The sequence below is a fragment of the Lygodium microphyllum genome, chromosome 19 (genome assembly GCF_053477565.2).
Source record: "Lygodium microphyllum isolate KBCC chromosome 19, Lygodium_microphyllum_v1.1.10, whole genome shotgun sequence".
Taxonomy (NCBI): domain Eukaryota; kingdom Viridiplantae; phylum Streptophyta; class Polypodiopsida; order Schizaeales; family Lygodiaceae; genus Lygodium; species Lygodium microphyllum.
Window position 1 is genome coordinate 101,621,471 of NC_141153.1, and position 144,179 is coordinate 101,765,649.

Below are 144,179 nucleotides of genomic sequence, written 5' to 3' on the forward strand. Positions count from 1 at the left end.
GCTTTACAACTCAGTGGTTCGTGTCTAAGCCTCTAGGTCTAGCAACTACCTACTTCTAGCTGCTAAGCGGCTGCGCCCTACGATTTTGCCCCTTCCGTGTGCCAGAATCAAGTTCTGAGCGTCCTAAGGGCTTTCGACAGTTTGCGCTGCTGAGTCCTAGCCGGGTTAGGTCAAATTTCTGAAAATTTGACAAAAATCTACACTCAGCAAAACTGGTCCGAGTGGGTCAATCGGACGGGCCGAGGCGCATGGGCCGAGGGCCGAATTTGAGACTTGGACAAGGTGGACTCGAATGGGCCGAGAAGCGGACTCGGACGGGCCGAGTGGTCGATTCGGACAAGGTTGCTCGGACGGGCCGAGGCAATTGGGCCGAGGCAAGTGGGCCGAGGGTCGAGTTTGACACATGGTAACTGCTGACCAGCTCTGCTGAATAGCATTTGGAAAGACTCTTAAGTCGAATTCCTCGTTAGATCTGCGGTCTGAACTTTCTTCTGCCATTGTCGAGTTCTCGTGCTCCACCAAGCTATCGATCAGGTTCAGTAGACTTGTCAAATCCACTTCGTCGGTGCCCCTTGCTTGGTCCTACTTTTGCGTATTGATGGTTTATCTATGTCTTGGGTCCTTTTCTACTGGTAGGTTCCTTGAGTGGTTTATCTGGGTGAGTTCCTTCAGTTATTGAATACAATCCTCAATTTATGGCCACTCAATGTGTGTGTCTTTTCCTGTGCACTTGTGCTCAATCAGGCTTTCAGTTTCCTTAAGTGTACTTCAAGTGAGAAAATTCAGGGTGGATGTAGCAACCAATTTCAAAGCGTCTTATGCACTCTCGCATTGTTTTAGGCCTGATAGGCTTGTTGGTCAATTTTCTGGCCGTCTTGGCAGGGTTTAGGGTTTCTCTAATATGTTGCCTCATTCGTTTTTGGTCCAATCAGGCTTTACAACTCAGCGGTTTGCATCTAAGTCTCTGGGTCTCGCAACTGCCTAGTTCTAGCTACTAAGCGGCTGCGCCCTACGATTTTGCATATTCCGTGCACCAAAATCAAGTTCTGAGAGTCCTAAGGGCTTTCGACAGTTTGCGCTGCTGAGTTCTAACCAGGTCAGGTCAAATTTCTGAAAATTTGATAAAAATCTACACTTGACCCAACTGGTCCGAATTGCAGGGTCCGAGTGGGTCACTCAGACGGGCCGAGGGCCGAATTCCTGACTCGGACAGAGCAGACTCGGACGGGCTGAGCGGGTGACTTGGACCAAGTTCCTCGGACAGTTTGGCTCAGACAAGCCGAATGGTCAATTCAGACAGGTTGACTCGGACGGGCCAAGGGCCGAATTATTGGTTCGGACGGGCCGAATCAATAGGCTCGGACAGTTTGACTCGGATGAGCGAAGGCAAGTCGAAGACTGATTAGGGTTTCGGGCCGAGTGGGCCGAATGGTAAGGGACCGAGGGCCGATTCTGGGACTCAGCCCAGAAAAGGCCACTCGGATGGGCTGAGTGCGGCGGCACGACGATAGCGAAGGGATGATTTTGATCAATTTGTGCGATTTAGGCAATCATAGTAAGCAATAACCTCCAGATGTTATCTAGGGGGATAGGGGAAGGGATTCATATACTTGAATAGAGCGGTAGGCTCGTTGATGGTGCGATCGAATCAAATCGTGGGATGGCTCTCTCTCTCTCTCTCTCTCTCTCTCTCTCTCTCTCTCTCTCTCTCTCTCTCTCTCTCTCTCTCTCTCTCTCTCTCTCTCTCTCTCACTGAAATGGTCACAAATGAACTCTCCCTTGGCCTCTTGGCTGTTATACCCCTTCCCGGGTATGGTATTGGTGCCCCCAGTCATCACTTGCCGATCTTAGGCATCACAAGCAAGCTTTTTGCCATTTTTTGCACGATTTTTGCCCTGTTTTGCAACGGTAAACCCTATCCTTTTCCGGTTTGATTTCCTAATCCTAACCTACGCTAAATGCAACAAGAATCGAAAGCATAAAACTGAAATGATTTCTCCATGTTTTCCAATCCTCATACAAACAAAATACCTCAAAATACTTACTTGTTTCAAAGATCAAAACACCCAACTTCCTACCTATCTCAAGCTCCATTTCGGGGATGAATCCCTTACTTCGATGCTCGATATGAGGCGCGCAAGTGCTCAAGCTTGAATTCGTTGTCCCGGCAAAACGGAACCAAAATGTAGTGGGAGCTCACGCTCAACCGCTAAGACCCATGGACCGCTTATTATTTCAAGTGTTTCAAGCGAGCTCTAATGGCTATCTCTCACCTAGCCGATGCGCCATCGATCCTACGAGTGTAGTGAGCTTACCTTAATGCTGATATGAGTAGCCTCCTCCCTCGCACACTTCGGTAGCTCCACGATCCTAGATGCTAGCTCAAGCATCCTCAAGCCTCCTCCATCTCCAAGCTCCATCCTCCATAGCCGCGCATGCGAGAAAAGAGAAGAGAAGAGAAGAGAAGAAGAGAAGAGGAGATGGTGAAGAGCTTTACCCTCTTGATCCCTCACTCTCACACACTCACTCCCTCACACACTCACACTCCCTCTCTCAAGAGCACACACAAGCAAGAAGAGGAGGAGAAGAGAAGAAGAAGAGAGCTCTTGTTAGCCACACACCAAAGAATGAGCTCTCATTCACTTTTTGAACTTTATATATACAAACCCTAAAATCCCATGGGCACCCATCCCTTTTTTACATGACCGGCCATTGTGGCAAGGTCCTTTTTCCATTTTCCTCTTCTAGCCTTATGCCTCTAGCCAACACCCATCTAATATTTTACAATTGGCACAGGAGGGAGCCTGGCGCTCTTTTACAAGAGTTTTTCGAGTTTTTTGAGGCGCCTTTTTATTCAAAGTTGCGCTTTTTGCCCCGGTTCATCTTTAGAGGCCGCCTGCGTGTCTTTGCTCTTTTTCCATCTTCCTTTTTCTTTTTCCTTCATTTTTCCGCCATCGCAACTTGGGGTTAACAAACATACAAGTTAGGACCCACCCAATATCCATGCTCACATATGGCTTCTCCTCAAAATGGAGACCTTACAACTTAGAGCACCATGGATCATTAGTGGTACCTTATGAGGGGGTGGGTTATTGAGGATATCTAACACCCACCCCCCCTCAATGTCCTGAACTAAAATCTCACGTGAGTTTCTGAAGATGAATTCAAAGGAGTTCCTTCATAAGAGCTTTGGTGAAGATATCTACTCCATTCTTATCTATCTTCTCTATTGCTAGCTCTACTATCCCATCCTCGATCAAGTCACGTACATAGTGATACTAGATCTCAATATGTTTGGTCTGCATATGAAAAACTAGATTTTTAGCAATGGCGATGCAACTTTGATTGTCACATCTTAGCACTGTTGGATCTTCATCCGGTACTCCCATAGGCCATAGGATCCTCCTTAACCATAGTACTACACATGCAGCAAAACAAGCTGCCTTATACTCTGCTTTGATAGAAGACAATACCACAGTTGGTTGCTTCTTACTGATCCAAGAGAAAATTCATGAACCTAAAGAGAAAAAAAATCCAAAAATTGATTTCTTGAAATCACTGTCACTTGCCCAATCTGAGTCATAATTCCCCATAAAAGCACATCCAAAATTGTATATAATACCATAGTCAAGAGTTTCCTTTAAGTATCTGAGCACCGCATCTTGGCTTTCCAATGACTTTCTAGTGGTTTGTTTGAGAACATGCTCAAAACACCAGTAACAAAATTGATATCTGGCCTGGTGTTACACTAGTAGATGGTGTTAACAACCAACCTCCTGTACCTCCCAATGTTTGTTAGTACTGATGTATCCTTAATAGATAACTTCACATTGACCTCCATAGGTGTACCTATCTCCTTATACTCGATCATGCCAAATGATTTTAAGATCTCCCATGCATACTTCTTTTGAGAGATGAAGATTTTTCTAGGCACTTGCCACACTTCAATCCCCAAACAATAGTGCAACAAGTCCAAATCTGTCATTTCAAACTCAGAGCTCAAAGCCTTTCAAATCAGTATAGACTTTTCACTATCCCTGGAAATATACAAGTTAGCATCTAAGGCATATCTTTTGAAATTCAAACCTAGAAAGAATTTATCTATTTGACTAGTACCATGCTCTAGGGGCTTGTTACAATGCCTTCTTTAGCTTACAAACTTTGTTCTCAGAATGGGGGGCATTAAACCCTGGTGGCTAAGCCACATACATCTCCTCCTTGAGATCACCATTCAAGAATGTTGATTTGACATCCATTTGGTAAACCGACCATTTCTTATGAGCACGCATTGCAACAAGTACTATGCAAATAGTAGTCATTCTAGCAGTTGGAGCAAATGATTCTTGAAAATCAAATCCTTTAGCCTATGAAAATGCTTGTGCAACTAGCTTGGCTTTGTAATTTTCTAAGCTGCCACCATCAACCTTGTACTTTACCTTTTAGACCCACTTGGTGCCAATAATCTTCTTCTTTTCTGGTGGATCCACTAGCTCCCAAGTATCATTCTTCATGGTTTTGTCATAGTCAACTTACGTAGTTGCTCTTCATGCTGACAAGTCTGCTGGCTCCTTTACTTCTCTCATAATCTTAGCCAATCAAGGCCATATTGACTATGTGAGCAAAAGCCTTTCTTTGCTCCTCTATTCTCAATGACCTCCTTGGTTCATCTGTCTTTTCCTCAATTGTGCTATGCATAGGATTGCTATGATCACAGAGCTACTTCACCCATCATGACAATGGCTTTTTTGGTGGTGTGATTGCACATTGGTGGACTTTGTTCTCATCATTCAAAGACGGTGCTTCCTCCTCCTCGAGAGTAGGGACAACTCTTAGGATAGGTTCATAGTAGACTACTTCTTTGCTAGATGATAAAGTGGAAGAACTTATATTCTCCTTCTCCATTGTATGTGGTTGCTCCTTGAACATCACATCACAGCTCGCTATGATCTTCTTTGCGTCTTGATCATACAATTTGTAAGTCTCTTTCTCATTACTATAACACAAGAAGATACATTTTGTTCTTTTTGGATTTAACTTGTTTCTCTTATTCTTTGAAACATGTACATAACATTCACATCTAAAAGTTCTTAGATGGTTTCTTACCAAAATAGGCCTCATGAGGAGTTTTGCCCTTGAGAGCCTCTGTATAACTCGGATTGAAAATGTAGACTGGAGTATTAATAGCTTTGCCCAAAAATGGTTAGGCAATCCCTTACAAGCCCTTAAGGATAGACCTTGCCATTTCCACAATGGTACGATTTCGGTGTTCAACACTGCCATTCTGTTGGGGTGTATGAGGCGCCATCAATTGATGCTTAATCCCTTTGCTCTTGCAAAAGTCTTTGGACTCCTTTGAGTTGAACTCACCACCACCATATGCTCTAAACTTCTTGTGACTTTGCCTTGTTTCATTCTCAACAAGTTTTAGCCATTTTTTAAACTTACCAAAAGCTTGAGCCTTTGTGGGAGCTTTCGCTCAACCGCCAAGACCCCTGGACCGCTTATTGTTTCAAGCGTTCCAAGCGAGCTCTAATGGCTATCTCTTACCTAGCCAACGCGCCGTCGATCCTACGAGTGTAGTGAGCTTACCTTAGTGCCGATACGAGTTGCCTCCTCTCTCACACACGCCGGTAGCTCCACGATCCTAGATGCTAGCTCAAGCATCCTCAAGCCTCCTCCACCTCCAAGCTCCATCCTCCATAGCCGTGCATGCAAGAAGAGAGAAGAGAAGAGAAGAAGAGAAGAGAAGATGGTGAAGAGCTTCACCCTCTTGATCCCTCACTCTCACACACTTACTCCCTCACACTCTCACACTCACTCCCTCAAGAGCACACACAAACAAGAAGATGAGAAGGAGAGAAGAAGAAGAAGACTCTTGTTGCCACACACCAAAAGAATTATCTCTTATTCACTTTTTGAACTTTATATATACAAACCCTAAAATCCCATGGGCACCCATCCCTTTTTTACATGACCGGCCATTGTGGCAAGGTCATTTTTCCATTTCCCTCTTCTAGCCTTGTGCCTCTAGCCTACACCCATCTAATATTTTACAATTGGCACAGGAGGGAGCCTGGCGCTCTTTTACAAGAGTTTTCCAAGTTTTTTGAGGTGCCTTTTTATTTAAAGTTGCACTTTTTTCCCCGGTTCATCTTTAGAGGCCGCCTGCATGTCTTTGCTCTTTTTCCGTCTTCCTTTTGCTTTTTCCTTCATTTTTCCGCCATCTCGACCTGGGGTTAACATTACCCCCCTCCTAGATGGGTGCCAGTCCCATGGCACTTCGGTGTTGGGTTGGTGTAAGGGCGAGAGCCACATGTAAACTCAGGTGCTTGTGGAAGCTTAAGAATGATGTTTGTCCAGGCAGCTAACTGGACATCATGGGTCGATGAGGGCCTCCGAAGTTGGTGGTTTGGCACTTTTGGGGTGCCTGAAGAAGAAGGTGTGGTGCTCTACCTAAGGGGAGTGTTGTCCTCAGCGTGTTGGTGCATTGTGCTCATGCTAGTGGAATGGGGAGGTGGGTCTAAGTGCAGGCAAGCCTGGGTGATGTCCCACACTTGAGGACCCCATTTGTGCCAAGGGGGCGCGGTGCCAGTGGCTTAGGGTGACAGGTCTAACCATAGGAGAGTGTTACCTTCCTAGGTGTGTCCTGCCCTTGATGTGCCCTAAGCATGAAGTGGGGGAGCAAAAAGGGCCAGGGGGTTAGGAGCGGAGCCTGTCGACCAAAGCCACCGGACACACCTAACTTAAGGACCCCTAGGTGCAGTAATCGTGCTTTTGTGGTGCTAAGTGGTTCTGCAAGTGAGTTTTTTCGTCCATTCAGTGTGGAATGGCGTTTGTGCTTTTCTTTTCTTCTGTTCTTTTCTTTTCTTCTTCTTATCTTTTTTTTTTTTATACATTTAGGGATAGTATTACATCAGGAGTATGACAGCCAAGTCTAATTCTCATCATCGGAATAAGGGGGGGAAGGAGGGCGGATGGATTTGTGCAAAAATTGGTGGCTTTGCATGTACCCTTTCAGGTTCATTCAGACGTGGAGAGAGGTGGTGGAAAGAAAGAGGTGATTACACCTAGTGAATTGGTTGTCACTCATATCCTCTAGGAGAGCTAGGCAAAAGGAAGATAGTAGGCTAGCTCTCATCATTAAGTGGGCCATAGCGCAGCTATCAATAGCATTGGGATCAAAAAAGAGGGGAGGCAAGCTATTTTCTTGCGGTGCTAGATCTTGCTTGAGTAGGAGCTTAAGGAGCCTAAATTAGTTATTACATGTAGTTATGAAAGCGGGATCGGTACAGGAGGAGAATTCCGCGAGGAAGCGCGTCATGGAGTTAGTTAGGCTTCCTAAATCAAAAAGTAGAGCATCCTCGAAGGAGGTGGCATTCGAATTGTAGATGATGGGGAAGTCATGCCTCCCATGGAGAGTGGCGACAAAATCCACGCCTACCCTACGAGGATATGCCATGAATGTGGGATCGTTCCTCTCGTAGGGTAGGGTGTTGCAAAATGCCATCCAGGCGAGCATGTTAGTATTGCATATTCGCCTTCTCCAGAGGGGTTGGTAGTCATAGCCCTTTATGGTGTGTGGCACTTTGTACACTTTGTCTTGCCAAAATTTTGCTTCCTCCGTGCCCCACAGAGTGGGGGTCTTTGCCGTGTCATCCAGCCATTTTTGGCCTAGTCGGCTGCCAGCCGCGATCACCTCCTCCATTACTTTGATCGACAGGCCCCTTCTCAGGGCTGTTAGGCATAAGGAAGCTGAAAGAGAAAGGGTTTCTTTCGATTTCCTGCCGTTCCCAGACCACCAGCTCCACGTGGAATTATGTTGGGAGATCATCGGGGCATGGTGGGAGGGATGCCGATGGCCGCATGACTAGCTTGGCTCGTAGCCTTTTTCTTGCTTCTTCCACCAACTTTTTCCATCGCTCCTTGAGAGTGGCTTGTGTGTCCAGGGGCAGGTCAAGTGGTTGTTGTTTCTGGATATGCGGCAAGGGGGATTGTGGGATCACATCTTCCGCGAATCTGCTCACGTCGACTTCAAGTTCGGCTTTCTCCCCCTGCCGGTTTCCCTGTGGTGCTCTTTCTTCAAACCCTAGGGCATCCGCTTCCTGGGGGGTTAGGCTGGCCAGCAGTAGGTACTTTCGTTGCTCGTCCAAGCTCAGCCTAACCTCCACAAGTTGGGCAATTGAAGTCCTGCGTGCAGGGCTCTTCATGCAATGTTGAGCTTTCTTTGTGCCACCTCCAATGGATCTCCCTCCTCTAAACGGGTAGTGTCCCTGATGGTGTTGAGAGGAAGGCTTTTTGTTGGGCATTGAAGGCCACTTGGGCGGCTTCTGCCTTGCTCTCTGCAATGATCTTTTCCTTTTCTGCTAGAGCGAGGCACCGTGCCAGTGTCTTCACCCTCTTTTCATTATGCACCGCCCACTCCTCTGCCTTCTTGTTCATGTCCTCCATGCTCTCCCCTTGCTTCAGGGTCAGTATCATGAGCCTTTGCTCTTGGTCCTCCAATTCCCTGATCAGCCTCTCCTGTTCTTCTCTTTCCCCGTTCAACTGACCGGTTAGGCGCTCAATCTCTTCTTGCTGCTCCTCCACGTCATGCTTCCTTTTCTCCTCCTTGGCGTTGAGCTCAGCCACCACAAGCTCTCCAACTTTAGCAGTTTTTGCGAAGAGCTCCTGATATTGCATTATCAGGAGCTTATGCTCTCTTTACATCTTTATTAGCTCCTTTGTTTTGTTCTCGAGCTGCTGCCTCCAGTGCTCCTCTCTGTCCTCCTTAGCCTTTATTTCCTGCTTGAGATCTGCGATCTCCCTCTGTTGCATTGCTATCATCCTTGTTTTGTCAAGCTAGAAGGTGGCTATTGATTCCTTCTCAGCTGCCAACTCAACCACCGCTACCTTGCATTCCTCCTTAGCTCTTTCCAACTGCGAGAGCAGCTCGGCGACGTATTCGTCGTAATTAGTCGGCGGCGTCATCGTTGTTTGGATGGGTGTTGTTGAGGCCTCCACCTTTGTCGCTTGGGATCTTGCCTAGACTCTGCATTTGTGGCCGTCTGCTTTTGTTCTGTAGCTGTGGTTTCAGTGCTCGTCCCTTGGGCTATTTCCTTGTTAATGAAATACTGCATCCACGCCACAAGATTTGATACGTCTGTACTGGTGGGGATGCTGGGAGTGATAGTGGTTGGCTCGGTGGGAGGCACCAATAGAGTAGGAATTGGGTGGATCGGGGCCTTGCCCTTGCCCTCAGTGACGGCGGGCGGCACAATCTCTGACACCTGTGTGCTTGACCCACGCCTTTCTTCTCTATGTGGGCTCAAACTCCCCAGTTCATCAGCTCTGCATTGTTGTTCTATGGACCGGCATGTAGGTTCCGCCAGGTCCTCTTCCTCCTTCCTTCTTAGTTCTTCCTCTTCTTCATCAGCCTTTCTTCGCTTTTCCTGTTCTGCTTTTCTCTGCTCTTCCTTCTTCTTCTCTTTTTCTTCCTTTTCCTTTCTTTTTCTCTCCTCTGCCTCCTGCTTCGCTGCCTTCTTAGCCTTCTGTAATTGCTCCCTTTCCTTTTCTTCTTCTTGTTTTTTCTTCTTCTCCCTCTCTTTGGCCTCCCTAAGGGACTCTCTCTTGGCCTTCTCCAAGTCTTCTTTCTCTTTTCTCTGGTCCTCGTCCTCCTTTTTCTTTTTCTTTTGCGCTGCCTTCTTCTCGGTCTCCTTGATCTACTTTTTACTCTTCTGTTCCTCCCCTTCTTCCTCAGTCTCAGTCCTATCACTGGACCTCTCCTAGTGTTCATGAGGAGGTGATCTGTCGGGTGTTTCCCCCTCCCCTCTTCTGCCTCTTGCACCTCCTTCACGGCCTCCTGGATAAGCGCCATTAAGACACCTCCATACCCGATGTAAGAGGCCTTGGATGAAGCTTTCTTCCTCTCTGTAGCCTTGGAGGCTGGAGACCCTCCACTTGCTGGCAAACTTCCTAAAGCCAATGCCTTAGCTGCCTAGTCGATAGTTTTTCTTACATATCTGCTCCAGTCAACTTCGTCCAGAGTGTGGGCCGCTATGTTCTCCAGCACGGGCACGCTGATTCGGTGCATCAGGGAGTTGTAGCATTGGATGGAGAAGAGGACATGTACTAGATTTTCTTGCAGCCTAGCTTCTATGTCGAGGATGTCTAGGATGTTGATGCCGTCATTGGTGAGTACCTCCTCCTTTTTCATTTTCAGCATCGCATAGACATCCCTCTTCTGTTTTCTCTCCGTCTTTGGCTCCAACCCCAATGCCTTCTCTACCAAGGCTGGGTCTAGACGGACCTACACCTGCTTGGCACTTTCTCCTCTACCCACTGTCATTGTGCCGCATTCTTGGTCTGGGTCATGCGATCTGAGAAACTCTATGCACTTCAGGTGGTCCAGATCCTGTGAGAATTTTCCAAGGTACTTGCTGAGGTTACATTGCTCAACCACCCTCCTAGCCGCTTCCTCCCTAGCCACCACAACTTCTATGTTGCGGACGGTTTGAAACTTAAGCTAGCCGAAGGCACGGTTTTCTAGGTGGATGCAATATTGCCCTCTTTCCTCGTCTGTGATGAACAGGAGTCGGTGGGTGCGGTCTTGCTGCGACATCTTTTGTTCCTGTCATAAACTGTAATTTTCATTAGTGCTTGCGACATAATAATTTGCTGAAAAAGGAAAACTCTATGCTTTTGAATGAATTTATTAGGATCCAATGCAGATTCTCCTTTTCAGACTTTGACTTTTTGCCCTTTACTTCAAAATTCCCATGCCCTTTTCCTACCCCATCCGTTTTTCATAATATACGTCTATCTGTTTCACTGGCTTTGATTTGATTTACTGATTCTGGTTTGATTCGCCTTACTCCCTCCCCTTCCAGCTTGAGAAGAATCCTTCCTAGGATTTAGGGTCAGAAGGTTAAGGGCGTTCGGCATGGAGGTGTAGGGGTTACTTGTGAAAGAGCCAAGTATAGAAATTGGGATTGTATTCCTAATGAGCTTCGCGGTCCAGGTCAGAGGGTTTAATCCCCACTTGGGTGATGTATGTGAGAACATCTATTAGGAAGTCACCCGAGTTGACTCGGCTAGCAATGTGTAACTCCTCCTCGGTCAATAAGTGGTTGAGGTAGGGGTGTCCTTTGATGTGTTCTTCTATAGGATGGCCCCGAAGAGTGGTTAACACTCGATATGAGGTTGGCGTGACATATATGGGGTCGTACTCTGTTGTTTTGATAGCACGGCACTGCTCACCGTTGGTCATTATTTGGCATCCTTCAACTTCCCATTGCAACCTAAGAGCGTACCAATGCCTTAAGAACTGGGATTCCGTCTCAGCAAGTCTTGATAGCTCTGCCACTTCTTGGTCAGTGGTGATGGCCGAAGTGGTTCGCTGATCATACAACGTGATGAGGCGTTGTCTGATTGCTTGCTCTTTGGAGACCTCACTACTGAGCAATTCAGTAGCAGAGGTAGCGGCTTTTGCAAATGCGAATTCAAACGTTTCCCAAGAACAAGGCATCGTTTGAACTTCGGTTGCGAAGGATTCGTCCAATAGGCCTAAGTCCAGGCGATCGTAGCTCAGAGCTAGCGACACAAAAGTGGCGTCCAGTCGCTTAATGCAATCCACCACATCATCCCCTGTTTCTTCAGTCAAATCAGCTGCTAGTGAGAGAAAGGATTTCCTCTCATAAGAGGGCCTAAGGCCTGCGGCGGGTGATTGGGGCTTGGTAGGACTTGAGCCTTTGGCGACGAAAAGTTGCAATGGTGAGTATTCTTGAGCTTGCGGTTGGGTTGCTGGGACTAAGGCTGGGTTAGCAGCAACCTCGAGTGACGGCCTGCGGCTTTCAGGATGGATTTGGGAAGTCGGATCGACTCTGGCGGGTGATAACTCTTGTGATGGTGGCTGTCGCTTGGGTCAATAGGTTTGGGCGACTTTCGTGGATTCACGTGTGGATAAACTGGATGATTGCGGGTCAGGGAAGCTCTACGACTTGTGGTGTTGAGGTTGTACGGTTTTTGGGATGATCAAGCTTGAGGCTGGCGTACGAGTGGTGCCTTTGGCCGTGTGGGCCTTAGGTATCCATATCCAAGCATTGCCCTCATAGTAGCCTTGAGTGTGCAAGAGGGCTTTGGGAACCCATCTTTGACTGATGGCGCGTCTATACCTGTAACTACATTTGGGCCTCCTAGGTTTAGAGTTTCTGGTCTTATGAGGGTAGGAGCGTCAACTCCGAGGTTTGGCTATTGCGGCTGTTTGGGCATCCATTAAAGGCGAGGCTGCGGGGTCTTAGCTTTGGCTGCTATGGGTTGCGGTCTATAAAATTCGAGGAGTGGCGGCCGCGCACTACCCCCTCCTTAGACTTGACTACATATGTTTCTATCGGTGGCTTTGTGGCCCGGGATGAGGTCTCGCAGCCCTTGCTAAAAGCTGTAACAATACGAACGTTGCCTATCGCGAGGTGGATGTGCTGCGATGTGAATCAACATTGCAGAGGGTCTGCTTGAAAGTTTGCCTCAGCAGTGACTCTGTGCCTACGTTTTTAACATTTGGCAACACGTAAAAAATCATTGGAACAATCTTAGACTCGATAGAAACGGTTGCTTTGCACTTGCCGAGTAGTGCGTAGGAATGGGCCCCATATGGGCTTAATTTGGCAGTGGTGGGTTGAAGTTGTGGTTTGCCAGGTTGAGTCCAATGTTCGTGGGTTAAGACATTGAAGTCTGCTCCGTCGTCGATCAAGGCGTTGAAGGCACATGTTTGTTTTGCCATGAACGTAATACGGAGGTAGGTGGGTTCTACGGCTTTCTCATCCTCATCGTCGATTGCAGTGATTGTGGCTACTCCTACTTTGGCAGGCGGTTCTAACATCGGTGGCTCATGCAAAGGATGCGTAGGAGGGTAGTACTTCTTAACACGACTGCCATTGAAGAAGCCTATTCCTTCACCGCTTAGGGTCTCAAGTTCGACATTGCCTGTTCGGCTGATTGCACGAACTTTGAAGGGTCCAAGACCTCTAAATTTCATTTTTTGCTTATGCCCCTTAACTGAGTAGAGGAGCACTAAGTCACCCTATTTGAACTCGCGCTGCTTGATGTGTTGGTCAAACCAGCTCTTGTGTCAGGCTTTCTCATAGATCAGTGCATGGGTGGCTAGAAGACAAGTCTCTGAGATGCGTTCGAGCTCAATGAGGCGTTGTGTCCATGCCTCCTTTCCTTCCCATCGTTCTTGAAGTGCTATTCTCAGGCTAGGAACGAAGACTTCTAATGGTAGAATCACTTCTGCTCCATATGTCAGCCTAAAGGGGGTTTGACCGACAGCCGTTTTATAAGCTATTCGGTAAGCCCACTGAGCTGCCATCAGCTTGTTGTCCCAGTCGTTGCGTGAAGCAGAGACAACCTTGGTTAGGACATTGACAAGAATCTTATTCATTGATTCGACTTGGCCGTTTGCCTGAGGGTAGTATGGCGAGGATTTGCGATGGATGATGAGGAAGGTGGACAGGAGATGCACGATCACTTAATTGATGAAGTGCGTGCCTTGGTCACTGACCAGTTCGATGGGGCAGCCGAATCGTGAAATCACTTGCTCCCATAAGAACTTAGCAGTCGTTCTAGCGTCGTTTTTTCGTGTTGCTCTCACTTCTGCCCATTTAATGAGGTAATCCGTATGGCCACAATGATGTACTTGGCCTGCGAATACTGTGATGCGGGACTGATGGGTCCAATGAAATCGATTCCCCATTTTTTGAAGGGTTGTCGAGCAATAACTGGGGTTAATTCCATTTGATCCTTGCGAATTGGGACCTTCGTCCCCGCTGGCACTCGTCACAGTGCTTGACGAATCGTGCTGCGTTGCGGAAAAGCGTGGGCCACCACAGTTGAGACTGCAACACTTTTCGTGCTATCGTGTCTCCGCTAAAGTGCCCTCCAGCAATGCCGCCGTGTGCTTCTGAGAGCACATCGTGCATCTCATATTCACATACTCATCTGCACAACAATCCGTTTTGCCCCAGCCTATAGAGTTGGCCTGCTTATCAGCTGATAGGGCTGGATCTTAAGGATTAATCGCCTAAGTCAGGCATTTTCTATCGATCAGTCAAGTAGTCCGTGCTCAAGCACTTGGACTATGTCATCTGCCTAATATGGTGTTAGATCAGCCTTAAATAGATCTCTCTCACTGGAAAGGTTAAATAGATGGGCGTCGGGCAGTTCATCAACAACATCTTGTCCAGCGGCTTCTCCAGTGGGAATGCGCGACAGTGATCAGCCATGTAATGTTGTTTTCCCTTCCGTACCACCACGGAGAAGTCAAACTCTAAAAGCAAAAGGAGCCATCGAGCTATGCGTCCTGTAGCACAAGGTTTGTTTACTAGATAGAGCAAGGCTTGATGGTCCATGAAGAAGGTGAAGGGCGTGGCCAAAAGATAATGCCAGAATTTCTTGACAGCGAATACCATGGCTAATCCCTCTCTTTCCGTTGTCAAGTAGTTCATTTCCATCTCAGTGAGTTGTCTACTAGCAAAGCTCACTGGATAGTCTAAATTGTGTTCGCCAGGTTGGCACAACACTGCCCCCATGGCAAACTTAGAAGCATCAATATGCACGTGGAAGGTAATGGTCCAATCTAGGGCTCGTAGGATTGGTGCTCTGGTTAGAGCCTTCTTCAACTCTTCATATGCCCGTTGGCATGCTTCGGTCCATTCAAAGACAATAAGTAGCTTGTACAAGGGTCTTGCGATCGACGCATAATTCAGTACAAACCGCCAATAGTATCCAGTATAGCCTAGGAAGCATTGAACTCCCTTGTAGTTGGTTGGGGGTGGAAGGTCAACGATGACCCTGACCTTTGAGAAGTCAGTGGAAATGCCGTTCTTCGACACCACATGCCCTAGGATGCATCCATGCTTCACCCAAAATTGGCACTTTTAGGGGTTCAAGGAGAGACGATATAAGCGACACCGCTCGAAGATTGCTCGGAGTTTGTCTAGGTGTTCGATCTAGATCGAGTGGACACAGAGGTCGTCGACAAAGACTTCTAACTCCTTGCCGAAGCATGTCCTTAAAGATGGTACACATGAGGCATTGGAAAGTGGCACGGGCATTAGTCAACCCAAAGGGCATGACTATGTAGGCAAAGACACCCCACTCAGTGTGGCGAAGGCCGTCTGTCCCAAGATGCACTTGCATCTGGTTGTACCCTGAGAAGGCGTCCAGAAAACTGTAGGCTTCCTTGCCTGCCACTCTCTCAAGCATGTGCTCGGTGTACGGCAACGGATAGTTGTCCCTCTTTGTAGCAGCGTTCACCTTCTTGTAATTGACGCACACTCGGATTTTCCCATTCTTCTTCATCATGATGACTATGGGCGATACCCAGTCTGTGTGCTCAATTTCATAGATGAATCCTGCTCTCATTAGCTTATCAATCTCTTCCTTGACAGCATGGGCATGTTTTGGATTCATAGGGTACGGTCGTTGCTTGACCGGCGTTGCGTCTAGCATCATGGGTATGTTGTGAGTCACAACACTCGGATCCACCCCCTTAAGCTCTCCTAAGGACCAAGCGAACACGTCTATGTACTCTCACAAGAGAGCAACGAGACTCGTTTCTTCTTCATTAGTCAAGTCATCGGCAATGAAGACTGGTCGGGGTGTTTCCCCTTCCTGGGCTAGGTCCACCTGCTTCTTGTCCGGTCCCTCGATCGGTTCGCTTGTCTACACTTGACGTTTGGCACCTAACAGGACCACCACTCTATCCCCTTTTTTGAATTTCCTAAATCTTTTAGGGAGGTCCTGCAGTTTTCATTGTTCTTCCGTTCGTGTATCCCTAGGTTGTTTTGCCTTTTCCTGCCTTAATCGCCTGCGCCTCAGGTGGACAAGTAGGTCCCCCTTGGTGCGTCCGGTTGTGGGCGACCGAGGGATTTCTGGATCACTATCCGAACTAACCTCCAATTCAAAGTCGAACCCTCAGTCTTCGCTAGGAGAGGTGGTCTCCCCTGGTGGGCATAGTTCAGATGGTGATTCAGTCCTAAACACTGATGTCATTCCTAGCTGGACTAGTCCTACTTGCTCAAGGTCTATGGCTCCTACGTATTCCAACCAGGCACGATCACATTCCACGTGCATGACTTCTTAAGCACCCCGAATGGCTTGACTCTCATACCGTTTGCTAGTGTGACATTAAACCTAGCAGTCTCAACGGGTGGGTTTTCCCAAGTCTGAAGCACTGCGTGGCTAAGCACACTAACCCCAGCCCCCATGTCCACGATTCCCTTCCTAGTTGTATCGCCTAGGGCTAAAACCGGTATGCATCACGGAACCTTCCCAGAAGGCATTAACGTGCAAGGATTTAGGCATAGAGTGCAGCGTCAAACTCGGTATTTGCATATCTGCATCATGGTCATGAGGGTCTGCCGTGACCTGCTCTTGTGACCCTTCAACTCACTGCTTAAGATCTTGCCATAGGGTGGGGTGCTGCCTAAGTAGATCTCCCAAGCTAACTGTTACAGGGGTAGTCACCAACGTGGTCAGGAGATCGTTGGGTGTTCGTCTCTCTCCTATCCTGGATCGTCCTGACCAGTGGCCGTGACTGAACCACGACCCTGTAGTGCCGAGGCTTGGCCTTAGCGGCACTGCTTGTGGTGCAGTTGCTTCCCCTGACTTTGGTTGTGGAGGTGAGGTTGGCGTACTCATGCTGGAGAGGTCATTGATTTCATCCTCTAAGATGGGCTCAGTGCCTTTTAGATGCTCTTAGGCTTCCTTCACCCATTCCTTCACCTTTTCTATGGCCTCTAACTGTTGCTTTGGATGCGGGTATTCCCCTACCTTAGCGCTTTCCTTTTCGGGCGTCTTAGGGGCTAACATCTCTGCCACTGCATCAGAGACCTTCTTTCCAGCAGGTAGAGTTGTAGCACTCTCCATTTTTAGTGTGATTTTAGCTTCCGACCTCTTCCTCCTCCGTCTACGGCTCTTTTTCCCTATCGAGGCTGCATCAAGATTGCTAGGTCGTGGTAGAGAGATGCCAGCCTGCTTCGTTTGGGCACGGGTCATGACCCACAATTGGATAAGCGTGGCCTCCCCATCGTGATTCTCGACACCAAACAGCCCCACTGGGACAGATGGCTCGTTGGCTGAGCTAGACGACGGATTTCCCCTTGGGCAATCGACGAAGAGATGGATGATTCCACACTCAACACACCTTTGGTTAGTCTTGTCTCTGTTTTGCTGCTCCCTTTCAGGGCAGCGTGATGAGACATGACCTGGGTGACCAGAAGTCTAATAGGTGGTTGGATCCTGTGTCTGCCCTCCTAGGCCTTTACCCCATCCTCTTCCTAACGCCATCATTGGTACAGGGTGATAATCCATGAGGACAGTGTTGCCCTCATCGTCATGTGAGACGTAAGGGCATATGTAAGCTTCTTCCTCGTTTGGTTCTTCCACATAGTGGACAAGAGCGTCACTCGGTGGATGGGTTACATAAGGACCAGGAGGCCTAGGAATGCCTGTAGGATTTATTTCCATCCTAGAAATAGCTAACTTAATGTCAGTAGGTGCAAGGAGGGTCAATGGGACTCCCCTTCCGAAAAATGGCTGCGGCCTGTTTGCTAGGTAAGGCTGGCCATATGGTTGTGAGTATGGAAGTCTTCTTGGCAATCTACAATGCGCAACGTCATTACCAAACCTACCATAGTTAGCACAAGGTCTTGACCTAGGGTCTTGACACTCGGCTGGCAAGTGGTTTCCGACACAGTACACGCATTGGACGTGTGGGCGCGTTGGTTGTCTCAACATGTCTTGAAACTTGGCTAGTTCCATCTTGACGTCAGCCAAGTCTTGGTTCGTCTCGGTGTTTTTCCCGTTATCCTAGGAAAATGGGGCTGATCGCTCACTCGAGGCTGACACTCTCTCTGAGCTTCGCGAGTTGGTCTCTTCTAGGTTCGCACTTCTGGAGCTCCGCTCCTTCAGCCGAACTCGGATGGCTTCCTCAAAGACCCTAGCTAGCACATCTCGCGGCAAGCTCGAGTTGCCTGCCAAAGCCTTGTATAGTTCCTTGTTCTAAATCCCGCTAATGAATAGAGTTGATACTGCTCTTTCAGTTGGCTGCTCTCCAGTAAGGATTCTCTTGAAGAGACTCCTCACGTGGGTCATGTAATCGTGAATGTCCTCCTTCTCTTTCTGCTTGACGTTCATCAAGCGTACTAGTAGATTATCGGAGTATCCGGGCTCGGCAAATCTCTTAATGAAGAGATCCTTGAGGCCATCAAAGTTGGCTCACTCTGTGTTATCTAAGCTCGTATACCACGTCCTACCCTTGTCGCCCAAGCAAAGCCTGAACGCTTGAGAGCGTTGAGTCAGGTCGTTGAGGTTGTTGGCTTCGCAAACTTGCTCGAACTTCTCAACAAAGCTGTATGGATTGTCATGGGGTTGGTTCTTATCAAGTTGCTTGGCAACAATAGGGATTTTAGACTGGCTCTTTGAGCCATGGTTTGCTCCTAATCCTGCTAGCGATGTCGCTAGAGCCGTGGCACTTTGCTCTGTAGCCGTGTTATCGAGCAGCCGCTTCATGAGAAGCTCACTCGGCATTAAGTCTCCTTCTAGTGCTCTCTCATGGTCCGTTCGATTACTGCCAGCCAGGTTCAGCACCCCCTGCACCTCTCGCAACTCTATGCTCTGCCTTTGGCTCCTAGCCTGTTGATCCCTATTGTATTTAGCCATGCCTTACAATGCTTTGCGGGCCAGCTTTCTCTCCTCTTCTAGATCTGTGATGATAGCATCTGCTGTCCTATTGCGGTGCTCATACCGAGCATGAGCGTCGTAACTGCTGGACCAGCTTGCTGAATAGCATATGGAAAGGCTCCTAAGTCAAATTCCTCGTTAGATCTGCGGTCTGAACTTTCTTCTGCCATCGTCGAGTTATCGTGCTCCACCAAGCTATTGATCAGGTTCAGTAGACTTGTCAAATCCACTTCGTCGGCGCCCCTTGCTTGGTCCTACTTTTGTGCATTGATGATTTGTCTATGTCTTGGGTCCTTTCCTACTGGTGGGTTCATTGAGTGGTTTATCTGGGTGAGTTCCTTCAGTTATTGAATACAATCCTCAATTTATGGCCACTCAATGTGTGCATCTTTTCCTGTGCACTTATGCTCAATCAGGCTTTCAATTTCCGTAAGTGTACTTCAAGTGTAGAAATTCAGGGTGAGTGCAGCAACCAATTTCTAGACGTCTTACACACTCTCGCGTTGTTTCGGGCCTAATAGGCTTGTTGGTCAATTTTCTGGCTGTCTTGGCAGGGTTTAGGTTTTCGCTAATATGCTGCCTCGTTCATTTTTGGTCCAATCAGGCTTTACAACTCAGTGATTTGCGTCTAAGCCTCTAGGTCTCGCAACTGCCTACTTCTAGCTACTAAGTGGTGGTGCCCTACGATTTTGCCTATTCGTGTGCCAGAATCAAGTTCTGAGCGTCCTAAGGGCTTTCGACAGTTTGCGCTGCTGAGTTCTAGCCGGGTCAGGTCAAATTTCTGAAAATTTGGTAAAAATCTACACTTGGCCCAACTGGTCCGAATTGCAGGGTCCAACTGGGTCACTCGGACAGGCCGAGGCGCATGGGCTGAGGACTGAACTTGGGAGTTGGACAGGGTGGACTCAGACAGGCCGAGGAGCGGACTCAGACGAAGTCATTCGGACAGATTGGCTCGGACGGGCCGAGGCAACTGGGCCGAGGGAAGTGGGTCGAGGGTCGAATTTGACACATGGCAGAGAGCCGAATTGGTCCACGGTCTGAATGGTGGACTCGGACGGTCCGAGTAGGTTTGGGTCGAGTGGGCCGATTAGGGTTTTGGTCGAATGGGCTGAATTGTAAGGGGCCGAGGGCCGATTTTGAGACTCGGCCCAGAAGTGACCATTCGGAGGGCCGAGCGCGGCGCACATCAACAGTGCGAGTTTGATTTCGATTGTTCATTGTGGTTTACTCAATCGTATCAGGCACAAACCTCCAGATCCTACCTAAGGGGGTAAGGGAAGGGATTCATATACCTGGATAGAATGGTGGGCTCATCGTTGGTGCGATCGAATCGAATCGGGCAATAGCTCTCTCTCTCTCTCTCTCTCTCTCTCTCTCTCTCTCTCTCTCTCTCTCTCTCTCTCTCTCTAAAATGGTTGCAAATGAGCTCTCCCTTGGCCTCTTGGCTCTTATACCCCTTCCCGGGTATGGTGTTGGTGCCCCCAATCACTTACTTGCTGATCTTAGGCATCACAAGCAAGCTTTTTGCCTTTTTTTTGCACGATTTTTGCCGTGTTTTGCCATGTTTTGCAACAGTAAACCCTACCCTTCTCCAATCCGATTTCCTAATCCTAACCTACTCTAAATGCAACAAGAATCGAAAGTAAAACACTGAAATGATTTCTCCATATTTCCCAATCATCAAACAAACAAAATAACCCAAAATACTTACTTGTTTAGAAGATCAAAAACACCCAAACTTCCTACCTATCTCAAGCTCCGTCGGGGATGAATCCCTTACTTCGATGCTCGATATGAGGTGCGCAAGTGCTCAAGCTTAAATCCGTTGGTCCTGGCAACGGAACCAAAATGTGGGAGCTTTCGCTCAACCGCCAAGACCCCCGGACCGCTTATTGTTTCAAGCGTTCCAAGGGAGCTCTAATGGCTATCTCTCACCTAGCCGACGCCCCGTCGATCCTACGAGTGTAGTGAGCTTACCTTAGTGCCGATATGAGTTGCCTCCTCTCTCACACACGCCGGTAGCTTCATGATCCTAGATGCTAGTTCAAGCATCCTCAAGCCTCCTCCACCTCCAAGCTCCATCCTCCATAGCCGTGCACGCAAGAAGAGAGAAGAGAAGAGAAGAAGAGAAGAGGAGATGGTGAAGAGCTTCACCCTCTTGATCCCTCACTCTCACACACTCACTCCCTCACACTCTCACACTCACTCACTCAAGAGCACACACAAGCAAGAAGATGAGAAGGAGAGAAGAAAAAGAAGACTCTTGTTGCCACACACCAAAAGAATTATCTCTTATTCACTTTTTGAACTTTATATATACAAACCCTAAAATCCCATGGGCACCCATCCCTTTTTTACATGACCGGCCATTGTGGCAAGGTCCTTTTTCCATTTCCCTCTTCTAGCCTTGTGCCTCTAGCCTACACCCATCTAATATTTTACAATTGGCACAAGAAGGAGCCTGGCGCTCTTTTACAAGAGTTTTTCGAGTTTTTTGAGGCACCTTTTTATTTAAAGTTACGCTTTTTTCCCCGGTTCATCTTTAGAGGCCGCCTGCGTGTCTTTGCTCTTTTTCCGTCTTCCTTTTGCTTTTTCCTTTATTTTTCCGCCATCTCGACCTAGGGTTAACAACCTTATCACAAAGGAAGTACACCCACATCTTCCTACTGTAGTCATTGATAATCAACATAGAATAAGAAGATCCTCCCAAGGCTTTTGTAGGCATTTTACCACACAAGTCAATATGCACCAAGTCTAAAGGAGCATTCGCTCTATTCTTGCTTTCTTGTGGAAATGCCTTTCTCTATTGCTTACCCATCATACAAGCTTCACATGGTTCCTTCATTTCAGTTATTACTTTAGGTAGGTGAGAAACCATACCTTGCTTATGCATATCCTTCAATATTGCAAAACTAATGTAACCAAATCTTTCATGCAAAAGTTTACTTGTGTCCACACTAGCAGTGGCTAGAAGAGCACTTTGCTCATATAGGTTGTTCCTCCTTTCTCCTTTATCAACAACTTTGCTAGTACTATCGATAAATTTTGCACCTGTCTTAGTGAACTTCACCTCATGGTCAAAATAACTTATAGAAGCAATTGATAGCAAATTTCTCTTAATGTTTGAAACATACAATACATTTGTATGATTCTTGAGTTCACCATATGCAGTAATAAAGGAATTAGTACTTGTGCTCTCAATAGGGTATTTTGCATCATTTCCAACTGTCACAGTGATTTCTTGCAGAGGCTTCATAGAACTATATAGACCTTTCTTGTTGGCGGGAGGCACCACTATCCAATACCCATGGGTTAGTGTTAGATATTTCTTGCACCAAGGAATACACTTTTTCAATAATCACCATGAATAAGTCCAACTCTACTTTAGCCATATTGGCTGTCTCCTTCCCTTCAGTCTTCATGTGCCATTCTTTTCATTTGCCTTTTTAACACGACAATCTACAATTACATGTCCTTTCTTCTTATGCAATAGAAGCACTTTCCTTGAAACGTTTTCTTACTACCCTTCTTCATATTGTCACCATTGGTAGAGGAACCACCTTTGCCTTTCACATTGGTGGAGAATGCAACATCTCATTGCTGTTATCTTCTCAAGCTTTAAGCCTCAACTCCTCCTCCATTAGTGGTGTACAAAATTCCTCAAACATCAAAGCTAGGGGTCTCACTTGAGTGATTAGGGCAGTTACCAATCCATCAAACTTTGGTGGAAAAATCCAAAGACACCTCCAAGATAGCTCCTCACTAGTCTTTTGTATCCCGCACCAATCATTTGGTCATGCAGATTCTTGATTCGAGGTGATGAATGCTTCAGTTGTCTCTCCCTCAGCAAACTTCTCTCCTACTAGTTGATTCTCCAAGTTTTGAATCCTTATTTGATTTCACATTTCATACTGACTCCTCAATATGTTCCAAGCCTTTGATGCCTTGGTTGTGTGCTAAATCAAGGTCAAAACACTATCAGAATAGCTTGTAACTAAGGCACATAGTGTATCCGCGTTCCTTCATTTCCAAGCTTGTAGAAGATTTGCATTTGGAGGAATCATAATACTCAAATTTGATGGGTCAGGGGTGGCTTGTGGTTTTGGATCAGTCCCCAACACCGTCTCCAAAAGCTCATAAGAATCAAGAATAGTTGTGATTTGCTAAGACAATCATGGGCTAACACATAAGAATTATGAGAGAGTGACCAATCACATGGCCCCTCAAAAAAGGACTCAAACACCTAATTTCTAGAGGCAAATACCAAATTAGGTTCAACCTGAGAGGGATAAGTATGCCATGTCAGTGGCACAAGGCAATGTTGCTGATGCATTTGGAGGATAGAAGTTTTAAATCAATATACCATGCTAAATAGAATTATTGAAAGTTTACCAAAACACCTTCAAAGATATATTTGGAGGATGATTCTCCTCATGCATGGCAGAACTATCTTAGAGGATTCAATTTTCAAACACAAACAATTAGAAAAATGTATGCCATAATCACCTTAGAGCCGTAGACGAATAGAGTAGACAATGTATGAAGCCTTTAGTAGTTGTTGTTGGTTGTTCTGATGTTGCAACACCATGAAATATCTTCACTAGCACAAGTACTCATGGTGGAATAGAGAAAATAAAGAAGCATAATGTGATAATAAACCAAGTAGAAACTACATGTGAGATGATAAGACTACCAACTAGAAATTGAAAGAAGCAAAGGTCACAAACAAAAGATGAAGTTCAAGGGATTGGGACCTTTCAAAGTCCACAATATTAATAAAATAGGCAATGTGGAGTTTGAAACCCTAGAAGAAGAGGGTATAGGCCTTTTCAATGGAAGTCACATCAAGAAGTATTACCCTCCATTGCACCCACTACAAGAGCCTCCAATGATAACACCACCCATGAACACTAGAGTGGTAACAATCACAAGCATGGGGTATGAGGTCGAAGAAATAGTAGCACCAACCTACTTGTACATAATAGTAAACTCCCAAAAGGTACATACCTTTGATGCATTAATCGATGAGGGAGTTGACAACAATATTCTCACATATGATCATTGGACCCTCATTGGTCAGCCCCAAGTGCAATCGACCAAAACCCATTAGGAGTAGTCCTATCCTCTATTAGGAAAGTGCAAAGTAATGGTTTCTATCGATATTGAGAGTCTCTCGATCATCTTTTATGTATCACCTAACAAAAAAGGTGTTGGCAAGGAATCACTTTTGGATCACACTTTCAAGAAACAGACTCACTACAATGTGTATTGCGACTCTCAGTGCATCTACCTTCCCATAGGCAATGTTAGGATAGTCATGGCTTTCAGTAAGGGCATCGTGGCTTTGCTAAAGCCCATAGTACCACCAGTTGTTCAATCTAGTGTCTCATCTCTAAGGAGGGGGGTAGTAAACCCACATAGACTTCTAGTAGGAAATACTTGCAACACTTGGAAGGCTGACCAAAGCTATAATTCCGATAACTAAGTGGGTTCCCAAACAAAAATCGCAACCTACCAAGGGCACATCTACAAGATTTCTTGGCTCTTGTGTCTGATACACCAGACCTAAGCAAAAAACCTGGTGTTACATGAATAAGCAAAGGACCAAACTGTGATGGGTGACAAAAGCCCTATGTGCAATAGGTTTCTATGATGACAATACCTTGGTGTGGCTACTTAGGCCTATTTTCTCTAATCCATACCATCTCCATGCCAATTTCTCTTTTTCAAGAGAGAGACAAAGACTTTAGACATAAGTATCTTGAATGCATGCCGATTCTCTATAAGTATGTTCTCTTTCTTTATGTATCTTCACCAAATATGCGCAAATCCTTCCAAATATAAAGATGTGAAATGAATGTTCATATCATTCCTTCCAGGGAATATATCAAAATAACATTCTAATTTTGAAATCCATTCCTTTAGATTGGATGGTGAAGATGACTGCCCATTGTACTTTGCCAAAGTGATCTTATACTTCAATTCCTTTTCATGAAAGGGTTGTTGTCCTAAAATAGATTACTCATGATTAGTAGGCATTAAACCTCCAAAATAAGATGGTACTCATCCAATAGGTGGCTGAGAACTAGTGTGAAAAATCGAAAGGACTGAGATACCAAGCTTCGGGCCGCATACGGGCCTACCGCACTTCCTTCAAGGCCGCTACTAGAATGACTCCTTACAAATTGGCATTTGGTTTAGAAGCCATCACACCTCTGGAGTATGTAGTACCTAGTCTATGAATCACAATACAAGGGCATGGAAGCCCTCACCTTAGCCAGGAAAAGACCCCTAAATCTACAATGCTTACATTTTAGCCTAGCAAAAGCATCAACTCCATAAGCTTTGGAGTGGGCCCCTTCTAGGTGTTCCATGATTCTAGTACTAACTATTTCTACCTAACTGACTTATAGGGACAGTTGCTACCAAGACCTATCAATGGATTTCGGATGTGCCATTATCATACCGATGGTTTCAGTGTCCATTCTCCATGGACCCAAAATCTACTCCACCTTCACTACTAGTTGCAGCTAACTAGTCTCCTTAATCCCCACAAATCCAAGCACGATACCCTGAGGTTTCTTGTAGAAGCCATGTATTTGTAGGCCAAGGCATTCACCGTATCCAAAAAGCTCACTTCTCTCTCCTTCTCTCCTGCATCTCTTCCTATATTGGCTGGGCCCATGTCTTTCACAACTGCCTCTTTGTCGCGAGGCAAAACACTTAACCCCTATAGGGTGCCCAGCACGAAAAACATGAAGATAATGTGTGGTTAATATTCTTCTCTGCTCTTTCCCCCGCTTGCTCTTCTCCCCCCAACCCATCAATTTTCACTACCTGCAACGGATGTTGTGTTGAGAAACATGGATCTTGAGCATGGTTGATTATGGAGGTCGAAATGCAAATACTAGAACCATTATTACATAGACAAGAGAAAATGATTGTTACTCAAGTGAATTATGATCCAAGATTAAGTGCTTGGACTCATGAACACAATCTTGAGTAGGACATGACAAAGACACAGATTACAAGTACAAAGTACACCAGCATTGCATTGAAATGAGAGCCACGTACATGCTTATATAGCCTTTGAGTTGTTCCACTCTCCTCACTGGGCTTATGGGATATAGAGCATCTCTTCCAAGAGGATAAATCATTTGTCTATCTTCCAACACCCCCCCTCAAATGATGAGTCCCTATACTTATTGGCTTTTGCCCCCCTACATGATGACATGGCCCGAGAGACTAGCTCATAGGCAACCTAGTCAAGTTAAAGCTTGAAACTTTACATCTTTGGCAAGGGTTTTTTACAAAGCAAATCCACTAAGGGAAATAAAGATCCAGTATGGGAAAACACATGACCCACTACGAAAAATATACAATGGAAAATTCTTCAAAACAATTTGACAAAGTTGTTGTTGGTAGCAGAAGCAACTTCTTCATTCATGAACTTATTCTGGTGGTGATCATTTTGCACCTGTTGTGCTCTTTTCTTGTGAAAACGTTCACTAGTTGTATGGCCAATCTTGCCACAATAATGAGATATAATTTGATCCTTGTTGTCGGTGTTGAATCCTCATCCACGTCCTTTTACTCCATAAGTTCCCTTGGTGTACAAGAGATTGTCCTTTGAGATGATTTCTTTTGAGTCCTTGTTTTTAAGCTTACTTTCTCCATAAAGTAGAGAATGCTTAATGTCTTTGAGTGAGAGATTAGGAATATTACTTAGGGTAGACACAAGGTTCTCATATGGTTCTTGATTTACACTTGCTAGTAGCATTGCTATGGCTTCATCCTCATCTATGTCCTTTAAGGTTGCAAGTCGAGTCTTAGGCTCTTAAACTTGTTAATGTACATGGCCATAGAAGAACTATCCTTTACATCTAGCTTATAGAATTGCATGAGTAATTTTACTTTTGAGTTTTTAGCTTGAGTTCCAAAGATCCTATCGAGCTCATCCCATGCCTTTTTTGCATCTCTAATGTCGGAGATATGGTGCAATACATCATCAGATAGTCCCCATGCAATGATTCCTAGAGCCTTGTTGTTCATCTTTTTCCACTCTTGGGCTGGACCTCTTCAACAAACCAATCTTCAACATCTTCCTTCTTACCATCTACATCTCCTGCATCATCCTCAAATAGATCCCAAAGGTCTTTCCTCATGAGATGGTACATTGTCTTTTCTTTCCAGGCATGAAAGCCTTCGCCATTGAATTTAGCTATTTTCTCAAGTTCAAACATTTTGAAGGAGGTCTTACAAGTGAGTATACTTGGGCAATGTCTATCCTTTTACAATGAGATTGAGGCTTACAATGGATTTAATCAATTGGGCATTCCATATTAAAATTCTTCATGTTTTTCATTGCAAGAACTGAAGTAAAACCAGTAAATGAGTTGTTCTTGGATGTGTCAAGAGACATAAGTGCCAAGATACACTAAAATGAGTATCAAAAGATACTATGCTTTGAAGAACTTGATGTTGTTGGATGATTTCTCCCCTCCTTTTACTGATTTGAAGTGTTGAGAACTAAGTGGAGCACCGCATCAGAGTGGCAAACACTTGAGTGAGTTGAGTGGAGTGAGAAAATGAAGTGTATTATGAGATTGAAAGTCAATGGCTATGGTTTCCATGCTCTAGGGTTTTATAGGCGACTAGTTTTTTGTTCCCTACAGCTTGTTGAAGTGATAACTTGGCAAGATACTTGATGAGAAGGAAGCTCATATGGTACCCTATCAAAGCCATATGCTCGTCGGATTAATCATAGCTTGCAAAACCAAGACAAGCTATACGACAAAGAATGAGTGCAAATATAACAATGACCTAAAAATCATGCAATGTCAAGCTGGACGATGAGTAATATCGAGGTTTAATGTGCAGTGCCTTGACCTAGAGAAGATTCCCTACGAAGAAATCTCAATGAGATATGGCTTGTATGGAGAGACCTAGGAGCTCCAAGTGAGGTAGATGTAGGTTGCTATGGCAAACAAGGAGGTAGGGTGAAGATGAAGATGAGAGATGAAGTCATCTAATGGTGCTGAGTTGAGGTTGTGGAGCTGGAGAAGTAGTGAAAAGAGCTAAACCATGCTCACCGTGGCTTTGGTACCATGTTGAGAAATGTGGATCTTGAGCATGGTTGGTTATGGAGGTCAAAAGGCAAAGACTAGAACCATTATGACATAGACAATAGACAATGATTGTTACTCAAGTGAATTAGGTTCCAAGATTAAGTGCTTGGACTCATAAACACATTCTTGAGTAGGACATGACAAGGACATAGATTGGAAGTACAAAGTACACCATCATTTCATTGAAATGAGAGCCACATACATGCTTATATAGCATTTGAGTTGTCCCACTCTCCTCACTGTGCTTATGGGATATAGAGTATCTCTTCCTAAAGCATACATCATTTGTCTATCTTCCAACACGTCGCCTAGTCTCAACCTAAGGTTGGAACCTCACAGGAGTCCATCCCTAACCTTCATCAGGACTAAGTGGAGAATCCCCTTGAAGAACAAGTCCTCAAAAAAGAGGACCAAATGGATCAAGACACTGCCAAGCTAGCATGAGAGTACAAGTGATTCCCTGAAGAAAGCCACCCCTCCAACTTGCCCAAGAAGTCCACCTCTACCACTAGCCTCTTCACCACACTCGCCCTTCTCAAATCTTAAGGATAGGAGTGCCAAGGGGAGGAGACAACCCTCAAAAGTCTGGACGGCACCTCCTTTGCTACTACCCCCTTCTCCACAACTCTATCCGAGCAACTCATTCTCGCCCCTCTAGAGTTTAGCTAGGAAATGGCACACTGGTCCTTGAACTTCGTCAACGGGTTCATGACTCAGCAGTAACACCAACACTAGGAGCTCACCACCCAAGTGGACCACCTAAAGCAAATCAACACTGCCTTGTCCAAAAAGCTATGACACAAAGACGCTACACTCCACAAACATTGACAAAGGCGGGAGGCACACCAACAAGTGCAGCTGGCCTTTGTGGATGACATTCAGAGCAAAGCATAGCAATTGAAGAGGGATAATGTCTTCCTCCAAGCATGTGCCATAGGAGCAGAGCACCCAGATGGTGCAACCCCACTCAACCTAGAGACCATTGAAGAACTATATTGCGATTATGAGAAGGAGTGGCTCAACTACTAGGAAAAGCTTAAGCGAGAACTATAGGCTACCATGATGGACTCCTCTCCAAGCTTCTATACCTGCTCAACAAATCGAATGAGCCAGACTCAGATGCCAAGTATTCTCCCTCTATCTAACCACCGCCACTCTGCTTGTTTCCCAAGAGCAATGCAAGAGTGCCCATGTTGGTTCCACCCTATCTCACTCACACTCTACTTTTGAATCTACTGCCAAGTACAAACTTGTCGCCCTGTTGCCTCGCACCGGTCTACTACCCACTCTCCAAATCCTTGCAAATTGTATGCCCAGGGATCAAGGGACAATAGCCAAGCACCCCTCGCCTCTGCCTTCAGGAGGGAAAGGAAGGAGCTTTCCAGTCACTACCATGAATGACGAGGATGTGTTGTCAAAGGCTCTAGTTGCAGACTTCTTCGACTTCTTTGCTAGCACTACCTTTGCAAATTTGAAATGCCAGATGATGGTGTAGCATTGCCAAGCACTGGAGCAGCAAAATGTTGAGACAAAGGAGCGGATTTAAGTCTTGCAATAGGCAGTACTAGACCTGAACAAGACTTGAAGGCAAAGTCCAACCTTCTTTGGCAACACATTATAGAGTAACAACGAGCCAAAGTGGCCTGGGAGATGAAGAACCTAACAGTAGATCCATGCCCTCCACCAAAATGCCATTGGAACATGTGAGCCAGAGCCAAGAAGGAACTACACCCATGAGCTACACCCGGATCAAGGAGAAGAATCCCCAAATCTTAATGATCCAAGCAAGGATCAAGGAGGCAGAGATCCTAACCATGATGATCCACTCTCTAAAGACCCCTCTACTCCAACCTAAGATATCATGAAGTTGGCCAATATTAACAAGCTATGGGCCCACCTAGCCAAGATTGAAGCCCTATCCCTCAAGCATTGGCACTGCATCTATGCACTCCTGAGTGCCAAGTCCATGCACAAACATGAACTGGATGATTTGTAGACCCAACTCACTAGAATCACATTTAAGCATGGACAAATCCAATAACAAATCTAGTTGGGAGCATTCTACTTGGAAAAGCTAGCAACCAAACTCATCTTCCACTATGTGCCGCAACCTCCCCTATGGACCTGAATGGATCTCTTGCTACAATAACACCACCTGCATTATTACCCACTCTCTCCACTACGACCTAGCCACGACCCCAGCCACCCTATGTGCCGCAACCTCCCCTATGGACTTGAATGGATCTCTTGCTACAATAACACCACCTGCATTATTACCCACTCTCTCCACTACGACCCAGCCACGACCCTAGGCACCAGGTCTAGCAACACCCCCACCTCTAGCCTCCACCAAACCCCAACCCACCCCACCCCTTACTTCCTCCCATTCCTCCTCTGGGTTCAGTACCCATTGCCCTACATCCACAAGACCAAATCCAACAAGACAATGCGCCCCATACCAAGGATGAAGGCGACATTAGTGAATAGCTCCATGGGTATGAGTCCACCATGCGTGCCAATGTTAAGGGTGGTGGTAGTTAGTGGCATTTAAAGCAAGGTGGCAAGAGATGCATTAATGAGTAGATATGTGCATCATTAGTTATGACCATCTAGCACATGGGTGGAGAGAATATCACAACTGGTAGAGCTGGCTATATAAGGAAGAGGCTTGCCCAAGCAAGGGGTTTGACTATTCATTCGTCTTTTTGGGTTCTTTTGTGTGTTCACTGTGTGTCTATTGGGTCTTTCGACCAATTATTTGGCTCGCATCCTAAGTGTTATGACAACAACATAGTTGATCCCCTTTATATGCCCTAAGATATGAGTATTGCTAGTAGTGCTGCTATCTCCTTTTATATTATTATTTGCCTCTAAGTCTATGAGATGATGTCATTCATTCAATGATTGTCCCTATGTATCGAGTTACTATCATTTTTGTCTCTATCAAGACAATTGTATTGGTTTCATATATCAATATACACTTGGGAGCTTTGTTTGAATACACCGTCTTTGTCTCCATTCCATTATTTTGACAATGTTAGTCTCAGTACTTTTAGACACTAACTATAGAGGAGGATGTCAGTGTCCACATGTGTTAGCTCTGAGTATGACTACACTCTAACATGTGGCAGTGATGCTTAGACCCTAGCCACCTATGCCTAGCAAACTTCTAAGTAGTGAAATCGTAACATGGTATCCATATCTAGTACAAAAAGCCAATTTTTATCACATAGATTGCAATAAGGAACACCTCCACTAGAGCAATCATCACCTTGATTGCACATGCACAAAATCAATTGCTTTTTCAAAATTGGTCACATGCTTACTACATTAGACTCTTGTCATTAGTTCAAACATCAAACTATCCTTAGGAGTTTACAGATCACCTAGTTGAAGTTGATTAGTATACCAAAAATAGCTGAAATCCTAACATGTAGTGAGTGGACTGATGGAACTAGAATTGATCTTAGAAAAGTGAAAGTGTAAGTATTGCAAATACTTGATTGAAGTGACTTGAAGATCTTGTGCTTGAAACTTGTTAGTTCCTCTTAGCTTCTATAGTAATCAAGTTGTAATTCTAGATCAAGAAGTACTTAATAAGGTGGAAAAAGCACTAAAAGCATAGTCAAAAACACAATACCAATAAAAGTAGACACACAAACTCAAACCTAAAGAACATAACTCATGGAGCCATACAAGAGCTAGAAATGCAAGGCAAGAAAAAGGAATGGATAGAAACACAAGAGATTCAAGAAAAACATACAAATAGTATTTCACCAAGAGACACAAGATGGGGGGCCAAAGAACAAGAAATGAAGAGAGAACCGTGTAGACTTGGGACCAAATTGCCACTGCTCCTATAATGCAACAACACTAGTAGCAAGGAACTCAACTGGTATTGAAACATAAAATTCAAAACCCTTACAAAATAAGAAGGGCAAAGTCTAGTCAAGCTCCATAGGGGCTAAAGGCTAGAACTCGTAAATGTAATCTTGACTTTGGACTTGTCCTCACAATTCAAAAGTGTCTTCTCGAAAGAAAGAGCTTTTGAAAGCCATTCCCATCCCCCTAATCTATGATGTAGCTTCATAAATCAAGAGTAGCAAGCTAGGATGGACAACAAGAGAATCAATGACATCCCTAAGCAATTGCATACTGCAACCTCACTCACCTCCAGGAGCCTCGCTAACAAAGTAGACATAGTCCTTATGAAGAAAATTTTTGCAATCATGTAAATTGTACTTCTGAATCACATTTGTGTCAAAGCCACCCTAAACAGTCCATTTCTAAAACACATCTCATTACATCTCCATTTATTCACTTTACATTAAACATTGCAAGTCTAAGACTTTGTAGAGTTGTCATTCTATCTTTTGTTAGGAAATTCAATACATTCATATCCCCCATCACTACATTCTAAGACCTCTTGATTCTTGAACCATCGATTAGTATTGCTATTAGTCTTGTCCCTCCCTTCCACACTTGTGCACATAGTAGATCAATCCATGCTCTTAAAGCCATGCCAATTGAAATTTCCCAATGACGAGGCCATTTGAATCTTCACATTGATACCTAGATATTTTTTGTCATGTTGCTCTAGGAACAATTTGTTAATATTAGCATAGGATTTTGCATGACCTTGGCTACCTTTGGGAATGGGAAACTTATTCAAGTAGTTGTGAATTTGGGGTGGTTTGACCCAAGTATTATCAAGTTTTCTTAGCTTCCTTCCTAGATGAACATTCTTGCCTTCGTGATTTTTTAATGGCTGCCAATATTCTTCCATTTCTTTGCTTGTATTGGCACCACCCACCTTCGCACCAATGCTTTGATCCTCCTTGATGACTTCCACCCAAAATGGCTTGTTGGAATGTGACTTTTGCTACTCTCCTAGTTCTATGCTCATGGGACACTCTTTATAGTAGTGCCTCCACATGCCATAATTGTAGCAAGTGCTTGCAAATTTACTCCAAATCAAGCGTAGTTTGAGGCCCCCCACATATGATATTTCCACCTCCATGTGTCCTCTCTAGTGTCCCATAACAAGCACACTAAATTCTTGAATGGGCTCACAAGAGGGGGGATATATAGTGGCTCGCCCAAGCCCTTTGTGATCTAAAAAATCATGTTCCAAAGGTCATCTAGTAAATCTAAGATTTCAACCCAAACCAAACAACCTTTTTGATGCTATCTCTTCCTATCTCAACTAACTACCATTCTATAACGTACACCAAATTAAGCCCCCAAAAGTAAATACCTTGGGCTAGAACTTTGTCACATTAAGCTTATTGAAGACCACCTCAAAAAAACCACAATCCTTGTAGTAGACTTGGTCCGTTGATCCTTCAACCTTAAGGACGGTATCAAACCAAGATGCAACCTCCATTGGCTTTGAGGGTTTCCTTATTAAAAATACAAAGACTACCTTAATATTGAACATAATAACATTAGCGCAGACTCAAGAATGATCTCCTTAGCTGTGCTATTAAGTTTCTCATCCCTTTTTCTTCTTTTTTTTTGCAAGAAAGCTACCAGGATGTCTAAGACAATTTGTGGTTTAGCCTTAATCCTAAGTTTGATGTCTTCTTATGAATTAGAGACTTCTCTCCTCTTGAGTTTGCTTAGCCTTAATCCTAAGTTTGATGTCTTCTTATGAATTAGAGACTTCTCATTAGATTGCTCCTCTTGAGTTTGCTTAGCTTCCTAATCAAATTTGCCACCGTCTATTTGCTTATCTTTGCGCTTGCACTTTAGAGAGAGTTTGCAGTCTAACTCCGTAGACACAATGTGCTTGCTTATTATCTTTGACATCGCCACATTTCCATCCTTTAATTATCTTGTCTTACAAAGCACTTCGTAGGCTAGTCCCCATGCACCACCTTGCATGGGCTCATGAGTCACCACATCATGTGGTGAGTTAATGCCATTGATGGTGACATGTGCAAATTAAGAGCCCACTCGTGTGAGTTATTAAAACACAGTAAATCTTGGAAGTCTTTTGTCCGGTCAAACCTATTACCCTGCCATGACCATAAAGTTGTCGTGTGTTGGGTGTGTGTTGTTAGGCAAGGTTCGAGAAATAACTTTTGTTGAGCTATGCATCCTTCTCATTTCATAACGAGGGAGAAATTGGAAATAGAAATCTATTTTTTTTCTAAAATTTTCAAAAATTATAACGAAACTTATATTTTGCCGGGAAGGTATTTTATCCTTGTCACAAAAGTTTGAGAAGGCTGAGGAGGACCTCTTCAATACAGATCACAGAGACCCCCACGCAGGGAGGGGACCTCGAGCAGCATTGCAGACATGGCTTAACCCTAAATGGAGTGGCCCCGAGAGCTCCAATCTCACTAATTTGAGGCCGCAGCAAACGCCCAGATCTTGATTGCGAGGGTACTGTGACTTGTATCGTATCGCAATTATGAGAAGACGAGAGCACGCGAATGGCATCATGCAGGGACCTGGACTTCCTATGGACGGAGTACTTCTTCACGGACCCTTCCCAATCCCGCGACAATTGCAAGGTAATTCACTACGCTCAATCATCACATTGGTATCCAGTTCCAATGCTCCACACAGCTACGCCATACCCAAGTTTTGCATCAATCAGAGGTTCTCCGACTTCAGGCACAAGCAAGCAAGGCAGCCTCTGTGGGTGCATGGGTTCGAGAGCAACCCACCTGTATGCATTCAAGAGCAGTCAAGAAGAAGACGCCCAGTGAAATTGAAAGATGGGGAGTCTTGCACTGTAGGACTGGCACATCACAACTCTAGTACCCTCTTGGAGGCTATAAAGACCTGTGGCAGACAAAAGGACCTGCGCTGAGGCAGCAGGATACACACAGATATTCTGAAGACAGGGTTGTTTAAAAATGACATTTTTGTTGGCACCGCCCTATTCCATATGTACACCAAGTGTGTTGTGGTTCGCTTGCAAAAGCACAAGAAGTGTTCAATGAGCTTCTAGCACGGGATGTGGTCTCTTGGAATGCCCTAATCACTGGGTATACTAAGCATGGATATGCTGATGACTCTTTCAAATGCTTTGGACATATGCTAGATGAGGGTATTTCTCCTGATGCAGTCACTTTTTGAAAGCTTGTGGCAGCATAGGAGCCATTGAGAAGGGCAAAGAGATACATAACGAGGTCTGCAGGCTGCGGCTAATGGAAAAACATGATATTGTGCTAGGCACTGCATTGGTGAGCATGTATGCCAAGTGCGGTGCACTCACAAAAGCACAAGAAGTGTTCAAGGAGCTTCTAGAACCTAATGTAGTATCTTGGACTGCCCTGATCTTTCAGCATGGAATGTAGTCTCTTGGAATGCCCTAATTGCCGGATATGCTGAGCTTGGCAAGGCTGAAAGGGTTATTGACTCATTTTGGGAAATGTCAGTAGAGCATGTAGAGCCAAACTCTATTACTTTCATTGTTTTGCTTACTACTTGCAGTCATGTAGGGCTAGTGGAGGAGGGGCTAATGTACTTTGATATTTTGAGCACTGTGCATTGCATCATCCCAACTGTGGAACGTCACATTTGCATGGTTGATATTCTCAGCCGTATAGGGCAATTTGCCAAGGCAATAAGCATAATCTCGAAGGAACCACATTTAGAAATGTGGATGGTTCTGTTGGGTGCATGTAAAAAATGGGTTAATGTAGAGCGTGGCAGATAGGCCTTTGAACATGCAGTACAGCTAGATGGAAAGTGTGGTGCAGCACATGTTTGCATGAGTAATATATATGCAACTGCTGGCTTGCAGGAAGAAGTGGACAAGGTTGAATTTTTGAGGAGGATATGAGCCATCCCCAAAGTGAACATACCTATCAAAGCTAGAAGATAATGGTCATTGAATAGTTGATGAGAGAGTACCCCCTACATTTGTGTTGGGTGTCACAGCCCATATCAAGTGATGTGAAGGAAGGTGTGCTATGGGGGCATAGTCAGAAGTGGGCCATCACATATGCTCTTATCAACACAGCTCATGGTATACCCATACATGTTACGAAGGTCATGCGATTTGTGGTGACTGCCATTTTTCTACTACACTCATGTCCAAGGTGAGAAGCACAGAATTCAGGTCAAAGATGCAATTTGCATCCATTTCTCAGGGGTACTGGTGCTTGTGTTGCCATTGTTTCAGGAGCACCACCTCTTAGTAGAGAGGATATCTTGGTGCTGTGAGAAGCTTGTAAGGAAAGAGCTACACTCATTGGGCAGGATTTAACTACACATGAGCATCAACAAGGTGGTGACAACATCTTAGGCCCAGCTAAATAGGAACTTAGATAAAGAGACAGATGGATCTTGACTAACAACCACCACCTAATGGACCTCAGCAACGTAGTCAAGCATAGAACTTGAATCTGAGCATAAGCCCTCAGTACCTTTACAGATTCAACAGTGTGCAGCAAATGCAGCAAACGAGGAAATGAGTAAAGCACACAAAACTCTGTTCTCTATTTTGCAGAGCTTTTGCGATTGCACTGGCATGAATTCATCAGGATTCAGAAGCTACTGAGAAGCATTTTAGCTATCGAGGAGTCTGGTTTATTCATGATTAACAGTAGAGGGAATGGCTCAACTTAGAAAAGATGGATATTATTTACAATTTTCAGGTTCTAATAGTGGATGTTATCAGCAGTTGGCAGCATCCATTGGGATGAAAAAAGGCATCCTTTGTGCTCTTGTTCTAGTTGAGGTATGTGAGCTTTCTTAATAAATCGTGACAATAGAAACTTGTCTGTGGATGTAAAATCCCCCAAGAAGATGAATATGAACAGCATTCATAGGGTATGATGTGTTTTCCTTCACTTAGGATGCTACATTCTTCCTAGCTTTTCAATGGGCACATGTATAACTTTCTTCTATTAGACTATAATTGAGAGTATTGTATGTCTGTCTGCCTCTCCAAGTAAATGTGTAGACTTTTTTGAAATAAAGTGTACACCCAAATAAAGCCATCTTAAGGATAGAGTGAATCCTCAAGAAGGCCACATGTATAATTGATGCTTTGTTTTCTTGTTTTGCAAAGGTGGTTGTGGTGATGGAGCAAGGCCTAGCACGTAAGGGCCAAATCAAAGAAATAGAGAGACAAGCACTTGTTTACACTCTCAAAGGTCCAAGAATGTTGGAGGTAGTGAAGAGTTCATCTGGTTGGGATTTTAGGACATTGAGAAGAGGTTCAAAATTTTGATTGAGATATGAACATATTTGGATACATGTTGATTTCACCCTAGAGTGTTTCTCAAAGGAAATGCACTCTTAGGCTATATGCCTTGCCTTTATGATGTTTTTGGGGATAAGAATAGTGTGTAGCTTGCCCTTCAAAGTGTGTCAATGAAGGTATATTGTGAAAGGAAATGTGTTTTGAAGGCTGTGTAAGTGACAAGAAAATTGATAGATGTCATGGTCAAGGATATAAAGCCTTTTGTTTTGGGGACCAAGGATGAGAAGTGGATAGTGTACATGAAGGGTAACTAGATGCATGCTTTGCAATTACAAGAACAAGTGCCTCTTATGCAAAAGGAAGCATCATCTTTAAAATGTTCATTTCTAGATTCAATGGTTTGTTGGCAAAAAATCAACTCTAGATGCATGTTTTGCATATAAAAGAACAATTGTACGTTGTGCAAAAGAACTTTGATCTTTGAAAATGTATGTTTCTAGATTCAACAATTGGTTGGCACAAATGGCTGAAATGTCCACGCTCCTAATAGTTTGGTGGAGGCTTAGTGGTTCCACATTTTTATGTATTTTTCTATTCTGTTTTTCAATCATGCAAAATTGTTGGGAATCTTGATCATTTTAGTTCTTGGCAATGTAATCAATTTTTATTGTTATTGTACCTCTTCCTTTTTGGCAGAACAATGTTGAACTTTTCTTTTTTGCACATAATGATGAACAATGCACACTTCACATAAACATTTATCTACACTAAAGTGTACTTAATGGAATTTCATGTATCCAAGTCCATGCATGTACTTAGCTATTTGACAGTTACCAACCTCTGTTTTCTCCAAGGTTTTCATATACCTATTCTTGTAAATGGACATAATCCCCCTTTTGCAACTCACTTGCAATTGCAACCACAATTACTTGTCCTTCTACTAGAGTCCCATCATACATAGAAGCCTTAGGTATGCCATTGAGGACCTACCTTTGCTCATGTACTTTGATGCTTTAGCTCCTACTTATATAGAGGTGTAGTATGGGACATGCATCTAGTGTTTTCACATTTTGGCCTTGTTAGGTATATGTGTTGTTTGAAAATCGTATTCTTCAAGGATTCTCAATTTTGAAAGCATCATGAATTCTTCTATTTGCAATCATTGATTAAGGTACATGATTGTACTTCAATGTAACCATCAACAGTGGAGCACACGTTAGATCACCAACTTGAAATTTGGATGAGCATCATTACCAATTTTTTCTTGAAATTAGTTCATCCATGCCTGGTATTAATGCATGTATCATACGTCTCTTTAGGTAGAATAAAGCTTATAAAGACCAATGCTACCTCAATAAACAATGGCGTACATTCATTTGAAAAATGTGGAACAACTTTTCTAATGCACATGGTCATTGATACATGGTGATAAAGAAATATTCTATAAAAATGATTTTCTTAAAAGTAAGATTTTTGTGGCATATTGGATTTTACACAACATAACATGCATGTCGTGTGACCAGAGCCTCCTAGTATCCTCACCTCCTCCTATTAACTAGAATTTTCTACAATAAGACCTTTCATGCCATGATTGATCTATGCTCATTAACACGAGAAAAAAAAAACCCTGGGAGTAGGTTTTATCCACGCTAGCCAGCATTGGGGAGGTCTAGCACCATCAAAGAATACTACCTCAATTAACGTTCTGTACTCATTGAAATATTGTATCAGTCAGTGATTTATACCCGATTATCTATCTTTTAGCCTGATGATTTTAGGAAAGATTAACATCTAACTTACAATCACAAACATCTTATTTAGTTACTATTTGACCCCATGGTCAAATCTTATCCCCTTACTTGAAGGTGAAATTTACCCTAAATAGTATATAAGCAATATTTTCAACTTTCAAATAATGAATTAAAGATTTATCACATGATCAAATCCTTACTGATTTGAAAGTTGAACTTAAAGAAGCTTCCAAATTTTCAAATAATGAATTAAAGATTTATCACATGATCAAATCCTTACTGATTTGAAAGTTGAACTTAAAGAAGCTTCCAAATTTTCAATAGTGTGAATCAACTCGATATTTCTATGTGATAAAATATTTTAATATGATGAAACCAACAAATGAAAATTGCTCTCAAGCAATGAATAATATTGAGAGTGCTCTAATATTTATTCTAAACTATGCTAACTAATCAAAAATAAAAACTCAAATTTAACTTGGATTGAAACCTATTAACTATTATGCACCCTACAACGAGATGGCTACATTCTCAGAAGAGTAGATATCCTTGAAGCTTTCCATTAAACAATGTGATTATTTGTCATTAGCACTCTCTGAACACTAACTAGAATGGACATTCTCCAAGGGTGTAAAAATAGGGTCCTAAATTTAAGGACACGATTATGAGTGCTACAAGAATATCTCACTCGCACCATATTTGCACCATTACGTGCACTACATTTGTTAATTTTTGTTACAATGCAATAATCTAACACCCATGAGGGTTGAGTTTCAACAATGACACACTGATTATCAAGAATTGTAAAAGACAAACAAGAAAAACCTTGTGTTACACGTAAAGACCCATGCTAATAAAACATTCTAATTTCAAAAATAAGATACGATGTGGAGGATCAACTAGGACACTTGCCAATAGTTGCAATCTTAGTTAAATTACACACAAGATGGTGTTTAATTAATACCAAAAAAATAGTTTCCATATACAAACGTGAGGCATTGATTATTTTAACAAAGTTGCTAGCCTAGCGGGATCCTCATTATCCAAATTCCTAACCATAGATGTAGTATACCAAAACAACCATTTTTCTATTTGACTCTGTCCCAATTTACTTCTTCTCTAACACCCTCGACACAAGCTTAGATCGAGACTCGTAGATTTTATGAACAATCTTAATTTAATTAGAAATGACATCTACATTTATGTCACAATACATATCCAATGTCCCATCAAATGGGAATTGTGGGAGCTATTGCTCATAGTTGCCCTTGTAAGATTAGCATCCCCTTCAAGAAAATTCCTCTCATGCTAAATATGTCAAGTTCCCCAAAGTGGATTGACATAAAGTGACAATGAAGCCTCGCAAGTCATAAACATTAATGTGATGCTACTAAGCAAAATCATATACAAAAGGCAAAAGATGTGAACCAACATGGACATTTGTTGCATGATAATAAGCAGCATACTATACTAGTCCACCAAACAAATGGCAATAGGGATCATGCATATACAGCTCATCTCTTGCATCTTTTCAGTAATAGATACCCTAAACCCTAGCATTAACAATGCATGAATGATTAGAAACTAGATTTAACGCAGCCATGTCTGAACTCTTAACCTGTACTAGAGGATAAATAAGGCTGGAAAAAACATATCCTGTCAGCATGTCCTACTCATTCATTATAGAAATATTGTATGGAGAACTTAATCAACACCCCATCACATTAAGGAGGAGGATTTATAAATTGGTGTCAAAAATGTTGCTGCTTACACAAGTGTAAAATACCCCTTTCAGACTCAGATTATGCTTAGCAAAAAATAAAAATGAAAAACGTCACAAAGGTTACAGCAAATTATTTCATTGCTTTCAGTCTTAAGGCTCCTTCCATAACTGAGGACAAGAACATAGCTGAGATAGCACAGCATCATACAAACATTTATGAGCCTTTGGACTCACACACGAAGTTCAGAATTGGGTATGACACTAAAAATTTTGATATATTTTGGTTGCAACTTGGCAGTTCGTAGCCATAGCTGTATCTTCAAGCAAGTTCTTTTCTTACAGTTCGATTCCCTTTTTACTTCAGGGCATCAGAAACCTAAAATGCTTGCAGCTTGCACAGCGTCTCGGAAAAAATGCTCTGAAGAGAATACACGAGTATCCTCCTTACTACTTTATATGAGAGAGCAAATGTGGCATGCGATATAATTATTTATTCTCTACAATGAATTCATGAAACTGACTCAGGAGATAAAAATGCTCTAGGCTGTACTTATTCTTGGATAAAAATTTACAACTCTGACTCCCTTTAGAGACAACCTAGGAAGGAACCAATGATCTGGAAAGAATGACCTCACATGAGGGGAATGGGACAGGGCACATGCAGGTAACTTTTAGGGGGGAAGTTCTTCCATAGAGGAAACTGTTCTGATGGTACAGCTGAGACCAAAAGTGTAAAGGTGCCGCAGGGGTCTGGTTATTTCATCAAAATCCCCAAAACGTTCTGACTGTCATTTTCTTACAGAAAAATCTCCATGCCCAAAAGTTATGGTGGTATGCTTTCTTAGACCCAGACCCCAGGCTTCATAAGTTGGCACAGGTATTTATGAGGCCTTCCTACTGCTTTAATGCAGCAATCAGAGGCACTCTGATAAATCGTACAAGAGCAGCAAATGGACACCACAACAAATTCGACCAAAGAATTTGAAGAGGGGGAAAGAAAAAGCTCAAGTTGGAGCATACCATGGTCCAACTGTTCCATTTATATGCCCATTTCCATGTACTCCAACTCCATTAGTATGCAATGGAGGCATCCCCATCGCTATGGGGGGAGGGGTCGGAAATAAACCCAATGATGAAGGCAACGGAGAAAGACTTACCAAAGGATCTAGATGGTTTGAGACCATAACTTCCCCTCCGCCTTTTCTTTGCTGCTGTATTGCTCGCACTTGCCTCAAGCCCTCTTCATGTATACGAGAAAGCGTCTCTAGCTCATTCAAGGACAATGCATCCACTCCAACTCCATAGAGAGGGGCATGCCGTGACATTTCTTCTTGGAGAGAGACTTCCAATGTGTGTATATAATCCTACAGAACAATAGCAGACCCTTAATGATTGTGTTCCAGTATGTGGGTAAGATTAAAATTATCTTTTCTAAAACCCAAGAGAAGTACAACGTGTCTGGACCTATTGACAAAAGCACATATAATTAGCCAGATGAAGAGGACAATCTGAGTACAAAAAATCTTCAAACAGACGCATCAAACCTTGCAACTTTCACGACTCAGAACTAGAGGTGGAGAAGAGCTTCAAATAACATCCGCAAACAACACACAAGCAAAACAGACTGGAACCACATGGAAACCAAGAGGAAGATTCTAGCAGAAAGCAATGGTAATCCACATTAATCCCAACACATTTAATGTGAACCTTGTAATTGCTGGTTAAATTAGTTTGCCCAGAATGTCAAGCATTTAAAGAGCTACTAGTTAGCTGGTCTGTAAGTTAAAGCTTCCTTAGTTTAGTAGGTTGTTCACACATTTATGGAAATCACTTCTATATATTACAACCCTTGCAGTAAGTTGTATCCAATTCCCATGCCTGTGTAATTTTTTAGTATCAGAGAAAAGGAGTCCTAATGAATTAAAAACCTTGCACACATTATCTTTCTTTAATGTGTGCCTGGAAACGCTGTTCTTGACATCAAAAACCTAATTACTAGATTCAAAAATCATGTAAATGTTTCAAGCCCATCATAAGAAATGGCAAAACCATATTCTCATTATACAACAGGAAGTCCTAACAGATGCAACTGTGGCTGACCTATTGGCTAAGCTAATAACATGTGACGAAGATGAATGTTCCACCAAAAAAGTCTCCGTCAAGCTGTTCTAAGATAGCCTTTTATGAGCTATTCCATATTCAGACCAAAAAACAAGCATACTCGTTTAGTGACATCTCCTAAAGAGCCATAAATAACAGACAAAAAAGAAGTACCAGCAAAAGCATTCCCATAATAAGGAAAAGAGGAGAGACATGCACAGCAGTCCACCTTACTAACACTTTAAACTTTGCCTAATTAAACTCTTTGCTTAAGAGGCAGGCTTCTAACCATAGCCTATTTAATTGTCGTGATTCAGACTTGGTTTGCAAGACCAAACAAAGAGAAAGGAACTCTACAACAAAGTCCTGACATCGATAACAATAAAAATATCAACTGAATATTTGCAACCAATACAACTAGCCTGTAATGCCCGAACCAAAAGGCTAGCATACTGTTCGATATCCAATAACATGTGCCAAGACCCCAGAAATAGCTTGGGAAAGAAATGCCTTGAAAACAAGCAGCCAGTACACAGAACCTGTGCAAATAATCCCACGTTTGTGTGCAGCATCATGGTGAATGCTTCAACATTCCTTGTCTGCAAACATAGTAAGAGGACTAGGAGGAACAACATACATCTTGCAAACAATTCACCCACTAGAAGGCATCAAAGTCATCTTACTGTGCCATCGTTTCCTGAGGTTTTACCCCACAACCTTTTTGTTTTGAAATTTTCAGAATCTTAAATTTTGAAAAAGAGAACTATGAAGCTGGCAGCAAAGTCCTCTCTCGTTTCTCTTGAAGCTACTGTTCTTCAGTCAACCCCCATGGGGATGCTGCAGTAATCTAAAACCAGATGCCAAGGAAGCCTACAATGCATGCTACCCTCTCTAAGCTTCCAGAGAATACCAGACTGAAAAAAAATGGGAGATGCCCTTTGCTTGACAATTTCAAGCAGACAAAAGTAGGGCCTTAGGCCAAAAGGAAAGCAGATCTCTGCTCCAAATGTATTTTCTCACCTTCACAAATTGCCCATAAGTATAGTAAAATAAGAAAGCTTCTATGGGGGGTAATGGAACAAAAAAGGAACTAATGTTTTCCAGGCCAAAATGAGGATGGCAATGCAACCATGGCATCTCTCGTCGTGTGTAAAATAAACAAACAAAAAGAAAGTAGACTCATATCTGTGTACAAGGGCTCCTTGCTCTTCTATTATCTTAAGTAGCTTAGTGCTACTAATAAGGGATCTCACTACATCCATGATGCATCTCCTGAAGTGAAGCTCTCTAAGCTGAGAATGTGTCCAACAGTGATAGGATATGATGGCCCATACCATCTCATGGGCAGCACCTAGTATAAGGGGGAGCAGGGCCTCCTAGCTCCTATCCATGGTCAACCTGGGTGGTCCTCTACTCATGCACGCGGCATTTTGGAGACATGCACATGCATGTATCTTGGCCTGGTGATGAAGCCATCCTTAGAAAGCCTAAGAAGATGATCCTTGTAGAAAGCCATCCTTGTGCCAAATGGTGGATCTAGGGTAATCTGTTGAGATACCAAAGTCATTAAGAGCATTGTATTCCATTAATTCCTATTTTAAAATTTCCATGATTTCAACATATCCTTCATCTTCAACAGCTCTACGAACTGCATTTAGCTCGCTCTACTGCTGTCCATGTTCCAATGTCTACTCCAATGTTCCACTGCCCGAAGGACTGTCTTTCGCTCCCTCCATAGAGTGGCTCTTTAGCTCCTTATTGACACTCTAGCTGAAGGACTGGGTTTCACTCCCTTCATTGTGCAAATCACTCCATTGTATCAGCATGATTCACTGTTCATCATTCTTCCTTCATCTTCTTCTTCATTATTTCTGAGTTTCTCTGTCTCAATGTTTGTTGTACACTATGTTACTCCCTGCAAAACCTAGCACTTCTCGACATGGTATCAAAGCACAGGTGGTCCAAGTGCTAAAGATCCTCATTCTTTGTTGAGGGGAAGAAAGGTTGTGGGGTTGGTAATACTCTCCTCATTCTTTATTGAGGAGAAGAAAGGTTGTGGAATTAGCATTTCTTTCTGTTGCATCATGGGGGTACCATTATCTCCTCCCTCCCACCGTCCCTTTACGCGTTTGCATACTAGTGATATGGCTTCTCCAAAGATAGGAGGACGGACCATTGGGTGCACCTACTATGGCAAGAATAGTCATTCCAGTGTAGATTACGATCATCAACCTTTGCTCCCTACCCCACCAGAGTATATGCATCTACCTCCCAACACTCCTTATGCTTTCTTGTCGTTCTGGGCAATACAAGGTCATTTCGCATCAGCTATTAGAATTTTATGCTCAAGGCAATAAGATATATATGACATGCATTAAGCCTTGTGAGCAAAAGAAGACTTTAAGACCTCATGAAGCAATAAGCCTTCTTGGGTACCACCGTAACACGCTAGGGAGCTTTTCCCCACCTACTTTCGGGTTTAATGGCTTTCAACAGCTGTGGCTCTACATTCCCCTCCACTGAGAGACAAAGGCTATTGGATATCGCTCTTTCAGCAATCCGCTCTGTAGAGAGAGAGAGAGAGAGAGAGAGAGAGAGAGAGAGAGAGAGAGAGATTGTTTGACTCCTTCAGCACCACAATTTGCTCCACCAAGAGACAGAGGTTGTTGCCCACCCATGGTTTTATAGGAACTACACATTTCCCCTCTTCCCTGTACTCGAACAAGGACTCCGATGAGGACATCAAGGAGCTTATCTATGGTACCCTATCTCCCATCCCTCTTCTACTCCATTTCAGGAGATCATCTCTAGGAGCTATCTAGCCTATGTTCCCTTACTGACAGGACGTGAAAAATTGATGCTTTGCTTATGTTTAATTGGCATTTGATTAAAGGATTAATCAAATGTGCAATTAAAAGATGCACATGTGAGGTGCAAGCTACTTTTTCACAGTTGAAGGACGAAGGACCATGTGAAAAAGATGGGTGTCAAAGGCAAAAGTTGTAACAAGTTACACTTGTTAAATTCTAGGTGAATTCTGGTGTCAATTTGCCCCTAGGACCATTAATCGGCCATTAAGTGTCAATGGTGACACTAGGGACTAGGCATCAATGCTTGTCCAAGGTCAATTAATGCATGGGACCACTTTGGGTTGCAAATGGCCTAGCAAATTAACTTTTGGATGGGCAAGGTCAATTTTCTTGGTATGGATTAAGGGCTGAATTAATTTTCAGAATTAATTACTTCTGAAAATTAATTAAATGACTGGAAATTGCTGAAAATGGATTAAGAAAGCTGCCACTTGCAAAACTTTTCCGTGCAAGTGGGGAAAAGGCTAAATAGGGCTGAAGGGAGAGGGAAATCTCGTTTTTTCATTTTGGAGCTATTTCTGCAGTAAACCTTAATTTACAGCAAAAATTTCCAAGAATGTTATGGTAAAGTGTGTATTTCATTTTATGTGCATTTATTTATTGCTGTAATTTACTCTTAAATCAGGTTATCACCACCCATTCCAAGAAGGAAGGCTGGTTTAAACACCTTCAAGAGCACCAACAACGATCCTCTCTTTGTCATCAAACACTCCGAAGGCCATGATCTATGGGTCTTGAAATTTCCTCTCTCTCTCAAAGGTAAATTCTTAGGGGGCTTCAAAGGGAGATCCTATTTCTCAATCTTCAAAGGGGGATCTACTTCCACTAATTTCAAAGGGGGTCACTACTCATCATGCGGTTCTTCACAAACCTTGGCAAAAAGCCTTTGCATTCTTCATTTTCCCTTGGATGGAGTGGTCGACGTCAAGTCAACATCGCACCTATTGATAACATCTACAGGTTTTACCTATGTTGAGCCCTTGGATGTTTCAACCATGACCTGGCGGCTATGCCTTGGCATTCTTACAAACATGGACACATGGGGCTAGAGGCTTCTCTCTAAAGGTCAATTTTCCAGCACCATCAACTATCCCTATCTACTATTGTTCCTTATAGGAGTCCTCACATTGAATCCTTTGATTACAGAGAGGAGAGTATGAATCCTTTGATTACAGAGAGGAGAGTATCTATTTCAATCCTCCTAGGGTACCTTTTTGGGCCTAAGAAGGAGTGCTTAGATACCAAAGTTATTAAATGCATCATATTCCATTAATTCCTATTTTGATTTCCATTTACATCCCCCAAAAAAGCTTTATTTGCATCATTTATTACTCTTTGGGCACTACTTAAGAGAGCCAAGGTGCCACCCTAAACAATTCAATGACTCATGTGCCTATAAATAGGGTATGGATATTCATCCATTTTCACTCCACACTTACTTTCTTATTCATTCTTTATCATTTCCCCATCATCCTTCACCCTCAACCCTCTACCCTACTGTCTACACCCCTACCTTGGGGTTATCTCAATACTCAAGATTGCTGCGATTTCAGACTTGCAACTTGCTCTTCATCATTTTTATTGTTGCATTTGCTGGTTTAACTCCTTGTTGGACTAGTATAGCAAATCATCTTCATCATTATTGTGTTTTTCAGCTCTGCCACCCGAGTACCTAGGCGACACCCAACCATCAGGTACTTATGGAGGCTCTGTTTGTAGCAGATTCACATTGTCTATAGCAAAGTATACTGTCATGAGGACGTGAAATTTTATTGCTCTACTTAGCATTTGATTAAAAGTTAATCAAATGTTCTAGTGTCACTTGCACATGTAAAGTGCAAGTTAATTATTTCATAGTGTGGAACCCAAGACCCCGAAGCTATCAATTGGTGCCAAAGGTAAAAGTTGTAATAAGTTATGCCTGACAGATACTAGGTGGTGCTCTATGTCAAATTTGGGCCTATACCAATTTATTGGCCACTAATGTCAGTGGTATTAATTATTCATTAATTAATGCCTAGTCTAAATTTATTATTGATTAATTTAGACTAGGCATTAATTAATTAATTAATGCTAATCTAAGAGTCAATAACTACTCAAGGATACTTGAAAGACAAATTGTCTAGCCAATTTAACTATTGGCTGGTGGAATTATTTTTTTGGACACTGTAATAATTATTAAATCAATTTTTAAATTAATATTCTGAAAATTAATTTAATAAGCTAGATAATGCTGGAGAATGGGATTGGAAGGCTGCCCCTAAGCAAAACTTACCCATGCAAGTGGAAAAAACGTTTTTAGGGGCTGGTGAAAGTCTATTCTAACCATTGTGTGAGAGAAGGAGGCTATTAGAGAGCAAGGAGAGGCTACTAATGTGATTTGCAACCACCAGTGATCAATCTTAAAGCATGTGACAACAACTTGGAGCTCTCGAAGAGCAAGTAACAACAGCCCAAGTTTCTTCTAGTGCAAATGACAGCATACAAGAGGCAACGGCAGTCTTTCTGGTGGTCCTAAGTTATAGGTGACAGCTTTCACAACTATTTGAGCAGGGCAACAATAGCTTTTCAATGTTTCCTCGTGATGTATCTCTAAAATTTCTCTCTCTACAACATTCTCTCTCATCCTCCAGCCATCTCTCAAGTTATCTAAGCATTTTCTAGCAATTTGAACCATCAACAAAAGTGATTTGAGAAATTTCATGCAGATTCAAAAGACCAACCAACTAGTATCAAATTTGGGACTAAATTTGTCTTTCAAAGAGGAGGTAAAGGTCAATCCCCAAGCAAACCAAGAAGCAAATTGGTTTGGAGACTTACATGTCTATTTTGACAACAAGAGGCACTTGGATTGCAAAGGAGATCAAAGGATCTCAGTTGTACTCCTTTCATTTGCAATATAAGATAAAGAAATACCACAAGGGGCGCCAATTTTGGGGCCACCATGGTAACCAATGTCCAAAATTAAAGTGGTGAAGTGTGCATTTTCAGTTTATGTGAAATTTATGCTTCTTGTAATTAGTGCTTAATCAAGGTATTTACTACCCTATCTAAGGAGAAAAGTTGGTTTCATGGTTTCATTGCTGGGATACCATATATTCCCTTGAATCGGTGGACCCGAAACACCTAATTGAAAGTCAAAAGCTTTGCTCTAGTGTTGAAATTTTGCTCAACTGAGCATTTACAACAAGGATGCTTTCAAATAGTACGATGAAATCAAGCAATGATGACACCTCTCAATCTAAAAATTCACACAAGTTTTGGGAAAAATGAGATACCTAATCTTGAACAATGCACACAATATGGATAGCAAGCTAATAATGTTACATCACTCCATGTAAACTGATAGTTAAAGGACAATAGGTTGGTCATTGGTAACATTCTTTCTGCCAAGGTGTTGATAAACTTCTGATAATACCCTACTGATGACAGAAAGCTATGCACTTTCTTTGGAGTATGTGGCAGACTCATGGCAACTATGACCTTGATCTTTTCAGGATCAGTCACAATCCCTACGGAACTAACCACATGGCCTAACAAGAGCCCATAAGGGACTCCAAAGACGCACTTCCGTGAGTTAAGAGCTATGCAAAATTGCCTGCAATGCTCAAAACACTTCCGGAAAATGATCAACTGTCTATTCCTTTCGGTGGCTGCCCTAAATATGGGTCCTTCTAGGTCTCTTGAAGCTTCTGTCTAGCAAGAGTAAAAGGAATTTCATTACCATTTTAAAGATCGACTGAGAACATCAGCTAAAATTTTTGTACAATTGGCAACTGATTCTCAATTCATGCACATTTTGAAACCCTTAAAAAAGAGCAACAAAAGCAATAAGAGGAATCGTATTCAAGAGCTTCGGGACAGCAAGATGCAACAAAGGAAGAGCCAATACCGTTGCATGATGTTCCAAATATGGGTAGTGAGCATAAGAAAATGATGCTACTAAGACAGCTGATGCACATGCAAGGTCAACTTGGAAGTGTCAATCCAATGCTTTTTGGACAACAGAACATGCATGCAATGATCCGACAGCCAAGACTGCATACGGGGATGTATGACACAACTCCTTATGATATGCAACAACCAATGCGTGGTGTGCTGTCAGAGTGCAGCGATGCGAAAGCGTAGGACAAAGACAGAGAGAGAGTGAACACGGAGAGAAGAGAGAGAGAGAAAAGGAGACAGTGTAAACACAGAAAATCTGTGGTGTAGTATGTTGTATAAGAGTGTAGAAATACACAAGGGGACAAAGAAAATATCTGCGTATGTCTCTGACTTGATGACCTCGATCTCCGTCAGCCCAAGCACAGTCTGTCTCAGCCAACAGATCTCAAGATCAAAATCTGAAAATAATGAATGATGGAGTGTGCCACAAAACCGACTATAAATAGCCGAAAAATAGGAATTCCCAGCACCAAATCAGCTGCATTTAATGCAGCCGACTGTAGAAAACTGGCCGACTGCAAAAACTGTGCCATGTGGCATCCTGTCCGACCAGCTGACATGGCATCCACTCTGGCCGTACTGCTCTGCTGTCCGACTGGCCGACTGTCCAAGAAATGACACTGTCTAACACCCCCTCTCATATCCTGGACAGGTCAAAAGACTGAGGGATTTGGAATGCTACCGAAGAAGAGCTTGGGGAAGCACCTTCGTAAACAAATCTGCAAGATTATCCTCCGTCTTGCAATACTCCACATCAATGGTCCCATCTAGAAGCTTCTCCCGAATGAAGTGATACTGGATCTCAATGTGCTTCGTCCGAGCATGGAATATTGAATTCCGTACCAAGGCAATGCAACTCTCATTGTCACACCGCAAAAGAGTAGGGCGAGTCTAGGGGCAGCCAAGCTCCTCCAATAATCGCCGAAGCGACACAACCTCACGTGGTAGAAGACACAGCCCGATACTCCGCCTCAGTAGAAGAAAGGGCTACCGTGGACTGCTTCTTGCTACTCCAAGAGATAACACATGTACCCAAGATAAAACACTAGCCTGTAGTAGACCGTCGATGGTCCACATCACCAGCCCAATCCGAGTCACTCCAACCTGCAAGAAACCAGATCTGAAGCATCTGTACCTGCAGGATAAGAAATCCCTAAGTCAAAGGTCCCCCTCAAATACCGAAGAATCCGCAGGGCAACCTACCGATGCACCTGTTTGGGTTCCGTCATGAACCCTACCAAAAGACCCACAGCAAAACAAAGATCAACACGAGTGTTGATAAGCCAAATCAAGGATCCAATCAACTGACGGTAACGGGAAGCATCCATCACGGAAGAATCTGAGTGTGAAGTGGCCTTCCAATTCGGATCCATAGGAGTAGTAATGGGCCGACAAGTCTCCATCTCAAAAGTCACCAAGAGCTCTTGAATGTACCTCTGCTGAGAGATAAAAATCCCCCTCTGAGAATGATAAATCTCGTGACCCAAGAAGAAATGCAAAAGCCCCAAATCCGTCATCTTGAATGCCTGATGTAAAGCTGTCTTGGTCTCTCGGACCTTCTCTGCATGATCTCCTGTCAAAATCAAATCATCAACATATAACACAAACAACACACGACCAACCTCGGAAGTGTAAACATAAAGCTGCGGATCGGCCTTGGAGCACCGATATCCCAACTTCGACTGAAGAAACGAGTCAATCTTCTCGTTCCATGCACGCGGAGCCTGCTTGAGGCCATACAATGCCTTCTTCAATCTATAAACTTTCCCATCCGAGGATCCAAAGCCAGGAGACTGCTCAACACAAATCTCCTCCTGCAAGTCGCCATTAAGAAAGGCCGACTTCACATCCAACTGATAAACAGGCTATCTCCTATGGCCAACCAAGGCAAGAACAGCTCAAATAGTCGCCATATGAGCAGTGGGGGCAAAAGTATCATGGAAATCAATGCCTGGGCGCTGAGCAAAACCTTTAGCAACAAGGCGAGCCTTGTGCTTATCCAAAGAACCATTGCTAAGGTACTTGGTCTTGAAGACCCACTTGACACCAATCACCTTTTTGTGAGAGAAACGAGGCACAAGAGACCAAGTGCCATTCCTCTCAATAACCTCCAACTCGGCTTCCATGGCCTTCCGCCAATGATCAAACTGTAAAGCCTCCTTCACTGAAGTGGGCTCTCGATCCTGCATAACACGGGTCAGTAAACAATAGTTGGAGCAGACAAGCTCCGAAGAATGTGCCTGGTTTCTCCGCAGTCCATCCTACGGTTCCCACTCCTCAGTGACCCCCTCGATCCCTGAATCGTGGAGGGTGTCACGGGCCCAATGAGGAGAAGGACGAACCTCTCCCCGTCTCTCTCCATCTGCTGAAGACTCAGGAATATCCACCGGCGGAAGCTCCTCAGGGGTGGTCGGTGGAAAAGAAGACTCTGAATCCGAAGAAGAATCTCCAGCAAGAGGCTCTGGCTCCAAAGAAACTGTCTCGAGAGCCCAACTCTCCCCTAGATCTCCAAGGACGGGGTGCTCCTTACCCCCCTCTGTGGCCGGAATGAACCACACATCTCGACTCGTGTAGACATCCCACTTAACGGGATCAAACAAACGATAACCTTGGAACTGGAAGCTATAGCCAACAAAAACTTGTCGTCGGGAAGCCGCCTTGAACTTATCACGCTGCGTCTTCCGAATGTGTACATAAGCGTCACACCTAAAGATCCTGAAATAAGAGACATCAGGCTTAGTCCCGGAGTAAGCCTCAAAAGGTGTCATCCGATCAACGGCCGAAGTGGGAGATCGATTAAGGATGTGAACTGCGGTAGCCACTGCCTTGGCCCACAAAAACTGAGGTGTCTGTCGATGCTTCATCATGGTGCATGCCATCTCGATCACGCTTCGGTTCTTCCGCTTCAAAATGCCATTCTCTTGGGGAGTGTTGGTGTTAGCAAACTCCTATTGAATACCCCTATCTGAACAAAAACGAGCAAACTCATTAGACATAAATTCACCTCCCTTGTCTGAACACAAGGTCTTCACTCACCGGTCAAAACAGTTCTCCTCAAAGAGAAGCCAATCCTTGAAATGAGAGAGAGCCTCCGACTTCAAAGTCAAGAAATAGGCCCAAGTCATCCTACTGTAGTCATCTACGATCAACATGAAGTACAAGCTCCCCTTCAGGGACTCGGTCCTCATCGGGCCACAGAGATCCGTAGATACAAGCTCCATGGGTGAAGTAGACCGCCTAGAAGCTTTGTTGGGAATCGAATCCCGATGCAATTTCCCACGAATGCAGGAGACACATGGCTAATGGCTCACCACTATGTCCAACAAGCCTCGAACAAATGACCCTCGCGACGCCTTCTGAAGGTACTCGTAGTTCAGGTGGCCAAACCGAGCATACCATAGCTCGGACTGTGTCTGAGAAGTAAAAAGAAGAGAAGTAAGAGCTGAAGAAGACTTCAATTTGTAGACGCCATTCTCCTCATACCCTGCAGAGAGAACCTTCCTCGATCCACGATCAAGGACTCGAACAATATCACTGTCAAACTCCACCAAGAGGCCAAGAGCACAAATCTTATAAACCGAAAGTAAATGATGCCCCAATCCTGGCACATGCAACACCTCAGAGGTGTGGATACCACCACGTCCATCTAGAATAAGCTGCATCTCACCCCGCGCAACAATAGACACAGACGAGCTGTCTCCAATGAGAATCTGCCCACACGAAGGTCGCAAATGGGCAACACCAACGGAAGGAGTCATGTGCCGTGAGGCACCACTGTCCACAATCCACTCTCGAGCCTGGGGAGCTGTCATCGCAGCATCAGAAGTCTTCGGTGTAGAGTCATTGATGACTGCTAAGTGTAGAAAAGTAGCTGATGAGGATGCAACCACCGCTCCGAAGTCCTTTGTATCCTTCTTCTTGGTATCCTTCTTGTCTCTATCGGGGCAATCCTTCTTCGAGTGACCGGTCTTTCCACAAATATGGCAAGTCGATTCCTTCTCCTTGTCCTTCTTGGATTTGTTGTCCTCCTTCTTCTTCTTTTGGTCCTTTCCCTTCTTCTGAGAGGCTTGACCAACCAATGCCTCCAATTTGGAAGCATTTTGTCCCTTCAATTGTTCCTCCTAGTCCAAGACCATAGGAATCAACTCTTCCCACCGAAGAGTCAACTCCCGCCCTGATGCAATAAGAGCGGAATAAAAGGTATTGAATCGCGGCGGCAACTGGGATAGTAAAGTGATCGCCATGTCTTCGGAGGAAATAGGCTTCCCCGCATTTTGAACCTGCATCTGAAGCTGCTGAAGCTTGTTGATGTGTTCCCGAAGCAAAGACTTATTCACGGACAAGGTCCTTATCTGCACCTCCAAAGAAACCCTCTTCATCAGGGTCATTCGATTGTATATCTGGTTGAGCTCCAGTCATATCTCACGAACCACCGTCAAGTACTCGATGTGAGCTATCACGGATGTGGTGCAAGACAAAAACAGAAAAGATTGAATCCTGGCATTCAATTTGTCCCAATGAGACTGGGCCTTGGTCAACTCCGCACGAGCATTGAAAAAGAATTTAGACTCATCCCTCACCGAGGGCCTGTTAATCTCCTCAATCACCAGTTCCACCAAATCATAAGACTCTAAAATGGCCAACATCATCAACCGCCAAATGCGGTAATTATCACCATCAAGCTTTTGATCCGTTGGAAGAGCCGGTAGGATAGGCACCTTCCTGTCCATGATCACCTGGAACTCCAAATCAGTCTCTATAGACATGTTAACCTGCAATACTTGCACAAACGCAAAAGCAGCCCCTTCTGACTGTGAAAACGCAGCCTTCTAGGACTGATTCCTCCGCTACCCAAACCTTCTTTACCTGCCAGAGGCGATGAAAAGGTAAAATCTACAATGGAAGGCCTCAAACGCAACCTTTCTCCCCTTCGAACAGCAATAACCTGCAGCAAATTCACCGATTAGACTCCTTTCCCGCACGCCCACGCTCGCTTCAGCCTTGATCTGATGCGCAGCCCTCCCGCTCACCCTCGAATCCTGGAAATGCAGCCTTGTGTCACGCTGAAATCTCTTCTTCAAATAGGTTCAGCCCTCAATCAGTCCATCTTCACCGCTCTAATACCATGTCAAAGTGTAGCGATGCGGAAATGTAGGACAAAGACTAAGAGAGAGTGAACACAGAGAGAAGAGAGAGAGAGAGAGAGAGAGAGGCAGTGTAAATGCAGAAAATCTGCGGTGTAGTATGCTGTATAAGAGTGCAGAAATAGACAAGGGAGCAGAGGAAATATCTGCGTATGTCTCCAACTTAATGACCTCGGTCTCCGTCAGCCCGAGCACAGTCTGTCTCAGCCAACAGATCTCAAGATCATAAGCTGAAAATAATGAATGCTGGAGTGTGCCACAAAACCGACTATAAATAGCCAAAAAATAGGAATTCCCAGCACCAAGTCAGCTGCATTTAATGCAGCCAACTGCAAAAAACTAGCGAACTGTAGAAACTATGCCATGTGGCACCCTGTCCAACCAGCTGACGTGGCATCCACTCTGGCCGTACTGCTCTGCTGTCCGACTGGCCGATGACACTGTCTAATATGTGCAAGGTCCAATGTATCCAGGTACGGCTAGTAATATGCATAAAACTATGTATAACAATGTTGATATGATACTAGGACACAAAGTGGCAAGTTTGGCAATGTGTATATGTAGCCCACTGTGTTTGGGACTCATGGTATTGATACTGGTCATGAGGGAAATGCAACTATTAATGCATGCAATGTATGAGAAAATGTATCTTGGTATGGCTAGTAGTATACAAATTCCCATGCAGAGTCACATTGCAATGGTCCAAAGGATGCAAATAAGAATGGTGTTTAATGCATCTAGTGCTCCTAGAATATCAAGTAAACATTTAGGGGCTGGTCAATTGGACGCAATGTTGCATATTAGTTAAGTTGGAATTTGCAGCAATGTGAAAGTATAAAGCATCACAATGCTTAAGAGGAAGAAAGGCCTACAACCTAGTGGAGATTTGGAGGCGAGTAAAGTTAGAGGTAAAGCTTCCATATGCTTCTTAGTGAAGCTTCAACATTGTTTCACCAAAAGATGCAAAGTAGATGAAAGAGGATGACTTGCCTTAGCTATTACAATTTTACCAAGATGCCTTTCAATTAGAGTCGACTCTAGTTTGGGCTCAGTCAAGTCTAGCAAAGCAAGAGTCTGAAGCATTGCCTGATGCTTAAGGGGGAGGTAGCACTTCCACTTTGCCAGTTGTGGACAAGCTCTTGTGTGTGGTGGATCTCCAATGCATTCAGCATGCATCCAAGGTACTGTATTTCTGCCATGAGGTCACTATGAGATGTATGCAGATGAGTATGAGTTTCACCCCAAGCACTGAAACTATACTTTCACATCAGTTTATGATCAATTTGGCATGAGTTTTTGCCTTGCTTTTGAGAGAAAAATTCTAACTAGTTTTAGCTCAATTTATGATCAGTTTAAGAACTATTATGGTTAGTTTTTGCATTAGTTACTAATCAGTTTTTGCAATCAGTTTGGGATCACTTTTACAGCAGTTTGTGATCAATTCCCACATCAGCAAGTGATCAGTTTATGATCAGATTATGCTCAATTTTCAATGGTTTATAGCTGGTTCCATGGAAAGCAACATGTTAGCAAATGCCATTGCCAGTTTCAGCCCTGGTTTATACTGAGAATACCCTTTACTTTGCTTCAGAACAGTTGAGAAACATGAGTAATGGATACATCCAATGGGTTTTTAGCAACAATTCTAAACTAATTTTTAGTATTATGTTATGTATATGCTGGCTGAAAATTTTCAGCAGATTTGGAGCATATGGCATGGTTGGATAACAATGGCCAATGTTGTGACTATGATGCCTTATGAAAACTCCAGTGCAATATACTTTTCCTTTGGCACGATACAATGAAATCGAGAATGATTGCAGAGATTTCAAGGGGATGGTCTATTATGAGGATATGAAATTTTATTACTTTACTTAACATTTGATTAAGAGTTAATCAAATGTGCTAATGTGACTTGCACACGTAAGGTGCAAGTTAATTATTTTACAATGGTGAACCCAACACCCTGAGATATCAATTGATGCCAAAGGAAAAAGTTATAATAAGTTAGACCTGACATGTACTAGGTGGCACCTGATGTCAGATTTGGACCTAGACCAATTTATTGGTCACTAATATCAATGGGGTGACATTAGAGATTAAGCATTAATTAATTAATTAATTAATGCTAGTCTAAGGATCAATGATTGCCCAAAAATACTTGAAATACAAATTGGCCTAGCTAATTTAATTATTGGCTTGTCCAAAAAAAAATTGGACATTTAAATAATTATTAAATCAATTTTCAAAATTAATATTCTAAAAATTAAGTTAATAAGATAGATAATGTTAGAAAATGGGATTAGAAGGCTGTCACTTAGCAAAACTTGCCCATGCAAGTGAAAAAAAACGTTTTTAAGGGCTAGTGGAAGTCTATTTCAGTCATTATGAGAAAGAATGAGACTGTTAAAGAGCAAGGAGAGCTTGCTTATGTGATTTCCAGCCGCCATGGATCAATCCTACAGCATGTGATAGCAATTTGAAGCCCTCTAGGAACAAGTGACATTAGCCCACAGTCTTTCTAGTGTAGATGACAACATACAAGAGGGGCAGTAATCTTTCTATGATCCTAAGCTATATTCCATGGCCGTTTGAGCAAGGCAACAATAGCCTTTCAGCGTTTCTCGCAATGAAACTCTGAAATTTCTCTCTCTACAGCATTCTCTCTCATTCCCCAACCATCTCTCAAGTTATCTCAGCATTTTCCAACATTTTGAGCCATCAAAGGAAGAGATTTGAATCAATCTCTATAAACTCTAATTTAGAGCAGAAATTAGGGTTTGAGAGCCACCTCAGGATTTATGCTCAGAATTAAGGGCCTAGGACTTAGATTACACCAAGTGAAATTTAGGAATTTCAAGGAGATTCAAGAGGCCAACCAACCAATATCAAATTTGGGACTGAATTTATCTTTCAAGGAGCAAGGTAAAGGTCAATCCCTAAGCAAACCAAGGGACAAATTGGTTTGGAGGCTTGTTGGTCAATTTTGATGGCAAGAGATAATTGGATTAACGGAGAAGATCAAACGATCTCAGTTGTACTCCTTCCATTTGCAATATAAGATAAAGAAATACCACAAAGGGTGTTAATTTTGGGGCCAACAAGGTGTCCAATGTCCATAATCACAACAATGAAACCTTGAAACCAGCTTATTAAATTGATTTTCAGAATTAATATTCTTAAAATTAATTTAATAAGTTGGTTTTATACAGTCTCTTTTCAGCCCTACATCACATACCTATGTATTTGAGTTTTATTCACTATTGAAGAGCTTCCAAACATTAACTTGTCTACAATCACTTACTTGGAAAGATTTTCACTCTATCCCCTAGCTGATCAAGAGGCCATTGGAAGCAAGTAACAACCCCTATAGGCTGTCTATAGGTAGGTAACAGCAATTTTGGGGCCCACAAAGACAAATGACTACTTGTGGGACACTTGTTGATGGTGGGCTACAATCAATTAAGCATTCACATCAGGGCAACATTAAATTTCAGCCAATTTTGGCTATCAAACTCTGAAATTTCTCTCTCTCCAACTTCCTCTCTATTCTCAGCCAATGTACACCTTCCCTCAACATCTCAACCAAATGCAAACCCACGAGGGTGCAATTGAAGAATTTCTACTACTAAACCCTCATTAGGGCTCACCAGCCACCCTAGGAAGAGTGCTTAGAATTCAAGCCTTGTCATCCAAGGAGCAAATTGAAGGCCAATCCCCAAACAAACCGAGGGACAAATTGGTTCGAAGGCTTGCTAGTTGTTGTGGACAGCAAGGTGTAATGAAGATTGAAGGAGATCATGTTGGACCTCAATGTACTTCAACCTTTAGCAATACAAGTTTTAAAAATACCATAAGAGTGACACTTTTGGGGCCAATTGAGTATCCAATGTCTAAGATTAAGTGGTAACATTTGCATTTTCAATGTATGTGAATTTCACGCTTATTGTAATTGGTGTTTAATTAGGTTTATACCAGCCTAGCCACAAAGGCTGCTTTCATGGTTCCATCACCAAGATAATATTAACTCCCTTAAATTGGTGGATCCATGGCACCTAATTGGAAGTTAGAAGCATTGCTTTGGTGCTGAAATTATAATCAGCTAAGCATTACAGCGAGAATCTCTTCATACAATGAGACAGGATCAAGCAATGATGATGCCTCTCAATCTGAAAATTCACAAAAGTGCTAAGGGAAATGCAATGCCTAATCTTGGGCAAGCCACTCAGCATTGGTAGCAAGCAGTCAATGTTGGTTTGATCCAAAATGTGGGTCCTTCAAGGCTAGTTGAAGCTGATGAGGTGCAAGAGGAATAAGAATTTGATGACTACTTTAAAGATCAGCCGAGGAAAGCAGCTGAAATGTTTGTGCAATTGGCAAAAGATCCTCAATTTATGTGCTTTTTGAGCCCCTTGAAAGAGGGCAACAAAGGCATTACATCTTCAGGATACTAGGATGTACCAAAAGAAGAGCCAATGTAGCAACATGACGTTCCAAATGCGGGTAATGAGCGCAAGAAAATGACACCAATGGAGCAATTGATGCATATGCAAGGCCAACTTGGAAGTGCCAATCCATTCAATTATGGACAAAACAAGGCATGCATGCTAATGTGGGTCACCCAAGGTACTTGGTGGTGGTATGCAAGGCCTAATGTATCCAAGTATTGCAAATGGAATGCAAAACCCTATGCATAGTAATATTGGAATGATACCTTGGGTGCCAAGTAGTATGTTTGACAATGCATATATGCAGCCCACTAAATGGGATTCATGATATTAATGTCGATCATCCAAATGCTCTGTATAGTGCTGATCATGAGAGGAATGCAATTGTTAGCTTTATTTATTCTCATGTGTAAACACACATTATTGTGTGTAAAAGTGTGTGTTTAGGTGTGAACACCTTTTTCACCACTTAGCATTAAATATTGGTCAAAGGGTTAGCTACACAACTTAGTTGTACTTTTATCTCACTTATCTCACCTATTCCTATCAATCTATCTTCCAATTGTATAGGTACAAGACTCTCTCTCTCTCTCTCTCTCTCTCTCTCTCTCTCTCAACACACACACATACATATGGAATCCCATCTGCCATAGCCTACAAGTCACACTCAAGCTCCATACCCGACAGTGGTGTCAAAGTGGGAAGTGAAACAGTGAAGAAAGCAAGACTAGTGTTGACCAACAACTGCATGCTGCTCAACAACTCTAGCATTAAATAAAGGAGATTTTGAATAAGAAGAAGAAGAAGAAGAATAGTACCATGATCAACAACCCTACGACGCCCTTTCCCTCCAGCCCTTCAAGAAGCTTTGATAACCTGGCTACGAGTATTAACCATCATCTTATCCATCCCTCAGGTTGCCATGTCACATCAGCCAAGTGATCTTCATTCACGCCACAGCTGATTTGCCATGTAGTCCACCAACTTGACCGTGCCTATCCTATCACTCTATCATCAATAACTCCTTCACCTCCTTGCCATTTGTCTCGCCCAATCAAGTCCACCATGTGTAAACCAGCCATTGTCACTTGCCTGACATCCATATCTTTGCCATTCCACAACATCAGTCACATCACGACCTGGTGACAAGTCTTCATGCATCCATTGTTGCCCGATTTACCAATCGATTTTTCTCAATCAATGGGATAAGGTTTTTAATTAAACCTTAGTCAATCAATGTTTTAAGCATTGTCTTGCAACGGACTGTGCACACACATTTGGGGTTTTTCAAATCTGAGCTTGGTTTCATCAAATCTCTTCTTTGAAATTCGGACTTTTTTATGCTGGAGTCTTTCGCTATCAAGTTGGGGCCTTTGACGACATGTTGAAGACCGCTCAAGTGCTCGTGCCTTCAACATTGAGCGAAAAATGACCCGCCAAGCATCCAATGCTTGGTGATACCGTTGCAAGTGATTGATATCGATCATGATATCCTTAAGATCTACATCTAAGGGGGGGATTTTTATCATGATAGAAATTTTTAAAAAAATTAAAAAAAAAACATAAAATTTAGAAAATATTAAAATTTAGGTAATTGGAATTAGACACTACCCATGCTCATGTATATGCTAAGACCTTTTCATTACTTATTAAGTAATTGTGTAGGGTCCTTTGCTTGGATTTTAATCCAAAATGAGTTGCATTTCTTTTTATTTTCTTTCCTTCCAATTCACAAAGGAGCTATATTTTGGATTTTTTTTTTTTGGGGGGGGGGGGGGGGGGGGGAGGGATTGTAACCATTTTCCACGTGACCTCTGAGTTGATTTTGAAACCTAAACTCATATTTTTGACATCTAGTCATGTGCCCAATGCCTCTAAGCCATGTTAGCTTTTGATCAACCTCTAAGCCATATACACACACCTCTAAACCATGTCTTACTTTGGGTCCCTGAGCTTCTCGGTAGACCATGTCATGATCATCCTCACATTGCACCTCTCTCACTTATATATCTCCTCTACCGAATCATCATACGGGATTAGACACTGCCTCTTCGAGGTAAGACCTTCCCTTTTCCTTTTTCATATGTTTCATGTCACAGTTTGAGTCACCCATGACCCAAAGGAGGGTTTGTTAGTTTCATTTATTCTTGTGTGTGAACACACATTATTGTGTAGAATTGCATGTTTAGGTGTAAACACCTTTCTCACCACTTGGCATTAAATAAGAGTCAAAGGGTTAGCTACATAGCTTAGCATATATATTCACGCCTATCACTTGTACTTTCATCTCACTTACCTTACCTATTATCAATCTATCTTTCAGCTTATATAGATGCAAAACTCTTGTGTGTGTGTGTGTGTGTGTGTGTGTGTGTGTGTGTGTGTGTGTGTCTCCTGTTAGAGAGTCATTCCCTAGACAACAGTGTGCAGAGCAGTACGGCCAGAGTGCCACATCAACAGTCACAGGATCCACGTCAACAAGTGTAGTACGGTCAGACCAATTGGACAATTGCCACGTCAACACAGTCGGTCAGGTACAGCAACAGTCGAACAGTTTCAAGCCGCCGACCTGATTCTGATCATTTTTTTGGTATTTTTCCTCTGTTATTTATAGCAGTCCAATCCAACACTTGGACACATCTGACATCTGGCATGGAGAGCCTGCCGGTGACTGACAGCACGCAGACTGATGGAGATCAAGGTCCTCAAGGCGGAGACATACGCAGATATTCTCTTTGCACCCGTGTATATTCTGCATTCCTATACAGCATTCTACACTGCAGATTTTCTATGTTTTACTGTCTCCTCTCTCTCTCTCTCTTCTCTCCGTGTTCACTCTCTCAGTCTTGGTCCCACGCTTCCACATCGCTCCACTCTGACATGGTATCAGAGCGGTGAAATCGGACTGACTGGTTGAAGAACCTACCTGAAGAGGAGATTTCAGCGCGACACAAGGCTGCGTTTCCAGCATTCGAGGGCGAGCGGGAGGGCTGCACATCGGAACTAGGCTGAAGCGAGTGTGGGCGTGCAGGAAAGGAGTCTAGTTGGTGAACTTGCTGTGGACACATCTGACATCTGACATGGAGAGCCTGCTGGTGACTGACAGCACGCAGAACTGACGGAGATCAAGGTCCTCAAGGTGGAGACATACGCAGATATTCTCTTTGCACCCGTGTATATTTCTACATTCCTATACAGCATTCTACACTGCAGATTTCCTCTCTCTCTCTTCTCTCCGTGTTCACTCTCTCAGTCTTGGTCCCACGCTTCCACATCGCTGCACTGTGACATGGTATCAGAGCGGTGAAATCGGAATGACTGGTTGAAGAACCTACCTAAAGAGGAGATTTCAGCGCGACACAAGGCTGCGTTTCCAGCATTCGAGGGCGGGCGGATGGCTGCACATCGGAACTAGGCTGAAGCGAGCGTGGGCGTGCAGGAAAGAAGTCTAGTTGGTGAACTTGCTGCAAGTTGTTGCTGTTTGAAGGGAATGAAGGCTATGTTTTAGGCCTTCCATTGCAGATTTTACCTTTTCATCGCCCTAACAAGTTGTGTTTTCACAGTCAGAGGGGAGCTGTTTTTGCGTTTGTGTAGGCATTGCCGGTGAACATGTCTACAGAGACTAACGTAGAGTTCCAGGCGATCATGGACAGGAAGGTGCCTGTCCTACCGGCTCTTCCATCAAATCAGAAGCTTGATGGTGACAATTACTGCATCTGGCACGTGATAATGTTGGCCATTCTGGAGTATTATGATTTGGCGGAGCTTGTGATGGAGAAGATTAACCGGCCTTGGGTGAGAGATGAGTCCAAACTCTCTTCCAATGCTCGTGCGGAGTTGACTAAGGCCCAATCTCATTGGGCCAAACTAAATGCCAGGATTCGTTCTTTTCTTTTTCAGTCTTGTACTACAATCATGATTGCTCACATCAAGCACTTGATGGTGGCTCGAGAGATATGGCTAGAGCTTGACCAGATGTATAACCGGATGACCCTAATGAAGAGGGTTTCTTTGGAGGTGCAAATGCGAACCTTGTCCGTGAATAAGTCTTCTTCGCTTCGGGAACATATCAACAAGCTTTGGCTACTTCAGATGCAAGTTCAAAATGCGGGGAAGCCTATTTCCTCTGAAGACATGGCAATCACTTTATTGTCCCAGTTGCCGCCACGATTCGGTACCTTTTATTCCGCTCTTATTGCTTCAAGGTGAGAGTCGACTCTTTGGTGGGAAGAGCTGGTTCCTGTGGTCTTGGACCAAGAGGAACAATTGAAGGAACAAAATGCTTCCAAATCGGAGGCTTTGGTTGGTCAAGCCTCTCAGAAGAAGGGGAAGGACCAAAAGAAAAAGGAGGACAACAAATCCAAGAAGGACAAGGAGAAGGAATCGACTTGCCATATTTATGGTAAAACCGGTCATTGGAAGAAGAATTGCCCCGACAAGGACAAGGACACCAAGAAGAAGGACCTGAAGGATTCTAGAGCGGTCGCTACACCCTCATCAGCTGCTTTTCTACACTTAGCGGTCATTGAGGACTCTACACCGAAGACTTCTGATGCTGCGATGACAGCTCCCCAAGCTCGAGAGTGAATCATGGACAGTGGTATCTCATGCATGACTCCTTCTCCCGTTGGTGTTGCCCATTTGCAACCTTCGCGTGGGCAAATTCTCATTGGAAACAGCTCTTCTGAGTCTATTGCTGCGCGGAGTGAGATGCACCTGATTCCAGATGGACGTGGTGGTACCCACACTTCCAAGGTGTTGCATGTGCCAAGCTTGAGGTATCACTTGCTTTCGGTCCATAAGATTTGTTCTCTTGGTCTTTTGGTGGTGTTTGACAATGATGCTATTCAAGTTCTTGATCGTGGATCGAGGAAGGTTCTTTCTTTAGGATATGAGAACGGCATCTACAAATTGAAGTCTTCTACAGCTCTTACCTCTCTTTTTCTTACCTCTCAGACACAGTTCGAGCTATGGCATGCTTGGTTTGGCCACCTGAACTATGAGTACCTTCGAAAGACGTCGCGAGGATCGTTTATTCAAACATAGTGGTGAGCCAACAACCATGTGTCTCTTGCATTCGTGGAAAACTGCATCGGGATGCGATTCCCAACAAAGCTTCGCAGCGGTCTACTTCACCTATGAAGCTTGTATCTGTCAGAGTGCAGCGGTGCGGAAGCGTAGGACTGAGAGAGAGAGAACGCAGAGAGAGAAGGGAGAGAAAGAGACAGTGGACGATGAAGATCTGCTGTATATAGAATGCTGAATACAAAGATATACACGGGCGCAGTGCGCTGGACTGCGTGTCTCCACCTCGACGATGCGACCTGCTGTCCACCTCGAAGTCTGCTGCAGTCTGCACTGTCTGCTGTCTGAAATCTGTGAACAGAGACAGAAATCTGCACGGCACCGGTCTGTGATCTGCGACAGAGAGGAGTGGCCAGACTGCTGGAAACGTCGACTATAAATAGTCGAAAACTGCCATGAACAAGGGCGCCAGAAAATAGGGCGCAGCCTGAATAAGTCGGCTGCAGACAGTCGGACTGCCACGTGGCAGTCCGACTGCACAGTCCGACTGTGCAGCTGCCCTGCTGGTCCGACTGTGCAGCTGCCTGCCCTCCAAACAGGCTATGATCTCTAACACCCCCTCTCAGAGCCTGGACAGGGCAGAAGCCTGAGGGATCTGGAATGTTGCCGAAGGAGAGCCTGAGGAAGCGCCTTCGTAAACAAATCCGCAAGATTGTCCTCCGTCTTGCAGTACTCCACAGTGATGGTCTCATCCAGAAGCTTTTCTCGGATGAAGTGGTACTGAATCTCAATGTGCTTCGTCCGGGCATGAAAAACAGGGTTCCTCGCCAAGGCAATGCAACTCTCATTGTCACATCGCAGCAATGTAGGACGAGTCTGGGGGCACCCAAGCTCATCCAACAATCTCCGAAGCCACACAACCTCGCATGTGGTGGAAGACGCGGCCCGATACTCCGCCTCAGTAGACGAAAGGGCTACCGTGGGCTGCTTCTTGCTACTCCATGAAATAACACCTGCACCCAAAGTAAAGCAGTAACCTGTTGTAGACCGCCTGTGGTCCACGTCACCGGCCCAATCCGAGTCGCTCCAACCTGCAAGTACAAGATCTGACCCATCTGTCCCTGCGGGGTAATGAATCCCCAAATCAGACGTCCCCCTTAGATACCGAAGTATCCTCTGAGCAGCCTGCCAATGCACCGTCTTAGGTTCACTCATGAACCCTGCCAAGAGCCCAACAGCAAAACATAGATCAACCCTGGTGTTGAGAAGCCAAATCAAGGACCCTATCAACTGTCGATAGCGGGACGCATCCGCCAAAGGAGAAGCTGAATGGAAAGAGGCCTTCCAGTTCAGATCCATAGGAGTAGAGAGGGCCCGACAATCTTCCATCTCAAAAGACACCAAGAGCTCCTGTACATATCTCTGTTGGGAGAGAAAGATCCCCCTCTGAGACTGATAAATCTCATGGCCTAAAAAGAAATGGAGTAGCCCCAAATCCGTCATCTCGAACGTCCGATGTAAAGCTGACTTTGTCTCCTGGACCTGCCGTGCATCATCACCTGTGACAATCAAATCATCAACATATAATACAAACAGCACACAACCATCCTCGGAAGTGTGAACATACAGCTGCGGATCGGCCTTGGACCGCCGATATCCCAACTGAGACTGGAGGAACGAATCAATCTTCTCGTTCCAAGCTCGCGGGGCCTGCTTGAGGCCATATAGGGCCTTCTTCAACCTGTAGACTTTCCCATCTGAAGGACCAAAGCCTGGAGGCTGCTCAACGTAGATCTCCTCCTTCAAATCACCATTCAGGAAGGCCGACTTCACATCCAACTGATAAACAGGCCATCTCCTATGGCCAGCCAAAGCAAGAACAGCTCTAATGGTTGCCATACGAGCTGTGGGGGCAAAGGTGTCATGACAGTCAATCCCTGGGCGCTGGGCAAAACCCTTAGCAACAAGGCGAGCCTTGTGCTTATCCAAAGTACCATCACTGAGATATTTGGTCTTGAAGACCCACTTGACTCCAATCACCTTCTTCTGCGGGGGGCGTGGCACAAGTGACCAAGTGCCATTCCTCTCAATAGCCTCCAACTCAGCTTCCATAGCTTTCTTCCATGGGGCGGACTGTAAAGCCTCCTTCACAGAGGTGGACTCTCGATCCTGCATAACACGGGACATCAAACAATAATTGGAGCAAGCAAGCTCCGAAGAATGCGCCTGGTGCCTCCGTGACCGCCGCGGACCATCCTGCGGTCCCCACTCCTCAGGAACCCCCTCGATCCCTGAATCACGGAGTGTGTCACGGGCCCAGCGAGGAGGAGGCCGAACCTCCCCTCGTTGTTCTCCATCAGCAGAAGACTCTGGAATGTCCACCGGGGGTAACTCCTCAGAAGGGTCCGGTGGAACAGTAGACTCTGTGTCAGAAACAGAATCATAATCACGGGCTCCAGTGAAACTGTAGAAGAAGCCCAAAACTCCCCGGGATCTCCAAGAACGGGATACTCTTCACCCGTTGAAGTAGCCGGAACCTCCACAAACCGCACATCACGGCTAGTATATACATCCCGCTTGACGGGATCATACAGTCGGTAGCCTTGGGACTGGGAGCTGTAGCCAACAAATACCTGTTTTCGGGAAGCCGCTTCAAATTTATCACGGTGAGCCTTGGGGATGTGAACATAGCCATCACACCCAAAGACTCGAAAGTAAGAAACATCTGGCTTCATCCCAAAATAAGCCTCAAATGGAGTCATCCCTTCCACGGCCGAAGTAGGGGATCGATTAAGAATGTGGACTGCAGTAGCCACAGCCTCGGCCCACAGAACCTGAGGGGTCTGTCGGTGCTCCATCATGGTGCGCGCCATCTCGATCACACTGCGGTTCTTCCGTTCTAGAATACCATTTTCTTGAGGAGTATTGGTATTGGCAAACTCCTGGTGAATTCCTCTATCTGCACAAAACCGAGCAAATTCATTAGACACAAATTCACCTCCCTTGTCGGATCGCAAGGTCTTCAACTTCCGGCCTGATCGGTTCTCCTCAAAGAGAAGCCAATCCTTGAAGTGCGAGAAAGCTTCGGACTTTAGTGCCAAAAAATAGGCCCATGTCATCCTGTTGTAGTCATCCACGATCAGCATGAAGTACGAGCTCCCACGCAGGGACTCATTCCTCATAGGGCCACATAGATCCGTAGAGACGAGCTCCATCGGTGAAGTAGACCGCCGCGAAGCTGTGTGGGGAATGGCATCCCTATGCTGCTTCCCCCGTATGCAGGAGACACATGGCTGCTGGCTCACCACTATATCCGGCAACCCTCGAACAAGCTGTCCACGTGACGCCCTCCGAAGATAGTCATAGTTCACGTGACCAAACCGAGCATGCCATAACTCAGACTGTGACTGTGAGGTAAGAAGAAGAGTAGAGAGGGCAGTGGAAGACTTCAGTTTGTAAATGCCGTTCTCCTCATATCCAGATGATAGAACCTTCCTCGATTCACGATCAAGGACTCGCACAGTAGAACTGTCAAACTCCACCAAAAGACCAAGGGAGCAAATCTTATGAACTGAAAGGAGATGGTACCCTAATCCTGGTACATGCAAAACCTCTGAGGTATGGGTGCCACCTCGTCCATCCGGAATAAGCTGCATCTTACCCCGACCTGCAATAGAAACTGAAGAGCTGTCCCCAATGAGAACCTGCCCACGCGAAGGTCGCAGCTGGGCAACACCATCTGATGAAGGAGTCATGTGCCGTGAGGCACCACTATCAACAATCCACTCTCGAGCTTGGGGAGCCGTCATCGCAGCATCAGAAGCATTCGGTGAAGCGTCCTCAATGACAACTAGATGTAGAAATGCAGCTGATGAGGGTGTAGCCACCGCTCCAGAATCCTTGGTATCCTTCTTCTTGGTGTCCTTCGTGTCTTTGTCAGGGCAATCCTTCTTCCAATGGCCAGTCTTTCCACAAATATGACATGTGGAGTCTTTGTCCTTGTCCTTCTTGGACTTGTTATCCCCCTTCTTCTTCTTTTGGTCCTTCCCCTTCTTCTGAGAGGCTTGACCTGTCAACGCCTCCGTCTTGGAAGCATTCTGTCCCTTTAACTGTTCCTCTTGGTCCAAGACCATAGGAACCAACTCTTCCCAGCGAAGAGTAGACTCTCGCCCTGAAGCAATAAGGGCAGAGTAAAATGTACCGAATCGTGGCGGCAACTGGGACAATAGTGTAATCGCCATGTCTTCGGAGGAAATCGGCTTCCCCGCATTCTGAACCTGCATCTATAGCTGCCTTAGCTTGTTAATGTGTTCCCGTAGCGAAGAAGACTTATTGACGGACAAGGTCCGCATCTGTACCTCCAAAGAAACCCTCTTCATCAGGGTCATCCGATTGTACATTTGATCAAGCTCCAGCCATATCTCACGAGCCATCGTCAAGTGCTCGATGTGAGCGATCACGGCTGTAGTGCATGATAGAAAGAGAAAGGATCGAATCCTGGCATTCAGTTTGTCCCAATGAGACTGGGCCCTGGCCAACTCCGCACGAGCATCGGAAGAGAGTTTGGACTCATCTCTTACCGAAGGCCGGTCAATATCCTCCTGTACCAACTCCGCCAAATCATAGGACTCAAGGATGGCCAACATCATAACGCGCCAAATGCGGTAATTGTCGCCGTCGAGCTTCTGATCTGTAGGAAGAGCCCGTAAGACAGGCACGTTCCGGTCCATAATCGCCTGGAACTCCAAGTCCATCTCTGTAGACATTTTCACTTGCAATGCCTTCTCAAACGCAAAAGCAGCCCCCTCTGACTGGGTAATCTCAGCCTGCTAAGGCTCTTCCGCGTCCCGAAGCTTCTTCACCCGCCGGAGGCGATGAAAAAGCAAAACCTGCACTTTTAGGTTGAAAACTCAAACTTCCTCCGCGTCAAACAGCAGTAAACAGCAGCAAATCCACCACCTGTACTCCTTTCCTGTGCGCCCACACTCGTTTCAGCCTTGTTCCAAGGCGCAGCCCTCCTGTCTGCCCTTAAACGCAAAAAATGCAAATTTGTGTCGCGATGGAAACTCCTCTTCAAGTTGATTCTGCGCTCAGTCAACCCTCAAACACTGCTCTGATACCATGTCAGAGTGCAGCGGTGCGGAAGCGTAGGACTAAGAGAGAGAGAACGCAGAGAGAGAAGGGAGAGAAAGAGACAGTGGACGATGAAGATCTGCTGTATATAGAATGCTGAATACAAAGATATACACGGGCGCAGTGCGCTGGACTGCGTGTCTCCACCTCGACGATGCGACCTGCTGTCCACCTCGAAGTCTGCTGCAGTCTGCACTGTCTGCTGTCTGAAATCTGTGAACAGAGACAGAAATCTGCACGGCACTGGGCTGTAATCTGCGACAAAGAGGAGTGGCCAGATTGCTGGAAACGTCGACTATAAATAGTCGAAAACTGCCATGAACTGGGGCGCCAGAAAATAGGGCGCAGCCTGAATAAGTCGGCTGCAGACAGTCGGACTGCCACGTGGCAGTCCGACTGCACAGTCCGACTGTGCAGCTGCCCTGCTGGTCCGACTGTGCAGCTGCCTGCCCTCCAAACAGGCTATGATCTCTAACAGTATCTACAGATCTTTGTGGCCCGATGAGCTCTGGCATGTCCCTCCCCAAAATCCAAATGGAGTTCCATCCGTCAGTGTGTATTGGTCACACGAGCTCCATACCCCAACAGTAGCCATGTCCAACTTATATCTACCTGAGCGACACAAATCAATCGAGTGGTTCAGCTTAGCCAATCTAAGCGTCCTCCACAACATATGCACAAGAGGATACAACAAATCATTGCTCGAGCCAAAGCCATAACACCCACGTTCTTCTCTACATGGGAAAAGATTGAGAATATGCTTCAACGATCAATGAGGAATTTTTTGAGATGATGTATAACCTCATACTGCCATCTAATTTCTTTTTATATTGTAACTAATGGTCTCATAGGTCATGTTAGCCTCTTGTAGTCATTAATAAATCTCTCTCTCTCTCTCTCTCTCTCTCTCTCTCTCTCTCTCTCTCTCTCTAAATTAAATGGAAGTATTTACACTAGGCCTTCAAGCCAACCTAAGAAAGTCCCAATAATCACAAGTGAAGTCAAAAGGCCACCAAAAATTTTCAATCTTTAAATATTGAAAATTAATCTAATAATTATTTTGGTACCCTAAAAAATAATGTGATTGGTCAATAATTAAATTGGCTAGGCAACTTTCATTCGCGAGTGTCTCTATGCCATCTTTGACCATCAGATTGGCGTTAGGTACCATTAAACGCTACTTCTCTAGTGTCACCAACTAACACTTATGGCCAAATAAATGACCTAGGCTAATAACTGGCACCAAATACCACCAAGTACCTGTACAGCATAACTTATAGCAACTTTTGCCTTTGACATCTCGCGATTTTAACAGCAGTTACACCTCACATGTGCAATGTTTACTTAACCATGTGATTAAAAATTAATACACATGTTAAGTGAGGCTTCAAAAATACATGTCCTCATGACAAGAGGAGCCCCCTCACATGTGCAACTTTTAACCGCAGTTACACCTCACATGTGCAACTTTTACTTAACCATGTGATTAAAAATTAATACACATGTTAAGTGAGGCTTCAAAAATACATGTCCTCATGACAAGAGGAGCCCCCTCCAGAGGATCTATACAAAGACTAGAAGCAAGCACAGTGGACTATCTCCAAGAGCACTTATCCCTCATCCTAACATACAATGCTTCAAAGTGTCCCCTCATGCACTAGCAATGGTAGCTGACCATGCCTACCTATAGTTTATCATCAATTGTAGACATGATGTGATCCCTCCAATGAGCAGCCAGCCAAGATTCCCAAGATACCACTTCACCAAATTGACAATCATCTCTATTGGAGCTTGCAAGAGATGGACCCCCACATAGCCCTAGAGAATTTTACAGCACAACTTGCCGAAGCTCTTCGCACCTCAGCTACCATGTATTTTCCCCACACATGCACCCATACCACCCCGCCAAGCAAGAATGCTCCACAGAATAGCCGGTATGATGAGAAGTGCAAGGAAACCCATCTTTGTCTCTAGCAAGGCGAAGCATGAGGAACCTACACACATAGCCAAACATGATCTTTCGCTACCTAGTGTAGCAAAAGAATGGGGTTTTTCTGTCTAGATTGGAACATGAGTTTTACCACTTATTCTTAGGACCGGATAGCAAGGAGGCATGGAAGGCATTTCAAGAGCCTCGAGCCCATATAACATCACCTCCCCAAACACGTAGCATGCATATACTACCCCGTTATACCAAGTACATGGACAGCCCCTATTGTTCCGACCACTAAAGGACAAACCCACATCATCTATCTTCTTCAGCACAATGAGGGTTCACGACGCTATGGATAGACTCTAGAACAATTGGGCCCACGACAATGATGGACTAGTAGCAAAGCACCTATCACATGCTAGAGATATCTTAGCACCCCTTCTAGCACACCTATTCAACAAGGCCCTATGTAAACGCTTCCCTCCTAGCTAGTCAACAAATACTATAGTACCAATCTGAAAGCTAGAGACCCCAGAACTATAAGACAGTCATGGTTGGCCATGTACTAGCCAAGCTTTATGGATCGATACTAGAGCATGAGCTGAGAAAATGGGCAAAGAAGCACCAACATTGGGCACGTGAACAGGTAGGGTTTACGAGGGGCTACTCCACTCTTGATCATATCCTCACACTCCGAGCCATCATCAAGGAGAGTAAGGTGCAAGGGAGGAGGATATAGTGTTGCTTTGTGAATTTGCATAAGACCTTTGATACACTACCAGCTACTAGGCTCATACAAAGACTACAAGAGCTAGAGGTCCCAATGGAGACAAGATGGAGAATACTAGCATTGTATGCATCTATTATAGGACAAGTATGAGCACCAAGAGGGCTATCAAAGGAGATCACCAGCACCATTGGAGCAAAACAAGAATGCCCACTCTCACCTACTTCATTCGGCCTTTATATTGATGTGATATGGAGGGAAGGGGACTGGCTGGGGGCAAGGGAGCCTTGATACCCATATTACTATATGCCAAATGACATAGTCCTCATCTCTTGCACACCAAAAGGACTGCAACATAGCCCAAATGCACTATATGCCTTCTGTTAGAACAAGGATCTCACAGTGAACCTTGGTAAAACCAAGGTTATGGTATTTAACGCTTCCAATGGATTCAGCGATCAGTACCCCATTTCACATATGGAAAGGAGATAGTGGAGGTAGTCCAAAGATATGTTTACTTGGGGATTTCATTTTCAAGGCCAAGATTCACCTTTAAGAGAGCAACAAAGAATAGATTGACACAAGGCTATGCGGCTCTAGGATCGATGGAGAGTCAGTGCATATGCATACAAGTTCAAGAGCCTCGGACAAAGCTCTAGCTCTTCAACACTTTGGTCACACCAGCACTTCTATATGGAGTCCCTATATGGGGATTGAGCCTCTACTGCACAAGGAGAGCCACACATGATCAACCACTACCCAGTGGAGGAGATATATAAGGGGTGGGAGCAGATGGAGAGTAGAGATGATTTCATGGATGATTTGAAGTAAGTCCTCTACACCACATGAGATTATCAGAGTAGTGATGAGAGCACCACCCACAATGGTAGAGGCCCTCTTCCAAAGAGCGACTGTCTTGCATAGACTCTACACCTTGCCGAGACAGAGATACTCTCGGCTTGCACTAGAGTCGTCAGACAGCTAGCATTACAGGGGGGATACTAAGTGTTGGTATGCTCTAACAAAGACATGCTTACAATTACATGGATTACACATGGATCACCTCCCACCACTCCAAAACAACTTGGATTGCCCTCACTTGGAGCTCAGTCACGACGTGCTGAACCGCATTATCAGGATGGACATTATTCAAATACACAAATCCACGACATAGGTGATACCTATTCAAGATCTAGGGATGAAGATGGCTTTCTACCAAAAGCATATTCTACATAATCCCCCGATGGCTTTATTATCCACCTGAGATACATGGATACATACCTATCTCATGGTGTACGATGCGCCATTGGACACCTCAGTACATCCTCACACTAGCTCCGAATCGAGACAAGTAGATACAACATAGACTCCCTCCCCTAAAGGATAAGATTTACCAACTTGAGCCAAAGACAGAGAAGCACTACTTATACAGATGCCCAGTGTACTACAAGATCCAAGGCATTTCCATTGCTTGTTCCAAGAGGAATTTGGACCACTATCTAGGGTTATGAATTTCTCGAATTAGAGATGTCTCGAGCTTACTATTTTGAAACATGGAAAATTCCGGACTTTTCAATTATAACATTTTGGTCTCATAGGCTGAGTTGGCCTTTTGTAGACATTAATATAACTCTCTCTCTTCCTCTCTCTATCTCTTCCACACACACACATACATATACATATGCATAAATATATATATACGTATACACGTACATACATATACATATATACATATACACATATATACATATATATATATACATATATAGATACATATACACATGCATACATATACATATATAGATACATACATACATAAGTACACATGTATATATATACATATATAGATACATATATACATATATACACATAGGATGATGTATACAATGTTCCCCAACCTGGGGTGAACTTGTTACTTGTTTAGCAGCTTTGTCAACTGGGTCGAGCAATCTTCTTCACAGCGACCATAGTCAAGGTCCATGACTCTCAAATTGGTTTAGTGATTACTCTCGATGAGGCGCATCCTAGTGGCCTATACCACATGACAGTTTCTTTCCAAGACGACAACCAAGGGCTCTAAGTTCCACCACTTCCAAGTATTAGCCATTGCACGAGAGCCTACAAGCAGCACTAAGCATCTTTGGCATTTTTGCTTAGGACATCTTGGATATGACTCTTTTATGAGTTGTTGCATCGATAACGGTTGATAGCCTTCCGCGCCTGGTACTATTATGGGATATTTATCAAGCTCGTCAGCACTATACCCCATGCTCTCAATAGTCTTCATATAGAGTTGAGGTGCCTCTTGATTGATTCACGTTGATCTTTTTGGGTTGACATCAACCACTGCCTTGGACAGCACACTGTACTTTTTGATTGTGGATGATCATTCTAGATACGTATCAGTGCACTTTCTCAAGCATAAGTCCAATGCCTCTACATATTTCTTTGCTTGGGTGCTACTAATACATAGCCAAACTCATCATTGTGCTAATACATAGCCAAACTCGTCATTGTGTACCTTCCACAAATTTTCAAAGTTTTTACAAGCGCATGGCATTTCACACAAGCTTACCTCTATTAACTCTCCTTTCACAAAATGGAGCCATAGAGTGTAGGAACCGGACCAACATGAACATAGCACACTCTATACTATTCACAACAAACCTCCTTAAGTGCCTTTGGGTTGAGGCTATTAACACTTCAATGTACATCCTCAACCGTTGTGCGACTGTGGTTGTTCCTCAGAGAACTCTGTATGAGGCAATTTTTTGGCTCTTAACCTATAGTTTCCCCCTTTAGAGTCTTTGGGAGTCATGCCTACATGCATACCCCTAATGATAAGATAGGCAAGACCAATCCTTGATCTGATCTCCTAATCTTTATAGGATGCTTCTCCGAAGCAAAAGCCTGTCATCTATTCGACCCTCGAACAAACAAGATAATCTTTAGGAGAGATGTAAGATGACATGGATAAAAAGGAGGATAACTAGGTGTGATATAGGCATCAAAGTACCTGCATGGTAACTCTAGATGTGTGCCCTATAGGAGGTGACTGATTTGTGAATGGTCCACATGTCAAAAAAGCTATCGGATGGCCCACTAGATATTGTCATCTTGGGAAACTGTCAGGCCACTTCAGAGATGGAAGAATAGAGTAGGACTTCACAACATGGGTGGGATACTCTTGCATATAGATCCCTGTGGAAGGTTGGGTTAGAAGATAAGCCTCCACCACACCAACACATCACCACCTGGATATGCAATAGCTAAGACCTAAGGGGATAGGATGTGCCTATGTTTCAAGATTTCCTGAGTGTGGTGTGCAATTGGAGAAGTGGAATGATGAATAAAGATGTAAAAATGGTGTAAATGTAGATGTTGATGCAACAAAAGAAAAGGGTGGGGTGGGTGGATTTGAAATTGTCGTAAAGTTGTGAAGGAAATAAATCCATCAAATTGATTTTGAGAATTTAATGGAAAATTTTGAAATGCGGATGATGATGGAAATGAAGAAAAAGATAATGTGCCAACTTTCGATTGATCTTGAGGAATAAAACTTGAAAGAAAAGATCGAGAAAGAAAACTTACATAAGGGCTCACTAATTTTTTTAGTACACATCTCTTATTGTGTTTACATACAAAAATCAATCCTCTTTGAGACTTATTCCATAGTCAACAAGCTGAAAACTATCTTCCTTATAACCTATTCCAGAATCTTGCACGGATGTAGAAAAAAGGGTTACAAGTAGCAACTTGTGTACCTTGCACCAAAGTGCATATATTAGGTTGGAAGAATAGAACATACTCCAAATCTCTTTCTTCAATAGAGAGCCCCATCCCTAATAAAGGCTTTGACAATCTTGCAACATCTTCAAATTAAAGGAAAAAGATCATGTTTACCTTCAATGGCTTTCTAAGCTCAATGCATGAGAATCATGTTGCACTCAGCACATGAAATCTCAAAGGGTCTGTACACTCCATGATAGTTAAAAGTCTCTCCACCAATGTCAAAACCTCGTCAAGCAAGCTTATGAAGCCCACTCCTACTCAGTTCTAGACATAAGATGTATAGAAGTGGTGTGTAAGTCTTCAAAAGTCATCTTCTCTTTGACAGTTTTTGTTTTTTATCATAAGCTTTCTAATCAAGAATAGGTTTTTTTCAAAGAGTACCTCGCTCTGATACCATGTAAACAATACTCATCTATAGATAACAAACACGACCATAAGATAAAGCACACACTAATAAAAAAACTCAATAGGATCGAGGTAAGTCAAAAGCAATTAACATTGAAGATAAATGAATGATATGAATGAATATAATACTCAATGCAGCAAACACACTATGCAAGGTGAACATTGAACCTTGAACTCCTGTGTCTCTAAGACCAGGGTAGAGAGTATAAGGTAGAGTATGTTTACATAATCTGACGGATTCCAAAACGCAGTAGACAATCTCCAAATGCATATAACAGCAAATGCAGATCTGGAGAGCTTGGATCAGTGCCAAACACAATTTGGACAGCTCGAACAAAGGCAGCAAGCTGGAAACTACCAGTAGGATGCAAGCGACTGCTGTAAAAACAACAAAATACAGCAGAAATGATGACATGGCAGACTAGCAATAGCTTTTGGACTAAAAATGCAAGCTGCAAATGTCTGGTCAGCAGTAAATGCAGCAATCTGGTGACTCCGAGGCAGTAAACGATAGCTAGAGGCTATCACCCGATGGCTGCAAATCGGTGAAGGCAGGCCTAAAGGGCTAAAAACAGCTGCCAACTGATGGAGGGGGGCTTGATGCAAGCACCAGCTGATGGACAACCACCTCAAATTGAGATATCCACCGGGAAGGGGTGTGAACAGTAAAGGACAAGTACCAACAATCCACAAAACAAGGATGGGAACTGAGTGGTAGGCAGCTTGTCTATTTATAGATCAATGGATCGTCCCAAATTAGGGTTTAGCATATGGGACACATATTCTCTAGGAACGCATTTCTTTTTTATGAAAGTTTGGTAATTTGAATTTTGGGGCTGTAATAAAGAGCTGATCATGCATTTTTTAACTCAACACCCCCCTCCTAAAGCCTAACTATCCCCATGCTTTTTTTCCATGTCTCACCAACCATGCTAAGCCCATGCTCTAAAATGCAGCCATATATCTTGGTCGGGTAGTGAACAATAATGATCGTGCTACATTTCTCTAGTGCCATAGATGATAGGATCCCCACTCTTAAAGAGTGGTACAATGGTATGCTCGCCAAAAAGCCATCACACACAACTCAATCAAAAATGTCACTCAACAAGGGAGCAAGAGCCTCACATGCATCTATTAAATGTTTCCCGACCATGCCATTATGATCTTGTGCCTTCCTATGCTGCAATTTAACCTCCATACATAGGCAATATTAGATCAAAACCCTAAAGGAACCCTAAAAGTGTTCAACTCCAACTAAGCACCTAAAACACAAGGCTACTGATCCAAGAGGCTTACCTTGCCCAAGAGCAACTAGAATACTCATATATCCACATAGTCTCTTGGTTGCTCACATGTGATATGCCTTAAGCCCTGGCTTCTTGCATAGAGGGTAACTAGCCTTCCTCCTCAAATAAGGTGGTAAATAACATGATTAAGCACTATTTACAGCAATTAACAAATTCACAAAACTGAAATGCACACTTCACCATGTAATCTTGGACATTGGACACCCTGTTGGCCCCAAAACTGGCGCCCCTTTCGGTATTTATTTAACTTAATTGAAGGAAAAGTTGATGTACAATGGGATTCTCCCAATCCCTTTCGATATTCCAGCTTTGCTTGCTGTCCAAAATGACCAACAAGTCTTCAATCTGATTTGCCCCCCTTGATTCAAGCAGCCCATTGGCCTTCACCAGCTTTGATGAGAATGGAAAATGCCCCAAATTCATTGATTTGCTGATCCCTCCACTTGAATTTGACTAAAAAGAGCTTCAGCCCTATTGAATCTAAGTCTTGAAGCTTCCATTTTCTGGCATGCTTCCCGAGGTTACTGCTAAACCCTAATTTCTGCTGCAAATTAGGGTTTATAGCAAAGAAATCTGAAATTTCTCAGCCTCTGGTGATCTCAAAGCTGTGATCTTCATAGCAAGACTATAGAAAGGCTGGGAGATGGGAGAGAATGCTAAGGAGAGAGAAAATTCAGACTTTCTTCGCAAAGAACAGAAGAAAATCTGTCATTTACTGTTGTTGCATGTCTCAAAAACCTATAGATGCTATCACCTGCTGTTGATTGGTCTTCTCCTGCCCCTCGCTGCCTCAAAAAGTCCTCCAATGGCTGCAAATCAGACCAGCAACATCTTCTCCCTCTCTCTTATAGGCTGAATCCACTAAAATGCCTCTCTCTAGCCTCTAAAGACATTTTTCAGTCTTGCATGGGCATTTTTTACAAGTGGCTGCTTTCCCAAATGGTTTTCCAACATTATCCATAATTAAATATTAATTTTCAATCTTTAAATACTGAAAATTAATCTAATAATTATTTCAATGCCCTGAAAAATAATCTGACTGGTCAATAATTAAATTGGATAGGCAGCTTCCATTCCCGAGTGTCTCTACGCCATCTTTGACCATCAAATTGGTGTTAAGTACCATTAAACATCACTCCTCTAGTGTCACCAATTGACACTTATGGCCAAATGAATGACCTAGGCCAAAGACTGGCACTAAATACCACCAAGTGACTGTGCAACATAACTTATAGCAACTTTTGTCTTTGACATCCTGTGATTTTCTCGGGTTCTGAGCTCATAAATTTACTCTAACCCCAGTTATACCTCACATGTGCAACATTTACTTAACAATGTGATTAAAAATTAATCCACATGTTAAGTGAGGTTTCAAAAATACATGTCCTCATGACATAGGGCTAAAAAAGTTTGCATTTGATTCCCTTCTTCTATGATGCTTTGTACTTTCATCTTTACTATGCTCATCCTTTTTTTCAAAACATTGTATGTGAGCAATTAAGTTTATTTCATAGTGATAAATATGTCATAACCCTTGTCACTCAGGTTCCGAGCTCATAAATTTACTCTAACCCCAGTTATATCTCACATGTGCAGCATTTACTTAACAATGTGATTAAAAATTAATCCACATGTTAAGTGAAGTTTCAAAAATACATATCCTCATGACATAGGGCTAAAAAAGTTTGCATTTGATTCCCTTCATGCTTTGTACTTTCATCTTTACTATGCTTATTCTTTTTTTCAAAACATTGTATGTGAGTAATTAAGTTTATTTCATAGTGATAAATATGTCATAACCCTTATCAAAGTATAAAGGAGCATATCTAGATTCTAGAGCCTAAGCATGTCATAATCTACAAGGACGATCTCATTCATAATTTACTTCCAAGTATATGATCAAGTTTTCAACTTGGCACAAGAAAGATTGGCATTGAATCCAATGGCCTCACCTTTTTATAATAAAATTCATTAACAATCACTCAAGTGCGTTGATTTGAATCAACTTGGACTTGAATGAGAATGGAAAAAATCTTCATACATGTAAATCTTTAATAAACATTTCCAATCCATACACTTAAGATGCCGAGTCGTCATGTAGTGGCTATCAATTGTCAGCAGTTTAAATCAAACACTCCTTCAAATTTTGCTTACTCTAGTAGCATAAGGCTCAACAACTCTAGCTTATATTAAGGAAATGTGCAGCAATTCACCGAGTACATGAACCCAACACATTATATTTGTGAAATGTACCTTCAGACTCAACCATGCAATGGTGGATTTCAGAATATCTCACTATCATATAACAAATGATACATTGTAACTCGAGATGTACTTACAACTGCACCTGTCCTACCATAGAGCTTTACACATGCAGTCCTTTCAAACACAATTTAGTGGTTTTCATTATCTTTCCATTCTGTTAATAGGAAAAGTCACCATTGTCCTCATAGACGTCATCATTGTTTATAGAAATTTGGACACACTATTGTTCTCTCATGCATACAAGCATGTATTTATTACACGTGAATGCAAACATACAATCAAAAATGTATGTAGACATGCAAATATACGTAAATGGTGTGTACGATGCACACATACATATTATGCATGTAAGTAGTATCATTATATTCATAATGCATAGCAAAATGCCATCCCAAAATGTACTTTCTAATATCAACTGCTCAGCAAACATTACAAGCTTCCTTGAAACTTTTGAAGCAACTATAAATGGTGTGTACAATGCACACATACATATTATGCATGTAAGTAGTATCATTATATTCATAATGCATAGCAAAATGCCATCCCAAAATGTACTTTCTAATATCAACTGCTCAGCAAACATTACAAGCTTCCTTGAAACTTTTGAAGCAACTAACCTGGCAAGCCTGGAGCTTGGCCTCCATTCCATCAATGTATGCTTCACATCGCATGACCTGCTCCTCTTTCTCTCGAAGCCCCCCCTCCGTCTGCCCAACTGTTTGGGTCAATCGTCGAACTTCATCTTCTAGTGACTGCCTCACCTCTTCACGTGTTACAGTTTCAGTTGCAAACCGCTTGAGCTCTTCATCAAACCTTTTCCGTGCTGCCTCTGCACTTTTCAGCCTTTCAGCCAGTGCATTCTTCTCCTTCATCACTCTCTACCAAAAGCAAAACCAAAAACCCAGATTAACCAGCAAACAAAGAAGCTTAGAAATGCACGCGCTCAAAAGTAGATATTATTTGCAATGCTCACCTAATCACAAACATATGCATATTGTTATGTCAAAATGCTTCACAACTTCTCCAATGTTAAATTGTCTCTGTGTGATGAAGTCTTTTGAACTTCTCCTTAGCTTCAACACATGCAGGGAGAAAGGTGTCATCACAACTAAATGAACCCTAGATCATGAGTATATCAAATTGTGGCCATAAGTACCTAAAACTGCAAGTGATGGGGCTCTGAATCTTCAGGAGTTTTCAGCTACACCTATTTAGCCATTTGTTTGAGCTTAGACTTTCTACAAAAGCCTAGGGCTGCCCTAGGCAAGTTAACTTTCATGAAGAAAGAGTTTGTGATAAAGTCCTCAAACTAAAAAGTCTTGTAGGATGACAGCTTGGTTATGAAACCCATTGCATGATCTGAACTTTATCTTTCCAAATGGTTGTGAGTAATGGACTGCACAGCATAGCCTGTGTGAACTTAAGATCAATGGATGTAAGGAATGTTCAGCCAACAATTTGATTCAACCATTTCATTATATTTCTAGTGAAAGCAATAACATCTAGTCAAAGAGAGGCAACCTTTTAATCTTGCAAGCAAACAAACAATAGCATCAGAAGATCTTCTTTTCTCAAGAGCGTTGTGATAGTGTTAAAGCTACCTTTACTAAAACTGCAAAACTAACGTGCAATGTTGAAATCACATGACAAAACAGCAGTTGAATACTTAAACATTAACCAAACAAACCCTAAAAATAATTAAGACAGTTATTGACACATATAATGAGTTGAGTAAACCCTAATATGCTTACAAATAATTCAAGTGGAACAACTATTAATGGAAGAAAGCTGATGTGGTTATCCTAGTTCTAGCAACATATTGAGCCATCAAGAATCCTTGTGATAACATTGACATGACACAATGTGTAACCTCAGTAATAGAAACTGAGTAACTGGATTGATACTGATCAGATCCCAAGGTTGGACAAGCACATAGAAAGCGAATACCTTCAGCTCATCTCGTTTGCGAGACTTCAATTGAGAAATCTGGGTTTCTGCTTCTCGCAAACGGTCCTGAAGAGCCCTTTTTTCGGTTGCAATTCTTGCTGCCTCATCCTCATGTTCTGATCGCATCCAATCCAACTGATTCTCTGTCTCACGAAGCCGTTCTGCAAAATCTTTTTTCTCCCGAGACAGTTTATCCACCTCCGCTTTTGTTTCGCTCTGTGATTAGAAATTATTAGGCACCTGAGGTATCCTTGGTACCAGTAGACAAAAAGGCAACTAAAACTCCACCCAACCAGAAAGAAAAAAACAATCACCTTCAATCGTGACACAATTGCCTCAGTCTCCACAAGCTTTTGAGACAACACATTTTTCTCTTTCATCACATTATTTATCTCTGCTTGCCTTTCAGTATGTGCTTGTGAGATTGCTTCCTCACTTGCACGAAGCTGCTGATATAATGTAGTACGATCCGCATTTGCTAGTTCAGTTATTTCACGCATCATGCATAAGACAGGCCTAGCAGTACCCTCTTCTTCTCTAACCAAAAAAGTAAGAATATCCATCCCTAGCTCAGCCTCTGGAGAACCATATAGATTTGTAGTTGCTCGCTCTACTAGCCCCCGTAGCATTCGTTCACGATAGCCTTCATTGCCATAAACTTTGAACATTACAGCATATAATGTACTGACAAATTCACGTACTCTGACATCCCTTGAAAGAGCCAAAGTTTCTGCTAGACCCAGCACAGCAGGAAAATCATCATCATTTTCCAAGTTTGGAAAGCTTGTTTGTGATAATGAGTCGGAGCTCTGCAGGCCAGGTGGATTGCATCGTGAATCCATGATTAGTCGTTGAGAATGTCGTCTTTCAAGAACCATAACTACTGAATGCTCACCGAATGCACCCCTAGCTATAGCTCTCTCAAATACTTGTTTAGCTTCTACTCTAAGCAGTGTTATGTTCAACATTTCAACAAGTATATCAACATCAGCCACACGCCAACAGGCAGCAGCTAAATGTAGCTGTTCAACTGCAGCACCGCCATTACGATCCTCAAATGCAATGTTTGATGATGGCAAAGTTATATCGGCCTCACTGCACTGACAATCTGTGTCAATGTCTTGTAGCAATGCCTTTGCAACTTCCATTTTAGTACAAGCAGTGTTTCGAACAACATCAAGTACACAAGGTGAGACAGCGGGTCCTAGCTGTTTAAGCCTTTCTCTGACAGCCTTAACCTGCAAATTCATTAGATTAGATCGAGTTGGAACAAGCCAGGCAGAACATATGCTTCATTTGAAAGACACAGAAAAAAAGGAAATGGAAATCCTTACACCCTGTGGTAATCTCTCGCACTGTGATGCAGCTTTGAAAGTAAAACCCATCACCGAGGCTAGAGGCTCATCATTAGAATCAGGGAGAGCCTTCAAAGCTTGATTAAAGACCATCTCCCAAATATCTTTGCCAATGTCCAACTGGCTAAGAGCTCCCAATACCTGCAATGCCAGCACACAAGAAGTTGCCAATGATCAGAAAACAACAAGAGCACAACTATACCATATAGAGTTAAGTATCATGGAAGCATAATGTAAACGAGCTGAAGTAAAGCAATATATTCTGAGTTGAAGGGAAGTGGGAAAAAAACGTACTGGCAACTGTAAAGAAGGCTCAGCATCAGGTTTTTCAAGGCGTTCAAGAAGAGCATGTGCCGCCAAGTGATGTTCTGACACATCAACAAGCTTTGGTACCAAAGAGATCAGATCAGGCTGTAAATGTTTAGGAGCCTTTTCCAACACCAAAGCAATCTTCTGTGCAGACTGTGGCCTTCTTCGAGGCTCCGGACAGCCTTGGGGAACAGCCCCATCAAGTGCCCTAAGTGAGTTGACTATCAAACCCAGAAGTTCATTGGATTGCTCTGGCCACCTTGGCTATTATCACATGTGAAAATAGACGTCTTATTTTACTATATAGAGAGCACTAAAAACAGAGTAGTTGAATCAGTCAAATGAACATAATCTATAACGTCAATTACCTTCTGAGTAGGGCCCAAACTGTTTACCGGGAACTGGTTAGAGTCTGAAGAATAGCCAGTCGATACAACTGACACTTTTGTGGCATGTAGTGGCACAGCAAATGACTCGCTGCTTTGTACTGCTTGGGATGTCATCATGGCTTCAAAGTCAGTATCTAATCTCTGGACGATAGATTCCTGCATGCAAGGATCTGGTGCAGGAGACCCAAAACCCCTCCAATCAAAGGGAATCCTTGCACTGGGCTGACTAATCTCTGGCTGTATAAACTGTGACTTTGCTTCAACAAATTCATTTCCACTTGGTGGCTGGCAGCATTCAACCATGATATCGAGGAGCAGGTCCACAATGGCTTGTTGAAGAACCTTAACACCCATCAATAGATTCATTAAGCTGGGAGATGTAGCCTCCCCCTTGACAGTACCTTTTTTCATTCCATTAGAAGTTGAGGATGACAACTTTGTGGGCAGAAGCAACCGCTTCACTTTGACTGGGTCATCAAGATAGACCCGCAGACCAGTGAGAAAAGCTGCTATAGCACCAGCATCCATCAACAGCTTCTCTCTGAGAGTGACCTGAAGCTGTGAAGGATCAAGAAGCAATGATGGGTTGTCACCGTAGCTCAAATGAAAACCAGCTCTGGCAAGCAGGCTTCTAAAAATATCTTCCTCATCCCCACTAATACCATCACTATCATCAGAATCCAACAATTCATCAGGGTCTGTTGAGATTGCATCTTGCTCATCATCAGATATCATTACCTATGAAGAGACATGCCATAAACCAACTCAATATATCCCGCTGTAATGTAGAAAGCAAGCTGCAAACAGACATTATCCTTACCTCAAGATCAGAGAACTCGAACCAAGGACAACAGTCCAGAATCTCACAAGAGAATACAACAGTGTCACGCAGAAGGAAACCTGCATCTGGCTCCACCATCTCGGACACTTTCATAAACTGTAAGACTGAATTGTTCCAGGTTTTGGTGCATATAGATGACTCCTTCCAAACTGTTCTATCTGGATGCTTTTGATTTACCACAGCCATTCGGTAGCGAACCCAAAAATTTCTATCTGGATCTGCTCCAACTGACTGATCACTCTCCAAGTATATGCACAAGGTATCAAAGGATTCATAAACACCTAAAAAAGACACAGCCATCAACTTACAGTCAACAATCTGATAAACCAACAAGGAGAGCAGCAACTGAAGCACATAGGCTAAAGAATGAGTGACAATAACCATTTTAAGGCACAAGGATGTAACATACAATCTAAGAGGGCCAACATCTTAAGAGATGAAACCTACCAATTCGTAACTCACAACCACCGGCCTGGAAAAACTTGCTAAAAATCTTTCGAGTTTCCATGATCTCTTTAAATGCGAGAAAATTCTCAACCCTCCAAGTGAATGTACCCCTGTGCATGATCCTGATACTTTCAGAGCCAGATGTTGAGGCTTCGTCAGAGTCTGCAAGCTCTTGCATGGTAGAAGTTTCCTTCAAGATTAGCACCTCAGCAGAAAATACAACAGTATCCTGTACAAGAAAACCAGAGTCTTGATCGAAGAGGCTCGTCAATGTGACAAATTCCCGCCAACCCCAATCCTTGGCAGCCTTCGAATATCTATTCTGAGATTCTTTAGTTACTGACCGATCATCTAAACGCTGATTGACAACTGACAATCGATGGCTGACAAAGCAACTCCAATCAGCAGATGGATTTCGAGGATCTGTAACCTCTAAAAACATAGAAAGGTGGCATGGTGGTTGCGACTGTCCTGAGGAGAGAAAACAAAGAAACACCTTGTGTAAGTTGATTCCCATATATTTAGGGATGCCAAATGAACCTTTGCAATGTGTATGCACCGCAATGCACTGTCAAAGGCATAGGAAGGCACCTTCAACAATCATCTAAAATCCTATAATAACAATTTGATGTTGAAAACCTTAGCATTCAAAAAATTCCCAATGTAGCGCCAACAACGACAGTGGAGTAAGACTCATCTTAATGTGAATATCTACAACCAAAGGCAACTTTTTGTGCGTGCGTGCGTGCGTGTGTGTTTGTGTGTGTGTTGCGGGGGAACAGTGGCACTTTTTAAGCATGTGTGTGTTCCGGGGCAATGGCCAGAGGCGCGCGGGGGGGGGGGGGGGGGGGGGTGTGGAAGGGTGGCATGCACAGGGGAGCAGGAAAGGAAGGGATAATGGAAAGGAGGGTCTCACACACCACAGAGGAGACAAACACACACACAGCAAGCATTCGTCACTTGTGAATAACCAGACACAAAACAAATGACTGGTGTAAACCAACACAGAAATAAGCACCAAAGTAAGAGTATCCACCTGCTATGTAAAAACACTTATGGTATTCTACTGATATGTGGGACAATGAGGGGGGGTCCTTGACAACGTATCTGCCAAGTTGTGTCCAGCAACAAAGTGCAGGTACCTGAACCAAAAATAAACCTATCTTTGTGGCTGTGCATACAAATGCAAGACGCACTGATCAACTAGTACAATGTAGTCTCACTGTGCATACCATAAGAAAGAGGACCAGACAGTACATTGCCCCTGCTAACAGTAACTTAGTGACCATGTTCTCTACATTAGGTGATCCAAACTGTGCAGATAATTGCAAATAGAATTGTACCACCATCCAAATATCAAGGGGATTTTTAAGGAACATACAAATCCGACTTGCCAACAAGTATAGTGTACGATTTGTTTTTTAATGTGCAGTCTATGATCTGTTTTGGGAGACTTTGGAGAGACCAGTGTCATTATCTTTAGCACCTAGGTACTTCCCAATGTAGAGCATACCTCTTGGATAAACAATCAGCCTGCAATCTCGGTTGCCTACTTGAAACCGCCTACTCTTGATGCATAGACCAGTGATCTTCCGTTTCTTGAGAAGATCCTTAAGCTTTGTAAAGTTTTCAATCTTCCAAATAAACTTTCCCTGATGGCCATCTGATTTCTTTGTTCCTGCCCTTGAAGTGATGGTTCCTGAACTTTTTGGGAAAGTGCTGGCTTCCTTGATAACATGAAATGATGCACTAAAAATGGCAGCATCATCAACAAGATATCCCATATCAGGTGCAACAAAATCAGCCATTTTCATATAATCATTCCAGCCAAGACTAGTGTTGTCTCCACTCCTATTGTCTCCGGCAAATCTACCGTATGAATCTCTGTGCATGTGGCTAACCCCTGGCTTTTGATTGAAAACGGACATCCGAAAGAGACACCAACAACTCCTTTCTACAGACACTGATTTTTCTGTATCTTTACTTTCCAAGCACATGGAAAGATACTCTATGCCACTGACAGAAGATTGATATACACTGAGACGAAGGTTGCATTCTCCTGCTGGAAATACCGGACTCATGATCTTTTGTGTTTTGATCATCTCTTTAAAAAGCGTGAAATTATGTACTTTCCAGGTGAATTTCCCACTCAGAACTTCAGGCATCGGACCCACTGTGGATTGCAACTCGTTCTCTCTTGAGAATGACACCGATTCATGTAGCACCAATATCTCTGCGGTGATCAAAACAGCGTCATTCACAAGGAATCCAGCTTTTGGATCCGCGACAGTGGCAGATGGTGTGAAGTCACACCATCCATGGGACTTCTTCTTAGCTGAGAATCGATGCCAAGAATCACGCTGTATAGATTTGCTCTCATCCCTTTGATTAACTACACATAACTTATAGCTAGCAAAGCAGTCCCATTTCGAGGATGAAGAACCCCGAGGATCCATTACTTGAAGATAAATGGACAGATACCCTGGGAGTGCTTGGGAGTCTCCTTTGGGATAGACCAGCAACCTACAGTCGAAACCCCCAACTTCAAAATATCGACTCCACAATGCACGCGCTTTCACCCGAGTGAATTGGAATATAGTCCACTTGCAGACAGCACCATGATCGCCTCTGCGCTCGACAACGACCGATTCCTGGCCACCGTCACGGGGCTCATCAGTGTGGTCAGCAGCAGCACTGCTGCTGCTGCTGCCACCGCTGCCACGGGCGATACTGCCAATGTGCACAGGGGAGGGGCTGACGCCTTTCTCAGCCGGGCGGGGGGGGAGACCGAGGGCGAGGGCAGTTTCGGGGGCAGAGGTGGGGGTGGAGGAGGTGGCGGGCTGGGCAGGTTGTTCAGCTTGCTGGGGGGTTCCTGTGGGGGGAGGGGGGGCCCGCTTCATGGCGACCAAGGTGTGGGATATGGCGGCAGGCGCAGGGGAGGAAGGGAGGGAGGGCGGGTGGCTGTGGGGGTTTTATCAATCAATCAATGAAGACAGGGTATGGGGGATGGCTGCCTGCATCATCCGGATGATGGCGATGGGGGAAGGGGGCGACCTGTTCCGAGGCGAGGCAGAGGAAGGCAGGCTCGTATTGTTAGTTGTTTGTTGTTGCAGTATTGTATTGCAATCGCACATACGAGCGTTTCTCTGTCTGTGTTGTGTGACAGTTTATATAGGTGGGGGAAATTCATTGCAGCATGCACTCCCAAGTCCCCCTTAATTCATTCTCCCCTCCCCTCCCCTCTAGGCTCTCCCAATTCTCCCACACAAAGGGGGGAAAAAAGCCAATGTTATTCTTCACCACTCAAAAAACAAACAAACAAATAAAAAAATACAAGATTCACATCAATATCAATATTTATAATTAAGGGGCACCTAAATCTTCTATTACCAACTTAGCATGTAATCCCCGTATAGAGTCCATCTTCTTAACTGAACAAGTGGAATCATAATCGCTTTCTACAATATGCCTTTACCCGTGAGAATGGAACCCTTGACCTTGGGTTTGATACACCATTGCACTACCAAGGTTCAACACAACATATGTTTTTTATCATGCAAACATGTATACTGTGAGATGGACATTTACATCAACATCAACCCACACACCGTGGGAGGCACAACATAGCAATAAGTCATAGTTGACTTTAGCTGTACTCCCTCAAAGCATTGTAAGCCACCTTGTTTGTACATTTTTTTTCCCTTTCCTGAACATTTCAAAATCGTCAAACCTTCTCCTTTGCATCCACAAGGATTTAGTGACGACATAGCTAAGATTCTAACAAAAACCTTGTTGTTTCTAAATATCCATATGAAACTTACTACTATTACATGAAGAACATTCCAAAGGGGAGTCAAGCCTTTGTTCAAGTGACCAAGATCACCAAACCTAACATCTTTGACATCAATTGCGCAATGAAAACCTACACATTCCATCCACTTCTTCAAGGAGGGCCATAAGCTCTTCACTTCTAAGCAGTCCGATACCAAATGTTGAGCGGAATTCTCTTGTCTTTGTGAAAGTTGCTTGAGTTTGCACACTCTTTTCCTTGTAGAGAACTTATTCATTAAGGTCGTCCAAAGAACTAGATTTAGTCTATTGGAAGGTGTCTGCACCCAATTTCTCCTATTTCTTCTCTTCCAAGTCTTAAGTTTGGTGAATGCCTCTACTCAAGTGTCTCTATATCCTTTTCTTTAAAAAGGTCCATTTAGCTATTTAAATTTCATTGGTTTTTGTAGTCCTTTTCAAATACCTCTTGTTCGATAAATAGTTATAGCAAAACAAAGATATGGTATTCGGATCATGCTAAACATGGTAGCTGGGTATAGATATTGAACAGAAGTGAAGTCTTCTATTATTTGAGATATGTCCTCTTGGTCTTGAAATGTCAAAGATTTCAATGTCTTTTATTGGGAGACTTGTGGTCCTTTGTGGCTGCCTTTAAAGGATTTTTAAAAACCATATTTTGGTAGTGTATCTGCAAACATACTTTGGACCGTCAAAGCACTTCTTTCCATCAATAGGAGCTTCTTTTTCCCTAGCCTTTTTTCCTCCTCTCAAATGTCCATAGAGTAGAGGAGAAAGTGAGAATACCTTTCAAGCATTCATTTTGGAGCCTTTCTATCCATTTTGAGTGAAAATAAAGCATTCTGCAGAAATCGTAAACAATTATGGCGGTTTGACAACACTTTAGTATTTTGGCCATAACTTTTGCATCCAATATCATATTGAGGTATTCTATAGCTCAAAACAAAGAGTGTAATGAGAGTCACAAATCTTAGTAATCATAAAGTTTATTATATGTAGTTTCCAATTCTCTATTTTACCCATAATAATACTATTTTTGTTTGGATAATACTTTTGGATAACAACTCGTACTCAAAGGCTCTTGGATTGCACAAACATCTCAACAAATTTGTTCTTTTGAAGGATTAAGGTATCACGGTAAAGGCTAATGGGCTATAACTAGGTGGGCACCCCTTGTATATGTATACACTATATAATCATATATAAGTGAAGATAACAAAGGATAAGGATATCATTCATTTTGCACCCAGATAACTCTCTTATGTTTTTCTCTCTCTCAGTCCTCTTGTACTCCATAGGTTTTACCTCACATCTCACCATTTCTTCCCTCTCAAACTAGTATCAGAGTCACATTTAGTGTTTGTGGGAGCTTGTACTTGGAGGGAGGAGCATGACAAGTGAAGCTTTATTGCAAAAGTCAATGATTTGAGCTTCTTCTTCAACATTGATACTTATTGTTTGCACTTTGATTGAGGGTATCCCTACATCTAAGATAAACATGTATGTTGGCTTAAGGAGCCACTGAGGCTCAATTTGGAGGCTTCCATTGCCCAATTTAGTTGGGTGGTTTGGGTAGCCATTAGTGGCTAGAATTGAAGCAAAATTACTTGGCTTTGGATGCTTTGAAAGAGGTTCTTGGATGTTTGGAGAGATTGAGCAGTATTGAAGTTTTCAAAGAGAAGAGAACTCAGTATTTCGTTCTATTTCTCTCCTCTCAAATGTACATACAATAGAGAAGAAAGTGAGAACACCATTCAAACATTCATTTTTTGTTTTTCCTATCCATTTTGAGTGAAAATAGAGTGTTTTGCAGAAATCTTGGACAACTATGGTAGTTTGACAACACTTTAGTGTTTTGGCCATAACGTTTACATCCAATATCATATTGAGATGTTCTATAGCCTAAGACAAAGAGTGCGATGAGAGCTATAGATCTAGGTAATCATAAAGTTTATTAAATGTAGTTTCTAATTGTGTATTTTACACAACAAAACTAATTTTGTTTAGATAGCAACTCATACTCGAAGGCTCTCAAGTTATCTCGACTTTGGATTGCATAGATGTCTCAATAAATTTGTTATTTTGAAGTATTTATCGTGCTAGTCTATGCTTATTTTAGGGAGATTCTGCAATAAATTTAAATTTTAAAGAAATTTTGTGAAGTCTTTGATGGTTGTTTTATGATTAGGATATAGTTTGAATACTTAGAAAAGTTTGCAAAAATTCTTATACATTTGGGGATGCTAAAATATCATTTTACATCAATTTTGTGCCAATTCAATATCTGGATAGTCATTGTTTGACTTTGTAGGGCACTTTGTTTACAGTCCATTGATCTATTTTGAGCTTGTAAATCAGTAAATCTTGTTGTTTTTGTGTGCACATGTACACTTGCCATTATGGTTTCCTCATCAAGTTTTGAGAATGTATTATTTAATATTGAAATGCTTGATGGAATAAACCCCTTATATTGGAAAGATTGAATATATAATGTATTGGTCCAAAAGAAGGAAGTGAAGCAAATCAAATGTAGTGAGAGTAAATTTAAGGACATGGATCCAAATATATTGGAGGAATTGAATGAGTTGACACATTCTACTATTATATTGACACTCTCAAAATCTATGTATTTTAATGTGAAAGATATAGAATGTGCATATGGTGTGTAAAAAACCTTGGTGACCTTTGTGAGAAAGTAAGTATAGCTTTGTAGGTATATTGGTTGAAGAAATTCATTGATCCCTACATGGAGGAGGGGACTTCCATTTCCAACCATCTAATTGATTTCACTACCATTTTCAGCCAATTAATATCTTAGAATATCACATTCCATAACTTGGTTAAGGCTATGTTTCTATTAGTCACCTTGCTTGAGAGTTGGGATACTTTGAGGACTACCGTTTAATAACTCCACACCCACAGATGGTCTTACAAGTGCTAATGTGAAATTTTATTTTCTCATCAAGGAAGTGAACAAAACAAAAACCATGACCGTTCAAGAAATGGTTCACTTTATGCTCTCTAATTCTAGTCTCACTAATGGATTTTGGGTTGAAGCTATAGATAAAAAAGTGCATTTGATCAATAGGTCTCCAAACAAGCCATATGGAAGAGATGAAGGAAATTTTGCAAGAAGTTGAGATTTTGAGAGAACAATATAACTTTTGCATGTGCATAGATTGCAGATCTCACATTGCAGGTAGATAAATAAAGTGCAAGAACAATAGCTCTTATTAGAGATCTGTTAAACGCTCATCAAACTCAAGCATAGATGAAGGCAACCTTAACGAGGTCACAAGACACAATTGGAACAAGTTTGATTGGCATAGTCAATCAAGTAGAGAAAAGACCTAATAGAGTCTATGAAAAAATGTTGCAACAATTGGCTATAGACTCAATACATTCTCTTCATAAGGAAAGCTAGTTCAAACTTCACGCAACAACTTACAAACATGCACTTTTATTATAACAAGAGCTCTATATGTAGGCCATAAGCATAATGTTTTCAAGAAGAACAAAGAATGTCAAAGCTTTCAAGGCTTGATTGGGTCTTGCTACAAGCACCTTCATTGATCTTAACCATGGCAAATAACTTACATTGTTCATTTTTGCTTCAACTAGATCCAAAATGACTGATCACTTATGTAACATTAGCTATAGTGGTCAAGAGATGAGAGATATAGGTCTAGGACAGTAGTTGGAGTCTTTTGAACCAAGTGATATGCAACTACAATCTCTAATTGATACATACGTTGCATTAGAGCCGTCTAAAGTTATGGGACATCCTCCTTACTATATGGAACTATTGGATTTTGATGTCCTCCTTTTACTATAAGGACCCATTGGATTTTGATGAACTTGAAGAGGGAATTGAGGCAGAATCACATGAGCTACCCCTAGTGATAAATTGGTACCGCATACTCAAAGAACATTACAAGTCTTGTGGGCTTCTATCATTCAAAGAGTATTAGATCATCCAATTGGCATGCAAGGAGCAAAAGCACAAAGGTAAGATCCAAATGAGACCATAAGGCAATATCATGATAAGCAAAAGATAGAATTGACTTCAACATGTATTAGAAGGCTCAATTTTGGAAAGCCTTTCCTCTTGCTACAATTTAGAAACTCATCAAAATTTAGGATAGTAAGAAATGGGTGGATCGATAAGATAACCTTGAAGCAAATAAGTAGGCCTTGTATGCCTTTTTCTAGTTAAATGAATAGATGGTTGTGCTTTGTTGCCCATATCCAAGAAGGCATGTGAGTGACTATGATGTTCAACAACATGGCATGCATCACGTCCCAAAATTTCATAGTGTCAATAATTCAAAACCTAGCAAGATCTATCTTTTTTAGATAAGGAATCTACATTCATCCTTCGATAGTTTCATCAAGCACTATGAACTACCCAGATCTTGCTTTCATTGTTATATGTAACTATCTTTGCATGTTTAGTCAAAAGCTCCTGCAATAGCTACCAACTCCTTATGAAGATGGGCTACCTCTCTATTATTTGATATCAACATAGGAAATTATCTCATTGCTATGGTAAGACTCCACTTGCACGCTCTACTATTTCCATCTTCTTGTGTAGCATTTTTGGAGAATATGGTAGATAGAAAACTTACTCAATGCACCTATCATTTCTATCCAAACTCATCTATTTAGCTAAGAGAATCACTCAAGCCCTATGTTCATAAAAGGGGGTCTTTCATGCACCTTCCAACCATTCCTCAAGAAGTGAACCCTTTGTATTATTCCAACAAAAAGTTTAAAAAAATGGAAAAAGAGAGAAAAAGATATTAAAAGATAGAGCCCAAAGCACACAAGCGGAAGCAAGAGCTATGGCGGATGGAGCAAGAGAGCAAGAGAGAGAGAGAGACCGTATGTGGGAACTTTGATAGTCATAATGTGATTGGCTTTCCCTTATTCAAATGTCATTGAAAGAATATAGAATGAAGTGACAATGATGGATGCTCGCCACCTGCAATATATTGTCAGTGTAATGAATACACAGATGGTTAGGCACACACACCCTTACCCCCAACAACCTCCCACTTAAAGGTGAATGTACTCTTAATGAGGAGAGAACAATAAAAAGTGACAAAGTACAAATGTGCATAAAGTACAATAGGATGAGGAATGGACGTCATCTCATCCTATGCCCATCATCTTTCTAAGGAAGGCAAAATGTTCTACTAAGAGACTTTTAGCAAGCAAATCTCCAAGATTCTCATTAGTCAAGATCTTGATAAGCTCAATAAACTTGTCCTCTACCACCTCCCTGATGAAGTGATAGCACACCTCAATGTGCTTTGTCTTCACACGAAAGACAAAGCCAACTGAATGGCACTCGTAGAATCCAAATGTAATGTAAGGACCACATCAGTAATATCAAGGTCTATGACTAGATGGTCTAACCAGAGAGCCTCCTTGCATGTCTCAATGGTTGGAATATACTATGCCTCTATAGTAGATAGGGCCATGCATTTTTGCACCTTGGATATCTAAGAAACAACACCTCCAACAAAGTGAAGACATAGGTAGAGGTGGACTTCCTATTGTCAGCATGTCTTGCATAATCAGAGTCAATGTACCCCATGACTCTTATATCTTGGCCATCATAACATATGTGCATATTTGCGGTTCTTTTAAGGTACATTGTGATACCCTTCATGGCATCCTAATGTCACCTACCAGGTGTAGCATATAGCATGCCATAACTCCACTGCAAATGCTATGTTAGGATGAGTGGCTATCATGGTATACACCAAACTACCTACTACAAATATGTAAGAAGGGATCTTGGCCATCTCGTCCTTTTGCACATCACTAGCTGACTATCCTAACTAACCTTCACATCAGAGGGTAAAGGGCATCCAATAGGCTTAACATCCTACATATGAAACCATTTAAAAATCTATTGGATTTACTCCTTCTACAATAAGTAAAGGAGACAGTTAGAATGATCATGTGATGTGCTTTCTAATAATATGTGAGGCCTGTCCTATATTCTTTATCTCTAAGCTCTTCTTAAACTGATTTTTCAAGGCATTTGGCTTATCACGAGCACTCCTAGAAATCAACATATCATCAACATAGAGTACCAAAATCATAAGACTGCCATTATGAACCTTCTTCGTATACAAACATGGATCCATATCACTATGGGTATATCCTAGAATGCATGAAAGCATCAAACTTGTGGTAGCATCCCCTAGGTGCCTACTTAAGGCCATCAAGTCTCTTTCTCAACTTGCACACCATGTGATTCATACATTTTTCCTCAAAACCCTTACGCTGCTACATATAAATCTCATCATGCAAGTTCTCACATAAGAAAGCTATCTTACATCGTGATAGAGGTCTAGATCTAGCTGTGCAACAAGCCAAAACCAAGGGTAGTCATCTTGATGACCTGAGAGAAGACTTCATCAAAGTCAACACCATGCTTCTACTTAAAACCCTTGGCAACCAATTTGGCCTTATAGGTTGGCTTGGGCCATCCAAGGGGACTCTTCAACTTGTATACCCACTTACATGGCAAAGCACCTTTTTCACTAAGGAAAGGAACCAAATCCCATGTATGATTTTTCTGTAGCAAGGCATACTATGATTGCATGGCCCTCTCCTAAGAATGACAATCATCTTTGCACATGGCCTCATTAAAGGCAAGAGATTTACAAGCATCTATTACCATAACATAATCCATAGAGGATGCAAATCGATTAAGATAATATATATCTCTAGTAGACCGAGGTTGTGGAGCATATACCTTCTAACATCATGGTCCTAGGCCACTAGAGCATCGGCTACTACAGACTGTCTAGTGAGCTATGTAGTAATAGGGGGCTCCTCTTGAAATATTATCATGCATACCTCAACAACTTACTCTACCTGCTTATGCATTTTCTCCGTGCATGGAAAACAACATTATGGCTACGGATGATATTCCGAGCTTGTGGATCCCATAGGCGATAGCCCATCTCCCCTACATCCCCATAACCAAGAAATATGCATTGAACGAACTTAGGATCTAGCTTATTGTGCTTGTCCTTGGAAAGATGGTAGAAAGCCTCACAATCAAAGATACGATAATAAGTATATGATAGAGGTTTTAGACCATACCTCTGCTACAACATGATAGTCAGTAGCGCATGAGGATCAATTAATCAAACGTATGGTAGTAGTAATTGCCTCAGTCCAAAAATACTACAGTAAGCTTATCTAGCTAAGCATACTATGAAATCCCTCCTGAATCATCCTATTCATGCACTCAACTATACCATTATGGGGAGGGATGCATAGGGTGGTCAACTGATGCTTAATATCCCTCTTATCACAAAACTATTCAAAGGCTTTAGATACATACTTACCCCCATTGTCAAATCATAGGCACTTCAACCTATACCCAGATTGGTCCTCAATAAAAGTAAGCTAACACTGAAATGTAGCCAAGACTTTCTTTTTTTGCTTTATGGGGATATCCAGATCTTATGTGAGTAATCATCAATGAAAATAATGAAATACTTCATGCCACCTATAGACTTGCATAAGTTCATAAACATCTGAATGAACAAGAGCCAGAGGCTCACCCATGTGTGTAATGCCAAACTTCTTATGCGAGTTACGAGTTTGCTTACTATAAAGACAATGCTTACAAGAATCAAAACACTTATAGTCAAGGGGTAGACGATACCATAAACAAGCAAGCATTTTCATTCCCTTTAAGGACATGTGCCCCTCGTTTTATTCATGTACTTTATCATTTTCCTTTTCTTTGTGCTTGTCATCACACATTTTATGGCATTGTGGCTGAATATGACCTTGTTTCCCACAATAGTGATAAGTCAATGTGGACTTATGACCATAGAATTTACTGTGAGACTGTCCATGTGATTGAGAACAAGACTTCTAAGAGTCCCTCCCATGGTGATTATTACTGCTCCTACCATTATTGCCTCTAATTGTCAAAGCACGAGAAGTGTAAGGAGCATCAATATTATTTCTATTAACCTTTGCATTCAAGGGCACACCCTCTATATTTCAGCCCATTGATAAGCATATTTGCACACATAGCAATAAAGAATATGTCCCATGACTCAAATAGTATAACCAGTAAGAATAAGGGAGGAAGATTGTCCTTAAATTCAATTCATTGCAAAGACAAGTGGCTAAAAATAGAATGAAACTCGTTCAAATGGGTAGATATGGAGGTCCTCTCCTTCATACAAAGGTCCAGGAGTTACTTCAACTAATACATTTGAGAGGTTGGGCTCTGCTTATCATAGGTATTGTGAATCTTAACCCATAATGCTAGGTGGTTTTCCCATCAGAGACAATATTATAGTAGACCTACTTCAAGGGTGACAAAATGATTGTAGATTTACATAGCTCATCGAGTTTGGCCCAATCCTTTGTATCAAAGCATTGGAGCTTCATATCCTTGTGTCTCAATGGCTTAATCTACAATTTTTGCATTAGAACATGCTAGATTTGTGCCTTTCAATAGCTATAATTTATGCCTTCCAACTTCTCAATGTTAAAGATAGCACTATCATTTGATCCATCAGCCATAATGTAAGAGATGAAAGCACAATTCAAGACAAACAAGCTATTATAAATGTTGGTAAAATAGCCCCAAAATCAGATCCAAATCAAGAGCTAAGTGAGAGAAACCATGAGAAGGATGAGTTATCCACTAACTATAATTAAGCAACTCTCAAATCCAAGTGATTGCCCTCAGATAGAATACATAAATTTGAAATAATAGGCTATTCTAATAAGATGCAGTAATATGCCAAAAACTAGGTGTGAGTACCTAAGAAAGAAAGACTGGGGACAACTGACACTAAAGGTTATCACATCAATTGTAGCATGTCAATAACCATACATGTGGTAGGCATAGATATCATATACATGGGAGATCTCGTGGTAAAGAGATGAGAGCTAGCAAATGCATAACCCACTAAACAAAGCTCAATACATAACCTAGAAGCAAATAAATATTACTAACAATGCATTGATAGACATAAGTGCTAGGTCCAAAATAAGTTATCAAATAAGCCCACTATAGGGAAATTGTATCCAATACACAGCAAGAGAGTATGTGCATGAAGAAAGTGTCCTATGATCTCGATGAAAGTAAGCTCAAGCTCAACTGCATAAATCCAAAGCTCTATGTAACATCCAAAGTAGTGTAGGTAACTCCCATTAGAACAAAATCGAATGCAAAATTACCAATGCAATATCAAAACATCAAGTGCATGACATTTGAGTATCCAATATATATGAAGCATAAGTCGAGTATAAAACCCAATAAACTCTTCAAGCTTGTATAACTGCATGAGCCATTAAAGTAACCAAGGTATGTAGCCACAACTAAGATTAATGTAATGGAGCCCAAATCTCAACTCAAAAGCATGGCATAGGGTATCATGAAGTATACATAACAATCACAGTAGCAATGCATCCACTAAGTATCCCATAAAGCATCAATGATCATTAGGCATAAGCTTTTCGCTAATAAATGCTTCTAGCTTGTTATTACAACACTAAAATGACAATGAAATTTGAGCTATTTCAAGCTCAAATTATTCCCAAAACCATAACCATACCATCCAAGCACCAAAATAGCATCCTCGAAGCATTAAACATGCATTATGGAATTTAATGTTTGTTGTCCAAACCAGAACTGTTTTGTTCTATGTGAAAAGAGAACAAAAAACTATAAAAAATCAACTCTATGAGTGTTTACAGTTGTAGCTCTCTTCATGTCTTCATTTCTAGCTATAGAACACTTAAATCCGATACCATATACAAAAGTTATGGCCAAAATGTGGCAATGCTATCAAGCTACTATAGCTATCCACAACTTTTACAACATGCTCTATATCCACTCAAAATGGATAAAATGGTTGCTCCTCAACTCAATAAGCACTAAACCAAGCTCAATTAAGTCTTGGGAGGCTTCTTGACAAGTTAGGAGCAAGTTGAATTGAGTCGGAAGAAGGAAAGACTCAATGTATATGTTGGGAGGAAGAAACAATGGTTGCCATGAAACCTTGAGTTGAAGCTTTGAATTTAGGCCAAAGTAAAGGATAAAGAAGCTCCTTGAATGGTTAGCTTTGATAACAATTGAAAGATAGAGCTCGACTGGAAGCAAGAGTTATGGCGGATGGAGCAAGAGAGAAAGAGAGAGAAATATTATATGTGGAAACTCCAACAATCACAATGTGTGAGTAGCTTGACAACGATGGGTATTTGCCACCTACAATGTACAGGTGTGTGGGTATTATTAGTGTAATGAATACATGGGCGATGAAGCATAAGCACATTTACCCCTAACAAATCAAAGTTAGTAAGTGCCTACACATTTTCTTGCAATTAGAGATCCTTAAGTTAGGTATATATGGCGACCCTAGTTGGCTAGCTCTATCTCTAATCCCCTAACCCTTTCCTCATTACTATATAGTCTCAGGGCACATCAAGGGCAAGACATCCTGAGCCTACTTGAATGACTTGTCATCCTAGGCTTTGTACCACAAAATAACTCTTCACTAAATAGGTCCTCAAGTGTGGGACAATAGATTAGACTTACCTAGAGTTCAACCCATCTCCTAATTGCACTTGCATGTTCATAAATCACCTCACAAGTAAGTTAGACACATCCCTTAAGGATTGAGGCAAGCACAAGTTGGCCTTCATGATTTTTGCAAAAGACATTTTGAAGTCCCATCAACATTGGTGGCCTTTACATCCATGATCTATTACTCTTCTTCAGGAGTGCTAATAATGATTCTTAGGCAACTATTATCTTTTCATCGTTGAGCCACACCTTTCTAGTATTTTGTATCATTAGCAAGGATATCATCTTCATTAGCAACAATTCTCCATCAATGGCATACATTACTCCTCTATCAAGACCATTATTTCTTTAGTGCTTCTGCATCAACTATCCTAACATTTGGCATCTACCTTTCATGTGAGTACCATGGGACATTGATCTCAAATGGGAGTAATACTAACAAAAAGTCTGGAAGGCAAAGTCAAGGAAGATCTATGCTAGAATTCTTTTTTGGGGGATTATTATGTTTGGAATCTCAATGTATTATTTTTGGACACTTCTATGACTTTATGGTCTTATTATTATCATGATTACATTATTTTGTGTGAGCCACAAGCTTGCATATATTTGTCACACCAACAACTATTCTATGGGTTGCACGCATGGAAATGTAATTGCTATAGCATAAACTAGATCTAATTAGCTTAAGGTCGAAACATACACTAGCTTAGATCTCACAAAATGGGTGGGATGCCTAAGAGAGGATGTAAACACTTAATTCATAGTTGTGGAATCCTAAAATGCAAGTGGGGCCCCACCTTGGAGAGGGGACCTAACCCTAATCCTAAATTTGGTCCATACAAGGGTAGGAGGTCCCGTTTGTATTCATCCTTGTATATATGTCCATGCTATGTGGCTTTGCCAATGTAACTTTTGAGCAACCATTCACTTCTTATATTCGAGTGTGTGCAAGAAGTGAGCTTTTGGAGCGAGCTTTTTTTGGGAACCCCCCTACTTTTATTCCACATAGTTCACTTATTCCACATTTTGTTACAACCACCCTTTTACGACCACCTCCACTTGCACTACCACTACCATCTCCTCCTCCACTAGCACCACCACCACTATGACCACCCCCACCCCCACCACTACCTCCATCTTTACCTCCACCACCACCACTATCTCCTCCTTCTCCTCCTCCTTAATACCACCAATGTCAGTAGCATAACCACCTATCTCTCATTCTCTCCTCCTAACTTTCTCAATTTCCAAGTCTCCATCCTCCCTCTTCTCTCTCCCTACCCAATTCTTTTGCCTCTCCTTCCTCTCTTTCTCTCTCTCAACCTTCTCTCTCTCTCTCTCTCTCTCTCTCTCTCTCTCTCTCTCTCTCTCTCTCTCTCTCTCTCTCTCTCTCTCTCTCTCTCTCTCTCTCTACACATTCCATAAATGACTCTTACAGTTGCCTATTGAATAGCCAAACATATTGTATTATAAGAATGTTCTAAAAGATAACAACCCATCACGTAATTCACCACATCAAATGCCACATTGAGTGCTCATTTTAGATGTATGTTGTTACAAAGTAATAGTTGTTTACAATTTGGTACTAGAAGATTGCTTTGTAGAGAGGGACATGTTATATCACACACACACACACACACACACTCTCTCTCTCTCTCTCTCTCTTTCTGTGTGTGTGTGTGTATGTGTGTGTGGTAGGCTTTTCTTATATACCTATAGCTAGTATTTATATAATATAGGGAGATATTTGATATTGTAGGAATGTTTTAAAAGACCACGTGTCCCTCTTTGTTTTGTTCAAAATCATTAAGTGGTTTGCCTCATCAATGTCACATTCTGTGCTCATTTTTTATATATATTGTTACAAAGTAGAAGTTGTTTGTAGCTTGGCATTGGCATTTTTAAAGTTGGTAATATATAACTTAATACAAAAATTCTATGTCAACATATATGTAAATATGTTAATATTAATATAGGTTAATCTAACATCAAATATAGTAATATATTAATTTTTACTAATTTAATTACATTACAATGTTAATATACTGATCTCAAATATTATTGGTAATTTTTACATTAATATCATAATTATATTTTAATACATATATTAGTTTAATAATAATAATAATAATATACATTAGTCCAATATCAACTATATTAACATAGATATTAGTTTTTTATTATCATTATCACTACAATAATAAAGTAATATTCATTATTTTGATTACATTATGGTATTACTATATTTATATTTTATATATTAATATCAATGTTGACATTACTATTATCATATATATATATATATATATATATATATATATATATATATATATATATATATATATATATATATAATTACTATCATTATAATAATATAGTAATATTAAGTGACATAGTTATATGATAATATTAAAATATATTTTAACACTAATATTATTGTGTATCAATATAAGGAGAGAGAGAGAGAGAGAGAGAGAGAGAGAGAGAGAGAGCAACATCGCCTTCCCTGGCACAAAAAATTGCAGTACCAGCACCCTCTTCTATGGCACAAAAAAATTTGCAGTACCAGCACTCCCTCCCTTGGCACAAAAAAATTTACAGTATTCTAGCACCACCTTCCTTGGCAAAAAAAATTTGCAGTATTCTCTCTCTCTCTCTCTCTCTCTCTCTCTCTCGGCGTCATCTCTCCCTCTCTCTTTCTTGGCTTCCTCTCTTTCTTTCTTTCTTTCTTTCTTTCTTTCTTCTTCTTCTTCTTCTTCTTCTTCTTCTTCTTCTTCTTCTTCGCTCTCTCTCTCTCTCCTCCCCATATTAATATATATTGATATTAATATTAAAATAAATTACTAGCATCATAATTTAATTATTGTAATTAATATTACTATATTATTATAATAATAGTATATATAATAATAGTAATTTTAATATTGATATTAATATATTTAATATCAATATTTTAATACTATAATATAATCAAAATAATAGGAATGATTTATATGGAATGATAATAATAATAATAATACATTAATATCTATATTAATGTGGTTGGTGTTAGATTAATATACATTAATATTTGCATATTTACATATATGTTGATATAGAATTTTGGTACTTAAGTTATATATTTATAAATGATATAATTCTTGAATGGGTAATATTGATGTATCAAAATAACATCAAGAGATGTTAATATAATAAAATACTACTATAATTAATATCATTATTTAGTAATATATTAATAGTATTAATATATAAATGTATGCGCTTATGTATTAGTCTAGAACTTGAGATAAATTTAGGATAGAGGATTTCCATTTAAGAAAAACTTTTGTAGCTTTGATATAATTATTATAATGCATGCTATTGATATTTGACATCTTTATACAAATAGGAGTTAGGAGAACTTATGGATTGCAATGGATATGTTAGATCCCAACCTAAAACTTGAGATTCTTTTGAATCCCATGTTTTTACTTTATATGTTAAAAAGAGCAAGTGATGCATTTTTAAACTCCAAATCCAGGTTTATGCTATATTGAGGAAATAGGAAATGCTCTTAAAATAGTAAACACTTAAGTTCAGCTTGTGTTAGATCTAAAAAGGTCCACCTACGTGTAGCTTGCATAGCCTAGATGGTCAATTCAAACTTACTAGGGATCTTGTGTGAAGTCATAAGAGAAGATTGGATTAAGGTAGTCACAAGTATGCAATCTAAATGTAAGTCCTCAACCAAACCTACCAAATTCAAAATTTTATAATAGTGAATGATACATTAGCCAAATATACCACATGCCAAAGTAAATCATACATCCAGTCCAAAGAAAAACAAGAATGATATGTAAGATTAACAAAAACCAAAATCTAGCCAAGTATGAATAATAGGACTAGTTTGGAGAGTCATGTCTCATATAAACTAAGTTAAATATTATCATGAACTTTTTCAAGTGTAACCAAGGTCCAAATTAGAGAGTAAGCGAGGATGTCTAAATTAAGCCATGTAATTCACAAGTGCATGTGAGATAAGCATCATGCCATCCATCCTTTACTTTTAAGTGATGTTTCTTACAGCTACACTATTAAGGAGTAGCATAACTATTTGGAGTGATCTTCAAAATTGAGAAGTGGCATGCACCTAGTAATAGAGAGAGAGAGAGAGAGAGAGAGAGAGAGAGAGAGAGAGAGAGAGAGAGAGAGAGAGAGAGAGAGAGAGAGAGAGAGAGAGAGAGAGAGAGAGAGAGAGAGAGAGAGAGAGAGAGAGAGAGAGAGAGAGAGAGAGAGAGAGAGAGAGAGAGAGAGAGAGAGAGAGAGAGGGGGGGGGGTTGCGTTTGGGTGAGAAACTTGGGATAGAGAAGCTCTACATCTTCTTATTGATCTGCTTCTTCTTCTTCCCATCCATGGGAAGAGGTTTGAGTTTGAAGTTGTGTGTGAGATTGTGAGAGAGAGTGAGGTGAAGCTCTTCTCCATCTTCGACTTCTCTCAACATTGGCGTACTTGATGGTGGATGTGGCCAAGGCATTGTACTATAGTTCTTGGCTTGTGAAACTATCTTCAAGCATTCAAGCTTTTAGATTAGAGTGTGGGAAGGTAAGATAGGTGAGTTTGCTACACCTTGAATCTAGTCTTATGTTCTTGCTTTCTTGGGATAGAGAGGAGAATATATGGTTAGTTAGAGTGGATTGTTGAGAAGACAAGGTGAGATATTGTTGCAAAAGTGAGTTATAGCTCCTGAAAGGATATAAATCCATCCAATGTCCTACATGTTGTGTGTTTAGTCCAACAATGTGACACCAACCTTCACTTGTTCTCCATGGTGTCTCATATAAGTCATTATATCAATGGGGTATTCATTGTTCTCATTAATATCATCAATGATTGCTTCCTCTTTTGGAACTACCTACAAATCAAATCACATTTATCTAATTCTGTCACCCCTCCAAGAAATTAGATTATAAATTAATAAACTAATTGAAATGCATTAACTAATTGACAAGCTAATTATGATCAATTAATTAAATAATTGATAATATAATTAACTAAATATTAATTGATTTATACATATATTAATCCATTTTAATATTAATTAATAAACTAATCAATATTGATCAATCAAATGTTATTTAATTTGTATAAGCTAATATTAATTATAATTAATCAATCAATAAGCTTATTAATAAAATAATTAATATCAAATGACTAATTAAGTTTAATAGTAATTAGTTTACACTAGTTGATATTAATATAATCATTAATTAATACCAAGTAACATACATTACTTGATTTATATTAATGCAAACTAATATTAAATAAATAATTCATATTCATTGATTATTATTAACCAATTAGAATATACTATTAAGCTAGCTAATATTAATAAACTAATTAACTATAATAAATTAATGAATATCAATTAACTAATAAATTAACAACCTAATTGATATGGTTAAACTTAATAATTAATAAAAGAATCACTATTAAATATTTAATATTAATTAACTACTAACTTAATAAACTTATTAAGACTAATTATTATTAATAAATTGACTAAATAAATAAAGAGAAAAATTTAAAAAGCAAAAAGCAAACACCTACTTAAATGGAGAGAGAGAGAGAGAGAGAGAGAGAGAGAGAGAGAGAGAGAGAGAGAGAGAGAGAGAGAGAGAGAGAGTGTGTGTGTGTGTGTGTGTGTGAGAGTGAGAGTGAGAGAGAGAGAGAGTAATTAGGACTAACTAACTAATCTAATTAATTAATACTAATAATTGGACATTACTTGATTCGTACTAATAATTGATTTAACCTCCCCACATAAACTTGCTAATTTAGTAATACTAAATAATAATAATACTAATGTATATAAAAATATTAATATACATAAATATATTAATATACTCATATGAACTAATAAATAATAACACTAAATATATTAATACTAACATAAATAATTATATCTATTAATAAATTTTAATTAATAATAATACAAACAATTATATGTGATAATAAATACTATTTTAATTGAAATTAATTAATTAATTTTAGTAATTGATACTAATAATTAATATGAAGTAGTTAATAAAGCAATAATATTTTTAATTTATAATAATAATAATAAAGATTTACTAACTAATTTATTTAATTAATATTAATGAATATTAATTATTTTAATAACAATTAAATTAATAAAATTTTAATATTAATATATATTAAAATAATCATTAAAATATATATTAAAATAATAATATATTATTATTATTCTATAATATTACACATTATTTACTAAGTAATTAATAGATTATTTGTTAATTGACTCATGATTTAATACTAATAAATTTTATGTGTGTGTGTGTGTGTGTGTGTTTCTCCCCCCCCCCCCCCCCCCCCTTGTTGGGAAGGGGTTGCTGGTAGCCCGTCACTACAAGGGAATGGGTAAATAGTGACGGTCATTTTCGACGAAAAACATCAACGTCACTATTTGCATCGCGACGCTGCTCTCTAAGAAAAAAAAAGCGCAAAAAATGCATGCGTGACATTTTTCCATAAACAGTTCAAGAGAGAGAGAGTGAGAGAGAGATCATAGCTTTGGAGAGAGAGAGAGAGAGAGAGAGAGAGAGAGAGAGAGAGAGAGAGAGAGAGAGAGAGAGAGAGAGAGCTTCTCACTGCCGCCGTACGCGAAGAAGAGGGAGAAGTGCATCAGGGATAAAGAGGGGATGAAGAATCCATATTGGGCCTTTGTGGTAGGTACATTGCCTCTTCTTGGTTTGTTCTTATGCTTTCTTTTTTGTTTGTTTGTTTTTCTTGAGAATGAGATGCATTGAGAGAGAAAGAGAAAAAAGGAGAGAGAGAGAGAAGAATGAAAAAAAGGGAGAGAGAGAGAGAGAGAGAGAGAGAGAGAGAGAGAGAGAGAGAGAGAGAGAGAAGAATGAGTGAGAGAAACAACGGGGGGGAGAGGCAACAAAGAAAGAAAAAGAGAGAAAGAAAGAGAGGGAGAAGAGAAAAAGAAACGAAGAGTGAAGGGAGAGGTGGATAAAAGGGTGAAGTAAAGAGAGGAAGGAGATCTAGAAAGAGAAGGGGAGAAAAAGAGACAAAAAGAGGGAGACAGAGTCTTCGCCTTATGAAATCAACAACTCACTGCAAAATAAATGACCCTATTGGCCTTATGAAAATATAGCTATAAAGCACGAGAATGGTAGAGGGGGAAGAGAGGCACGAAGAGGGGTGGGGAGAGAGAGTCATTCAATGTCTTGTTTTATGAGTTTTTTATTTTCTATCTTTGATTTTGATTTTAACAAGATGCGTCGAGTGTGAGTGGAGAGGAAACGAGAGAAAGACATAGAGAAAAGAAGGGAGGGAAAGGAAAAGAGAGAAGAAGTGAGAGTGGTGAGGGAAGATGGGGGAGATAAAGAAACATATATAGAAAGAGAGGGGGAGAGAGAAGCAAAGAAGGATAAAGGAAGGCAAAAAAAAGAGAGAAAGAGAAAGAGAATAAAAACCTATTGTTTGTTGTAACGTAGACTAGATGAAAAATAACGACAGTGGTGATGTCCAAGATCACGAGGCATATCTTAATCAACGTGTCCCATGTCCTTGCTCTCAATGCAAGCTGGCAATCAGACAAAATCGTCGATTGTCTATAGAACATGTACAACGCTTCAGTGAGTTCCAATTGGAGATCATTGATTAGGCGAACTTAGACTTTAAGCAAATGGTAAGAAAAGTGTGTATTAATCATGCCTTACATTCGCAAACTAATTAAATATCATGTACAAAAACATTAGACATGCTTGTAAAATTTATATAGGAAAGTGACGCCTCATCCCAAGGAGGAATGCACCTATTGCGGCCAGTTAGAAGAGTTTGTGGGCGTGCGATGGATGGAGTGCTTGAGCCAATCCACCACTTGGAATGTACGACTCAGTCTATACCCTCGATACCAGAGGAGACAATAAGCCTTTCAGACCTTCCTCCAATCTCGGAGCCTGAGATGGAGGCAATGATCGATGCATTGATGCCCATGGATGCAGAGTCATTTGATCTGAAGAGAGGAAGTGTCCATATATGATGGGTGCTGAGTATCTCGCCTGAAGACGTTGCCTGCGCTTCTAAGTGTGTAGGCAAAATACGGGTGGAGTGATGCAAGTGTGATTGAGTTGTTCAGGTATATTCTACGTATGGTCTGTTGATCTTTTTGACTCCATTATAAAAAACACTTGTACTTTTTCAAGGTGTTTTATGATATTTTTTTTCAAGTTGCTAAAGTATCATATATTACCACTTGGAAATACAATGCCTAAGTCTCGCAATGATACACAACATGTTTTACGAAAGCTTGGCATGGACTACAACAATGTCCATGCACGTGTCAACAATTGCGTGTTGTTTCGAGGAGACTACAGGACTATGGAGACATGTCCAAAGTGTGGTGCTCATAGGTATCGATTGGACTTGCAAGGGCAAACCATCCCTCAGAAAGTTTTTAGACACTTTTCACTTATACCGCGTATACATCACATGTTTCGTATGTCGGGCATGGTAGCGAGCTTGACAAAGTGGCATGCGCATAATAGATCCACAGATGGAGTCCAATGAATATCAACAAATTCACGTGCATGGAGCCACATTGACTCTACCTTTCCGAGCTTTGCTCAACAGCCAAGGAATCTTCAACTTGATCTTGCTATGGATGGTGTGAATCCATTTGGTCTCCGCTCAACTTCTTACAGTGTATGGCATGTAGTCCTTGTTAACTACAACATCCCGCCATGTCTCTCTATGAAGAAAGGACACCTGATCCTTAGCTTGCTCGTTCTTGGGCACTACAAAGTCAAGAATATGGACGTCTAACCCATCCATTAGTTACGAGCTCAAGATTTTGTGGGAGGAGGGGGTCGCCATGGATTACTGTAGCTTCTCCATGATCATATTCGATGCACAGTGGTTCAAAGTGGTATTGGAAGAAGCTGGGGCAACTGTTCGGCGAGGCCCATCTAGATTTCTAGAAATAGATTCCGAGAAAAGATGGACGGATTTGCATGACACATTTGTCTTGTTGGCCCATTGTGAACATGTGCATGAACTATTTTTTCAGGACACAGAACGGTCACAAATGTTGAATCACTCTTATATGTGATTTTGAACATGTAATTTTCTATCCAAACCCTTGACAACCTCGATGGTGGTATGTTGTGCCTTTAGCTCCTCGGAGTGTAAGAGTGTATAATGAAAGCAATGTTCCCAGTGTAGATGAGGAGAGTATGCAGATGGAGGGGTTGGTATTGCAGAGGGTGGAGGTCATAGAGGGCTTGGAGTGTGTAAAGGAGGCAGATTCACGTAACAATGATAGAAAGATAAGAAGCCAAGAATTCTTTGAGAATGAAGTGGACTCCTCCTTCTATGGTGACTTATCTATAGACCTTCCAGTGTATACAGAGTTGTGCCAAGAGATTGACATGGGACCATAAGCTAGGTCATACTTGTTGCATCCACCTACTCAATTCGTTGATGAATCGCTTTTAAGGGTACTTTAGAATATGCATTTTAAGTAGCATAATTTTTTTAAGAGTTATATTATCGTACTTTAGTTAAATATTTATATTGATTTTGCTAACATCATTTTCTGTTTGTGCAGGCTACCTTTGACGATATTTGGAGAGCAGGATGAGTTGAGGGATGAGTGATGAGGAGTTGCAGGAGATATTCACACGCATGTCTCCAGATCATATGGCCCGATTCAGAGATATGGCAGACTAGGAGTTGTCTCAGACACGATCGGGCCGCTTCGTGAGATCTACTTTAGCACGCTCCAATGCTTTGATTTCTAGTAGACGCTCTAGATTGTGGGCCCGGACGGAGGTAGTGGTTCTAGGGGGTGTTGCGGAGATGTGGATGCTGTGAGCTTGTGATCGACTGCAGATAGAGGTGCTATTCCTCGCTCTTGTATAGGTTCCAGAGAGGGTGTCTTAGGTGGGTGTTGTGGAGGCATTGATGTAATGCCTCTATCTCGTTGTTTTGGTGGAGGCATATCACCTCTAGGGTTTGTCACACCCACGGGGACATCTACTCCAGTGACTCCGGCTCATCCGTCCGCAAATGGCACCCCTATGGGTGCTACTTCGAGAGATACTACCCCTGTGGATATACCACCAGATGTACAGGGGTCTCCTGGTTATGCCCAGGAGCGCAATCGTAGGTGGGAGAGGATATACCTTAGACGTACCCAGAGGGGTATGGATACCTTGTAGATGACACGACATGTGTTGTGATCATGTGAATGATGAGGAGAGGAGGGTGGTCTCTCATGAGAGAGTTGTGTCAACAAGTTTTTTGGCACAATGTCTTGGACCATTGGAAGAATATACCCAAGGGGAGCAGGCCCATGGCACAGGTAATACTGAGATTGACTTTGATGAAAACACACTTATGCAATGGCCAATGGAAATGACAGTAATAAGCAGCCCCTCTCTTGATTTTTATTATGGCCACTTTATCTCCCTCTCTTACCTTATTTTGGATCATTGTTTGGAAGAAAGAGAGCGATGACGACAAGTCTCTTGAGGACTCTGACTTGTCTCCTTGACCGAGAATAGAATAGGCTGTTGCACCAGCAGCATGCAATCACAAGGGGGGGAGGGGGGTTTACCCTCTAAGAATGAGGGGGAGAGCAACACAAACGCGATCATTGACGTCTGCCAAGCTACAGGTAGTAGTCATTGCACTTGCATCTAGGGAAGGAGTGACATCAAGAAAAGGTGGATGTGCTTCAAGGATGCATATGATGAAAGGCAAGAGAAAGCTTGTAGTATCAGAGAGTAATATTGACAAGGAGGAGAGCGACGACCATCAAAGCATCAAGTCCTTTAGTGCACAATAGGAGCATGGCCACATGCAAAGCAAGAATAAGCAAACATGAAGAACAAGAAAGGAGTGCATAACAGAGGCCATGGCAAGAGTGCTCTCACTTGTGATAAATGTATTGTGCAAGCTTGCATTGAAGACCAGTTGGAAATTTTGACAGGGAGTGGTTATAAGAGATGGTAACATGATACTGATTATGGTTTTTATTTCTTTGCATTGACGTGGGTATTACTTCATTGTTTCATACAGATGCAGACATGCACCCCTTTACCACCCATCCCATTATGTCGTTTGGTTTTGACGCCTACAATAAGATAAGTTACATCAAGGTACAAGCAACTCTTAGAGATATTTTTTAGCAATGGGTACATTAGAGGGATGGGTATATTCATAGTATCATTGGAGACTCCAAGGCACCAATGTAAGGAGGTTGATGATACAATTAGAAATAAGTGGGAACCCCATTGGTTAAAGAAGCACGAGGAGTTTGAGGCAGAAATTAGTGGCACCGATTGGGTTTTTTAAATCAAATTACATGTTTTATGTTTGGGATGGTAACCATTGGTTCACAGCATGGATGAATGAGATACACATATGTGAGTGGTCTTAAACTGTAGGACCTTAACATTTTCTAATGTGTTTGTCACCTACGTCATTAACATATTTAATTGTTTGCAATAGTCTTTTTAGATAACACGAGGAAACATATGCACATTGATTGTTGCCTTGTGAAAGTGACAAGCATGGCAAAGGGGGAGATTTTGTTAGCTGTATCTTGTACAATTAGCTATATAGTGGACCATTTTGTCATATGCTTGGAATGCCTTTGTAAGCTAAATGTCACACATATGAATAAATATGCATGAGACATTGATGTAGAATGTATATATTCTATCACAAAAGGGGGTTGTCTATACCTTGTATCTAGACCTTGTTTGTGAAGGAAGGATGCTAGGGCAGGCTGACTAGCAACTATTTTTGACAAGTTAACTAATGATGCAAAGGCATGGGTGCAAGCATATAGAAAGCCAGTATCCATTCTCCTGCATGGTACAATGCACCATTGATTGCACTTATCCATGTCATGTGGTCATGTGGAAGGTAGGTCATGTGGTCATGTGGTCATGTGGTCATGTGGAAGGTAGGTGGTTCTTTAAGCTAATTTAACTATGTGTTTCATCCTGATGCATTTTTTCTCAATGCAATAATATTGTTCTTAATTACCAAGTGCAAGATAAGTATGATATGGAGGTGTAGCCAATCGAACAGAAATGAATATAGCTCTCTAACTTTGAGTTTAGAACCAAGTGGGATGAGGGATACTATGTTAATAAAAAGTTTGTTAAGAAAACTCGATGTTTATTAAAAGTTGCAAACCCTAGCCGCAGAGAGAAGTGGTATCAGTAAGTTGCTATCTCTTTGTACTTTCCATCAATATATCCTCAAACTACATTGGTCCGAAGTAACAATGTTTTTGTCAATGCAGAATTGTCTTATGCTTGGAGTGGGGCTCTAAGATGGAACGAGGAGAGAGTATACACATTGGTGTCCTCAAAGCCAAATGAGGCAGATTGCGCAAGAATATTGAAGGCCATGGAGAGTTCTGATAGGAAAATTCAAACGCTGATGGGTATGCTTGAACATAGGTTATTCTCCTTTGTTTATATTATCTGCATCATAAGTCCAACGAATTAGTATTAAACGAACTTTGATTTTGAGTAGATGGAAATGCATATTTTCGAAGTTGGGTGAGACAAGAGACCTTTTGGGCCATGTTGCAAGACGATGGAAGGAGACTGCTCTTGAGTTGAGAGGACTATTATAACATTTGAGTGGAACATGATTTGTTCTTTCAATACATGCAGGACATAAAGAGAAAACATACAGAGTAAATGCTTTGCGTTGTCTTCCATGATTTCAAGCCGAATAAAGATATAGAGTCATAGAAGTCATCAAAGTTGAGCATGAAGGCTTTCATATAGGTAGTTAACAATATCCTTATCTTATAGCATGTGTGCGATACTATCTTGCTAATCCATTCTAGAAATGTAATGATGACTTTGCCTGCTAGGTTCATGTATAGGTAGATGGAGAGGGTGTCTATACAAACTCTACGAAGAATGCAAGGACTAGGTGGACTTGCAGGATGATTGGTGCATGTATGAGGATCACTAGATAGAGCAAGAGTGGGATGAGGAGGCATATCAAAGATGCCCTATATTCCTCGGCTACTAAGAAGGTGAATACCCATCCAATGAGAAAGTTTTATACTAGAAATACTCGATGAAAAAACAAATACAAGAGACACAAGGTTCCAAAGGCACGGTAAGTAAAATGAGTAATTCTTCGGGGTATATTGCACTTTGTTGTCTCCTAATAAAGAAACTATGATTAGTTTATAGAAAACTTATATTAATAGTACAATTGTCAAAAAAAGAAAATAGAAAGCAAGTGCACACCTAGTAAAGGCTGGCCCTCATCGCCAATTAATTTGGTTTCTCCACACCCGAAGGTTTGATGTTCCAAAGTACTATAGCCTAGACATCTCTTGTATTCCTGTAGTGAAAATATGTCACTTAATATAAATCATAACCACCAGACCATGTAGGTCCCTTCATCGATACCACTAAAAAGAAAATTGCAATATCAATGATGTAGACCTAGGGAGAGCAAAAGAGAGTGTTTTAGGTCCAATTTTTTCTGAGAATCTCTTTCTTACCTCAAGACATAGTAGCATAGCACCTTAGAGGCCGACATTGTCCACGTCAGAATGTGACATTGATGAAAACATAGATTTGTGGGGGCAGCATGGAGTTTGAAGAAATGGCATAGCTTGTAGAAGGCGCAATCATGGCGGCCACCATAGGGCTTTGTTAGCCCCAAAAAGTGGGCTATCTTCACCTCAAAGTATTTTGGAAGATTCCTTCTCTATTGGCCACAAATAGTAAAACCCTAACCATGGGTCTGCTGGCTGGCAACCATAGCCAAAAAGCTTCAAGCTTTCCCACCCCAATTTTAATCACCTTGGAAGTCACCTAATAGTGATTCTAATAATTTATTAATCTTCTTTGAAGGTTATTGCAGACATGGAAGCTCCCTCTTTAGGCTGGACACACTTAATGGGCGTTAGTAAGTTTCACATCTCAAGTGAGGCATAAATTGAGATGAGTGCTTGTAAGCACTAATGCTCCACTTCTCAATCATAATCTTGGTTTAACTTAGTTGAGAAAGATGTTTTATGTCTTTAGGAGATTAAGTGGTTCATCTTAAGCATATCTCCTAAGTGTGTGTTTAATTCTCATCATCTCACTGTTGATCATTGTAAGGCTATGTGTTACGTATAAACATATAGACCATTTCCTTCTCTTCATCTAACCTATTTGTTAGAGTACACATTAGTTGTTTTTCAACTTGCTATTCACTTAGATTAAAACATTATTTTAATTACTTCTGCTATTATTGTCATCCTTGCAAGGGATTAGACATTGCCATTGCCTTGAACAATTAGTAATGACTTTATGTCGGGGTTCTTTAATAACCACACTGACATTTGCATGCTTAGTGGGCCCTCGTGAAGATTCGTCAAAATACAAAGTATAGACCCATTCTTCATTGGCAGGCGACACTATACCGATTAGTCTACTCGTACTTATGGTAGTTAAAGTTGGGAGAGAGAGGATGTATGGCATGTATAATCCCCCTCATTCCTCACTAAATTCAATAGAGATGCTAATAAGAACTCAATCCTAACCTTAATTTATTACGAGTGTGCACTCAAAACTCATAAATGTTTATTAATTTAAATATGTATTTTGCGGAATCACCCGCTATGGAATCACCCACTTACACATTAAATTAACAAAACGCCCGAAAATGATAGGCGTCCCCACCGACTTCTCGCACAAAGAATCCACTTTGTATATGAGCCCCGGTAATAAAATTTTACAGAATCCACCGCAAAACCTCACAGAATCCACCGTGGAATATGCCTCCTGGCATCATACCCCCCGGGGTGGGATAGCAATTGTCCTCAATTGCTATTAGCTCAATGTGGAGCTAGCAGTGTGGGGAAAGCACTTAGGTCTCTAGCGTGCATCCATTGGGCCTCTTCAACAGGATGATTTTTAAACTTGACCAAATATCTAGAATATCTACGGCCAGTTCTAGTGGTCATAAAGTTAGTATCAATAATAGTTTCAGGCTCAAGGATTTCAGTTTCATCATCTAGCAAAGGAGGGTTTTCATAGACAGGATGTACAAGTAATTGGTCTCTAAAAGGTCGTAATAAACTGATATGGAATGTGTTGTGGATTTTCCAATGTTGTGATGATTCTAGTTTAAATGCATTGTCATTGATTTTGTGTATGATCTTGAATGGTCCATAAAATCTAGGTGCTAATTTGACAACGGGGTACTTATCTACACTTTGTAATCTTCGTTTTTCAATTCTTAACCAAACATAATCATCAACTTTAAAACTCATAGCATGTCTTTTCTTATTTGCTTGTTTTGTGTATGATTGCTGGGCTTTGGCAATCATATCTTTAACTTCATAAAAAATAGTAGCATGCATGTTAGCAATATCATCAGCAGCCTGAATTTTGTTTGATAATGATGTAACAGGTGTAGGCAATCGATATCCATAAATAACTTCAAATGGTGCTTTCTTTGTAGTTGTATGTGGTGTGTTATTATATGCAAACTGAAGTAAATGTAGATGTGTATCCCATGTATGTGGTTTTGAAATGGTGTAAGCACGCAAAAGATCTAAAATATTACTGTTAGTAGCTTCTGTTTGACCATTTGTTTCAGGATGAAATGCAGATGAAAAATCAATCTTTGTTCCTAAGTTAGCAAACAAAGTAATCCAAAAATTATTGCAGAATCTAGAATCACGATCAGAAATAATTTTGGTAAACCATGGTTAGTAAAAACAGTTTTCAAAAACAATTGAGCAGCTTGAGATGCAGTTAAAGTTTTCTTGTATGGAATGAAATATGCTTGTTTGCTAAACCTGTCTACAACAATCCAAATCATATCATGGTTAGCTTTAGTGTTAGGTAGACCAGTGATAAAATCCATTGAAATCTGTTCCCATGGTCGTGATGGAATGGATAATGGCATTAGTAAACTATATTGTTTACCGTGGTGTCTTTTAACTCGTTGACAAATTAGGCATTCAGATACAAAATTAGATACATCAGTGTCCATATGTGGCCAACAAAAATCTTCAATCAATGTACGCAAAGTAGATATAATTCCTCTATGACCTTGATATGGAGGATAATGAATTTCATGCAAAACAAATGATCGAAATGGAACAGTCACACATAATCTTTTTTCATAAAACATAAATCCATTAGTGTAAGACAATGAATCAATAGGAATCTAATTATTTGCAATTAATTTATTCTAATTAGCTTGAAAAGTAGGATCCTGATGATAAGTATCTTTCATAGGAATAAGGGAATCAAATGATATCACAGAAATATTGTGAATTGTCGGTCTTCTACTCAAAGTATCAGCAACAACATTCTCTTTTACAGGTTGATATTGTATAAGGGGATGAAAACTTTGAATAAAAGCGGTCCATTTAATGTGTCGGTCAGATATTTGTGGTTGACTAAGGAGATGTCTAATGCTTTGTTGGTCAGTCTTGATCATGAATTCAGATCCCATTAAATAATGTTTCCATTGACGTACGGCTTGTACTACGGCTAACATTCTTTGTCATAGGTAGAATATTTAAGTTCAGATGGTTTGAGTTTGCAACTAGAGTAGGCTATGGGATGAGAATCTTGCATAAGGATTGCTGTAATTCATGCACATTTTTGGATATGGGCCAATTTAAAATTGCTTCTATCTTTTTAGGGTCGACTTTAATACCTTCTGATGAAATAATATGTCCTAGATATTCAATTTTCGTTTGGAAGAATTCACTCTTTTCTGGATTAGCATATAATTGATTGTCTTTTAATAACTTAAAAACTAAATACAAATGTTCATAATGCTCATTCTCATTTTTACTGAAAACTAATATGTCATCAAAGAAAACAATGACACAATGCTGATGTTTCAAAAATATACGATTTATCATGCAACTGAATGTGGCTGGTGCATTAGTTAAACCGAAAGGCATAACCAGAAATTCATAGTGTCCAAATTGTGTTCTAAATGCAGTTTTGAATATATCAGATTTGTCCAATCTTACTTGATGATATCCAGATTTAAGATCTATCTTACTGAATAAGGGAGATCCTTGTAGCTTATCCATAAGATCATCTACCCTAGGAATCGGTTATCTATTCTTAATAGTAATTTTATTTAGGACACGATAATCAATGCACATGCGTAAGTATTATTTTTCTTTTTCACTAATAAAACAGGTGCGCCAAATGGAGAACTACTAGGTCTAATTAATCCTTTGTTAAGTAATTATTCTATTTGATTTTGAATTTATTTCTGCTCAATTTGGTTATGTCTATATGGTGCTTTACATGGTGGTTGTGTACCAGGAATTAAATCTATCTTATGATCTTCAGGACGTGAAGGTGGTAATCCAGGTGGTAAATCAATAGCAAAACAATCTTGAAATTGTGCAAGAAATTGTGTATGTCTAGGATACATTAGTTTTTCTTTAGCTTGAATTTCATTCACCCATATTAAATAGGATTTGCTACTTTTACGTAATGCACGTTTAGCTTGAGTATGAGTAAGTAATGGAAAACTATTGGAGGCGTACATACCATGAAGTGTGATTTGTTTTCCTTGAAAATAGATTTTAATTGAATGCGTAGAATAATCTATATCAGGATTGTATTGATGACACCAAGGCATTCCTAAGATAATGTCACTAGACTGCAAAGGTACAACTAAGAAATTTCTTTGTTCAGTATAATCACCAATTTTAATTTCTAAATTATGCACCTCTTGTGTTCCATTATATCTCGTACCTAGGAATGCAGCCTTGATGCGATAATGTGTAGAAAAAATGTGTAAATTCAATTCTTTGACTAATTTTACAGAAATAAAGTCATGTGTGCTCCCATCATCATGTAAAATAGTCTTTTCTTTACCATGCACAAAACATTTCATTGTTAATAAGGAATGGGGAGTTGGCATACCTGGCAAAGTATCCGAAGTAGTACCAATGTCATCATCATCTTCCGTAAAGTCCGGTATTTCCTCACGTTCTTCATCTTCTATTGCTCCCAGATAATTGATATGGACGGATGGCTTTTTGGATTGGCAATTGGCTACTAGATGTCCAGGTTGATGGCATTTGCAACAAAATATGGGTTTTGCTTTAGATACATTATTGGTAATGGCAGGAAGTTTAGGAATGTTGGGATTTGACTGTGGGGATGGCTTAGGGTTTGGATTTGTGTTTGATGGCAAGGCAGGTGGTTGTGTCCAAGATTTACGGAATGAAGATAGAAGAAAACAACTTTGATTGAATCTTCGAAAATTTGAATTGAATTGTTTGGAACCAAAGTTACAATTTATTTTTGTAGCTGAAGACTGCTAGGTATTCACTTTTGTCGGTTTAACTGTATTATTTTTCTAACAATTGTGAATGCTTCAATTGATGTGTAGAGCAAGCAGCGGTGGTAGTGAGAAGCATTGGAGGATAGCGTGTATTCAAATTATCATCAATTTTTGATGGGCGCATCTCTTAGGCATGGCGCCTATATTTTGTCGCGCTTATTTATTAAAGCGCTTGATATTTATTTATTATTTTTGTATGCGCATGGTCGCACGATTTAAATATTTGTATTGGACATTGTATTTGGGTACCGTTTGACTTCTTGGACGCCCAATAACTTTAATTCTTTAGTGTAACAAAAGCAAACTCAAAAGCAAAAGCGTGCTGTTTTGTCTGAAGACAAAATTCGCGGACGAGACAAGCGACCCCAACAATTTCCAACTAATTGTTAGAACTCAATCCTAACCTTAATTTATTACGAGTGCGCACTCAAAACTCATAAACATTTATTAATTTAAATATGTATTTTACGGAATCACCCGGTATGGAATCACCCACTTACACATTAAATTAACAAAATGTTCGAAAAGGATAGGCATCCCCATTGACTTCTCGCACAAAGAATCCACTTTGTGTATGAGCCCCGGTAATAAAATTTTACGGAATCCACTGCAAAACCTCACGGAATCCATCGTGGAATATGCCTCCTGGCATCAAGAACCCTCTCCAAAATCACTAGAACTTGAGGTTTCAACAGCTAAGGTTCCCTCGACTGCCTCCCATTTTGTAGTGGGAGGTAATTCCCTTTCATCCAAGATGCACTCATCCATGTATGCATCTAGAATTATTCTCTTTAGCCCATGTCCAAAAATTAGCCAACCAGCTAGGATATCCACCAAAAAATCAGAATACAATATCCACAAACATCCAATCAACAATTGATAACTTGGCCTCCCAGCAAATCAGATAACGTGGAAGTCAAGGATGCACTCAATATTAGAAACTATCACATGTACTTGCATTACCATTCCTTTTGGTTGCCTTACGCTATCATAAGCTATTTTTAAAATCGTCGTGATATCCTTTTGGATTGGTAGACCCAACCTCTCTAATAAATCCATACTCATAATATTTATGGATGAGTTGGGGTCCACCATTGCATTGTCTATCAAGATTCCATCAACATACGCCTACACCCTATGCTTCTCTACAGGATCCCACCATTCACTACCCACTTGGTGGACATCAAAAGGTTCAACAACATAACCCACTCGTAGGATTTTCTTGAGCTCCTTTTATGAAAGTTTGGTGACAATTGGACTAGTTGTAGCAGATTCACATCCGGTTTGACTTCACATAGTGTGTTTACTAGGTCAAACTCATGAAAGTTTGCCACTACTCTCTTCTCTTTCCATACTAGCTACTCTTTTGGCTTTTTGATAATCTTAGTACCCTCCTTTTCTTTTGATTTTGGCTTTCTTTTGGCCATAGGCTCCTCTAAAACACCATCATTTTTAAGGGGACCCGCTTGGCATCCAACACCTTCTTATCATCCCTACTAGGTTTAGGGATAACTTTTCTTGTACCAAGGTCATGTTTTTGAGCATCTTTCAGTTTTTGATTCCTAGTTACTACTCTAACATTGTTAGGAGATAAACTCTCACTGATTTGGCAAAGTCTCACAACCAGACTCACCCCACTGGGAATTTCCTCAAGTGTGGATTTACCCCTTTGCAAAATTTGCTTTGGTCCCTCTCCTTTAGTATGCTCATTATTGGCACGATGTTTTACAGGCCCAACTTATTGACTATCTTGTTGGAGAGAACCAATCCTACTCCAATAGAGGTAGTGGCTAAGTGACTAGACTTCCCACATATATCACATTTGATATTAGGAAAATTATGATGGAAATGTTACCCACACACCACTTACAATTGAATTATGATGGACCCCCATCATCGGGCTTTCTAGTACCCATCACATTTTGTTGGTGCTTTAACATCTATGATGATCTGGAAGTATTGCTCGATGATCATATCCATATAATGTTTCATCATATCTTTTACTTCCCCTACAATGTTTGATGCAAAGGACTCATAACTAGTGGCTTTAGGAACTACCCCCCTCTAGGTTGCACAACTTGCAAAGGGGCTGCTACTTATATTGGCCCTTGGTTTACAAAAGGAGTTCTTTGGCTAGATGTCAACTTAATGATATTTAAGGAGCTAGCAACAAAGGCACATTCTACATTATGCTTCCTCTACCATTCGGGTTGGCCACAGGAGTATTGATTGCATCTTGATCTCCACTAACCAATCCCAAGGACTAAGGCTTGAATTTAGATTTTCCCTTGATGCATAGGCCGCTTGTAAGTGGGACTCTACTTCCTCTACTTGAGTTATAGCACTATCTATATTTGCTAGAGGGACACTACTCAATTGCACTTGTATATTGAATTCCAATCCATGTAAGAAATATTGCAGTTGGGTAGTAGGCGGGATAGGGATAGAGACTTGCAATTTGCAAAAGACCTCTTTCATCTTCTTGACATATGCTCAGGTATTTTCATGGGGCTCTTGACGTGTCACATTTAGTACACAGCCAATATTGGTGGCTACCAGCTTGTAATACAAACGAAGGGAGAACCTCATAACACAAATGAAGGGAGCACCCCCTATCTTATCGTTGTGGCTCCACTATGGCTCGCTTGCACCCCAGGGATTTGGCTCCATGATGCATTGTCTTAACATATAACACATATGTACAAGGTCCACTCTTCACAATATTTGTTCTAGGAGATAGTATATTCATTACCAAATCAGTCCCCAAGGAAAGGATTATACTAAACTTACAGCATAGGGAGCCTCACACTCGTCGTGGGCCAATAGTTTGAAATCAAGTACTATGTATCCAGGAGATAGTTCTCTTTACCATGTTAATGCAATACAATGTAAAGTGAATGACTTTGAGTGCACAAACATTTTACTTAAACGAAATCAGCATTGTGAATGTGCTCAAACATTCTTTCCATGATTTTCCTTTACTAATGACTCTATTGTGATGATAAGGCATCATCGGACTATTCTGTGCCATTGTACCTCTTAATACTTAAAATACGATTGAACCCTAATGAAAAATGCAACAAATAAATCTGATTTTGAATCATAATTTAGCACATAAGACTCCTTCTCTCATTTAGAGTTCTGCTTGCAATGGGTAGGTTAAGAGGGTTTCCATGTATGTTTCTGTATAACAAAAGCAATCAACACACACTAAAACATATAAATGGGGGTAAACTAGGACAAATCCTTGTGCTTTATCTTCGTTATACTTGTAGAAACATAATCATATTTTTATAAATTTTAGGATACAAAACCTATATTTTCCTATTTTCTTTGTCTCAAAATAATATTTTTTGGTATTTTTTCTTATTTTCTTTATATAAAAGACTATGTTATTTGATTTTCCAAATTTAAGAAATTAATTTGAACTCTAATCCATCCTCACGTTTAATATCATCCCATATGAACATGATTTGATCCCATGAAACCAAGAAAGATACCATTTTTTCACTTAAAACACACATTTTCAAGTTATAAAAATTAATAACCCACGCGCATATATATGGGTTCTATATTTTATGCTTTGTAGCCCTTGAACACATCACAACAAAGCTTCAAACAAATTTTCATCACATATGAATAAGATTTGCACCATAAAATGCAAAAGAATCCAAATTTCTATTAAAAAAGAGGCTTATTGCCATTTTTTGAGTTTCGGGTCTTGAGAATTGATTTTACAAACCATGAATGGACCTGCCATTCATCTCCAAATAGCACTGGTCATCATTCCTCAGTGTCGGCATGGTCCCACATCAATCCGATTAAAGTCGAACAACCAATCTCCATCTCGATCTTTGCACAAGGATTCCCACATGAATTGCCCATTGGAGGAGAGAGAGAGAGAGATTGATTTTCAATCTCTTTGATCAAACCATCATTTCTGGAGTCGAGATTGGTGATTGAAGGTAAAAAATTCAAGGAAGAGGCTAGTGTAATTGGTTGCTATGCTTCTTCTTCCGCTCTATAGCCTCCCCCTCACCATTTTTCATGGCGTCGTGCTCTAGGATGTGTCATTTTTTCACCCCATTTGAAAAATCAACCCCCTTGCCTCCCTTCACACAAATTTTTTTGGAGGCCTTAGGCCCCAAGGGTCACAAACCTTCTTATTAAAATCACTTTCACATTGTATTTTTAACCCTCCGTGCTCGACCTTTGGCAACTCTAGCTTCCGGTGTTTGAATTGTAATATGAAAATTTCTAACTGACCTCTCGGAGTCCCGCACTGCTTGGAACTTGTTCCACTCCATTATGGCACCTAGAAAAATTACTAAAAATCTAAGACTACTGCAAGGTTCGTCTTTTGAAGTGCTTTTAAATCCCACCGCCTTCCATGGGAGCTTAAAATCACCAGATTTGCATCTGGTGCTTCTAACAAGCTTTAATTTTTGCCTCAAATTGACAAAATTTGGCACATTTTTGCTATTTTTAGGTCATAAAATCCCGCTCTAAAAAAGGACATATTGTAAGAAAATTCTAGAAAAAATATCCCAACAAGATGAAGTGCAATAAATGCAAACAAACATCGCTTATCATCACTAGTAAATGTCCAAACTCTCTTGAAGTACCCAAAGAATTGGAATCCAACTATGTCTCCAAAGCACCTGATGACCTTGACTTTTCTAATATCCATTGTATCACCTTTTCATAAACATCCTTGTAGCCTATTTTATAAAGGTATCCCACTGCTTCATTGATTGAGGGAACCATTTACATGCAATGCCACATTGGCATTGGAGGAGGGGGTGTTAGAAGTGTAGCATGGGAACCCTAAGTAAGTAAGGGTGCATGAGGGAAGGTGAGGTGTGAATGAGCTGAAGGGCAAGGAAAACCCTAACCCTAGCCCACAATGAGGCTATATAAATAGCTTGGAGGTCACTCTCAAGTGCAAAGAGAGTGTATTAGTTGTACCTTGAGCAACTTGCTAAGCAAGATTTCCTTCTTGTACCCACTCTTTTCCAATTCTTTTTACTATCATTTCCTTCCATCCTCTTTGCTAAGTAGTTAGAGATGGAAATGCTGCATTTGCACCATTAGAAATTTTACATATGCATTTCAAAGTCTTTAAATATTTTATAAAGTTTATTGAATCATGAATTTACCATACCCTTTACCTAAGAACCTCTCAATTTGTTCATGGTGATCAATGCTGCCTAGAATAGTTGTGTGTATGAAGAAGAGTTGTAGCACCTCAAACATTTCCTTAGGAACTCCAAACATAGCAAACCACTATCTATGATCCTAATAAACAAGTTAAAAATTCCTAGGTCATTTTTATCAAATCGCAAAGCTCTCCATCAAAATAATACTAACCCTTTCAAGATTTACTCCTTTAACAACTTTACTTTGATTTAGTTATATGATAAACTAAAGTTTACCACTAAATTCTTCTACAATCATGTGTAGTAATGTATTACTATTTGCAAATTTCATCTTATATAGATCCAAATACTAATCATTGAGCTCTATGAACTTCGTGTCATACGTATGTTTTGTCAATGGCTTCCATGTGTAATATGCATAGGATCTCCTATGAGCTTTGAAACCTTAGTACTAAGCACCTTTTGGGTCTATAATAATTTAGAAGGTCTAGAAAGATACATAATTCTATTTCTATTTAGCACATGACCAATTTCACCTTTTATACCTTTGAAGAATTTGGAGTAAGTTCATGTGCTAGTACCAACCTTGTCACAAATAGCTTGAACATCCATAATAAAGAACTCCTTTGAGATATCTTTCAATGTTGACTTGATCATCTTCTTCTTTATAGACTTGAAATTTTGATTACTCAAAGCATTTTCAATTTTCTTACCTCCAAAAATCTAAGAATGGATGATCCCAATCCCTATCACACCTATATATTTTTATGGATTGACCTTACAAGCCTTGATACAATGCTTCCATCGGTCACGATTTTCTACCAATTGATTAATTGGTTTTCTCTTTCTTTTGTATTCTTTTGTGAACTTACTATTGATCTTCTAAATATCTTCTTATTATGACTCTATGTACATGATGCTTATGTAGTATCCTTCATTATGTTCACTTAATAATCCATTGAGTTTCGGATTGATTGAGAGCTCAAGTTAGAGAGACATTAATTGAGTTACACAAACTAGATAAATGAATATAGGCTTAGTGAATGAACAAAGAGAAACATACAAAAGAGATGAAAGGACATGTGTAGTTGAGTGTGTGAAGATAGATTGAGTAGATATAGAGAAGAGGATAAAGTAGAGCTTTGAGAGAAGGGAGATGAAGTAGAAGAGCTCAAAGAGAAGGATATCTAAGTGTTTTTTGAATTTACCTCCAAATACATTGTCAAAAATATGAACATTGACTAATGGTTTGTTTATGAAAACAAGCTGGCAAGGAAAAATCTGTAATAAATTTTAAAAGGAACACTCAAACTTATACTTTTTTTTCTATTAAATTTTAATTACATCACATCCACTAATCATTTATCACTAAAAACAAAGTACCACTCTCCTATAACTAATCTCGATATGAACATACATTTTATCAAAAAAGAGATCTTGAGTGAGGAGAGAGAAGGATTTTGAGCAAATTCTTTATGGATAATAAATGGCAAAAAAGGTTCAAAATTTAGAGAGAGAAGAGGATTATTTTAATATTCTTCTCTCCACTTTTTCTTGTTGTAAGGAGGAGAGGGCTAAAAAGCCCAAAAGAGAGTTTATTTTTTTCCTAATCTTCACTCCCTCACACACATACACACACATATGTGCACACACACACACACACACACACACACACACACACACACACACACACACTCTCTCTCTCTCTCTCTCTCTCTCTCTCTCTCTCTCTCTCTCTCTCTCTCTCTCTCAATAAAAAATAATAGAGAAGTAAGGAGTGAAGAAAGCTAGATCCCACAAATTGATACACAGTAGTGAAGAAAGATAGATCCCACAAATTGATACACACAAGAATGAGTTATTCCATTCACTTTTTGATTTTCATACATCAAGTTTAGAATTAGGATTTCTACTAAAAATTGGGTGTCATATTCATTCTTAATGATTTTGACCAGTCCTTTTCATTAATACATACACACAACTTAGACTAATTTGACCTAAACTAAACTAGTGTGAATGGATTTTTGTAATATATCATCAAGGAGATATTACTATTTATATGGGAATGATCTTGGCTCTCACATGATGTTTACAAGAAAATAATAATAATAATATATCATAATATATTGAAGAATAATTAGCTATTGTATGCTATGGGTGGGTAGTGCCCAAGTTAATATGGTGAAACCCAAAAAGGTAAATTAGGAAAATTTTCTTGCATACTTCTTTACTTTTATATGTTAATATTATTTCCCTTCTAGATGAGTGCCAATCCCTTAACACTTAGTATCGATAGTAGAATATTGGAGCTTACATTGTAGATGCAACTTGGTGGGGACAATCACGATTGTCAAGCTCCTATTAGATGAGTGGTTGTTTTCTTAGATGGTGATGTTAATAAATTATGGTTGCAGTCATGGATATTATTCTTACTTGTAGGGGAATAGTGTCTCCATAGAAGAATTAGAGGGTCTATGTGTGTGGGCTAGTGATGTTAATAGTCCATTTATTAGTCTTTGGTTCTACCTACAATCAAAGTATGCTTGTTGAGTTTGTGACTACTTACTATATTGTGAAATCATATGTGACTACTTACTATATAGTGATGTTAATAGTCCATTTATTAGTCTTTGGTTCCTACCTACAATCAAAGTATGCTCGTTGGGTGTGTGACTACTTACTATATAGTGAAATCATATGTGATACGAGTGCAATGGGGAGATGGATCAAAAGCCAAGCAAGCCTAGAGTGTTATCCCAAGGGAACCCAATTGGTGAAAGGTTAGTTGTGCATTATTAGGCTAAGGGTGACAAGTCAACCAAGTGAATTTGAGGTCCTACCCTTGATGTGACCTAAGACATGAATTGTGGGAAAGGTCTAGAGCGTTAGAGATGAAGACAGTTGGTCAAGCTATTGGGAATCTCTAATCTTGAGAATTCCTAAACTCGAGGTCCTACCCTTGATGTAGCCTAAGATGTGTAGTGAGGGAAAGGTCTAGGGGGTTAGAGATGAAGATAGTTGGTCAAGCTATTGGGCATCTCTAATCTTGAGAATCCCTCGTGCAATGAGTGTGTGCACGCTCTCTTTTCCTTTTTTTTTTTGTGTGTGGAGATTTATGGCTCTAAAAGTGCTTGACAAGCACCTCTTGCTGAGTAGGTTTTATTTTACTAATTCCCTCAACTTGATTGAGGACTCTAGATAATATGGGCATGCATAGCGAGTGAATAGGCGATTGACCATATCTTTCAATCGGGTATTACAATAGGGTGGGAGGAGTAGTGCTTTGAGATGGACTCATGCCATTGCGACATGATCTATCTCAAAATTTTAAAAAGAGGTGGCAAGCCATCTTCATATGGTATGATTCAACAAGCCATCAGAGATAATTTCAAGTTGTAATGGATTCTAGGTCTAAGCAATTAGTAAACTTCTTGAAAAAGCTACTAAAGGATGGTTTGAGATCCTTAGACTAGAATAGGTAGATTTTTTTTGGGTATACAACTTGATCAATAGAAATTTTTGGAAAAGTATATATTTTGTCAAGTTGGGCATCATGCCATTTCTCCTAAGAGATAGGGAAAATGAAACATGTCAATCCATTCATAAGGAGGTGAGTCATAGGAGGAAAACCAACTCAAATCATCTATCTCAAGAACAATGTATCACCATTTTGGCTGCCTTGTCCATGCTTCCTTGGGCTTTAATCTAAGACACATTCTTTTATTCCCTTGGAGCTTTCATGATTTGTGGAAGGTTTCCACATCTTTTTCATTGAGCCATTTCCTTGCAATGTGCTCCCATGCCTTGATAAGCGATTGTATTGTATTCAAGGGTAAGGATTGTCTAAACCTATCTAAACCTTAGCTCTTTGTTAAATCAAATGCTACTACGATTTCTACCCTTTGCTTCTCTCGATACTGGTGTGGCACTTGTTCTAGATTATCCCCTTATTATTTTGGAATTGAAAATTATAATACCATATCAATCACCTTCAATGTTTGAGCTTGTAAGGTTATAATCATCTTGTCATAGCTCTCATGGGTTTCAAAGGCCACTTCCATTGCTTCATAAGCCTTGTGGTTCTCCTTTAGTTACTAGAATTCTTGGTATGTCTCTTTTACCTCATTTAGTTTGTGCTACAACTCCTATCTTTCTTTGATTGCTTGTGCCTCATCCCTGTTGAGTTCTTTACAAAATTCTTTTAGTGTGGATAGGGTCCTTGCTACATAGGTCACCTTGCTAATCCATTCTCAAAGTAAGTGATGGCTAACTTAATGGGGCATTGTTTGTCCCCTCGAGAGGTGATAATGACTTCCTTTGCTAATATTATTTTCTTTAATTCAAGTAATTTAATCTACATACTTTGTATAGTTTCCATTAGCTACTACGTATAATTATTCTCCTCAATCATCTTCTTCTTGCCCTTACTCGAGCTTTTTGCCCACTAAGCCAATAGTATCCTATTGCTCCTTGGTGCCAAGAAACTTCCATTTATGCATTTCCTTTTTAGACTCCTTAATTATTGCATGAATCATATCTCCTTCCTACTTTGTGAAGCCCTTAGGGTATCGTTTTCTTCTATCCTTCTTCCCTTCCTCCTTATCTCATTAGGGCCAAAAACGTTTTAAAACGACACTTGTAAGAAAATGATTAATTTGCTAATTAGAGGAGGTTTAGAAGAAAAAAACCCTCTAAATTTGGTTGCTTGAACGTGATTAATGAGATAATGTATGATTCATTTAAGAGGTTAGGTATTAAATATTTCAATCTTTAATGGATGTTAAGTGTCACCTTTTCAGTATTGTTCTCTTGGAAATTGCAAAATCTTGTATTTATGATTTTTTCACCAAAAGACGCCTCTCCTTTGTTCCTTGACATTCATTTTCTACACCTCTATTTCATGTGGTTCTGTTTCCTTCTCTATGATATTGTTGCCTCGTTTAGGGTTCCCTACCAAAATGTTTACTCCAGTACCTCTTCTAGCAATAGAAGCGTAACCCCACCATGCAAGTATAAACTTACTATTCAGTTAGATCTTGTCTATTCATCTTGAAGGAGTATACACCATCGAGCATTGTTGGACAAGGATGAAGCTAACATGTTGCAATTACAAGGAAAGAAGCATGTAGACTTATGGATGGATGGAAATATTAATCTTCCGAACCCTTCTATAGGTAAACTTCCTCCTTTTTACAATATTCACAACTTCATAAGGTATGTTGGAGATGGTTGTGATGGGATGCTTGGCTATGGCATGAGGTTATATTCTGGATCTTTTACATTTAGAGAATAAATGCATGAAATGAAGGAAGCATTAACATTGGCACAAAAAACTATTTCTGAGCTAATGGACAAGGTTGATAATCTAGAAAACTCTAATCAATCATTGCAATAAAAATTACTGCACTTGAAAGAAACTCCAATAGGATTTAGACAGAGAAAAAGACCACTTAAAAGTATAATGGACTTGTATAGTCAGGTGAAGAAAAGAAGACTAAATCTTGCAAAGAGATGTGTCTCTAATATTTGAGGTATTAACATTCAAGAGAATGATGAGAGGATTAAGCTTATTAAACAAACCATGACAAAGAAGGACATATATAAGGATTCTTAAATCTCCTGAAAATGTCGACTTGAGAAGCCAAACTCTGAAAGAGTTAGTGAAAGATTTAAAAGGAATAGTTAAACCAAATGAAATAGTGGAGACATGTGACAGTATGGGTACCAGTCGTAGAGGTTATCGTGCTCTCTATAAATTGTGGTTTACAAATCTTAAATGTCATAGAATAAGTGCATTTGGTTTGCCTTAGCCTCTTGCAGTTTCAATTGCTAGGACAACTATGAATAGTAGGATTCCAAATGTTTTTGGGGAGTATATCCATATAGAAGGATCTATGCCTTATGAAAAACATAAAACAAATGCATTTTTTGAATACAACACATTTAATAATATTTGGATTGATCTTAAAAGAGTCCAAATTGCAATGGTCCATATGTATAAATTTACTATCCAAGAATGTGGTGGTATTTTGAAGTTTTCACTAAAATTGGATGAAGCACAGATTCAAAAGGGACAAAAGATAGAAAGAGTCAACATCTGTATCATGAACAGGGCATTGGATTACAGTATTGGTAGGAGGCAAGAACAATAGTTTAAGATACAATCCAAGATGGAGCTTTGGTGGATTGGTGTGGCCCAAGAAGCACAACTGAAATTCATGAAACCTTGAAATGGTTATTCTCCTTATATAGGTATTCCTGATATTATAAAGTCTCAAAGTGAAGGTGAAATGTTGATAGTCGATGGTGTTGGTAGTTTTAATGTTGAATGGCATATGAGTGCTGACTTAAAAACTATCAAATGTATGCTTGGAGTAAGTAATGGGGCCAATGCAAAATATCCTTGTATTTATTGTATGGAGAGTTTGGGATCCAAAGAATGGAGTATTTTGTGGCCAGCAAGAAGAACACCGACTCGGAACTCTATAGATTTGAACAAGTTAAAAAACATGGATGGCTTATGGGATCCTATTCTCTCAATCTCTCTAAGGAATGCTCATATTTGTACATTACATGCAGAGATTAGAATAATTGATAAGTTACTTAGATTGCATCTTGACTATGCATATTTAATAAAACTAGTAACTTTGTTAGACGACTGCATTGATAAATGTGAGGCTTTATTGTCAAAAATGGGTTTTCATGGAGGTCAAGCTCACCTGAGAAAGGATCCAATAGCCTCAAGGAAAACAAGAGAGGTCTTAGCAGATGTCTCTATGGGGGGGTGCAAAAGCTAGATGATTTCTACGAAATCATACTGGTAAACAAATGAACGCATGGTGGGAGTGTAGGAGAGAGTTGTGTGCAATCACAACAAATGTGGCTGGCACACCATGAATTGCATTCATACGAATGGAGGTTTGGAGACACCTTGATATATTTTTAAAAATGCTCAGGGAACAAAAGATAACATCTAACTATTTGGAAGAGTACAAATGTTCAATTGTGAATCTTGTTCAAGTAGTTAAGGAAGCTTGGGGAGAAAAGGATATTTAATTTACTTTCTACTTGGTAAGATAGACATAAATTTGAATCTTTCTGCTTTGAAAACAAGGTTTAATGATTTAAACAGATTATTGCTTGTTGGGTTGTCACAGCACATTTTTCTTATTCATGGGCCTTATTTTGTGGAAGAGCAAGGGCCTCTAGCAACTTATAGTAGCCAAGGTATGGAGAAATCTCACTACCAAGCATGTATGTGTTTCTTTCAGAGCACTAGACATGGAGGAGGAGCAACAAAAACCAATGCCCTTCAAGAGTTATTCAATTGGTTTTTTTGAAGACAACTTCAAAGATGGAGAATACAATAAATGCGGTGGAATCTAAAATACCAATACTATTTTCAAAATATTATATACATGGCTAGATTTTAAGAGCCTTTACATCCTCATCCTCCTCAGGAATTTTTCCTCTATAATGTAAAAACTTTCTTCTCTTGTATCTAGCTATGGATTTGATATCTGTTTTGTTTGCTGCTAAAACATAAGATGAGTATGCAAGGAAGTATCCAGCCCTGGAGGCAAAGAAGTCGAGACCATAACCAAATATTCGGATGGCTGCTATCTTTTCCAAAAACATAACTTTGTGTGCATTGCACTGCATACCTGAGTATCCAAGAAGCCTTGTAAGTGCTTTAACACTGACAATTGGCCATGAGGCCTCCTCTAAGAAAGTGCTATGCAAAACCAATAGAATATTGGGATGAATCCTTGATATGTAATGCCCAAGTGCAATATCCTTTAGGGAACTACCACCAACTCTCGATCCTTTGGTTCTTCCCAAGAAATTATCCTCATCTCCAATCTCCAACTATAAAAGCAACAGTCAGAATGAAAAAAATGAAAATATGTATGTGGTTCCATAAAAACAAAAGAATGCATTACCATTTGATTTTCATGACTCTCAAGTTTGCTTGGATTCCATAAGCTAATTGATGTCTGCTTGATATCCTTGATATCCTTTACATATTCTGATTCCTCCCTTCCAAAATTGGAGATTCCAAGCTTCTCTTAAAATTGGTCAAACTCTTTGTCAGCAGCTTGTAACTCTCTCTCAGCATCTTCAACCTTGCTTAAACATAGGGAAAAAGCATTTGATGCATCTATAAACTTATCATCAAACATTTGAGTATCTAATTTAAGTAAGTCCTCCTTGGACTCATTTTCCACATCCACTATGCCTTTTGCATTTACAGATGCCTCTGCAATAACTGCCAAGCAATAATCTTCTCTCAAGTTGAAAAGAATTTAGAGATTAGATAATAATGTGTACTCCTTGTCTTTAATTGGAAAAGTAGACAACGATGGAATGATAAGGCTTGAAGGAGTGTCAGATGGCTCATCAACCTCTATAGTGGTCTCTTCAATTACTATCTCTGCTTTGAATTCAGCAACATCCAGGTCCTTTGCAACTAATACTTCCATCTAGGTGTCTAGTTGCTCCTCAACATCAACTTCATCTACTATCTCTTTAAGAAGGCAACAACTAGATACTTTTGAGGTTTCTTTATGCTTTTCATCAGATTTTAGAGGGTATTTCACAATGGTAAATACAATGAATACAGTAGAATTAAGCATAAGCCTAAATTTTTTTGGGTGTAAAGAGCATAACTCAGATGCATAAAATCTATCAAGAGAATGATAACCACATTTCTTGGTAAACAAGGACTTCTCATGAAGACTAACCTTCCAACAGGGGTGTGAATATACTTCTTGGAATCCAACTAAACAATAGGATATGCCAATTCAAACTCTGCAAAATCTCCATTGGAAAAGTCATTTGAGAAATTAAGAACGTGCTCAAGGTCCCACTCTGGATTGAAAATCTCCCTAGCTGTTGGATAGAAAGCAATGTCAATATTGTTTTTAATGAGAAAATCCAAAAGCTTCTCAGAGGTTGTGACATTTGTAATTTGAGATAGCCTTGAGATCCTCACAGGAGACTTTGAAGCTTTTCCCTGCTTTGAAGCCTTGCTTGAACCTTCAGTTGTCACTGACATATGAAATGCTATTGAAACATCTAAGGCAACTGACTCCTTTGTCATTGTGGGCTCAAGGACTCTTTTCCTCTTCATAGATGTGGAGGCAGACATGTGTGACATCTCTGTACCAAACATCTTCTTGAGATACAATAGCTCTGTTTTAGACTGCTTGCCTACACAATGCCAGTATCAATGTATAAGCCTTTTGAAGTGTAGACCTCGCTCAATGTTGGATGAGTAAGTAATATGACACTAATAGAAGCATTTAGGAATATCCAAACGCTAGTATCGCACCATTTCGACGAGGGTAGGAAAATACATTTATCGCTCCTTGTGGAAAGATTGGAGAATATGACACGATAAGAAGAAAATCAAAACCCTTTTATTTACATTCTTGTGCTGCTTTGGTGAATTTTACCTTGCAGCTGGACTTTGGGAATGTGCTGAGGCATGCGGTGGAGGACGACTTTGATGGGAAGGATGTGGAAGTTGACTTGAAAGTTATGGGGTTCGAGATGTTGTAGTTTAGGCAAGTAGACCGTGTTGACTCTATGGTGTAGTGGCCTTATTGACGTGTAGGTTGGGATTGCAGAGTATGGATGGAGGGGGTGATGTGGAGGTTGGGAACGAGATTATGGACGCAGGGGGTGTCGGTGATGAAGAAGGAGATGGGTTCGATGTTGGGAGCCAAGGGGAGAAGGAGAAGGAGATAGAGACGGACAGTTCAGACTTTAGACGGGTTTGTCGGAGCCAGTGGGTGAGGAAGGAGAAGGAGATAGAGATGGAGATGGAGTCAAAGACATTCGATGCGTGAGGAAATGGGGAAGAAAAGTGCGCGAATAAATTTGGGTGGCCTTAAATAGGCGCGAGGGGGGAAGAAGGAACGTTCCAGAAACCCTAATAAAACGGCCAATGAGAACATGACACGTGGACATCAACACCTGCGAGAATATAAGAACTTCTCAGTTGGCGCGAATGCGAATTCACACCTTACATCACAACTGCCATTCGTTCGACAGTACTGACGTATCCGATCGACAAAGATGCCGTACATCTGACATTGGTGACGTCGAAAGCTGCTGAGTTGTTCAAAACCGCGCGAAAGTATACTTCACAAACTTTAGAAACAACCCTCATCACGTTGTATTGGAGCTATAGATAATACGAAGAGAAGAGGAGTGAGAAAGAAGCTTCTTCTTGTCTTCTCACGCTGCACTACGAGTAGGGAAAATACAAAGCGAGGGCATGCATTCGCGTTGTGTTGGAACTGGTGCATTCGCATTGTGTTGGAATCCCTCAATACTAAGCGATAAGGGCAAAGAAGGAACTCAGATTTGCGCTATCGCGTTGTATTGGGCCAACCTTTAGTGTGAAGCGAGGAGAAGGAGTTCAAGGCCTAGCATTGTTTCACTTCCATCTAGTCTTTGTTTTGGCGCAATGGGAGTCACTTGTCTTCGTATTTAGCTTCCTTATCATGCCGTGTTAGTTTCAATGGCCAAGACAAAACAAATGCAAGGAAGATCTTGGTGAAGAAATATTTTGAAGAAGGTGCTGAGCAAATTGTTGAGGAGACATTTGAAGAAATTGTTGTCCTTGTTACACCAACTGGTAAAGTATGTGAAGGTGAATCCTCAGAGAACAAGTTATTTGGTAAGGTTGAACCCTCAACTTTTCCTCAAGTGTAGCTTGCCAAGGAAGCCCCTGTGAGGAATAAGAGAAAGTCAAGATGGTTTTACATGCATAGGTGTTTTGGAGAGATCAAGAAAGCTCAAAAGTCAACTAGTCACCTCATTCCTAAGGCTGCATTTTTTAGATTGGTTAAGGAGATATCTAATAGGTTGTCCTCTGTTTCTTCTGTGGATGACCTGAACAAGAGATAGCAGCTGTTTGCCCTACTCTTCTTGCAAGAGACAACAAATGATTTTTTAATAGATTTTATGAATGATGCTTATATTGCAGCTGCCCATGCATATCGAATTACATTAATGAATAAAGACTTTAGTATGGTTAGCAGACCTAGATATAGGTTTGACAAAGTTTTGAAGCCTTTTCCATCGACTGATCAAAATTCACTTGATATTCTCAATGTTCCACCCAGGAGAAAGCAAAAAGAGCCACCAGCACACCCAAGATTAAAGAGGTTACCCATTTGTATCCTACAAGGGTTGCAGGTGAGCAAGAGGTTGTCTTGGAAGAGAAAAGGAAATAGGTAATAGAAAATGAGGATCTGATCTGGCAGAGAAAGGCTTTATCTCTTGGCCTAGTGAACTACGAGAGGATGGGCAAAGTGTACGACCAAATGGTTGTGAATATTTCTGTTAGTCCTAAGAAAGAAGACTACCTCAGCATTTCTCCAAAGGATAAGATCCTATTTGAGAAAAAGGATACTCAACTAACAGATTCAGTAGTTTATTATTGTTTGAGGTAAGGTCTTTTGCTTCTCTTTATTTATAATGAAATTTTCCAAGGGTCCTTATATTGCACTCATTCTCTTATTCATTCTTTACTTTGTACACATGGCATATGTTGCTTCTCTTAGCATTGATATTGCTAAGAGTATATTTGTTATTGATCCACTTCTCTTTGTGGATTTGTTTTCAAAATCTAATTCAAATACATCAAGGTTTTTAAAGCACTTTGATAGTGTCACAAACCATCACATTTTTTGTCCATATATTGAAGTGTACTTTCTTCGACATTCTATTTCTTAATGATTTGTCTTTAGGGTTATTTCTCGCTGTGTTTTGGTTTGCAGAGGACACTGGAGCCTAATCTATATCAACATTCCTGCAAGAGATGTCATTTTTATGAATTCTCTTTCAGGAATCCATGGCCAATCAAAGTTGTATTGTCAACAAACACTCTTTATTTTATATTTTATTGGATAACGTTTATAATATTTGCTAATAAGTTAATATGTGCAGTGCTTCTAGACTTGTTACTACCCAGTTGGACACCAGCTTTGAAAGCTTGTTGATCCTCAAAGACCTTTCAAGTTTCGACTTCAAGAGGTCCCATTGCAAAATGACGTATATACTATATAGTTGTGGCTGGAGAGTGGTTTCAAATGCTTCGAGGATAATAGATTCAAAGTTACTGAATGTAGAGGGGGTGAATGTAAGTCTCATATGCTTTATCCTTTTTATAGTGAAAGTCTCTTGCTACTTCAAATAACTTGTGTGCTTTGTTACAGTGCAAAGACTACCTTAAGTCATACATGTGGTGGATACGGGAGAGATGTATTGAACTAGTTTTAGATAGGGCAATTACACTGATGGACCCAGATTCCCCTCTCTTAGCTAAAAATTCCAAAGGACATGCAACAACGAAGGGCAAAGGCAAGAAAATGGCAACCACCAAGAAAAGAAGTCTCTAAGGTCCAAACAAAAGGGGCCCAAAACGAATGGCATGCCTAAGCTTTCTCCATTGAAATTTAGTCCATCTCCTCTAAAGCCTAAGGATAAAAGAGTGCTTGAGGTAATTAAGTTCTTTAAGCAACCAAAGAAAACACCCACTAAGAGGAAACTAGTGATGACAGATGAAAGTATGGAAGATGAAGCAACTTTTCCAAAGAAGGAGAGAAGTCTTAAGGATGGAGAAGCTATAGATTAAGGAGAAGCTAAAGAACAGCCTGAGGATGGAGAAGCCAAAGATCAAAGTGAAGCTAAAGAATAACCTTATAATTATTAGTTTGTCTATTTGTACTGAAGTAACATTCCCCTTGTGTATACATTTGTAGTGCAATATTCTAACCCAAAATGTAATGATATGTCATTTTGATCTTACCCATGAAAGACGATTTTTTGTTCATAGAATCATAGAGAATTATAAAGCTTGTACCAAGTCTTTCCTATTAAATTGTACTGCAATTTTGTAACTTATGATATAATGAAATCATTTTGGTCCACAAACGACGATTTGTTATTCACAGAATCACTGCAAAGCTTATACCAATATTTTTTTCAATAGTACTTATCAATGTATATAATTCCATGTTTCTAGTAGCAATATTTTTGAGCAAAATAAAGATTCAAATTTATTTATACATGCATATTTATGGTTCGAAACTCACAACACTAGGAGGCAAACAACTCATACATGATACAAAGCTCTCAACTATTTTCCCAATTACAGCACCATTTACCTTGAACTTATATCCATGAGTAACATTGTCTAGAAACTCCAAGGTGTCTTTTACATCTTTAAGACTCCACTTTGAAGTAATGTTCACCTCCTTTACTTCTTGTGCAGTAACTTGTAATGTAAGTTTCAATGTCTTACAATCAATATCTGAATCTAAAGGAACCCAAGCACCCAATCTAAATTTTTATCTTGTGTAATCAAAACCTATGATAAGAGATTGTCGAGATATATTATAGGATAAACCCAATGATTGAGGGTGCACATTGCACCTTATAAAGTCACCTTTGTGGTCACATTCCTTGACTTTCCAACATAGACCTAAAATTTTGTCCAAATCTTCCTCTAAAAATTTTCTATTTAGCCATAAAACCTTCGTTCGTTGTAAACATGCTGTTTTAAAGTAAGCTACAAAAACATGCAAGGGTAAAAACCACGATAAACGTACTCTTCTTGAGATCCTTCTAGGAGTCATAGCCTTTTGAATATCTTGAGCAATTTTGAGTTTAAAACTCTCCATTGTTGCTTCATCAGGTATTCCCCAATCCAAAGATGAGAGGCTTGGTAACTGCAGATCTTCAAGGTATCCATACACACCTCCTCTTCAAGGAACCACATATTGTGCATAATACACAAAAATTCCACTTTCATGAAAAAAACTCGTGGTCTGATCAACATAAATAATGTCTGTAAATTCTTTATGAATGGCATGGAATGTTCCACTGAGGCTCTCTATAGGTTGCCACTCAAAACGTGTTTATGGAAAGATATCTACAACCAATAATCCATTATTTAGCATATGCTTCAAACAAAACCATATACTCACGTATATTTTACAACTCAAACTTACAGTGTGCTTGCTAGGAAAAACATGTCGGAATGAGCTGGATCTAGGACATGGTAGTGAGTTATGGTGGATGAAAGGAGAAGAGTAAACTCATGATGTAGGAGACAAAGACACTGTTTGTTACACAAGTGAATTAGGTTCCAAGATTGATACTTGGACTCATAAACACAATCTTGTGTATGTGGACAATGACACCGACACTTACTGATAAGAAAAGAGTACTATCATTGCATTAAGAAAAGGAAGCAAGTACAATGCTTTATAGGAAAGTAGGAAACTGCAGTAGGCACCACTGTGCATATGGGATAGGTAAGCCTGCATGTCCTTGGCCCTGAAGCTCCATACAAAGAGGCTGTTAGTGAGTGTGATTGCTGAATCTCAACACCCCTCCTCAATCACAACTAGAGAGGCACAAAGTGTGTAGAGGCTATAATGAGAACCACCTGCAAAATGTGGGCACACCATAAACATGGTAGACACCAGAGGCTGTCGCAAAAAAAAGGCTAAGTGTGGGCACCAAAACATGATGGACATCCAGAGGCTGTAACAGGGGCCTCACAAAGTGTACAGGGACTGTAGTGCTAGGTTATATGAGGAGTTTACAAAGCTTATGGCAAGAAGCATTAGGGCTAGGAAATACAAGGCTTTTAAAATAGTCTATCAGAGTAATGAGAGTAGAAGGACTGACGAGGCTTGTCCTTCCGTCCTGGTGGTCTTCATCTTCATCTTCATCTTCATCTTTTGGTCCATGGTCTTCTTCTTCTTTCACAGCTACAAGATAGGCCTTTTGGGACCTCTTCCTAGCATGACAAAACTTCTCAGTGTGTCCGGTCCTTTTGCAGAAGTCACAGAAGAGTGGTTCCTTTTTACCTTTGTATCTGTTGTTTACATATAACATTTGTTCATCCTTTGAAATGCTAGGCTCTTCTTTGCTTTTAAGTTTCTTTTCTTCCTCTAGCAGAGAGGCTTTAATATCAACAAGTTGAGGATCTGGCATATTGGTTAGAGTGGTTGATACATTATCATAGGCAGGAGGCATACTTTTTAACAAGACACCAATACAAACATCTTCATCCATTTTTAGCTTTATCCCTGCAAGTTGAGTAAGCAGGCTTTCCATGTATTTCAGATGGGATGCCAGGGATGTATGAGGCTTCATATTGTCGGAAAAATTCAATCAATAGACCATACTTAGATGTCTTTGACTGTGCACCAAATAAGGTATCCAATTTGTCCCAAGTATCATGGGACGTGTCACAGGCATCCACATGATGGATGAAGCTGTCATACAATTCCAGCTTAATGATGGCTTGTGCCTTGTCATCATTCTTCTGCCAAGTAACTGCAAGGTCCGCATCTCAAGGTTTCTTTTCTTTGCCATTTGTGATGGCCCAGAGACCCTTCTTCATCAGGACGAGCTTGTTGCGGGTTTGCCAGGTGTGAAACCCGACTCCTTTGAATCGAGCATTTGGAGAGTCTTTTCCCATGTTGAGGTTGCAAGATCAGCTCCAAAATTCTCAGTTTGCAGCAGCAGAAGAGTTGGTTGTGTCACAAGACACAAGTGCTAAGAGCACTAGATGAGTGTCAATGGACACTATGTTTGTATCTTCTTCCTTGAGTCTTCAAATCTTCAATGGGTCTTCAAGTGCCAATGGGTCTTCAAGTGCTTCACAGATCTCCCCTCCTTGATTTGATGCTTGTCTTGTTGAGAAATTTAGTAGCTTAGTGAGATCTCCCCTCCTTGATTTAAGTGGCAGGAGAGAGAAAGTGAAGTGAGAGATGAGCTTGAGCTAAAAAAGCTATGGTGGTCTTCTTTTAGGATTTCTGCACGACTGGTTTTTCTGAGATTCCAGCTCATAACCTGAACCATATGCCTCAAGATTCAAGCTGGAGATAGCCTAAGTGATAGGCTTCAAAAACCCTAAAGACCCAGGATGAATCGCGCTGCGCAGGTGGACGTCGAGCTGTACGAACAGAAGGCACTGTTTTTGGACTGCGACTGACGAATCACGCAATGCTGGAGCTGTAGATCACCAGTGTCAGTGTTTGAAGTGACAGGAGGCAGCGCCCTGAGCTAAGGAACATATCTCCAGAAGAAAGCGTGTTGAAATATTGACTGTGGAGGGAGATCAAGAAGCTTGAAGGAGGTAGGGTGCATGTTTGGCTATGGCTGCCACAGGTCAAATGGAGATAGAGTTTAGAAATGAGCTCATTAGCTGGGACTGAGCTGGACTTGAGCTGACCTGAGTGAAGAGAAGCTGAGAGAGGAGTGAAATGAGCTAGGCCATGCCCGACTGTGCTCTGATACCATGTCGGAATGAGCCGGATCTAGGACATGGCAGTGAGTTATGATGGATGAAAGGAGAAGAGTAAACTCATGATGTAGGAGACAAAGACACTGTTTGTTACACAAGTGAATTAGGTTCCAAGATTGATACTTGGACTCATAAACACAATCTTGTGTATGTGGACAATGACACTGACACTTACTGATAAGAAAAGAGTACTATCATTGCATTAAGAAAAGGAAGCAAGTACAATGCTTTATAGGAAAGTAGGAAACTGCAGTAGGCACCACTGTGCATATGGGATAGGTAAGCCTGCATGTCCTTGGCCCTGAAGCTCCATACAGAACAAGCTATTCATGCATGTGCAAACTTCTAGTACTTGCTCTCTTGCTTTTGTCTTTGTGTAAGAGTGAGTGCGAGGGAGAGTGTGAGATTGAGGGAAAGAGAGTGAGAGTGCAAGGTGAGGGACTAAGGAAGTGAAACCTCTTTCCTCGTCTCAAGCACTCGCTCATGCAGTATCCATGCTTTCTCCTTACATGATGAAGGTCGTGGAGGATTGAGGAGTGAAAGTCATGGACCTTGCATGCGCGACCTTGATGGTTGGAGGTATACTTTGCAATGCTCAATATAACGCGTCTCGATCCATGTGTTAGTGACTTAGGTGGTGAGAGCTAGTCCAAGGATTTCATGCATTGAAGCTCTTGAAATAATAGGAGTGTGTGCAATGGTTCTAAGACGTCGAGTGTGTGTTGCCCAACATTCTGGTTCCATTGGCACACCAACCACACGATCGCTTGCACATATTGCCTTCACCTCCCGAGCTCCTTGTATCTCCCATCCGCCTCCCCTCCCATCTCTACCTCCTCCCACCTTCCCCCCATTGCTATCTCCTCTCCACCTCTATCTCCTACTCCCCTCTTCGCTCTATGTTGCTCCCTGTCTCAGCCTACCCATCGTTGCTTACACCAGGCTTGTGGCCCCCCATCTTCTACTCCATCGCCTCTGGGCCGCCGCCTGTGGCCCCCGTCTTCTCCTCCATCACCTTGGGTGCCGCTTGCGGCTCCCATCTCCACCATCGCCACCTCCTCCATCTCTCCCCCCCAGCTCCACCACCTCCCATCTCTCCTTCCTCCTCTTTCTGTCCCCGCTCCTCCATCTCTTCCGCCTCCCCTGTCTCCCTCTCCCTCCCACTTGGCTGCCCAGCAGCTTCCAGTGGCTCTGTCGATGCCTCTGGCCCCGCCCCCGGCTACCTCCGCATACTCCAGTCCTGCCAAACGGGCCGCTTGTACCCTCGCCCATTCGCCACTATACCACCACGAGCCCTGCCCCACCACTGTTTGGACTCCAATCAGTCGCCCACATAGCCTTGCTGCAGTACCACCACCACACCATCGCCGCATGGCTGTCCATCCGCTACCTAGATCCACCACCATGAATCGGCACACACACATACACCCCCCCCCCCCTCCCCCCTCTCCCCATGGGTTAAGTACACACACACACACATGCTGCACACCCCCTCACAACCCATGTGCACACCCATAAATGAACCACACACCCATACACTTAAGGTGAACATACACTATACCCATTCCATGTGTAGATAACATGCACACACTCACAGCCCACACCTCACATTTTTCACATACGTCATATTGAATACACATGCAAATACACTTCTAGTTACACAATACACATGCACAGCTACGTGCCTTAACTATGCACACACATCCCATCCACACATACACATTAAATAGACATACACACCACCCCATCCATACACATAGGACCCTTACACATGCACCACCCCCCATGAGCATATGGCACCACACACACCTCACATTGCACACACACACAAAAGCCCCACACACAAACATGTGCATAAACACATGTACACACAACCCTTGTGCACTTGCGTTGTGACCCATGCACACATGCACATGCATATGCACTGTGACACTTACACACCATTATTCATGTACATGCACACATGCACATAGCACTATGCACACATACCCTTGCATGCACTAACCTTGCACACACACTATTGACGTGTGCACATGGACTAGCACACGTGCATACAACTCGTGTGCATCTATACAATACCCCTGTGCATAGGCACATAGACACATAAACTAAGACCCTCATAGCCAGAACCTATCACATCCTTATGCTTAGACACCCATACATCCTTGCACATGCACACATACATATAGACCTTGACACATAAGCACATACACATGCACATATACCCATGCACATAGTCACTTGCACATAAGCCAACACACATGCACATACAACACTAGTGCACATGCACAAGACCCCTACATTTGTGCACACAAACCCTAGGATTCTTGCACTTGCATATCTACCCATATTGACTCTTACCCTTTACATGTGCACATAGCTTTTGTGCACTTGCTCAAGACCCATATGCATATACTTAGGCACACACACAAGATACCCCTGCACATAGACACCTACACATAGACACTTGCACACAACCCTTGTACTTTTGTATGTAGATGCATGCACTTGCACAAGTGTAGTTGCACACTTACTTGCACAATCACACATGCACATGTGTAAACACACACAAATCCTTGCACATAGGACCCCTACACACAATCTCCCACCTATGTACGTAGGACGCATACACACATAGTCACTTGCACATAGTCTTCCACCTATGCACATGCACATAGGTCATCATACATAGGCAAGTGGTAGTTAGGACATTGCACAATACCCTTGCACATGTACACATGCATAAATGATAATACCCCTACACATAGACCCCTACATGTGCATGTAGACACATGCACATTCACACGTCCAAGCACATAGACCTGTACACACATGCACGTGGATTATTGTGCATAGGCATACAATAGCCCCACACATAGACATGTTTACACACACATGTGCATAACACACATCACACTCACACATACATACACCCATACTCACATCACTGCTCGTTAGCCTCACACATACACCTAGTGCAACTCCCTCTACCCTTAGGTGCATTCGTACACACATTAGGATACTTGTGTGCATTTGAGTGCACATAAGCACATGGGTACATGTGCACTACATTAGTGCATACTATGCATAGCACACCTCTTGGACATAGGACCCATCCACACACAATCATATAGTGCACTTGCGTGCTAACTATACCTAGTACATTAGTGCGCTATGGGCCCACCTAGGTGCACCTTGTGCATTATACCTTACACATGATGTTGACACCTCATTACTTTACCCACTGAGGCACATTGCAAACACTAAGGCGCCCCCATGAATGCATTAGGATACACTAAGTTTTATTGTTCATGCCCACATACATTGGTGGTGCACTAGTTCAGTACACCTTAGGGGCTCATAAGCACACACATGTATGAGAGCAATACAACTAATGCACTTACATGCACTAGCACCCCTTGGTACTGCACACGTATGTTCCTAACCGACCATGTACACACTTAGGCCCATCCCACATTAGTACACATAGGCGAGGCACACGTGCACTGACATATAGGCACATCTTAGGGCACCTAGTGCACCTATGCACTAAACAACTTATCCTTGCACCTTAAGTTAGTGTACATTTTTCTTTAGAACCAATTATATAATTGCTGATACTCACAGTTTTATAGCACACCTAATTGCCTAGTACACCTAGCATGCACATGCACTATAGGCACGCATGTTGCACTAACCTAAGTTCCCTACTATCATAGGCACACATATGTATGCGATCATACCTTTGTGCACATAAGCTTTGTGCTCACATACACCCATTCCATTGCTAGGTTAGACCTTCCATGCAGTGCGCCATGCACTTGCATTAGGCACTCACACTTGCATGTGTGCAAGCTCTTGTAGTTGCACATAGCTCATGTTGCATCTAGAGTACACGCACGTAATTAGTGCACTTCCAATTGACATAGTGCACTTTTTGCACTATTCATGCACTCACACCTAGAGTGTTCACTACATTTGCCCATCGCATGCCACAACCATCATAAATAATATGCATTTACCTTGCATTATAGGTCACACATGCATGCACATTGTAGGAAATGCATCATCCTTGCTTGTCGCTGTAGTCCATTGGGATTAAAACTCTGGGGCACATATGCCCAACCCTAAACCATATTTTAGTGCACCCATGCAATCCCCTAGGGCATTACCTTAATGTGCAGGTGCACAACATGAGTATGCAATGTCCAAGGCACATGTACACTAGAGTAGCACAATAGTCCAGTGCATATGCCTTGTGCATTAATGTACCATCCTCCCCTCTTGCATATGTCATATATAAACACACACTTTCACACATGTAGGCAACTCCTTAGTGCACTATCATCACACATGTATGTATGTATAATCTAGCATGCACACTTCGGCACTAGTAGTTGCACATACAACCACCCCCCGCGCCCCCCCCCCCCCCCCCCCCCCCAAATGGAAAGGATAGATAAGGGGGGGTAGTGACCCGTTTATGGGGCCACCATGATCACCCCACCCACAAAAACCCTCCATCATCCCCTAGTTGAGACCCCCCCACCTTCTTCCACCTCCTTGCATCCTCCTCCTACTCTCTCATTTGATAGTGCACATCCCCCCTCCTACCCACATGTGAAGAAGAACCTCTCATATAATATATTAAATAATAATATGACTATAAATTCCACTCCCCCTTGCTTTATTATTGATCATCCTAGGGGAAGAGTAGAGGGTGAGAGGCTAAGAGGCGCGCGCGCACGCACGTGCGCGCATACACACAGAGAGAGAGAGAGAGAGAGAGAGAGAGAGAGAGAGAGAGAGAGAGAGAGAGAGAGAGAGAGAGAGAGAGAGAGAGAGAGAGAGAGAGAGAGAGAGAGAGAGAGAGAGAGAGAGAGAGAGAGAGAGAGAGAGAGAGAGAGAGAGAAGGTTGCCTTTAATCATTGTAAGAAATGTGAACAAAATTGGATGCATAGAGATATAATACCCCTCCCCCCCTTTTTTTAAATCTATATTTCATTCCCTCAATGCC

The 144,179-nt window shown here is 41.3% G+C and overlaps 1 protein-coding gene across 1 annotated transcript; it reads right to left on the reverse strand.

Annotated features, from left to right (window-relative positions):
* Positions 1-40,532: 40,532 nt before the first annotated feature.
* Positions 40,533-88,052, reverse strand: LOC148020215 (uncharacterized). The gene is made up of 10 exons (XM_087700530.1): positions 86,390-88,052; positions 84,877-85,347; positions 84,409-84,710; positions 83,568-84,326; positions 83,185-83,463; positions 82,870-83,031; positions 81,850-82,773; positions 81,536-81,751; positions 80,206-80,466; positions 40,533-41,858 (listed from the first exon to the last, which is right to left on the reverse strand). The coding sequence occupies exons 1-10, from the start codon at positions 87,774-87,776 to the stop codon at positions 41,499-41,501; spliced, it is 5,121 nt and encodes a 1,706-aa protein (XP_087556656.1). The 5' UTR covers positions 87,777-88,052; the 3' UTR covers positions 40,533-41,498.
* Positions 88,053-144,179: the final 56,127 nt, after the last annotated feature.

What these genes read in the sequence shown, in the direction of transcription:
- LOC148020215 (XM_087700530.1), bottom strand. Translation starts at nt 87,776, where the DNA reads ATGAAGCGGGCCCCCCCTCCCCCCACAGGAACCCCCCAGCAAGCTGAA. An exon ending in TGGTTGTGAGTTACGAATTG is followed by an intron (nt 84,711 to 84,876) that starts GTAGGTTTCATC and finishes TGTCTTTTTTAG; the next exon opens with GTGTTTATGAATCCTTTGAT. An exon ending in CAATTGTGTCACGATTGAAG is followed by an intron (nt 81,752 to 81,849) that starts GTGATTGTTTTT and finishes TTCTAATCACAG; the next exon opens with AGCGAAACAAAAGCGGAGGT.